This window comes from Pelophylax lessonae (genome assembly GCF_965119305.1).
Source record: "Pelophylax lessonae genome assembly, chromosome: 4".
NCBI classification, from domain to species: Eukaryota; Metazoa; Chordata; class Amphibia; order Anura; family Ranidae; genus Pelophylax; species Pelophylax lessonae.
In genome coordinates, this window is record NC_138771.1 from 68,122,698 (window position 1) to 68,266,876 (window position 144,179).

A 144,179-nucleotide genomic window follows, 5' to 3' on the forward strand; every position below is an offset into this window, starting at 1 on the left:
CGTAACCACTTCAGACCCCACGAACCGCCGCAGCTTGGTTAGGGTCTCGCCGTCTCCTACCAACCCTGTACCTACGACAAGGCTCCAGGTTCCTGTGGGTGAATCTCTCTTTCCCCAGAGAGGGCAGCAGGAACAAGCTCTACACAAGCTCTTACAATAGCTTAGTGATTATCCAAGGGAGTATGGAAGACCATAGCAATTCCTTGTAGCATATTTCCCCAATAAGAGACAGGACTCTAGATTGAGGGTGAACTAACTCAACTTTATTGAACAAGAAACAGACTTATATACAGTTTTCCCCCACAAGGTTACCGCTCAGGTGGACCTTGTTAAGGACTGGATGTGACATTCACAATCCAATAGAAAAAGGGTTTTACAATCCACATTCCATTTCAATACACAAACAATAGGGCAAGGCTGCCAGTGACAGACTGTGTGTCTCTCTCACATTAAAGCTGGAATACACATCATTTAGGAATTACAGATTTCATTCCAGCTTCCTTGACAAAGTTCCACAACTTGTTCGGTAGATGAAAAATGAAATAAAAAGCAATATCCCAAACTCATAGGAGAATGAAGCAAAGGGGCTTACAATCCACGGACAGGGTGATCCGTCACAACTCCCTCTTAGATAACTGTCATCAGAACCAATGTGTCCTTCTTCAAAAGGTTTACTGTCATCTCTTTATAACAAGGTGGAAAGAGTCATATAAAGATCAGCACAAGTATATGATAAATAGTCACTAGCAAAAGAGGAAAAACACACAACCTCAAACAAAAATATACACTAAAAAAAGCAGCACTCATAAATAACTCATAATACACCTAATGACAGCCCACATTAGGGTGATAATACCCAAAATAAGTCCATAAAGTGTCAAATGTGAATGTCCTTATTCAAAATTATATAGTCACTCACCAAAATTGCAAAAGGCTCTATGTAACAACAAAGATACCTGGTGGGTCTCCAAAAGAAGCCTGCTGCTGATGATGAGTGCTTGTGCCTCTTTCTCCACCATACAGTGAAAAAAATCAACAGACAAAAATCACAGTGCGATATATTATCCAAATGTTTTGAAAAATAGATAGAAGTAAAACACCCTTGATGATAGCAAACATGAAATCTCAGTGTAAATCTATGTATAAAAAATGGGTTTTGGCTCTATAGTATAATACTAATATATCCGTATGCATATCATTCTCCAAAACCACAAATCAAATAAATATAAATTATAGTGCAACATATGCAAAAAAATGATGTGCAATAATTACTAAAGTGCCAGTGCTAAAATAATAGTGCCCAAATGGAATGAACCTCCAATTACACCCAAGTCATATACGTTCTATGTCACATATGTCAAACACAAGGCCCGTGGGCCGAATGCGGCCCCCTAGACCTTGTCATGTGGCCCTCACACCCAGTTTTGCAGCCAAGACATGGCAGAACTCCATTCAACCACCTCTGGCTCTCACCTTCTACTCCCCGCTGTCACTTATAAACACAGAAGCCTTCTGTGTTTAAAATGGACAGGTTTGCTCAGCGGCTCAGGATGTAACAGATCTCTGCAAGTGTTCATGGTGGGTCACAGCCGGGAAAGGTTTCCAGAGAGATAGAATGATCTTCCTGCAAGGTGTGCCACCTACACAGAAAGTGTAGGCAGCGCACCTTGCAGGGAGATCATACTAGAGCCAGGCCAGTAGGATAGAGAGATGTGAGGAAGCTTTGGGGGGGGGGGGATATTGGGATTGGGGTTTTACACTCTGCACTCTGTACACAACACATCCCTAAACTCTGCACTCTGTACGTAGCACACCTCTGAATTCTGCTATCTGTACATAGTGCACCCCTATATCCTGCATTCTGCACACAGTGCACATTCTGTACACAGAGCACTCCTAAACGCTGCACTCTATGTGTAGCACACACCTAAACCCCACATTCTATACACAGCGCACCCCTGAACTCTGCATTCTGTACACAATACACTCCTGAATTCTGTTCTGTTCTGTACATAGTGCACCCCGGATACAACTGACCATTTGAGGGCAACTATACTGCTGATGCGGCCCACGACAAAATTGAGTTTGACACCCCTGCTCTATGTAATCACATATAAACCATAAATTGATGCAAACGTGATCAGTGCTTAGTGAACAGTCCTTAAATAATGCGTTGTGTCCTTTTAACCACTTGCCGACCGCCGCACGACTATTTACTGCGGCAGACAACCCGCACAGGCAAAGTGACGTTGTACTACGTCGCTAGCTCCCGACGCACTGGGGCGCACTCCCGCGCGCCCCGCTGCCGCTGATGATCTGATTGGGTTCAGAACCGATCAGTCATCAGGTCCAGGCCAATGATTTTTGGCCTGGACCTGTTGATCGGTCCTGCCCAATCAGATTCTATGCTGAGCCTGTGTAATGTAAACACAGGCTCAGAAAAGACCTGCTCTCCCCTCCCATGATCCTTTTTGGATTCATCGAGAGGAGAGAGCACATCTAACTGTGAGTAGGGATGATCGAACGGTTCGGGTCGACCATTGGTTTGACCCGAACATCGACTGTTCGAAATTTGGCCGAATTCCAAACTTTTCGTGGAAAAAGTTCGGAATTCGGCAACCAGAACCGCCCAAAATGCAATGGGACAGGAACTGGGCTTTAAAAGCCCGTGATTGGACCAGAAACATCAGTAAAAGCCAATTGAGGGGGCAGGAGGATGCTAGGAATGTGATTGGAGTGACTAGGGGGTCCAGAGGCCAATCAGTAGTGAATACGCCCCCCAGTATATAACATAGCCCCGCCAAATCTCTAGCACTGTAATACAGGGGCTGTGGAAGAGAGTGGAAAAGTGTTTGTTTCAGGCGTTTATTGGGCTTTTTTTGCGGACATCTTTGGAGGCAGGCAGGACATCTGAACTTCTGTGTAGGGGTATATATACACACACACATATATGTATATATACACATAGACAAATATAGGTGTGAAAGTAGCGGACCCCATCCCTGCGCTAATGAAATTATTTGCAGGGATGGGGTTCCGCTCCTATCACACCTATATGTGTGTATGTGTATATATACATATATGTGTGTGTGTATATAAACCCCTATACAGAAGTTCAGATGTTATGCCTGCCTCCAATAAACGCATGCAACAACACACCTGGGCGTTTTTGTTGCAGGCGTTTATTGGGCATTTTTTGGACGTCTTTGGAGGCAGGCATGACATCTGAATTTCTGTATAGAGGTATATATACACACACACACATATATGTATATATACACATACATACATATAGGTGTGAAAGTAGCGGAACGCCATCCCTGCGCTAATGAAATTATTTGCAGGGATGGGGTTCCGCTCCTATCACACCTATATGTATGTATGATTAATATATATATATGTGTGTGTGTGTGTGTGTGTGTGGTGTGTGTGGGTGTGTGATAATAAAAATAACAAAATCAGGATATATCCATTACCATTTACCAGCCCAATTTGTCTTTAAAAAGCATGGTATAATCCACCTGAATGCACAAAGTAGATGTAATGATATGTACAGTTTTACAAACACATGTCAAAGTTGCAAAATTGTGTTTAAGCATTTAGATTTGTTTTACCCTTAGGTATGAAGGAGTTAATGTTACACAGATGAATAAAAAGTAAGCAAAAAATGTAAACTTTGGACCACTGCTGATTTGGGACCCCTAATACTTCCTTTCCCCTGCTGTAATGCAGAGCTAGTAAAAAGAGGCTACAAAAGGACCACTATTTAAAAATACAATTGCAGAATGTGCAAGCAGTCCCTAAAACAGGGAGAATTGTCTTTCTGTCCCCAGTATTAACACCACAGGGTTTATGGTAAAGTAGCCCTGCAATTCTGCAATTGTTTTAGTAAACTGTCAAGTGGTCCTTTTGTAACCTCTTTTTACTAGTTCTGCATTGCAGCAAAAGGAACGGAATAATGAGGGGCCCCAAATCAGCAGTGGTCCAAAGTTTCCATTTTTAGTTTATCTTTATTCATCTATGTAAAACTAGACACCGGATGGAATTTTAGCTGCGCTGCATATGTAATTGCATTTATTCATTTCATAACTTTTTATTTAAAAAATGAAATTTTTAATGTCCACGGAGTGTTAACTTGCTTGATGGCTTTGCTTTACTTTTGCTTCTCACAATTTAATTCAGAGTCAGCCAACCTATTAAAGACAATGCTCTCCCTGTGTGGGTTAAAGGCTGATTTACTAAGGGGGTAGAAAAGAGAACCTATAAAAAATTGTGTGAACATTCAGTTCAAATATCCAATCATTTATAAAGCAAATTCCTGTTTACCTTTTTCATCTGCACATAATTTGGTATTCAAAGTAAACAGGAGTTAAGTTGTCATATGATTGGGTAATTGAAGTGAATATTGCAATTTAATGTGTGAAGATTCTAAACTTGTTTACCCACTTCTAGGCCAGAAGGATTTGCCCCCTTAATGACCAGGCCATTTTTTGCGATTCGGCGCTGCGTTACTTTAACCACTTTCTGACTGCTCGATGTGCTGCTACTGCGGCACAGTGGCAGCCCTGTGTCCAGCGACGTAGACCTACGTCACTGGACTCCTGCCTGTCTGGGTGGTGCCGCGCCGCCGGAGGCTCACTCCTGCTTTCTTTAGACACAGCGGAAGTCGGGCCGGAGGAGGAGAGGCGGCGATCACCGTCTCTCTTCCCCGATCGTTGGGGAAAGAGTGAGGAAATCCGCCCGCTTGTGTAAACAAAGCGGGCGGATCTTCTCTGTGACAGGCAGGGACAGATTACAGGATTCAGCATAGCTGAAACGGCTATCTGTGTCTGTGTCACAGAACCCCCTCCCCCCACACACATCAGTAAGCATGAGGCATACATTTAACCCCTTGATCACAAACAGTGTTAACCCCTTCCCTGCCAGTGTCATTATTACAGTAACAGTGTATATTTATAGCACTGATTACTGTAGTAATGTCACTGGTCCCCCCAAAAATTGTAAAAAATGTCAGTTAGGGGTCCGATCTGTCCGCCGCAATGTCACAGTCCCGCAAAAAATTGCAGATCACCACCATTACTAGTAAAAAAAAACAATAAAAATGACAAATCTTACCCGTAGTTAGTAAACGCAATAACTTTTGCGCAAACCAATCAAAGTATGCTTATTGCGATTTTTTTTACCAAAAATATGTAGCAGAAAACAAATTGGCCTAAAATGTTAAAAAATTTGGATTTTAAATTTTTTTTTTGGGAATGTTATATATAAGAATGTGAAAAGCATTGTTTTTTTTTTTTCAAAATTGTCGCTCTTTTTTTCAAAAATTAAAAATTGCACAGGTGATCAAATGAAACCAAAAGAAAGCTCTATTTGTGGGGAAAAAAGGATGCAAATTTCATTTGGGTACAGCATCGCATGACCACGCAATTGTCCGTTAAAGTAACACAGTGCCGAATCGCAAAATATGGCCTGATCAGGAAGGGGTAAAATCTTCCGGTCTTAAAGTGTATAAAAATACGCTCATTGAGAATTTTTTTGTCAAAGACATGTAGCTAAATACATTTTGGCCTAAATATATGACAAAAATTTTATATATTGTTGGGAAAAGGGGGAAATAGGTTTCAACGCCCCCCTTTTCCTCATGGGATCACCACAGCAGGTGAGGGCGTGGTCTCATGGGGGGCTTATACCTGATAGGTAGGGGGCTTCGGAGGCTGCTAGAAGCTTCTGGAAGCCCCTTTGGGGTCTATAAATAATAGGTGCTGACTGGAATTGGTGCCAGACTTTGCGGGATGACACAAGCTGCAGAGCTCAGGCAAGAGAGCTATACTGTATAGCGGACGGCAATTCACCTCAAGAAATGAAGACTCTGCTCAGACAACTTATTGAGAGGGCTGAGGTGGAAGGTGGAGAAGCCTGGATTCGACAGTGCCTGAGCTTACCTGCGCAGCAAGAAGGACAGCGGAGCGGAGTCTGTGAGGGAAGAGGACATGACATGGAAGAAGGTACAGCAAGGCGGAGATAAAGGCGGTGCTGGAAGAGGCAGGAAGATGGAGCGTAAAGGAAGAGGGATGAGGAAGCCGTATAGCCCAAAATCAGTGCCCAGTAGGGCTGAAGAAAGAAGAGCGGCGGCAGAAGACAAGAAGAAGAGAGGCAGTGAGAGAAGAAGCAGGGCAGAGCAGAAGCCATGCACGTCCCGCTGGGAGGCGGGGACAAGGGTCAATTCACCTGCGCTTCAAAGAAGAAGTGAAGAACAGAGTTATAAATGGCAGGACGCTGTAGGTGCTAACACAGGTCCTGGCAGGAAAAGAGAAGCTTCAATTAATGACACAGAGGTTTTGGAAGAGCAAGACAGGTTAAGTACTGGTGAGTGTGGGCAGCTAAATATTTTGTCTTCCCTGTCAGCAACTTTGTTGCAGCTTGTAAATAACTTATCTACAGCCCCCACAGCTAGGAGGAGTGATGATTTTGCGTCAGTATGGTTAGGTGAAAGTGGGGAAACGAATACAAGGATAGAAAAGCTGCCAATTGAAGTAGCAACAAGTTCAGCTATAAAAAACGATATGGCTGTTAGAGACTCCTCATCTGCAGCATGCAGGGAAATTATGCCTTGTATACTGTCTCCGCTTGGTTTTCATGTAGCATTGAGTACAAAAGAAAAGATATGGCGGAGAGAGAGTATATTGAATTGTTTTCATTACTTCCTAATCAAAAAGAATATTATTTTAAGTCTGAAAAGGAGAAAAGCGAAGAGGATAAAAAGAAACCAATTCCAAGGTCATTTAACAATTGGCTGCAATCCTTTGTTACATTTTCCAGTATTTTATGTGAGAAGTTTCCTGAACTTAGTTCAGGTCTATTCCAACACATAGACATAATATTGGAAGCTTACCGAAACTTTGGTGGGCTTGGATGGTTTTTCTATGATGAGGCATATAGGCAAAAAATGGCGGTTCACTCTAATATGGGTTGGGGTAATAAGGATGTGGGTCTCTGGTTGAACCTATTTGTCCCACAGAGACCTGCTCTACCTCGATCGAACAGTGTAGCAGTGAGTAGCCAGGCTAGTGGATATAAAAAAGGTGTGTGTTTCGCATTTAATGACACACAATGCAAATGGCCGAATTCATGCAAATTTCGTCATGAATGTGCTTTTTGCACTGGTCCTCACCCTATAAGCAAATGCTTTAAAAAATTGGCTCAGCAATCAAGTAAGGATAATTTTCAAAAAAGCCAGAACGCCGGTGAAAGTGGAAATCATGGAGCCATGGCTGTGCCAATATCCAGACCAGTTGACAGCACAGCTAATTAGACAAGGTTTTGCATTTGGTTTTAGTCTACCAATTTTTGATGGATTTGGTTGTAGTTGGGTAGAAAATTTAAAATCGGTGAAGGAGCTATCTGATATTGTTAGGTGTAAATTAATAAAAGAATTACAGGAAGATAGAATAGCGGGTCCATTTATTTTTCCTCCATTTTCAAATTTTCGTTTGTCTCCGCTGGGGATCGTCCCTAAGAAGGAACAAGGAAAATATAGACTAATCCATCATCTATCTTACCCACGCAAATTTTCTCTGAACGATCAATTCAGGGATGATTTGTGCTCGGTTACATATGCTTCTTTTGAAGAAGCTATTGTCAAACTACAGAATGTAGGTCAGGCAGCGTTGATGGCAAAGGCCGATATAAAATCAGCATTTAGACTGTTACCCATAAACCCCGAAAGCTTCAATTCATTGGGTTTCCAATTCGAAGGTATGTACTTTTTTGACAAATGTTTACCAATGGGATGCTCAATTTCTTGTGCATATTTTGAGAATTTTTCGTCATTTGTGGAGTGGGTGGTAGCAAAAGAAGCAAGGTCTAGTAACTTAGTACACTATCTAGACGATTTCTTTTTCATAGGAAAACCTAACTCTCAGGATTGTGCCAGGTTATTATTAAAATTTTTTGAAGTGTGCGAGAAATTTGGCATCCCATTGGCGCATGATAAAACTGTATTCCCTACTACATGTATTGATTTTTTGGGGATAATTATAGATTCTGTAAGTATGGAATATAGATTACCTCTAGAAAAAATTGAAAATATCTGTAGTACAATTCTGAAGGTAATGCGTCTTAAGAAGGTTTCTGTAAAAATGATGCAACAGTTATTGGGTTTGTTGGCATTTGCGACGAGGGTGCTTCCGATGGGGCGTACTTTCTCCCGCAGGATGTACCTAGCAATCGCAGGCTTAGCAAACCCTTATGCACACATCAGAGTTACAGCAGAAATAAAGGAAGACCTGTTAGTATGGTATAAATTTCTGGTAGAATTTAACGGTAGAGCAGCCTGGCAGGAAGAATTTATTGTCGACCAAAACTTTAAATTATATTCTGACTCTGCTGGATCTGTTGGTTTTGGGACAATATGGAGAACCCATTGGTGTGCTGCCAGATGGCCAGTAGCTTGGATTAAGAATGGTTTAGTAAAGAATATAGTGTTACTTGAATTATTTCCAATAATTGTAGCTATAGAAATATGGGGAACTTATTTTAAGAATAAGAGGATCCTATGCTCTACGGACAACAAAGGAGTGTTGTATGCTCTAAACTGCCTATCATCTAGATCTAAGCCTGTGATTCGTTTGCTGAGGTATTTAGTGTATAAATGCTTGTGCCTTAATATATGGGTGAAAGCTCAGTATGTAAGAGGAAAAAGTAATGTAGTAGCTGATGCTTTATCTAGATTTCAAATGAACCGTTTCTTCCAGTCTTTTCCAGAAGCAGACGCGAAAGGATCTTCTTGCCCCCCGCAACTATGGGAAATAGTGTGATCGTGGATAACATTATAAAATCCTTGGCTCCTTCAACTTGGTCGGGTTACAGGGTGGTGTGGTTATTATGGTTGGCCTTTTTGAATTCTCACAATATGGGAATTTTTGAAGTATCTGAAAGTCTAGCTTTGTTGTTTTTGAATAATTTGATGGAAAAGGGATACTCTTGGTCACATATTAGTAAGGTGTTATCAGGGGTATCCTTTTTTCTGCAGTTGCATTCGTTCCCATCTTTATTAAAATTCTTCTCCATAAGACAAGCTATGAAAGGTTATAAAAGGGCTAATTTAGTTCAGGACAAAAGACGTCCTATTACGCTTCAGATTTTGTGTGAGTTATGTGAAAGTTTAGATAAGGTTTGCTATTCACAGTTTGAGACTGATATGTTCAGGGCAGCTTTCTCAATTTGTTTCTTTGCTGCTCTGAGAATATCGGAATTAGTTCCTAAAAATGGTAAGAGTGGGGACGGTTTGAAATGGGACGATATTTTGGCTACTTCAAAGAATATTAAATTATTCTTGCAGCGGTCAAAAACTGACCAAATGGGAAAAGGCTGTTGGATCACGTTGGCTCGGTGTGAAAAAAGGTTAGTGTGCCCAGTGAGTTTGTTAAATACTTATTTAGGGTTTAGACCAAGAAAGGAGGGTTTCTTATTTATTCACCAGGATGGTTCGCCTTTGACAAGATTCCAATTCCAAGCAGTTTTGAAGAAAGTGGTAAGATATTGTAAGTTGAATGATTTAGTCATATCCTCGCATTCATTCCGTATAGGAGCAGCCACTGAGGCTGCAAGGTTAGGTTTAAATTCTGATAAAATTAAGCAAATTGGTAGATGGAAATCGAACGTTTTTAAATTATACGTGAGACCTAACAATACTTTTTGACTTACCTAGGTATCCATCGGATAGTGTGGATAGTCGGCCATTCATATATATTTTGGGCACACAGAAGAGCTGCTGCTAGAAGCTATACGGAATCCCTTGGTCTGGATAAAGAATTATATTCTGTTTGTTGGTATGGTATTAGGGGAATGGTGTGGGTGGATCTCGTGGCTGAGTTGGGAACTATGGGGGATATGTATTCCCACCCGGATGTACTATTGGTGCACCTGGGTGGGAATGATATAGGGCATAAGAGAACGTTGGATTTGGTGTTTCAAATGAAGCACTATGTCCGAACGATTAAAGCTTTATACCCTGGGTCAGTGATAATTTTCTCAGAGATTATACCCAGTTTACAATGGTCATGTTTAAGTCTTTGTCGTTATGGGGAAAAGATTCGTAAAAGAATTAACAGGATAATGGAAAAGTTCATGCCTTTGGGTTATGGTTTTTCATTTTGCCATTCAGAATTGGAAGGTAGCATTAAAGGGTTATATAGAGGTGATGGAGTTCATTTGTCCGATATCGGACTTGATATATTCAACAACAATCTTCAGACATGCATTGAGAAGGCCGCGGTATGGGGGTAGACAGAAGTCGTGCAAGGTGCACATCCTCTGTCTGTTTGGGGACAGTGTAATAATATTGTGATATGGTTATTCAGCTCGAGCTCTTATAGCTGAGTTGAAAATTTGTGTGGAAGTCAAAAGTTATATCGTTATGAGTATGAAGTTGAAGTTTTAATAAAGTGTATATTCAAACCAGTTAATAAAGGCCGTGGCCAAAATTTTGCCATTAAGAAGTCTAGTTGTGTGTTTATTTGCATGTCTGAGGATTGTTTAAGAATAAATGCTGCGTGTGATCCCATGTTGGGAAAAGGGGGAAAAAGGTTTTAAGGCCCCCCTTTTCCTCATGGGATCACCGCAGCCTGAGGGTTTCAAGGCTCCCCCTAGCAGGTGAGGGCGTGGTCTCATGGGGGGCTTATACCTGATAGGTAGGGGGCTTCGGAGGCTGCTAGAAGCTTCTGGAAGCCCCTTTGGGGTCTATAAATAATAGGTGCTGACTGGAATTGGCGCCAGACTTCGCGGGATGACACAAGCTGCAGAGCTCACCCGACTCCCCCTCCCCTTGTTGCGGCCTTATTAATGTGGTGGGTCACCTTTTCGTAAGAAAAGGGGGACAGTGTAATAATATTGTGATATGGTTATTCAGCTCGAGCTCTAATAGCTGAGTTGAAAATTTGTATTGAAGTCAAAAGTTCTAAGTCATATCGTTATGAGTATGAAGTTGAAGTTTTAATAAAGTGTATATTCAAACCAGTTAATAAAGGCCGTGGCCAAAATTTTGCCATTAAGAAGTCTAGTTGTGTGTTTATTTGCATGTCTGAGGATTGTTTAAGAATAAATGCTGCGTGTGATCCCATGGATATTTTTTAACTGTCAAAGTAGAAAATGTCAATTTTTCGCAAAATTTTTGCTCTTTTTTTAATAATAAAAAAGTGCAGAGGTAATCAAATAACACCAAAAGAAAGCTCTGTTTGTGGGAAAAAAATGATGTAAAATTAGTTTGGGTACAGCATTGCATGACCGCGCAATTGTCAGTTAAAGTCGCACAGTGCCAAGTTGAAAAAAGTGGCCTGCTCATTGAGCAGAAAAATCCTCCGGTCTTAAAGTGGTTAACATCCCTGGTGGTATGATTCTTTTGGATTTTAGGTGCTGAAAGCGGTACCATTATTTTAGGTGCTGAAAGCATGTAATTCTTGTGAATGAGCAGCCCAAACCAACTGTATACATTTATTATATATATTATGTATACATATATTATATATATATTATATATATATATATATATATATACGTATATATATATATATATATATATAATGTATACAGTTGGTTTGGGCTGCTTATTCACAAGAATTACGTGTATATATATATATATATATATACGTGTATATATATATATATATATATATATATATATATATATATACATATATATGTGTATATATATATATATATATATATATATATAATATGTGTGTGTGTGTGTATATATATATATATATATATATATATATATATATATATGTATGTATATGTGTATATATATACGTATATATACATATATACTGTATATATATATGTATATATATATATATACATATATTTACATAAAAAGTACAGTAAAACTGCAGGAAAGGGCACTGGGGGGTAATGTAATGTGATTTTATTTTATTTTGAACGATATCAGTGTGTTTGGTGCATTTTACATTCGAATTTGCCGCCGGTTCCACCCCCCGGCGGACGTCACGTCGCCGGAGACGGAAGCCGGGGCTCGCAGACGATCGGGAGAGAGCTCCGCCGCCGCACACCGCTGGCAGTCTTCGCTGGATCCCGGAGAAAAGGTAAGTAAAACCTCCTCCAGCATCCAGCGATCTTCTTAGCGCTACCCCGAGTGTGACTCGGGGTTACCGCTTTTGGCACTAAAATCTTACCCCGAGTCACACTCGGGAATACCGCTAGGAAGGTTAATGGACAATTGTGCGGCCATGCGACGCTGTATCCAAATAAAATTGATGTCCTTTTTTTTACCCACAAATAGAGCTTTCTTTTGGTGGTATTTGATCACATCTTCGATTTTTATTTTTGAGCTATAAACAAAAAAAAAAAAAAAAGCTATATTTTTCACATTCTGCTATATAACATTCCCCAAAAAAATTTAAAATCTTAATTTTTTTATCCTTTTAGGCCAATTTGTATTCTGCTACATATTTTGGGTAAAAAAAAAATCAGCATAATATTTCCACAGTTGTCAAGCGGGTAGGCAGAGTCATTGTTGTAGCTTATCTGTTTTGCTTCTAGTGGTAAATCTACAATCATTACTCATTATTATGATGAAGGGGAACTTAGATGCTAAACTCCAAACTACCAAATTGTGGAACTCTACATGCCAACTATCAATACCTAAACTATCTTAAAGCAGAACTTCACTCTCTCAATCAACATTGACAATTTCTAATCCTTTTGCTGCTAGCATTAGTAAATAGATAGGAAGGTATATTAAATTTGCTTGTTTTTAACTTTTTTTTTTTTTTTACACTTTCTCAGTTACTTCCTGGTTTTCAGGCCTAGGTAAATTATGTCATACATCCCAGGAGTCTTCAGGGGGGAGGGGGGGTCTTATTTAGCTAAGCACGCCTTCCTGTCTGCATATCTGAGCTAAGGGCGGATGGATTCCAGGAAGTAAATGCTACATTAATCATCTGCCCTTACTTAAGATGGTCATGGTCAGTCATGATAGGGGGGGGGGGGGGGTTCAAACTGATTTCTCATCAAAACAAAGCACGGAAACATGGATGGATGGGTGAGTTCGCTTTATTAAACAGCGTTTTTGGCTTGTGGTAGTTCCACTTTATTTTCCAATGAATAAATTGATATTAAAGGCAGTTTTTTTTAAATATAACAAATGTGTTATACTTACCTGCTCTCTGCAGTGTTTTTTCACAGAGCTGGCCCGATCCTCCCTTCTCAGGTCCCCTGCCAGGGTCCCTGGCCCCTCCATCCTGCCGAGTGCCCCCATACCAAGCAGCATGTCCATTCCTACACAGAGTGCAGCTCTGCTCTGCCCCCACTCTCTCCTGATTAGCTCACTAGCTGTGATTGAGAGCAGCAGAAGCCAATGGCTCCCATCGCTGTCTCAGCCAATGAGGAGAGAGCGATCTCACCAATTTTCTCTCTCCAGCGTGGAACTTGGCAGGGCTTCCCCCTCTCACCACTTTTATTCGCTTTGGTTATAGAGATGTTGGCTATTTCCATCAGACAGTCTTCTGAGGTTGGTGGTATCTGCTTGGGTCCGCAGGAGGAGAAAGTTTCTTTATATGCAGATGATACCTTGGTGTACTTGAATGGTGCAGAGTCTTCCTTTTGGGGGCATGTGCAGGTGGTAAAGGGTTTTGGAGTGAGCTTGAGTCTTAAAGTTGGCTGGGACAAATCTGTAGCATTCCCTAAGTCCTACCTTAACTTACGCATACTTATGAACCTCTGAGTTACAGATTTCCCCTACATTTACATACTTGGGGATTAATATCAATACTAGTTTTACTGAATATGAATCCTTTAATATTTCCCCTGTGTTGGCTACCATGGAAGTACTATTTCTTGAGTAGGCCTCTCTACCTCTTAATCTTATTGGGCATATAAATAAAATAAAAATTATTTTCCTTCCTAAGCTATTGTATATCCTCTGAGCTTCTCCAGTCTTTCTCCCTAAACGATTGTTTCAGCGTACTAACTCCCTCATATCTTCGTTTATCTGGAACAATTCCTACCCAATTTTTGCTAGGGCCTCCCTTCAGGCGCCCCTTTTTCAGGGCAGTCTGGCATTTCCAAATTTGTTGATCTGTATCTATAACTGGTTTCCCCCGAATGTTCCTAACCCCTCCACTAACCTAATGTTAGCTCTACAGTATACCTCTAGTGGGCATAAGGATGAGGTTCACAGTCAATTACCTTTGACGTCACGTGTCAGAGGTTTTCCCCTATAGAGGTTTGTTTTTATAGCCTTGTCCACAGAAGGAAAATTCAGGGGGCAAGGTCCTTCTTACTCTGAATATGCCACTGTGGCACAACCCTAATTTCAAAGAGCTGTACAATTATCCAGGCAGCCCCTGGTGGATAGCTAAGGGGATTATTAATGTATCTTAGGTGTATGTAGAATACCTTCATCTCCTTTGATGTTCTTAAGGAACAGGCTGGTGTGTCTAAAAAAATTATTTTCAAATACCTTTTATTATGCTATGCTGTGAAAGCCCAGTTTGGGTTGCTGGTGGTAGACTTACTGTATCTGTTTCTCCTTTGGAACATCTCATGGCAGATCCAGAATTTACAAAATTGGGGACTATTTTTTATAATGCACTTCATGTTGCAGGACCTCACTCCTTTGCTTCCTCGTACGGGACATGGCATACTTACCTCCCTAATCTTAAGGATGAGGATTGGGAGGAGGTCACTGAAACTTTCTTGCAAGATGTTATTAGTATGGCAGATAAGGTTACCTATTTTAAATGTATCCATCAATTGCATTATATACCCAGCTAAGCTTAAACACATGGGGTTGACAATAAAAAGCCTGCTGTCTACAATGTGGGTGTCAGCTAATGTTTTACATATGTTTTGGTCCTGTCCCTGGATATGTTCTTTCTGTTCTGAATTGTGTCATATGCTGAAAACTAATTTTGATTTGCAAGCTCCGAAATCTATAAATGTTTGTCTACTTGGGGTACTAGATATTTATGTTCCACTTACCTGTTACCGTATTATCTTTCATCTGATATTTTTCTATGCACAAAAAAGGCGCTTTTGTGTCAATGGAAGGACTTGGGTCTGCCCCCTTTGTCATGTGTTTAGCGCTTGATAAACCAGGCACTGCCTTTGTATAAACATATTTACAAGGGACGTGCCTGTTCTAAAAAAATTACTAAAATATGGCAACCTTGGCTAGAGGACTCGGTCTCTCAAATGGTGAATCTGGCCTCTTCTTAATCGTCTATCCAAATGGGTCAGATATATGTCCTATAGCTGGACCTGAAGAGCGCACAGTGTGTTGTATGCGTGTGTGCCTGTGTGTATGCGTTATGGTTGTATGTGCGAAAGTTACGTTGTATTACCTTTTCTATTTTTCCTTTTCTATTATTGCCCAGATATACTGTGCAGCTGATCCTGTCTACAGAGTTGTATAAAGTACTCAAAACCCATACTTGAGTAAAAGTACAAGTGCTCGATCAAAAAGTGACTTGAGTAGAAGTGGAAGTGCTCAATCAAAAAGTGACTTGAGTAGAAGTACTAAAGTATTCAACATTTTTTGTACTTAAGTATTGCAAGTAGTTTTTTAAAAAATTTTGCTACTCAAGTACTGAAAGTAAAAGTACCAGTAGTTTTGAAAAAAAGAATTGCAACTCAAGTACTGAAAGGAAAAGTACAAGTACTGTGTTATGTAGTTATTAAAGAAAGAAGTGAAAAGTTTGAACATCATATTGTTTTTTATTATTTCAAATGCAGCTTTTATTTATACATACAGTAGCATTTATTTTCGTGTGCGCTGATAATGCACATGTTTTGAGCTTCATGAAACCTGCCATCTACTGTTCTGGCAGTGGTAATTTTTATAATAGTAACGAGTAACTATGCAGCACAAAAAAAAAATATCGGAGTAGAAGTATTGAAATCATCGAAAAAATGTAGTGAAGTAAAAGTGGAAGTAGGAGAAAAAAATTCTACTCTAGGAAAGTACAGATACCGCCTTTCTGTACTTAAGTACAGTAGTGAAGTAGTTCTACTTAGTTACTATACATCTCTGCCTGTCTAACCCTATAATCAGTTGGGATGTGACATTTTATGGATGGTATTACATGTATTACTCTGTTTCTTACTATTACAGGGCTCTGCGCAGCCAACATTAACGCCATCAGTTTGGTTTAGATGGCAATTGTTTTGCTCTGTTTTTGTATGTTACAATATATAAAAATGAGAAGAGAGAGACCCAGGTGAGCCAAGGCTTTGGAGGAAGACTGGGCCCAGTTAATTATTAAGGGGGGCTGGGGAGTGCTGCACACAGAAGGCGTTTTACCTTCATGCATGCATGAAGGTAAAAAACATTCAGACTTTACAACAAATGTAGAGTTAGGATTGCACATAATATTGGGGTGCCATGAGGTGGCTCTGCAGCTTACCCCCTGTTTTTAATGCATACTGTTAGACAGGATTATTTGGTTGGTTGCAGGCTGCTCAGTAACTTGAGCTGGGAATTTTCTTTAGTTCTGTTTGACATGCTTTGCCCTTCCATGTGCTCCTTGCTGCAAAGACCAGTTATAGGTGGGGGCAGTGGCCATTTGTTTAGACTTTAAAACCACTTTAATGGAACAAATGATTGCACTAAAAAACTCCTAGCAGAAATTCCTTTCCATCTGGTCCTAGTGGTTATGTAACCCTAGATGTATAATTTAAGGCTCTTGTCTTGTAAGCTTTTTACGATGCACACTGGTTTTAGTTTCTTTATATTCTCCCCTTCCATTGATTTTTCCTTGTATATGTCTTTAATATGTCTCTATGCCATCAGCATGTAAGATCTAAGTGTCCATTCTCCTTGGCATACTATTTGATGTATCTATTATTAGATAGTCTATGTACTTTCTTTGTCAACCTATTGCTCGCCCATTTGCCAATTGTCAACTTTGTATTTATTCTTGAAAGTTCAATAAGGAAATATGGAAAATAAAAAAATAAAGGGAAATAAGCACATCAAGAGCCATGTTAAAATTCACTCCCCACTGCAATTATAACCCTAAATATTTGCTAACTGAACATACACTATATTTTCCCTTTAAACTATTCACATGCTGTACATGTTTGTATGTAACATTCGTTTATGGTAAAGTTATATAGGGTTCCAAGAACATAAAGATTTCTGGGTTAAAAAAATAAAATCTGCAGTAACAAAGTACTAGCGGGCTTAATACTTTAAATTATTTACTGTTTATAGAAATGCTGCAAATACAGTAACTTTACACAACCTCCTTATTCCAGCCGCCAGCATTATTATCCGCTAGAAAGGCATTTCTGTGCCCATATTTTCTGTGAATGTGTTATTATTTTATTAATAAATGATATTCATAATAAAATGATCACAGAAGTTCAGCACCTCATCTATAACCCATTGTCTCAATCAGCATTCCGCTGCCCCAGCTGCATAGGGTCCTGAGCACGTTTTTGTTGCTTAGTAACCTTGTATATCCATTTGTGCCTTGGTGTTCATGTCTTATTTATATTTAGTCTATGGGTTAATCAATAAACCTGCAGTTCTTAGCTGGGGGCCCGAAAGTCAGGGCTGCTGCTGATCACCAAACAAGAATCTCTTCACAATTCAATTACATGAAGATAATAGAAGAGAGAGTTCCCTGGCTGTTGCTTCTAGCATTGTTTCCATTCTGAGCACCATGTAGATATGAAGATAAAAGGCACAGCCTGCAGATGCCACAGAGCCTGCTGCCCCATCGGGTTTGGCTCTTTGCTCGGTAACCACATGATTCATGTAGTTACAAGGAATAAACTTTTGCCTTTGCTCAGCATTATACTGTAGATAAATTTATAAATATTTTATAAACCTCCCAAACATGTGTGTATTGTGTATATATATATATATATATATATATATATATATATATATATATATATATATATATATATACAGTATATACTATATTACAAAAAGGATTCCTTCCTGCCTTTACACGAATATGAACTTCAAAGGCATCCCAGTCTTAGTCCGCAGGGTTCAATATTGAGTTGGCCCACCCTTTGCAGCTATAACAGCTTCAACTCTTCTGGGAAGGCTGTCCACAAGGTTTTGGAGTTTGTCTATGGGAACCATTTGTGAGGTCAGGCACTGATGTGGACAAGAAGGCCTGGCTCGCAGTCTAAGCTCTAATTCATCACAAAAGGTGTTCAGGTTGAGGTCAGGTTGTGCAGGCCAGTCAAGGACCTGTAACGCTTCTGCGTTTCTTATATGGTGTGGATTTTCAGCTGCAGAAATAGTTCCACGTCAGTAGTCATGTAAGAGATATGCTGAGATACCATTCCCAACCTCAATGACTCATCATGTATGGAAGGTCTTATTTCAGCCAGTAAATACATGCAATTAGCAAGCTGGTTTCCTAGAATGACTTTATGTATGTGGTAACACAATGATGAAGGTTGAGGGATAGGTTGAGTGGAGGTGGTAGGTGATAGACACTTGAAGATGAGACAGTAGCAGATGGATGCAGGAAGGTTTAGCAATGTTGTATGATAGCAGATGATAGAATAGCAGGTGGACATACAAAAGAGATCAACCCAGTGCAGAAAAGTAGCAGTAGTCTCAAGAGCTAGCAATCTAGTTATGCAGATGTGATAAACAGTCTTTACTATGCAGAGCTAGATAGTGTAAGCTTAGTATAAGTTTATAGAGAATTCCCCTGCGGGGTACTTAGCACTATTAGCGATAGCCGAAGGGTGGTTCAGGAGAGGCGGATGATCCAATAGCGGGATACAGGGATCAGCGCAGCGAGGTTCCGTCAGCAAAGTAAGCTTGCAAGCATGGAAGCTTCAAGCAAGGTTAGCATCCAGGTAAGGGTGTTTGAACGAACACATGTGAGTGAGAGCCGACGCCTTAAATAGCCATCTAGTCCGGCGCTGAGTGATGACAGCTCCAGTCTTAAAGGTGTATGCGCACCTTTCCAAAAGTAAATGGTGGGGCGCATACACTTGTGGAAAGTGTCATTTAGGGTACCAAAGGTACCGGAACATTACAATACCCCCCCCCCCTTAAGGCCTGCTCCTGAAGGCCTCTGGAGCTGGTTTGTCTGGGTATCTCGCATGAAAATTGCGGATTAATCTAGGGGCATGTATGTCAGAGGTGTTTTGCCAGGTGTCGTCTTGGGGCCCATAGTTCTTCCATCTAACCAAGTACTGAAGTCTTCTTCTGTAGATACGAGAATCCAGAATCTCTTTTATCTCGTATTCTTCTCCACCTTCAACTTGTACAGGAGGGGGAGGTGGAATATTAGGCCTTATTCCTTGGTCCGGAACATGGGGTTTTAGTAGCGACACATGGAAAATGGGATGGATTTTTAGGTCCATTGGCAATGTAAGCTGCACTGCAGCTTTTCCAATAAGTTTCTTGATTGGGAAAGGTCCCAAGAACAGAGGTCCAAGCTTTTTGCTAGGGATCTTCAGTCTCAAGTTTTTTGTTGAGAGCCAAACGAGGTCCCCGATAGTATACTGTGGAGAAGGTCTTCTACGAAGATCATAGTACTTCTTTTGTTGACTGTGAGCGTGTGCAATGGTAGTATTTAGTAAACCCAGAGAATCCTTTATTTGGGTAAGATAGTCTGAGGCTACTGGGTTATTTGAAGGAAGGATGCGTGGAGGGAGAATAGAGGGATGGAACCCATAGTTCAAGTAGAACGGACTCTGCTTGGTTGTACTGTGAGTTGCGTTGTAGGCAAATTCTGCCAGGGGGAGAAGATCCAACCAATCATCCTGTTGGTAAGAAGTGTAACAACGTAAATACTGCTCGATGCATTGGTTGACTCTTTCAGTCTGTCCGTTGGTCTGCGGATGGTAAGGAGAAGTGAGCTTCCGCTCGATCCGTAGTATGTGACATAGTTCTTGCCAGAATTTAGAAATAAATTGGGATCCACGGTCAGACAGAAGAGTTTTTGGGATACCATGTAATCTGAAGACATGTTTCATCAGGAGTTCTGCCGTTTGTTTGGACGAAGGTAGTCTGCGAATAGCAATGAAATGTGCCATCTTTGTCAGATGGTCCACTGACACCAAGATGGTATTAAATCCTTTGGAAGGAGGCAATTCTACGATGAAGTCCAATGACAAAACCTCCCATGGAGTTTGGGGTATTGGTAGACTGCATAGTAGACCGGATGGTCTCGTAGTGTCAATTTTGGACCTGGCACAGACATTGCATGAAGAGACAAATTTTTGTATAGATGTTTTCATGTCAGGCCACCAGAATTGTCGAGAAATCAAATTGAAAGTCTTTGTCATACCCATATGTCCTGCCATAGGCACATCATGCGATAATTCCAAGATCTTGGTGCGTAGTGTAGGTGGTATGTAAAGTTTGTCGTCGTAGTAGAGGAAGCCTTCTGCATCAGTATTTAGTTGTGGTGGGGGTGAATCCAAACTTATACCATGCAGAACCTCTTCCTTTAAGGAACGGACAACTCCAATAATGCGTTTGTGAGGTATTATAGGAACGGAAGGGATTTCAAAGTAGTTTTCTTCAGTTAGTCGTGATAGTGCATCCGCCTTTTTGTTCTTATCTGCAGGTGTGTAGGTCACTAGGAAGTTAAACCTTAGAAAGAATAGTGACCATCGTACCTGTCGATGCGAGAGAGTTTGGCTAGTCTGAAGATATTGGAGGTTTTTATGGTCCGTGTATATAATTATTGGTAGTTGGGTGCCTTCGAGTAAATGTCGCCAATTCTCCAGAGCCAATTTTATAGCAAGCAGTTCCTTTTCACCCACGGGGTAATTATCTCGGGACTGCTCAGGGATTTAGAAAAAAAAGCGACTGGATGAAGTGGTGAAGTGTGGGTAGGTCGTTGGGAGAGTATTGCTCCTACTGCCATGTTTGACGCATCTACCTCCAGAATGTATTGGAGGGATGGGTCTGGATGGCGTAATATGGGAGCAGAAGTAAACCTTGTCTTTAACAAGTGGAAAGCCTTATTTGCTTCTTCTGACCATTTAAATGGTATTTTTATGCTAGTGAGCTGTGTGAGGGGTCTCACAATAGCAGAAAAGTTTTTTATGAACTTCCTGTAGAAATTTGAAAATCCCAGGAATCGCTGTAGCGCCTTGCGTGTAGTTGGTGTAGGCCAATCCTGAATGCAGGATATTTTACTCATGTCCATCTCGATTCCTGTTTTGGATATGATGTAGCCTAGAAAGAGTACCTCATCTTTATGGAACAAGCATTTCTTCAGCTTCACATAAAGATTATGTGCAAGCAATCTCGATAATACAAGTCTTACATGTCTTATGTGTTCAGACAGGGTCCGTGAATATATAAGTATATCGTCCAGATATACCACAACACAGACATCTAGTAAGTCTTTAAAAATATCGTTTATAAATCGTTGGAAAACTGCAGGGGCATTGCATAGGCCGAATGGCATCACAAGATATTCGAACAATCCATATCTAGTTCTGAATGCAGTCTTCCACTCGTGTCCATCACAGATTCGAATGAGATTGTATGCTCCTTTCAGGTCTAATTTTGAAAAAAAGGTAGCTCCACGCACCTGCTCAATGAGCTCAGGGATAAGCGGTAGAGGATAGCGATCTTTTATTGTGATAGCATTCAATTTCCTGTAGTCGATGATAGGTCTGAGACTTGAATCTTTATTGCGAACAAAAAAGAGTCCTGCTGCTGTGGAAGAAGTGGAAGGTCTAATAAAACCTTTTTCCAAGTTCTCATCCAAATAGGTTTTGAGATGGGCAAGTTCATCCTGTGAAAGAGGATAAACATGACCGAACGGCAATTTGCTATTTAGGAGTAGATCAATGCTACAATCATAGTCTCGATGAGGAGGTAATGCTTGAGCATTTTTCTCAAGAAAAACCTCAGAAAGATCCTGATAACATAGTGGTGCAATCTCATCTGTCACCACAGACAGAATCTTCAAGGAAAACGGGAGGTTACACGTTTCCTCGCAATAACAAGAAGGGAAGGTCAAGGACCGTTTCTTCCAATCTATGGTTGGTTGGTGTGTGTGCAACCAGGGAAGTCCCAACACAATGGGAAAGTGGGGTGATGGTATTAAATCGAAGGTAGAAGTCTCCCTATGAGACTCGTTAATAGTGACTAGAAGTGCTTGTGTCTGATCGGTGATCGGACCAGAGGATAACGGAACACCGGTAATAAGACTTACTGAGACAGGTTTGAGTTTAGAAATAATAGGAATTTTATTTAAAGCAGCAAAACATATATCCATATAATTTCCACAAGACCCTGTGTCAATCATGGCCTTAGTAGTAATCCTGTTCTGGTCCCACTGTAATGTCAAAAAAACAGAAATGTAGGGGTTAGTGAATGAAGTTGTCAATCCTCCTAGGGAGACATGTGAACACTCACCCTTCTTTTTGTCGACTAGGGGACAGACGTTTATCTTGTGATCCGGGGATGCACAGTACAAGCAGAGATTTTCATTTCGTCTTTTGGCTTTTTCCATAGTTGATAGCGGTGGGCGTATGGTTCCTATCTCCATAGGAACGGGGTCAATGGCCAGACTCCGAGAGGAAACGGATAATGGCATTCCCATCTTTTCAGCCTTTCTTTCTCGTAGTCTTCTATCTATGGTAATACAGAGTTGTATTAGTGCATCCAGGGTTTTTGGCAGATCCGCTCGGGCGAGCTCGTCCTTAACGGCTTCTGATAGGCCAAGCCTAAATTGGGTTTTCAGAGATGCATCATTCCATTCTGAATCAAGGGTCCATCTCTTGAACTCTGCGACAAAGTCTTCTACAGGCCTCCTTCCTTGTTTCAAGGATCTTAACTGAAGATCAGCAGTACTCTGCCTATTGGGGTCATCATATAGGCTAGTGAGCTCTGCCAGGAACAAGGCATAGGAGTTGAGAAGCTGGTCGTTTTTCTCAAAAAGAGAATCTGCCCAGGCTCGAGGATCGTTTGATAGGTAAGAAATAATAGTACAAACCTTAATGTGATCAGTAAGGTAGGTACGAGGTTTTAGCAAAAAAAGTAACTCACATGCGTTTTTAAATTCGCGAAATTTTTTGCGATCGCCTGTAAATACCAAAGGGGGATTTATCTTGGGTTCAGGGGACTGAGCAGAGGTAAGTTGTGTCAGTCTAATTACCTGCTGCGACAGAGCCTGATTGTCTTCTTTTAATTCAGCAAGTGCGTGTATTAACGCAGATACTTGCTGTTTTAATTGTGTCACCTGAGTGGTTATTTCTGCTGAATCCATTTTTTGGTTCGTTCAATCTGTAACGCTTCTGCGTTTCTTATATGGTGTGGATTTTCAGCTGCAGAAATAGTTCCACGTCAGTAGTCATGTAAGAGATATGCTGAGATACCATTCCCAACCTCAATGACTCATCATGTATGGAAGGTCTTATTTCAGCCAGTAAATACACGCAATTAGCAAGCTGGTTTCCTAGAATGACTTTATGTATGTGGTAACACAATGATGAAGGTTGAGGGATAGGTTGAGTGGAGGTGGTAGGTGATAGACACTTGAAGGTGAGACAGTAGCAGATGGATGCAGGAAGGTTTAGCAATGTTGTATGATAGCAGATGATAGAATAGCAGGTGGACATACAAAAGAGATCAACCCAGTGCAGAAAAGTAGCAGTAGTCTCAAGAGCTAGCAATCTAGTTATGCAGATGTGATAAACAGTCTTTACTATGCAGAGCTAGATAGTGTAAGCTTAGTATAAGTTTATAGAGAATTCCCCTGCGGGGTACTTAGCACTATTAGCGATAGCCGAAGGGTGGTTCAGGAGAGGCGGATGATCCAATAGCGGGATACAGGGATCAGCGCAGCGAGGTTCCGTCAGCAAAGTAAGCTTGCAAGCATGGAAGCTTCAAGCAAGGTTAGCATCCAGGTAAGGGTGTTTGAACGAACACATGTGAGTGAGAGCCGACGCCTTAAATAGCCATCTAGTCCGGCGCTGAGTGATGACAGCTCCAGTCTTAAAGGTGTATGCGCACCTTTCCAAAAGTAAATGGTGGGGCGCATACACTTGTGGAAAGTGTAATTTAGGGTACCAAAGGTACCGGAACATTACAGGACCTTGCTTTGTGCACTGGTCCAAATTATTTGGTGCAGGGGGATTATGGTGTGGGGTTGTATTTTTAGGGGTTGGGCTTGGCCTCTTAGTTCCAGAGAGGGGGACTCCTAAGGCATCAGCATACCAAGATATTTTGGACAATTTCATGCTCCCAATTGTGTGGGAACAGTTTGGGGATGGCCCCTTCCAGTTCCAACATGATTGCGCACCAGTGCACAAAGCAAGGTCCATAAAGACATGGATGAGCGAGTTTGGGGTTGAGGAACTTGACTGACCTGCACAGAGTCCTGACCTTAACCCGAAAGAACACCTTTGGGATGTATTAGAGCAGAAATTGCTAGCCAGGCATTCTTGTCCAACATCAGTGCCTGACCTCACGAATGTGCTTCTGGAAGAATGGTCAAACATTCTCATATGCACACTCCTAAACCTTGTGGACAGCCTTCCCAAAAGAGTTCAAGCTGTTATTGATGCAAAGGGTGGGCCAACTCAATATTGAACCCTTCAGACTCAGACCGGGATGCCCTTAAAGTTCATGTGCGTGTAAAGGCAGGCGTCCCAATTCAAATCAGCCGTAACATTATGACCACTGACAGGTAAAGTGAAAAATATTGATTATGTGTTTACAGTGGCATCTGAAAGTGAGTGGGATATATTAGGCAGTAAAACATGTTGCCCTGGAGTTGATATGTTGAAAGCAGAAACTGGGCAAGCAGCATAAGGATTCGAGTGACTTTGAAAGGGGCCAAATTGTAATGGCTAGATGACTGGGACAGGGGAACAGCAAAACTGCAGCTTTTGTTGGATGTTCCTAGTCTTCTTGAACCTACCAAAAGTGGTCCAAGAAAGGAAAACAGGTAAACCGGTGACAGGTGACCAGGGCCCAATGGTGCATGTGGAAAAAGATGGCTGGTCTGTGTAGTCTGATCCAAAAGAGTAGCTACTGCAACTCAAATTATAAAAAAAGGGTAATGCTGGTAATGACAGAAAGGTGCGAGAACACACAATGCATCATAGTTTGTTGCGTATGGTGCTGCATAGCCACAGACCGGTCAGGGTGCTCATGCGGACCTGTCTCCACAGCCAAAAGTGCCCACAATTAGTATGTGAGCATCAGAACTGGACCAAAGAGCAATGGAAAAAAGGTGGCCTGGTCTGATGAATTCAAGAATAGAGGAACATAACAACAACTATGAGGTGTTGACTTGGCCTCCAGATTCTCCAGATCTCAATACAATCAAACATCTTTGTGGTGTGCTGAAAAACCAAATCCAATCTATGAAGGCCCCACCTCCCAATTTTAATTTTAAACAATCTGCTACTGACGGCTTGGTGTCAGATACCATAGCATACCTGCAGAGATCTAGTGGAGTCCAGTCCCTGCCCTGACAGGTTATGGTGGGTGGTTATAATGGTATGATCAATATATATATATAGTGTAATAGTGCATTTTTATACACTTAACAAAATGGAAAGTAAATGAACAGAAGAGAAATCCCAATAATTATTTGGTGTGACCACCCTTTGCCTTCAAAACAGCATCAGTTCTTCCAGGTACACTTGCACACAGTTTTGAAAGAACTCGGCAGGTAGTTTGTTCCAAACATCTTGGTGAACTAACCACAGATGTGGATATAGGCTGCCTCAAATCCTTCTGCCTCTTCATATAATCCCAAACAGACTTGATGATGATGATATCAGGGCTCTGTGGGGACCAAACCATTATTTTCCGAACTCCTTATTCTTCTTTACACTGAAGATAGTTCTTAATGACATTGGCTGTATGTTTGGGATCGTTGTCCTGCTGAAGAATAAATGTGGGGCCAATCACACATCTCCCCGATGGTATGGAATGATGAATAAGTATCTGCCTGTATTTTTCAGTATTGAGGACATCATTGATCCTATTGATCATCATGACTAAATTTCCAACTCTATTTGCAGAAACGCAGCCCCAAACTTGTAAGGAATCTCCATCATGCATCACTGATGTGTGCATGACACTCATTATTGTACCGCGCTCCAGTCCTTTGGCAAACAACCTGCCTTCCACAGCTATTATTCCAATATTTCAAATCTTGACTCATCAGCCCAGAGCAACTGTTGCCATTTTTCTGCACCCCGGTTCCGATGTTTACATGCACAGTTGAGTCTCTAACCTTATTTCTGTTTCAGTTAATGACTGTATTTCAACCTACATATGAAATTGATGACTATTGACACCTACTTGGTATAATTGGTAAACATACACCTGACTCTAATCTAACAAAATCTCTGCAAGTATAAGAACTGATGCTGGTTTGAAGCTAATGGGTAGCCACACCAAATATTGATGCTCACTTTGCATTTTGCAAATGGTTAAAAAGAAACAATTCAAATATATATGTTTAAAAGCATTCTAATGCCCCATACACACGTGCAGATTATCTGCAGACTTACCTTTTCTATGTAGTGCAAGGGCCTGCCGGATTGCATACAAATTGAAAATGTTTAGGTTTGACCTCATATTATATGGTTTTGGTAAGTCTGCAGACAAAAGTCTGCAGATAATCTGCATGTGTGTATGGGGCATTACTTTACACCATTTATTCACACCTGCCTAAAACTCTTTCACAGTACTATATACACCCACTTCTCCAGCATAGGGTCTGACAATGTGTCCAACGATTTCATCCCAATATCTAATGGCAGTCAGGGTGCCATTGTCTAGCCTGTAGAGGTCTGTCCGTCCCTCCAGGGATATGCCTCCCCAGACCATCACTGACCCACTACCAAACTGGTCATCCTGAAGGATGGTACAGGCAGCATAACGTTCTCCACAGCTTCTTCAGACCCTTTCATGTCTGTCACGTGCTCAGGGTGAACCTGCTCTCATCTGTGAAAAGTACAGGGCGTCAGTGGTGGATGATCCAATTCTGGTGTTCAATGGCAAATGCCAATCAAGCTCCACAGGGTCGGGAAGTGAGCACAGGACCCACTAGAGGATGTCGGGCCCTCAGGCCACCCTCATGAAGTCCGTTTCTGATTGTTTGGTCAGAGACATTCACACCAGTTGCCTGCTGGAGGTCATTTTGTAGGGCTCTGGCAGTGCTCACCCTGTTCCTCCTTGCACAGAGGAGCAGATACTGGTCCTTCTGTAGGGTTAAGGACCTTCTTCGGCCCTGTCCAGCTCTCCTAGTGCAACTGCCTGTCTCCTTGAATCTCCTCCATGCTCTTGAGACTGTGGTGGGAGACACAGCAAACCTTGTGGCAATGGCACGCATTGATGTGCCATTCTGGAGGAATTGGAATGGCTGTGCAACCTCTATAGGGTTCAGGTATTGCCTCATTCAACCAGTAGTGACACTGACCCTAGCCAAATGCAAAGCTAGTGAAAACCAGTCAGAAAAAAGTAGTAGAAAAAAAGTAGGGAACAAAATGTCAGTGGCCTCCACCTGCAAAACCATTCTGTTTTGGAGGTCGTCCCATTGTTGCCCATCTAGTGCCCCTGTTGTTAATTTCATTAACACCAAAGCAGCTGAAACTGATAAACAACTCTTTCTGCTACTTCACTGACCAGATCAATATCCCAGGAGTTTAATTGACTTGATGCTATACTCTGAATAAAAAGTGTTCATTTTTAATTTTTTTTTAGCAGTGTATATATATATATATATATGCAGATGCTGGAGTATACAAATATCTGGGGAATTTGGAGGCTAGGTCAACACCTTAAACCTGTTGTGTTCCTCAAACCCTTCTTGAATTCATCAGACCAGGCTTTCTTTCATTCTCTGTGGTGCAATTCTGATACTCCCTTGCCCATTGGTGCTTTTGGCATGGGCACCTTGACCAGTCTGTGGCTACGCAGCTCCATACACAAGAAACTTCAATGCATTGTGTGTTCTGACATCTTTCTATCAGGACTAAAAATAATTATTTTCATGGCCACCCATGACTCTATCACCTGTTCATCTGTTCTCCTTCATTGGACTATTTTCTGTAGACATGTGCGGTTCGTGTCGTTCCGAATTAAGATTCGGAAACATTTTACAATAGTAACTATTTTAAATGAATCCAAAACAACCAAACTAAATTTGTGACGGAATTCGATTTAGAAACAGAGAACAGAACAGAATAGAAAATAAAAGAAAAGAAAAAAAAATTGAATAGAGAATAAAGGGATGGAATTGCAAATAAAGGAACTGAATAGAAAAGAATAGAATAGAGTAAAACAGAACAAAATAGAATAGAAAATAAAAGAACAGAGCAAAACAGAATAAAAAATAAAGGAAAAGAATAGAATAAAAAATATAGAATAAAATAGAAAGAATATAACCATCTCCCAAAATTTGAATTTCAAATAGAATAAATTTGAATTCAAATAGAAAAGAAAAGAATAGAATAAAATAGAAAAAAAAAAACAATAACATAGAAATAATATAACAATATAACGATATACAGAAATTTTTATTTCAAATAGAATAAATTCAAATTCCAATAGAATAGAAAAGAATATAATATAATTTAAAAGAAAAGAATATATTACACGAAAAAACTAGGATTGGAAAAAACAATAGAATAAAATAGAAAAGAATAGAATAAATATAACCATCTTCCAAAATTCAAATTTTGAATGGAATGAATTTGATTGGATTTCAATTGAAATGAAATTGGAATTTTGATTTGAATTTTCTATTTTCTGAATCCAATTGACTTGAGTTCAATTCAAATGAATTCGGAAAATTCTAATTGATTTAAGAACTTAAATAAACTCTGCACACGTCTACTGTTTTGGAAATGATTTGACCCATTTGTCCAGCCATTGTAATTTGGCCCTTGTCAAAGTTGCTCAAATCCTTTCAATTTCCCATTTCTTCTGCTTTCTGCACATCAACTTCATCTGAGCATGGTGGGTAAATGGGCACTCCACTACAATGTCACAGAGATTATGATAGTACATCTATGAAAAGTTACAACAAAGGTATTATGTGACAATTATTAAACTAGCCCATAGTTCAGGTTTGAATTGAATTACTGCCTAATCCTAACAGCAGCATATGTGATTTGCATAAAATGTTAAGATACTTTTTCCTTCCATGGCTGTCATCCCATTGGATCTGGTCTTTGGTATATAGTTTTTGGGTGCATTCAAATATGGATTGCTTATATTTTATTATGGTCATTCACATAGTATTGTTTATATACTTTTCAGTAATAGTAGCTGTGCACAAACAACTGTCCTATATTGCTTTGTTAAAAAATACCATTTTCACACTTTGCTATAGTTTATTTTAGCTGAAACACATTATTCTAAAATGCTTCTAAAATGCTTGCTGTTATCCTGAACTAATTTGAACATAAGCTTGAATTAAACTCATATTCCAATTTAACACAAACACAAAGTGGATTATTTAAAATGTTTTATAATTGGGTTCCAACATTGTTGGGGGGCAGCTTTCTCTTTGAAAAAAATATTTGAAAAAAATCAGCATTGTTTCAAGACGCGCAGTTTGTTTAGTTTCCAAATTGCAATAGTAATGAATTTAAATGCATGTCAAATAATGAAACAAAAATTTTGGAAAACATTTGAATAGTTTTTTTTATCAAATTTGAATCGTTTTCTAGAAGTTTTTGAATCTAATTTGAATTTCTGAAGAGAATAAAATAAAATAGAAAACAAAGTAATAGAATAGAAAAGAATAGAATAGAACAGAATAGAAAATAATAGACTAGAATAGTGTAAAACAGAACAGAATAGAAAATAAAAGAATAGAAAAAAAGAGTAGAAAATAAAAGAATACAATAGAAAAGAATAGAGTAAAACAGAACAAAATAAAATAGAAAATAAAGCAATAGAATAGAATAGAATGAAAAATAGAACAAAACAGAAATAATCTAACCATCTCAAGAAATTCAAATTTCAAGTAGTATAAATTTGAATTTTAATAAAATAGAAATGAATAGAACAGAAAAAATAGAATAGAATAATAAAAAAAAGATTAGAAGAGAATAAAATAGAAAGAATATAACCTTCCTCCAAAATTCATATTTTAAATAGAATAAATTCAAATTTGAATAGAATAGAAAATAATAGAATAAAATAGAATAGAATAAACAATAGAAAAGAATTGAACATAATGGAATAGAATAGAAAGAATATAACAATATAACAATATAACTGGTTTCAGAAATTTGAATTTGAATAGAATAGAAAAGAAAAGAATAGAATATTAAAGAAAAGAAAAAAAAAAAGAATAGAACAGAAAATCAAAGAAAAGAATAGAAAAAAATTAGAATAGAATGGAATAGAAAGAATATAACCATCTTTCAAAATTCGAATTTCCATTAGAATGAATTCGATTTTAATAGAATTTGATTCAAATGCAATTCAAACAGAATTCGATTCAAATTTGAATGTAGTTTGAATGTATTTTGAATTCCAATTGATTCTAATTTGAAGAAACAAAACCAAATCAGAAAACGAATTAAACTAATTTAACTAAACTCATTTATGTAAATACCAAAATAAAACAAATGTTTTTGTTCTGCCATGTCTAATTGTTCCTATGTATTGCTTGCACAATTAATTTGATGTTTTATGAGAGGCTGATGATGTATGAATAGATTTGTCTTGCTCCACTCCGTCATCTCTATGACTAAGCCCTGAGTGGTTGGGTGAAATTCATCAGAGGCGGGGCTCAGGATGAGCTCATGGCTGAGGCCGTTCACATTTCTCTTCACCTGTTGATTTAGTGGTGTGCAGCTTTCTGGAATAAGCATAAGGCAGCCTGCACCCCTATGTTGCTGTGAGATTGGTTTTGCCAGAGCACTTAGAGCAGCACTATAAGAGGTATAGGATATTGCGAGTATGACACACACAAACACACACACCCAGCTGTGCTGTGATTGTACATAGCAGATGCTGATCAGTGGGTGCCAGCCAATGGATGTCCGCAGGCACCCGCTGATCGTCAGAAGACACACAGGACAGAGCCCTGCCTATGTAAACAAGACGGAGCTCTGTCCTGTCAGTGATGAGTTAATAGATTTTATTTTCCTGAAAAGCAGGGAATAAAATCCACTACTTCCCTTGGTAAAAGCACCACACCTAGTACACAAAAACACTGGCTAGGCACACATTTAATCCTTTTATCACCCTAGATGTTTAACCCCTTCCCAGCCAGTGTCATTAGTACAGTGACTGTGCATATTTTTAGCACTGATCACTGTTATTGGTTCCCAAAAAGTGTCAAAAGTGTCAGTTAGTGACAGATTGTACACCGGAATATAGCAGTCACTTTAAGTCGCTGATTGCCACCATTACTATTAATAAATAAATAAAAATGTTAGTATATTTTCCATAGTTTGTAGACGCTATAACTTTTGTGCAAACCAATCAATATACGCTTATTGGGAATTTTTTTTTACCATAAATATGTAGCAAAATACATATTAGCCTAAGTTAACCACTTGCCGACCGCCGCACTACATATACTGCGGCGGTCAGCCCCTCACAGGCAGAGTGACATATCGGTACGTCACTAGCCTGTGAGGCTCTGGGGAGCTCCCGCGCGCCGTCGGAGGCGCGCTCCCGCTCCCGCGTGGTCACGGTCCCCCAGCGCGTGTGACCGGCGGACCCGATGTCCGCCGGTCACTCAGCGATCGTCGGGGGAGAGGGAGAAAGGCAGGCAGCTTATGTAAACAAGCTGCCTGTCATTCTCCCCTGTGTAGGAACCATGATCATACGGTTCTACTATGTAGGACAGTTGATCATTGGTCCTACAGCTCTAGCCATAGCCAATCACAGTTAGAATCACGCCCCTAGGGACACACACAGCCCCTCCCTCTCAAATAAAGTTAACCCCTTCACTGCCAGTGTATTTTTACAGTAACAGTGCATATGTATAGCACTGATTACTGTAGAAATGTCACTGGTAACCCCAAAAGTGTCAAAAATGTCAGTCAAGGGTCCGATCTGTCCGCCGCAATGTCGCAGTACCGCAAAAAAAATCGCAGATCGCCGCCATTACGCGTTAAAAAAAAAAACAACAAAAATGACAAAAATCTTTCCCTTTGTTAGTAAACGCGATAACTTTTGCGCAAACCAATCAAAATACGCTTTTTGCGATTTTTTTTACCAAACATATGTAGCATAAAACAAATTGGCCGAAAATGTTAAAAAAATTTGATTTTTATATTTTTTTTTGGGGGGAATTTCATATAAAAAATGTGAAAAATATTGTTATTTTTGCAAAATTGACGCTCTTTTTTTGTTTATAGCGCAAAAAGTAAAAATCGCACAGGTGATCAAATACCCCCAAAAGAAAGCTCTGTTTGTGGGAAAAAAAGGACGTCAAATTCGTTTAGGTACAGCGTCGCACGACCGCGCAATTGTCTGTTAAAATCACGCAGTGGCGAATCGCAAAATACCCCCTGGTCTTTCAGCAGCCAAATCCTCCGGGGCTTAAGTGGTTAATGAAGAAATTTTATTTTTTATTTTTTTATTGGATTCATTTATAGCAAAAAGTAAAAAAAATATTGTTTTTTTTTTTAAATAAATTGTCGCTTTTTTTTTGTTTATAGCACAAGAAATAAAAAACACAGAGGTGATCAAATACCACCAAAAGAAAGCTCTATTTGTGGAAAAAAAGGAAATACATTTTATTTGTGTACAGCATTGTATGACCGCACAAGTCAGTTAAAGTAAAGCAATGCCATATCGTAAAAATGGCCAGGTCATGAAGGGGGGTAAATCTTCTGGGAGGTGGGTGCAAGTGGTTCATTTTATCTTTTGTTGAAAATTAGGATAGCCATCATTAATTATTCCATTCCCCTGCAAAGATTTAACTACTTATTATTAATATTATTATTATCAATTAAATATATACTTTTCTATATAATATAGTATATACAGTGGGTACGGAAAGTATTCAGACCCCCTTAAATTTTTCACTCTTTGTTATATTGCAGCCATTTGCTAAAATCATTTAAGTTCATTCTTCTTCCTCATGAATGTACACATAGCACCCCATACTGACAGAAAAACACAGAATTGTTGACATTGTTGCAGATTTATTAAAAAAGAAAAATTGAAATATCACATGGTCCTAAGTATTCAGACCCTTTGCTCAGTATTTAGTAGAAGCCCCCTTTTGATCTAATACAGCCAGGAGTCTTTTTGGGAAAGATGCAACAAGTCTTTCACACCTGGATTTGGGGATCCTCTGCCATTCCTCCTTGCAGATCCTCTCCAGTTCTGTCAGGTTGGATGGTAAACGTTGGTGGACAGCCATTTTTAGGTCTCTCCAGAGATGCTCAATTGGGTTTAAGTCAGGGCTCTGGCTGGGCTATTCAAGAACAGTCATGGAGTTGTTGTGAAGCCACTCCTTCATTATTTTAGCTGTGTGCTTAGGGTCATTGTCTTGTTGGAAGGTAAACCTTCGGCCCAGTCTGAGGTCCAGAGCATTCTGGAGAAGGTTTTTGTCCAGGATATCCCTGTACTTGGCCGCATTCATCTTTCCCTCAATTGCAACCAGTCGTCCTGTCCCTGCAGCTGAAAAACACCCCCACAGCATGATGCTGCCACCACCATGCTTCACTGTTGGGACTGTATTGGACAGGTGATGAGCAGTGCCTGGTTTTCTCCACACATACCGCTTAGAATTAAGGCCAAAAAGTTCTATTTTGGTCTCATCAGACCAGAGAATCTTATTTCTCACCATCTTGGAGTCCTTCAGGTGTTTTTTAGCAAACTCCATGCGGGCTTTCATGTGTCTTACACTGAGGAGAGGCTTCCGTCGGGCCACTCTGCCATAAAGCCCCGACTGGTGGAGGGCTGCAGTGATGGTTGACTTTCTACAACTTTCTCCCATCTCCTGACTGCATCTCTGGAGCTCAGCCACAGTGATCTTTGGGTTCTTCTTTACCTCTCTCACCAAGGCTCTTCTCCCCCGATAGCTCAGTTTGGCCGGACGGCCAGCTCTAGGAAGGGTTCTGGTCGTCCCAAACGTCTTCCATTTGAGGATTATGGAGGCCACTGTGCTCTTAGGAAACCTTAAGTGCAGCAGAAATCTTTTTGTAACCTTGGCCAGATCTGTGCCCTGCCACAATTCTGTCTCTGAGCTCTTCAGGCAGTTCCTTTGACCTCGTGATTCTCATTTGCTCTGACATGCATTGTGATCTAGAAGGTCTTATATAGACAGGTGTGTGGCTTTCCTAATCAAGTCCAATCAGTATAATCAAACACAGCTGGACTCAAATGAAGGTGTAGAACCATCTCAAGGATGATCAGAAGAAATGGAAATCACCTGAGTTAAATATATGAGTGTCACAGCAAAGGGTCTGAATACTTAGGACCATGTGATATTTCAGTTTTTCTTTTTTAATAAATCTGCAACAATGTCAACAATTCTGTGTTTTTCTGTCAGTATGGGGTGCTATGTGTACATTCATGAGGAAGAGGAATGAACTTAAATGATTTTAGCAAATGGCTGCAATATAACAAAGAGTGAAAAATGTAAGGGGGTCTGAATACTTTCCGTAACCACTGTATGAGGATGTATATGTTAAGATCTCAGTAGATCAAAAATATTTGTTATCAGGAACACATTATAGACAGACAAACCAGACTTAGTAAATCATGCATACAAAGCGGAAGAGTTCAGGAAAAGTTAGCAGCAATGTTAAATCCCTTAATCTCTTTATAGATGCAGAAGAAACGGCTGTCAGCTCAGCAATTAGGTTGTCCTGAACTCTGCTGAAGTCCTTATAATACTGTATAATTGTTCCAAGCCAAAGAATGTTTTATATGGCAGACATTTGTAGATCCACATTCTACTCTGAAATCCCTACACAGCAGAGAAGACACAGAATATTGAGCACATATAATAATTAGGAAAAAAAATCGAATTACTCTTTTGTCAAAAAGATAAGCATGAAGATGCACAGAAGAATGTGTTGCCAAGAACACTATCATTAATTGCCAGGAGAATTTGTAACATTTCCTTTACCAGCAGCATATCCATGTAAGGCTCCTTTCACACGGCCGCTCCGTGTGAAAGGTCCGCTGCGGGACTTTTTTTTTTTTTTTTCCACGGAGCGGATGACATTTCTGTCATCCGCTCCATGTTCCCGCATATCATCCCATCCGTTTGCGGATGATATGCGGACATAATGTAAGTATATGGCACTGCGGATGTCAGCGGATGACACCGCTGACATCCGATTTTCCTTCCTTTCCGTTTTTTACACGGAAGGAAAAATGAGGTTCTGTTCCATTCGAAAAAACGGAACAGAACTGACAGGAGGAAAATCGGGTGTCAGCGGATGGTATTCCGCTGACACCCGCAGTGCCATTCACTTACATTATGTCCGCAAATCATCCTCAAACGGATTGGATGATTTGCGGACACACGGAGCGGCCGTGTGAAAGGACCCAAAGTTTACATATTGCTTACTTTTATTTTCCTAATCAAAAACAACTTCAGTTTTATGTTTCTGTTGTAATTAAACCAAAAGTAGGATTCAGCAGAGCGTGTAAACCATTAATATAGAAGCTGGCCATTAATCCCTTATTACAATGTACAATTGGATGGTTTTTTGCCTTATTTTCTAAGAATTCTTGCAGATCAGCAATGACTTCTCTTAAGAGATCTCATTAGATCTCTTTGTTGGATCGCATATTCCACTTTTTGAATAATAATATTTAATTGGCACTCCATCACCACACCACCCATAGACTTCACAAACTTGGCTGCCAAAGCCCATATCTTTAGGATTTACCTAATCCCTGCTATTGCCATTCTAGACTCTCTCTTTGAGACTGTCAAATTTTGGATGTTTGAATATTCCAAAGATCATTATACTTAATTAATAAACTATAACAACATATAACATTAAAAGGTATTTTTTTTTTTTTACTATGTGTACAATCAGCGCTACCTACAATTATGTGTTCCTTTTCATTATATAGATATAGATATATATCTATATATCTATATCTATATATATCTATATATATATATAGATATATATATATATTCAAATAATTAATAATCAAATCACTCCGTGAAAGAACGAAATGTTATTTCTGACAAAAAAAATGTCTAAAAACTAATATCAAATGTCAAATTATTAGCAACAAACATTGTCCACTGCAAATATGCATGGCTATTGGTCGAAATAGAAAGCTTAGGTTGACGTGTTTCGCAGAAAGCACCGCTTCCTCAGGTCCTCCTGTCTCTCACATAACTGCACATGACCAAAGAAGTATATTCTAAAGACAAAGAAATCAAATGTATAAGTGAATTAACTCAATTATATTTCTTGATGATTTGTAACTTATACATATGTTTCCTTTGTCTTTAGAATATATTTCTTTGGTCATGTGTAGGGTTGAGCGGACACCTAGATGTCCGTGTTCGACGGGTTCGGCCGAACTTTAAAAAAAAGTCCGGGTCCGTGTCCCGGACTTTTACCGAACTTTTCCCGGACACCGAACCCCATTGAAGTCAATGGGGACCCGAACTTTAAGGCACTAAAATGGCTCTAAAACACCAATGGAAAGGGCTAGAGTGCTGCAAATGGCAGCAAAACATAGTTAAGAGCATGGCAAGTGCTCTGCAAACAAATGTGGATAGGGAAATAACTTAAAACAACAAAAAAAAAACAGAAAAATAAAACAATGTTCTTCATCTCTGAAGGACGAGGCCCATATGGAGTAGGAGGGAGGTTGAGGTGATGGTGGATGTGGCGGTGTCATAGGCGTGCGCACAGGGTGTGCCTGGTGTACCTGGGCACACCCTAATCACCTAGGGCACATAGCATTATCGCTCTGTTTGCCAGTGAGGAGATGGGAAAGATCTCCCTCGCACCTGCTCTGCTCTATTTCTCTTTGCCAGCAGGGAGAGTAATGTATCGGGGCCATGTACATGTAGGCAAACACATGCATGTGTATTTCAACTTTGGGGTGCACACCCTAATGCAATAGGCTGCGCACACCTATGGGCGGTGTAGGTGGAAGCGGCGGTGGAGGAGGACCAGGGCCGGATTAAGAGCATCATGGTCTTGGTGCTAAGGATTTTGAAGGGCCTTAAGGGCCGTGCCTTGGCATGCACCCAGAGGAGGAAGGGTGCAGCCATGCATGCCTAATTCAACATGGGATGCTGTCTCTGAAGCCCATAAACACATCCATGCATCGGCAACTGTCCCTCCTTGTCCGGCCTTCGCGCTGTGTGGGGAGGTTCTGAGGGTGCTGCCTGGGGAAGCGGGCATAGAAGCCAGACTTCTGTGTTTACAAGTGACAGAAGAGCGGTCACAGTGAATATGGCCAACCCGGGGCCTATATAAAAGGTAGGGGCCTGCATGGAGCTGCAGCTCCAATAGCCCCTACGTTAATCTGGCCCTGAGGAGGAGGACGAGGTAGCCAACACTGCTTCTTTTCACAAATTTTAAATGAGGGTACACCCCAAAAGAGTGAGAAAGAGCAAAAATGGAACAATGGCTGGGTAAGGTCGGTATCCATTGCTATTCTGCACAAGGTACGGAAAAGTCCCGTGGGATCCATGCCTGGTTCATTTTAATGAACGTGAGCTTGTCCACATTGTCTCTGGACAGGCGGCTTCGCTTGTCTGTTATAACACCCCCAGCCGTGCTAAATACCCGTTCAGATAATACACTGGCTGCAGGGCACGCCAGCACCTCCAAGGCGTAAAGGGCAAGCTCAGGCCATGTGCCCAATTTGGAGACCCAGAAGTTGAAGGGGGCAGACCCCTCATTCACTACATGTAGGCGTGTGCACACATACTGCTCCACCATGTTGGTAAAATGCTGCCTCCTGCTAAGACGTTCCATCTGAGCTGCTGGTGCTGCTGTTTGTTGTGGCGTGCTGACAAAGCTTTTCCACATTTCGGCCATGCTAACCCTGCCTTCTGAGGTGATGGCGGTGCCCTGGTTGAGTTGGCGACCTCCTCCTCCTCCTCCTCTGCCTTGTGCTTCCACTGTGGCCCCGCTGTCAGATGGGAATGCCAGCAGCATCGCGTCTACCAGCGTGCGCTTGTACTCGCGCATCTTGCGATCGCGCTCCAGTGAGTGAATTAAGGACGGTACGTTGTCCTTGTAACGGGGATCCAGCAGCGTGGCCACCCAGTAATCAGCACAAGTTAGAATGTGGGCAACTCGGCGGTCGTTGTGGAGACACTGCAGCATGTAATCGCTCATGTGTGCCAGGCTGCCCAGAGGCGACGAAAGGCTGTCCTCTGTGGGAGGTGTATCGTCCGTGTCCTCTGTATCCCCCCAGCCACGCACCAGTGATGGCCATGAGCTGGCCTGGGTGCTACCCTGCTGTGAACATGGTTCCATCTCCTCCTCCAGCTCCTCCTCCTCCTCATCCTCCTCATCCTCCAGAACTGTGCCCCTGCTGGACAATTGTGTCCCTGGCGTCTGTGTGTGCAGGAACCCACCCTCGGAGCCCCTTGCGAATGACTGCCCTGAAAGCCTTTGAAATGTTACCTCTTCATCCTCCTCCTCCTCCTCCTCCTCATCCTTTGCCACATCCTCTTCCATCATCGCCCGAATTGTTTTTTCAAGGAGGCATAGAAGTGGGATAGTTAAGCTGAGAACGGCGTCATTGCCACTGGCCATGTTGGTGGAGTACTCAAAACAGCGCAACAAGGCACACAGGTCTCGCATGGAGGCCCAGTTATTGGTGGTGAAGTGGTGCTGTTCCGCAGAGCGACTCACGCGTGCGTGCTGCAGCTGAAACTCCACTATGGCCTGCTGCTGCTCGCACAGTCTTTGCAGCATGTGCAAGGTGGAGTTCCACCTTGTGGGCACGTCACATATGAGGCGGTGAGCGGGAAGGCCGAAGTTACGCTGCAGCCCTGCCAGGCGAGCAGCAGCAGGGTGAGAACGCCGAAAGTGCGCACAGACGGCCCGCACTTTCTGCAGCAGCTCTGACATATCGGGGTAGTTTTTAAGGAACCTCTGCACCACCAAATTCAGCACATGCGCCAGGCAAGGGATGTGCGTCAAACCGGCTAGGCCCAGAGCTGCTATGAGATTTCGCCCGTTATCGCACACCACCAGGCCGGGCTTGAGGCTCGCTGGCAGCAACCACTCATTTGTCTGCTGTTCCATGCTCCTCCACAACTCCTGCGCGGTGTGTGGTTTGTCCCCCAAACAGGCAAGTTGTAAAACTGCCTGCTGTCGTTTAGCCCTGGCCGTGCTGAAGTTGGTGGTGAAGGTATTACGCTGTCCGGATGAGGAGGCGGTAGAGGATGAGGTAGCGGAGTAGGATGAGTTAGGAACAGGAGGCAAACTGAAGCGCCCTGCAATCCTCGGTGGTGGAAGGACATGTGCCAAATTGCTATCCGCCTCAGGCCCATCCGCCACTGCATTTACCCAGTGTGCCGTTAGGGAGATATAACGCCCCTGACCGTGCTTACTGGTCCACGTATCGGTAGTTAGGTGGACCTTGGCACAGATGGCGTTGCGCAGTGCACACCTGATTTTTTCCCCCACTTGGTTGTGCAGGGAAGGGATGGCTTGCCTGGAAAAGTAGTGGCGGCTGGGCACGACGTACTGTGGGACAGCCACCGACATAAGCTTTTTAAAATTGGGCGTCTCCACCAGACGGAATGACAGCATTTCAAAGGCCAATAATTGTGAAATGCTGGCATTCAGGGCCAGGGATCGCGGGTGGGTAGGGGGGTACTTCCTCTTCCTCTCAAGTGTTTGGGAGATGGAAAGCTGAACGCTTCCACGGGACATTGTGGAGATGGTTGTTGGTGACCCAGGTGGTGGTGTTGCTGACAGATCGTCTGTTTGCGGGGTGGCAGGTGCCGGTATGACTACAGAGGTGGCTGGAGCGGCCGAGACTGCAGCAGAAGAGGAAGCAGGATGAGCCAGAGACGTTTCTTGGTTTTGAAGGTGTGTATTCCACTGCAGCTCGTGCTTTGCACTTAGATGCCTGATCATGCAGGTTGTGCTCAGGTTGAGAAGGTTTATGCCTCGCTTCAGGCTCTGATTGCACAGGGTGCAAACCACTCGTGTCCTGTCATCAGCACATTTTCTAAAGAACTTCCACGCTAGAGAACTCTTTTGAGCTGACTTTGGTGCGCTCGTTCCCTTGCTGCGTTGGGCAGTAGCAGGCGTAGTGTCTAGGGCACGGCCGCTCCGCTTCTGCACCCTGCTCCTTCTTCTGCTGTGCTGGTGGCTCTGTGCGACCACCGCCTCTTCCTCCAAACTGCTCAGGTCACCTGCATGACGTTCATTCCATGTGGGGTCGAGGACCTCATCGTCCTCCACATCATCTTCCACCCAGTCTTCAACCCTGCCCTCCCTGTCGGTCTCCACAATGCTGAACGCCGCAGCAGTTGGCACCTGCGTTTCGTCATCATCGGAGACGTGCTGTGATGGTCCTTCCATGTACTCATCTTGAGAAATAAGTGGTTGGGCATCGCTGCACTCAATCTCTTCCACTTCTGGGGCAGGGCTAGGTGGATGGCCCTGGGAAACCCTGCTGACAGAGTCCTCAAAAAGAATAAGAGACTGCTCTATGGCTTGGGGCTCAGACTGCTTGCCTGATTTGCAAGGGGGTGAGGTGAAAGACGGTTGGACATTGGCTGCAGGTGCCAACTCTGACCTTTCTGCAGTAGACTGGGTGGGAGACAATGTGAAGGAACTGGAGGCACTGTCAGCAGCAAACCAATCTACTATCGCCTCTCTGTGTTCTGGCCTCATCACTTCTAGAGGCGTATGATGCCCTACCAAATACTGATGCAGGTTCTGTCGCCTACTCACACTTGAGGAAGGTGTTTCACTTGTGCGTGTAGCTGGCACAGATCGACCACGTCCTCTCCTTGCAACAGGAGCTCTAGCAGCAGCACCACCACGACCCAGGCCACGGCCCCTATTTGACGCTCTCCTCATATTTCTGAAATTTAAGATCTTGCCCTAGAAAGGTCTTTATTGAATAGCGGAACAAAAGAACAACAGTATCGCACGGGTGTATCTCACAGTCAAATATGCAAACTATGCCGCAATTTAATGTTTTTTACACCAAAAGGGTGTGTATTGAATAGCGGAATAGGATAAAAAACTGTGTATCTCACACGTACAAACACAGACTAGGCCCGATTAAATTTTTTCCTACCCTAAAGGGAGGATGAGGAAGAGGAGTATGGAACAGGCAGCACCCTCAAATCTTCAGAAGTATGAGATCAACCCCAAAAACTTGGAAAGGTGGATCTCACACGTACCGACACAGACTATTCCGCAATTTAATTGAGCCACAAAGGTTTTTATTGAATAGCGGAATAGGAAATATGATCAAAAAAAAGTGTATGTTTTTCACACGTACAGAAGCACACTAGGCCCCAATTACTATTGTTTGTACACCTAAAAGGATGGATGAGGAGGAGGAGGAGGAGGAGTATAGAACAGGCAGCACCCTCAAAGCTTCAGAAGTATGAGATGAACCCCAAAAACTTGGAAAGGTGGATCTCACACGTACCGACACAGACTATTCCGCAACTTAATTGAGCCCCAAAGGTTTTTATTGAATAGCGGAATAGGAAATATGATCAAAAAAAAGTGTATGTTTTTCACACGTACAGAAGCACACTAGGCCCCAATTACTATTGTTTGTACACCTAAAAGGATGGATGAGGAAGAGGAGGAGGAGGAGTATAGAACAGGTAGCACCCTCAAAGCTTCAGAAGTATGAGATGAACCCCAAAAACTTGGAAAGGTGGATCTCACACGTACCGACACAGACTATTCCGCAATTTAATTGAGCCCCAAAGGTTTTTATTGAATAGCGGAATAGGAAATATGATAAAAAAAAGTGTATGTTTTTCACACGTACAGAAGCACACTAGGCCCCAATTACTATTGTTTGTACACCTAAAAGGATGGATGAGGAGGAGGAGGAGTATAGAACAGGCAGCACCCTCAAAGCTTCAGAAGTATGAGATGAACCCCAAAAACTTGGAAAGGTGGATCTCACACGTACCGACACAGACTATTCCGCAACTTAATTGAGCCCCAAAGGTTTTTATTGAATAGCGGAATAGGAAATATGATCAAAAAAAAGTGTATGTTTTTCACACGTACAGAAGCACACTAGGCCCCAATTACTATTGTTTGTACACCTAAAAGGATGGATGAGGAAGAGGAGGAGGAGGAGTATAGAACAGGCAGCACCCTCAAAGCTTCAGAAGTATGAGATGAACCCCAAAAACTTGGAAAGGTGGATCTCACACGTACCGACACAGACTATTCCGCAATTTAATTGAGCCCCAAAGGTTTTTATTGAATAGCGGAATAGGAAATATGATAAAAAAAAGTGTATGTTTTTCACACGTACAGAAGCACACTAGGCCCCAATTACTATTGTTTGTACACCTAAAAGGATGGATGAGGAAGAGGAGGAGGAGGAGTATAGAACAGGCAGCACCCTCAAAGCTTCAGAAGTATGAGATGAACCCCAAAAACTTGGAAAGGTGGATCTCACACGTACCGACACAGACTATTCCGCAACTTAATTGAGCCCCAAAGGTTTTTATTGAATAGCGGAATAGGAAATATGATCAAAAAAAAGTGTATGTTTTTCACACGTACAGAAGCACACTAGGCCCCAATTACTATTGTTTGTACACCTAAAAGGATGGATGAGGAAGAGGAGGAGGAGGAGTATAGAACAGGCAGCACCCTCAAAGCTTCAGAAGTATGAGATGAACCCCAAAAACTTGGAAAGGTGGATCTCACACGTACCGACACAGACTATTCCGCAATTTAATTGAGCCCCAAAGGTTTTTATTGAATAGCGGAATAGGAAATATGATAAAAAAAAGTGTATGTTTTTCACACGTACAGAAGCACACTAGGCCCCAATTACTATTGTTTGTACACCTAAAAGGATGGATGAGGAAGAGGAGGAGGAGGAGTATAGAACAGGCAGCACCCTCAAAGCTTCAGAAGTATGAGATGAACCCCAAAAACTTGGAAAGGTGGATCTCACACGTACCGACACAGACTATTCCGCAATTTAATTGAGCCCCAAAGGTTTTTATTGAATAACGGAATAGGAAATATGATCAAAAAAAGCGTATGTTTTTCACACGTACAGAAGCACACTAGGCCCCAATTACTATTGTTTGTACACCTAAAAGGATGGATGAGGAGGAGGAGGAGGAGGAGTATAGAACAGGCAGCACCCTCAAAGCTTCAGAAGTATGAGATGAACCCCAAAAACTTGGAAAGGTGGATCTCACACGTACCGACACAGACTATTCCGCAATTTAATTGAGCCCCAAAGGTTTTTATTGAATAGCGGAATAGGAAATATGATCAAAAAAAAGTGTATGTTTTTCACACGTACAGAAGCACACTAGGCCCCAATTACTATTGTTTGTACACCTAAAAGGATGAATGAGGAAGAGGAGGAGGAGGAGTATAGAACAGGCAGCACCCTCAAAGCTTCAGAAGTATGAGATGAACCCCAAAAACTTGGAAAGGTGGATCTCACACGTACCGACACAGACTATTCCGCAATTTAATTGAGCCCCAAAGGTTTTTATTGAATAGCGGAATAGGAAATATGATCAAAAAAAAGTGTATGTTTTTCACACGTACAGAAGCACACTAGGCCCCAATTACTATTGTTTGTACACCTAAAAGGATGGATGAGGAAGAGGAGGAGTATAGAACAGGCAGCACCCTCAAAGCTTCAGAAGTATTAGATGAACCCCAAAAACTTGGAAAGGTGGATCTCACACGTACCGACACAGACTATTCCGCAATTTAATTGAGCCCCAAAGGTTTTTATTGAATAGCGGAATAGGAAATATGATCAAAAAAAAGTGTATGTTTTTCACACGTACTGAAGCACACTAGGCCCCAATTACTATTGTTTGTACACCTAAAAGGATGGATGAGGAGGAGGAGGAGGAGGAGTATAGAACAGGCAGCACCCTCAAAGCTTCAGAAGTATGAGATTGTGTTCACTGTACCCCACAAAGATTGTGTTCACTGTACCCCACAAAGATTGTGTTCACTGTACCCCACAAAGGTTTTGTTCACTGCACCCCACAAAGATTGTGTTCACTGTACCCCACAAAGGTTTTGTTCACTGTACCCCACAAAGATTGTGTTCACTGTACCCCACAAAGATTGTGTTCACTGCACCCCAAAAGGATTGTCTTCTCTGCACCCCACAAAGATTGTGTTCACTGTACCCCACAAAGGTTTTGTTCACTGTACCCCACAAAGATTGTGTTCACTGCTCTCCAAAAGGATTGTCTTCACTGCACCCCACAAGGATTGTCTTCACTGCACCCCACAAAGATTGTGTTCACTGCACCCCACAAAGGTTTTGTTCACTGCACCCCACAAAGATTGTGTTCACTGCACCCCACAAAGATTGTGTTCACTGTACCCCACAAAGATTGTGTTCACTGCATCCCAAAAGGATTGTCTTCTCTGCACCCCACAAAGATTGTGTTCACTGTACCCCACAAAGGTTTTGTTCACTGCACCCCACAAAGATTGTGTTCACTGTACCCCACAAAGGTTTTGTTCACTGCACCCCACAAAGATTGTGTTCACTGTACCCCACAAAGATTGTGTTCACTGTACCCCACAAAGGTTTTGTTCACTGCACCCCACAAAGATTGTGTTCACTGTACCCCACAAAGGTTGTGTTCACTGCACCCCACAAAGATTGTGTTCACTGTACCCCACAAAGGTTTTATTCACTGCACCCCACAAAGGTTTTGTTCACTGCACCCCACAAAGATTGTGTTCACTGTACCCCACAAAGATTGTGTTCACTGCACTCCAAAAGGATTGTCTTCACTGCACCCCACAACGATTGTGTTCACTGTACCCCACAAAGGTTTTGTTCACTGCACCCCACAAAGATTGTATTCACTGTACCCCCCAAAGATTTTGTTCACTGCACCCCACAAGGATTGTCTTCACTGCACCCCACAAGGATTGTCTTCACTGCACCCCACAAAGATTGTGTTCACTGTACCCCACAAAGATTGTGTTCACTGCACTCCAAAAGGATTGTGTTCACTGCACCCCACAAAGATTGTGTTCACTGCACCCCACAAAGATTGTGTTCACTGTACCCCCCAAAGATTTTGTTCACTGCACCCCACAAGGATTGTCTTCACTGCACCCCACAAGGATTGTCTTCACTGCACCCCACAAAGATTGTGTTCACTGTACCCCACAAAGATTTTGTTCACTGTACCCCACAAAGATTGTGTTCACTGTACCCCACAAAGATTTTGTTCACTGCACTCCAAAAGGATTGTCTTCACTGCACCCCACAAAGATTGTGTTCACTGTACCCCACAAAGGTTTTGTTCACTGCACCCCACAAAGATTGTGTTCACTGTACCCCACAAAGGTTTTGTTCACTGCACCCCACAAAGATTGTGTTCACTGTACCCCACAAAGATTGTGTTCACTGTACCCCACAAAGGTTTTGTTCACTGCACCCCACAAAGATTGTGTTCACTGTACCCCACAAAGGTTGTGTTCACTGCACCCCACAAAGGTTTTGTTCACTGCACCCCACAAAGATTGTGTTCACTGCACCCCACAAAGATTGTGTTCACTGTACCCCACAAAGGTTTTGTTCACTGCACCCCACAAAGATTGTGTTCACTGTACCCCACAAAGATTGTGTTCACTGCACTCCAAAAGGATTGTCTTCACTGCACCCCACAAAGATTGTGTTCACTGTACCCCACAAAGGTTTTGTTCACTGCACCCCACAAATATTGTGTTCACTGTACCCCACAAAGGTTTTGTTCACTGCACCCCACAAAGATTGTGTTCACTGTACCCCCCAAAGATTTTGTTCACTGCACCCCACAAGGATTGTCTTCACTGCACCCCACAAGGATTGTCTTCACTGCACCCCACAAGGATTGTCTTCACTGCACCCCACAAAGATTGTGTTCACTGTACCCCACAAAGATTTTGTTCACTGCACCCCACAAAGATTGTGTTCACTGTACCCCACAAAGATTTTGTTCACTGCACTCCAAAAGGATTGTCTTCACTGCACCCCACAAAGATTGTGTTCACTGTACCCCACAAAGGTTTTGTTCACTGCACCCCACAAAGATTGTGTTCACTGTACCCCACAAAGGTTTTGTTCACTGCACCCCACAAAGATTGTGTTCACTGTACCCCACAAAGATTGTGTTCACTGTACCCCACAAAGGTTTTGTTCACTGCACCCCACAAAGATTGTGTTCACTGTACCCCACAAAGGTTGTGTTCACTGCACCCCACAAAGGTTTTGTTCACTGCACCCCACAAAGATTGTGTTCACTGCACCCCACAAAGATTGTGTTCACTGTACCCCACAAAGGTTTTGTTCACTGCACCCCACAAAGATTGTGTTCACTGTACCCCACAAAGATTGTGTTCACTGCACTCCAAAAGGATTGTCTTCACTGCACCCCACAAAGATTGTGTTCACTGTACCCCACAAAGGTTTTGTTCACTGCACCCCACAAAGATTGTGTTCACTGTACCCCACAAAGGTTTTGTTCACTGCACCCCACAAAGATTGTGTTCACTGTACCCCCCAAAGATTTTGTTCACTGCACCCCACAAGGATTGTCTTCACTGCACCCCACAAGGATTGTCTTCACTGCACCCCACAAAGATTGTGTTCACTGCACCCCACAAAGGTTTTGTTCACTGCACCCCACAAAGATTGTGTTCACTGTACCCCCCAAAGATTTTGTTCACTGCACCCCACAAGGATTGTCTTCACTGCACCCCACAAGGATTGTCTTCACTGCACCCCACAAAGATTGTGTTCACTGCACCCCACAAAGGTTTTGTTCACTGCACCCCACAAAGATTGTGTTCACTGTACCCCCCCCCAAAGATTTTGTTCACTGCACCCCACAAGGATTGTCTTCTCTGCACCCCACAAAGATTGTGTTCACTGTACCCCCCAAAGATTTTGTTCACTGCACCCCACAAGGATTGTCTTCACTGCACCCCACAAGGATTGTCTTCACTGCACCCCACAAAGATTGTGTTCACTGTACCCCCACAAAGGTTTTGTTCACTGCACCCCACAAAGATTTTGTTCACTGCACTCCAAAAGGATTGTGTTCACTGCACCCCAAAAAGATTGTGTTCACTGCAGCCCACACACAGAAAAATGGATGTGGATCACTGACACCTGCCTATCTCCTATCCCACACCACACAGCAATATCGATTGTAGTTTGTAGAACACACTTTCCCTAAAATTCAGCAGACTCTGTCCCTAACAGGATTGAGAAGAGATCGTAGATCAGGAGAACTAAGTGCAGACCCCACCCCACACAGCAATATCGATTGTAGTTTGTAGAACACACTGACCCTATAATTCAGCAGACTCTATCCCTAAAATGCCTACAACTCGTCCTGCCTAAACACTCCGACCTGTCCCTCAATTCTATCCGGGCACAAATGTTTTTTTCCTGCCTATCTTTCCCTAATCAGCAGCCAGCACGTTGATGTGTGCTCTGTCCCTGATCTAAGCAACATAATGACGCCGCTGCGGCTGCCTCGAACTTATAAAGACTTGGTCACATGCTTCAGACGGCCAATCACAGCTACTGAGACATTTGCAGGCATGGCTGGGATGGCTTAAGGCACACCAGTTAAACGATTGTTGATTGGCTGTTGAAAGCCCGCCATGAAAAGAGCGCCAAAGCATGCAAAACCCGGAAATAAAACGACCGAACACGGATTTTTACCCGAATATACAGTAAAGTGTCCGTGTTCGTGTTCGGGTAACAAAAATCCAATTATTCGGTACGAACACGAATAATACAGTCCGTGTTCGGGAGTGATGGGAGAGACAGGAGGACCTGAGGAAGCGGTGCTTTCCGCGAAATGAGTCGACCTAAGCTCTCTACTTCAACCAATAGCCATGCATATTTGCAGTGGACAATGATATTTAATATGAGTTTTGAGACATTTATTGTCAGAAATAACATTTCGTATTTTTCTATATATGAATGTATCTGCGTGATCTCTGGAGGGGTATTTAAAGTCCTACCATTTACTCTTTTGTGCTATATACTTTTAACAAGGATGACACCCTCCACTGGCATATATTTAGTCGAAACCCTCCCTATACACATCCAACAAATAAACTTATGTTAATAAGTGGATCCACCACACTAAAAATACCAAATACAGTGCTTAATACAGTGTAGCGCTATTAAACCATAAACATATCTATATCCAGTGTCATTGGCAAGTCCTTATACATTTGCCATACAAAATACAAAATAAAACTGAAAATAAAATAAAGTAAAGGCTTTCAGTATATGTGATCCACCACAGCTCTCTTATATTTTCTTCTTAACAAATCAAAGTGCAGTACCATCACCGGGTGAAATACCTGCTCACCTCACAACAGATAGTCAAGGGTTTTCACTATCTTTCCTGCTGCTCTCCTTAGGATAAACTCCTCCTTTCCTTTCTGGGATGGAGCACTCATTACAAACGATATTTCAGATCCGACCACATGAAACAAAAAGGCATCTACATAGTGTTCTTCATTCCAATAGCTTTACCAAAATTCCCCCTTAAAAAGTACACTTACAAGACATGCAATAAAAAATAGCAAACTGTATTCTCGTCAGCTCACCACTTGGCCAGGTTAGCAGTGGCTCCATGATGCTGTGGGCTGGGCTCCTCCCTCCTATTCGCGTGTCGCCCTCTGATTTGGCTTCTTCAGTAGGGCGACACGCATATAGGTTGGAAGAGCTTGTGCTGTGCAATTTGGCCCTTTCTATCACCTGAAGTACCTGGTTGATCCTGCCTGGTTCTGCCCTCACCCCTGTAAACTGACAATGGTTTATCATGGCTGCTGGGCCCTGACACGTGGTCAGTTTACGTGCCTCCGTCATCCGCAGCTCTCCTCTGTCCTCTTCCTCCTCCTCCTCCTGTGATCTCATGACAGATCCCACCCCTCCATTTTGTAACAACCCTCTGTGTTTAATAATGTTAGGTTCCCCAGTGTCTGTGCCTTATAAAAAAAATGCTCTTTTAAATCCTATTTCAGAGCACCGATCTGCGCTCATGTGAGCCGGCACCTTTCTCCTTCTCTCCTCCCCTCTTCCCGACTGATGTCAGCAGGGGATCCTCGGTCCCACCCGCTTTAGCTCAGGTTGAGAGAGGTGACCATTCATGTGAGCACAGAGCGGTGCTATAAAATAAGGTATAGAACAGCATTTTGTTTATAAATCATATCTATCTATCTATCTATCTATCTATCTATCTATCTATCTATCTATCTATCTATCTATCTATCTATCTATCTATCTATCTATCTATCTATCTATCTATCTATCTATCTATCTATCTATCTATCTATCTATCTATCTATCTATCTATCTATCTATCTATCTATCTATCTATCTATCTATCTATCTGCGCAGTCTTCTCATATATACAGTTCATTGTGCTTAGGCTGAAATTGTTAGATAAAATCCAAAATGGGACGTGTTAAAAAGTGACTTAGACTACTGTGTTTGTGAGACTTGCAGTATATAATAAATCTTGTTAATATGAATCGGAGATGAACAGGAAAGAAATGATGAGATAGTAAATTGTATCTGTCTTTATTAAAAAATCATCAAGTTTTAGCTTCATAATATATGATACTTTTACATCATTAGTCTCCTTCCTTAAATTTATGGTAAAAGTGTCAGGCCATCAAAAAGAGGTTTTTTTTTTTTTTTTTTGGAGGGAAGGGAGGGTTAAGCATAAATATTTGATATAACCTTCTTCTGCCTACTAGGTGCAGAACACTTATATTCTATAGTTAGTAAATGGCCCATTTTGCCTGCGTGGCTATTGAAACCTCCTTGTAACTGGGATTACTCCTCTGAGCCCCCAAAGATAAATCTGTGTAGAATTTTTTGGGCTGCCAAGGTGATGGATGGCGTAATTGCCAGACAATTTCAGTTATAGAGGGACGGCAAACATTTCTCATTCATCACTATTTTGTACTGTCAATTCAGATGTAGGTGGCCTTAAACTTTATATTTATTTTTTTTTTTAAGGAAAACTCCAAGCTAAATAAGTGGTTTAAAGCGGTAGTAAATTTAACCTGTCCATTTTCCACCATCTAAAACATTATTAAGCAGTTAACTGATTGCTCTGTGCAGAATCCTTCCTACTTTGTTATTTTCCATATAATCCGCCCTTTTCTTTTTAATTACGTTATCAGCGCATGCTCATTTTGTCTCATACACTCTTCATGCCGTAAGTCCTATATTACCATGTTGTGGCTACGTAATTTCCTTTGTCCATCGGCAGCTCCAAGATCCCGCGAGACTTAGTTCTCATTCACACACGCAGAAGCAGGTTGGCTTTGGTTCGGGGGACATGGTTGCCATGGTAATCTTCACAATAAAGTAATAAGCACACAAGATAAAAGCAAAAAAACATGCAATGGGGCTTTAAATCGCTGTACAATTGTTTACAATGATTTATTATAACTCCTTTTAAGAAATTCAGCTAAGGAGTGTCAGAGTTTACGATTGCTTTAAGTCTGTGAAAAGTGATTGGGACATGGCTCTTTCTTTATGTCTGTGCTCAGGGGGCAAAGCCCTGTTCATCTAAACGTCCTGTGCTAAGAGACTTCTCCTCTCTGCTTAAGTCTGTGTGCTGAAAGGATAGGAATTACCTTACACATGGACCACACCGTGGCCACTGAAGAATTCATAGTGAGAACAAGTTGACATGAGAGTTTCAGTAGAATGGATGACCATACGAAGAGCATGGTCCTCTGCTTACCTGTAATGACTTATTAATAGTTTCAAACAGAAATACCAGTAACCACTGGTTTCTCTGTGGGTGGACCAGGCCAGATTAACATATATGAAGTTGAGCTTTATTCTTTTTTCTTCCCCTTAGGTGAGAAGCCAAGAGCAGCATGAATTAAGGATCTTATTGGTATTGCTGTCTTAAAATTCTGATGTTGATGTAAACAATCCGATTCCCAGGCAGGCAGCTTCTACATCCCAGAGGACCTCTACAGTCTAATTGGCTTGTAGGGTAGTGTAAGAAACATGGAAATTGAAGTGTCATACCACAGTTAAGAAGTCCAAATACAACTTTAATTCAATAAAGGACAAGGTGAGTATCCAACATGCTTCAGGGGTCAAATATTTATCAGGGCTTCATTGAAACAAATGTGAATAAACTAGAAGTTAGCTTGACCATTATTGTTTTTTCATCAAGTGTGATTACGGGGACAGGCCTTGCCAGCAGCTGGTGTGGTACTTCAATTTCCATTTTTATAACAAGACGAGAGCAGTATGAGGACTACATGCATTTATGGGACTACTGTTGTTGGATGGCAGACTCTGGGACACTCCTTTTATAAGTAACAATCTTTGTAGGAGATCTACTAAAACTGGTGCACGCAGAATCTGATACAGTTGTGCATAGTAACCAATCAGCTTCTAACTTCAGCTTGTTCAATTAAGCTTTGGCAATAAAACCTAAAAATGGAATGGTTACTATGCACAGCAGTACCAGATTCTGTGTGCACAATTTTTAGTAAATCTCCCTCTTTCTGTCCTCTTTGGTGCTTAAATTTGTTTCCATGAACATCCACGGACTTAATAGTCCCTTCAAAAGACGAGCTATGTGGCAAGAAGCAAAATCCCTCAACAGCGATGTCTTATTATGATAACTCTTTTGATTATGAGACTCTTTGCATTTTGCAGAGGGGAAACAACCCAAGTGCACAAATAAACGATTCCCTCAGATATTTACTGCTTCTGGATCCACTAAAAAATGCAGAATATCAATTGCTATAAAACACTCAGTAACTTTTCAATTACATTACATTATAAGATAAAACAGGGAGGTACATGATTCTTATCTGCGATTTGAATAATGTCACCTATACCATTGTCAACCTATATGCTCCCAATTATGGTCAAATACACTTCATCCGTTCCCTCAGGAAGAAAGCGTATAAGCTTAAAAAGGGCCTTCTGCTGTATTGTGGTGACTTTAATTGTGTGGTGAATAAGCATCTAGATTGCTCCTCTCCCCAACAGTCTGCACAAAGTGAACTGCAGACTTTTCTGCACGTTTTTGACCGGTATGACATGTGGCAATGTGCGGAATCCACTGAAAGAGATTTCACCTAATGTTCAGGGGTCTTATTCTAGAATAGAACCTATTTGTACTTGACTTATCACTCTTGCAAAATGTACTGTCTGTTAAAATTCATTATATCACCTGGTCTGACCATGCACCGGTCTCATTGGTTGATAAAGAACATTATAATGCGGTGCCAATCCACCTGTGGCAAAACAACACTGCTCTATTTCGTAACCCTTTATGCAGGGGCCGGTTGCATTGTCAGATTAGGGAGTTTTTTAATGCAATGGTGTACCAGATACAAATATTTTCTCCCTCTGGTGCACTCATAAAGCGTACTGCAGGGGCCTGCTAATACAAGCTGCATCTAGGGAGAAAAGGAAAAGTATGCAAACATTATCTACAATGCTAGTCAAACTTAAAGCACTTGAGTCGCAACACAAATCTGACCCTACTTCCCCAGTTCACTCTGCACTTCACCAGTGCAGACATGATATACAATTGCTCTTAATTTCTGACCACCAGAAACTTCTGCAGAAATTTAGAGCAACACATTATACACAAGGGAAGAAAGCTGATAAATTCTTGGTTACCTAAATAAGAAAAAAGCACCAGCATGTGAAATTACCCCACATACTTGATCCTAGTACAAACAAAGCTGTACACCATCCTCCTGATATAGCCAACACTTTTTGCAAGTACTACAATGGCCTATATAATCTAAAATCTGATACCTTAACACCTCAACCCACTGAAGCAGGTATTAGTAATTTTCTCCAATCTGTTAAATTACCAGCCTTAGATGAAACCCTGTTCCAGTCCTTAAATTCTGACATTACAGATAAGGAAATTTTACAGGCTATCAATTCTCTACCTCCCAACAAGTCACCAGGAGCGGATGGCTTTTCAGCTGAGTACTACAAGACCTTTAGGGACACACTAGTGCCACAAATGCGTGAACATTTTAACAATGCTATTACCTCTGTCTCTTTTCCTGAAGAGATGCTCCAAGTTGTTATAGTAGCTCTTCCTAAACCAGGGAAGAAACCGGATAACCCCCAAAATTTTAGACCTATCTGGCTCCTCAATAACGATCTCAAAATATACTCTAACATTTTGGCAATCAGATTAGCAGATATAACTCCTCACTTAATAAAAGCGGACCAAGTGGGTTTTGTGAAAGGGCGAATTATTACACCCCCTGAACCTTCACTAGCCCTGCTAAATCTAAACATTGGTTGCGTGCCTTCACAATATAAGTGTATAGTTATTCATGTACTAATAGCAGCACACCTAACTAAAACCTCAAATTGGAGGACTTCTACTGCACCTAGCGTTTCAGATGTTAAAGTCGTAAACCTTTATGAAAACATTTTTCCATACTCCTCCAACTCAATTTCCCAATTTTCAGACCAGTGGCAACTATAGGTGGCAAATTTCCAGAAGCTTCTCTATGAAACACTGACCCTTAATTCAGTATACTACGTAATGATGATTGTTAACAGAGTTGTTATTGTTTAATTATTTTCTTCTTATTATTTTTTTGTTTTTATACTCTTAGTGCCGGTTCACACTAGGGCGACCTGTGAGGCGACCTGGTCGCCTCACAGGTCGCCGCAGGTCGTCTCTCATAGGGAAGCTGCGGACCCGTTCTAATAGGAGCGACACAAGTCGCTCCGACCTAGAAAAAGCGTCCGGAGCTTCTTTGGGGCGACCCGGAGGCGACCGCCATAGACTTCAATGTTATGAAGTCCGTGGCGGCCGCTCCGAGGCAGCGGCGCGCTGCTCGCACCGCAACCTCGGAGGTCGCGGTGCGAAGTAGCGTCGCCCCTATGTGAACGGGGGCTAAGACTGCAGTTTTCTGTTTATATATATATATATGTACCGACTTCACTATGACCCTAACTAAAAGATTGGTACTACTGTTCTTCAGAAAAGTACTGTATAAACATGCCTTACCTTTAAGGTTTTAACCACTTGCCTACCGGGCACTTTCACCCCCTTCCTGCCCAGGCCAATTTTCAGCTTTCAGCGCTCTCGCGCTTTGAATGACAATTGCGCGGTCATGCTACACTATACCCATATGAAATTTTTATCATTTTTTCCACACAAATAGAGCTTTCTTTTGGTGGTATTTAATCATCTCTGGGTTTTTTATTTCTTACAAAAAAAAGAAAAAAGACAGAAAATTTTGAAAAAATAAAAGTTTTTCTTATTTTCTGCGAGTAAATTTTGAAAATAAATAAATGTTTCTCCTTCACTGATGTGCGCTGATGAGGTGGCACTGATGGGCACTGATAGGCTGCACTGATGGGCACTGATGAGGTGGCACTTATGGGCACTGATGAGGTGGCACTGAGGAGGTGGCACTGATAAGGTGGTACTAATATGCCGCACTGATGGGCACTGATAGGTGGCACTGATAGGCAGCACTGATGAGCACTGATAGGCGGCACTGATGAGCACTGATAGGTGGCACTGCTGGGCACTGAGAGCTGGCACTGCTGGGCACTGACGGGCGGCACTGATGGGCACTGATAGGCGGCACTGCTGGACACTGATAGGTGGCACTGATGGACACTGACGGGTGGCACTGATGAGCACTGATGGCCCTCACTGATGAGCACTGATGGGCAGCACCATCAGTGCCCACACTCAGTGTCCATAGCACTGCTAATCAGTGCCTAGATGAGCAGGCACTGATGGGCACTGACTGGCAGCACTATGGGCACTGGTTGTGGGCACTGATGGGGGCACTGATGGTGGGCACTGATGGTGGGCACTGATGGTGGGCACTTGTGTTATTTTATTTACCTTGTGTAATCAGGGCACTGGTGATCAGTGCCCTGATTACATTTTTCTTTGTCCCCTTACGGTGATCAGTTCTGCTCCTTCCTCACACGCAGTCTCTGTGTGAGGAAGGAGAGCTGGCGATGAGAGATGATCTCATATGTTTACATATGAGATCATCTCTCATTGCATGGTCCGATAACGTGGTAAATGGCCGCTGTGATTGGCCATTTACCACGATCTGTGATTGGCTGTGTCCAAGGGGCACGGCCGACACAGATTTTCCCCGATGCGCGCTCGCGGGAGCGCGCGGGGAGCCTGTCTCTGGGAGGCAGTTTAAAGACGGCCTCCCGGAAATTTGAGTCCGCGCTGCAGCCGTACTTCGGCTATAGCGCGGACCGGAAGTAGTTAATATACCTCTAGAATAAGTCAACTTACTTTTCTGCTGTTATTATCATCTTGATACTGTTTAAACTTTTTTGTACTTTGTACCTTGTCAATTTTTAATCTTTAATAAAAAACAATTGAAAGAATACCAAAAGGTAGGAATCTATGACATAGGTTGTTATAATCCTTACAATGTACATAGATCACCCGGAGGAGAATGTTTTTTTCTCAACAAAAGTGGAGTTACGTTTTAAGTGTGTAAATATATCTCCGTTTCTATTGACTCAGTAAACTGTTAAGGCATTTTTGATGTGGACCCCTCCTTCTTCTAATCTCACTATAGGGACATCTCCTGGGGGCAAAGGCATCAAGCAGGTGTGTGAAGACTGTCAACAGGTACCAGTTAAGCCACGACAGGTCACCAGCAGGCATTCTCACACACTAGGGAGAGTAGGAAAGTTCTTCTAGGGTCTGGGCAGCAACTGGTTAAAGAGCGTACATGCTCCCCACTACACAACAGTCTGACAATGAATAGGCCAACATTTCCCACAAGGCTGTTAAGCCTGGTACACACTGCTAGCTTTTTTTCATTCAACCCAGCAGGCTGAATGAGAAAAAAACTGACAGCTCAGGTCGGAGCCTCTGTACTAACAATACGATATTAGTACAGGGATCTCCAACCTGCTGTACTATTGTGTTCTGACAGAGGGACCGCCCCCCCATCTGAACACTCCTGTCAGCACTCTCAGTCATTGGCTGAGAGCGCTATTTGGGCACCAGTCGGTAGACCTTTTTTTCATGCCTCTTCAACAGAAGCCGACTGTACAGCCATACACACGGGCCGAATGTCAGCCAGTTCAATAGAAACTGCCCGACTTTTGGCCGATGTGTAGGGGCCTTTACTGTGCTCTGATATAATCTTTGCTTACATATGCACACGCCATGTTTTTCTGCCCTAGGTCTTAGGGCGGTGGGGCACAGTGTGTACTGTCCATCAGCAAACTTGTTGGACTTTTGTGATGTCATTTGAGTGCAGCCTCTTCTCTTACTGTGGTGTGTCTTACACAGAGCAGGAATGGCCTTCTTGGACTTTGCACCCAGTTGGCTGCACAGCAAAGCAATTGGACAGCTTTGATCCACTGAGGTCTCAGGATTTCTTCTAATAGCATAATAATCTATACTGCACAATTATTTATACCTATATATCGGTACTGTCAATTTTAAATCACTCGATTAATGATGCAGAATTTCTCTGCAGACGACAATTTATGAAATACTATAGGAACCTCAAAATATGAAGAAGTATGAATCATGTCTGTTGGAGCATGGTCATGGAAAGTCTGCTAAATTTGCATAATCTAGTTAGGGAATAAAATATGTAATTTTTTGTTTTAACAGTTTCCAGAATTATCATATCAAGTTTAAGGCATTGGCTATTTTTATCTTGGCAAATATTTAAGCTGAGTATTGCAGTGTATGTTTATCCTGTGAACCATCCAATATCAGACATTAAGCTTCTATATCCTGGTGCCATCATGCATGAGACATATTTGATGAATGGCACATACAGTCACAATGTGCTTTTAGGTTTGCAGCAATCTCTGAGAAGCTGCTTTCAGAAAACTAAAAATATGTGCAGAGCAAGCCGATAACTGAACATTTACTATGATTGATCTAAGGAAAAGTTCATAGGTTGTGTTTGTTTTGGAGGTTCTTGCTGCCTATGTGGAAGAATGTTGATTTTATGCTTAACTGCAAAATATATAAAATTTTATGAAATAAAAAGACAGTTAAAAATGATTGAAGATACACACAAAATCAAACCAACTGCACTTAATCTTTATAAATTGAAAAACTTCTTTTAGTGATTGCAGGCATTTAAATTAAAGTTAATGGATAGCTAAATTGGTGTTCTAGGATAACTGAATATAGTTAAAAAACGAAAAGAAAAAAAAGTGGCAGGGACATTAGCATTTCTCTTGCTATAAAGCACATTTTGAGGGTTAACGCTTGACTCCATGTTTTAGCGTACTTTAAATAGTTTGTTTGGTCCCAGTTCCACGGCTTCCTCTGATTAGCTGAGGCAGATGATGATGATGAAACAACGCTTTGCCTGACTCCATTTTGTTTCAGGAAGTCTCTGTCCCACTGTCGGTACATAGCGCCGTATACTCATACCTCCCAACTTTCTCAGATGGGAAAGGAGGACACCAAGAACTTTGAAGGCAAGGGAAAGGCCCCCATACCACACCTCCATTACATGGAAAAAATGATCAGTTACACCCACATGTGCCTTTTTTACCACTACTCTCTCTTCATACTGGCTTTTGAAATTAACAAATGTAACAGTAACACTACCTCGCAATGGCTGCTGGTAACTGGCCCTCCTACTTCTGCACACAGGCAACACGCATTCTCCACTTGCATCCAGACACGTCAGTCAGTACCTTGGCTTTTTTTCTTTTGTTTTATTAGGAGTAACAACTTGGATGGGTGAAGGGATTTATGGGATGCCCAATGTGAATCAAAAACAACAACAGGGGACAACTTCCTTCTTCTGTACAAAAGATCCTGAAATAATTTCCTTTTTGTATATACACATAGTCCTTGGTGGATTTAGTAGTAAAAGTCCATTACAGACTAGGAGCTCCCAACCCCTCTTGGAGATAGCACAAAAATTTAAGGCAAGCTGCATGCAGGAGGGTATCCTCTCCTTGTGCAGAAATACTCCCAGCTATACTGCTTGCAGGCACTAACAGCCCTCCTGGCTGCTCTAAAGATCTCAGAGGGCAAGGTAATTAAAGGGTTAAGCACAGCACTATCATTTTGGAAAGCTTGCTACATATGGCAGTCTCTCCCCTTGAATGTCCCTGGGTGTCCTGATGTACTCACATTGTCCTCTATGCTCCCACTGCGTTTCAGCCAAGATTCATTGTTAAGCCGTTCTGATGAATGGATCCCCCTGAGCCAGTCCAAGCTAAGCCTGAAGCTGGGATCTCCCCCACACCTATGAGAATCCTCCTAGGCCACCAACAGTCAACTCAGCACTCCATCTTCCACCATACTCCCCTGCTGACATGACTCATCCATATTTAGGGGTTGGCTCAGCCACCCTGCCACGCCCACTGCCTGGAGATTGGCCAAGTTCCTCCAAGAATGCAGATCAACACTCCTGGCCTCTGCCCACTAACTTTTAGAAATTTCTCCAAACTTCTAGAACCAGGGGGAGGCACCAGAGGCCTGCCCGTATGAGTCATTCAGTCTGATCTGCAATAAACCCTGACCCAGATACTAGACTCATACTTACCATAAGCCCAACTAATTTGCCTGTATTTAAACACTAGCACACTAGAGGATGCTACATAACAAATTAGAGTTTGCATTTTATAGGCAGGGATATACAGTATATAAGACCAAAATGAGGGACAAACAAGGAGATAAAAGGATCAGAGGAACTTTGTTTCAGAAGAGAGATAGCTCCTTCAAATCAGGGACAGTTGGGAGCTATGTACAAACTGGTATAGTGTCAGGAGTCACAGGGGTCACAATGGCAGCCCCACCCATGCTCTAGGGAACCCTTTGCCAAGAACCCATGATCCCATGCCTCCCTGTAACATTTGGTTTTGAACAGGAGGGGCAGAGGTGGTGATATATACAGGAACCGATCCTCTCCATTTTCCTCTTGCAGCTACTAAAAGCCTGCTTTTCCCCTTGTCCCTCCTGTCGGCATTCAGCAGCTACAGAGGTAAAATGGAGGGGATTGGTTCCTGTATACCCCTTCTGTCCAGGTTGCTTTTATTTCCCATGTGTGCTCCCCTGCCCCCCCCCAGCCCCATCTCCAGCAACGCTGCCAGTTTATCTTCTCTCCTCTCCCTTTGGCTGTTGTGGGGGCTTATTCAGGATGGAGAGCAGGGGAAGGGGCCGGTAAATATGTCACTCACACTGTTCATTCATAACTGTTTTATTAATGAATAGTTCTGTACAGAGCTATTCCTGCTCATTAATTTTGTGCAGCTAAGGCTGCAGAGATGGAGATTCAGGGCTGTGTACTCAATCTCTTTTCTCTGCATTAACCCCTAAAATGTCACCAAAGCCCCCCAACATAGCTTCTAAAATTAAAAAAAATAATAATAATAAACGGTAAAAAACTAAATAACGAAAATGGTAAAAAGTAATAAGAATATAAAATGACAGAAAAAAAAATACTGACACTTTCCAATGCGCTATAGACACTGTCCACTTCTGTACTGTATGACACAATTGACTGCCCCAATGACACGTCAACTGCTTTACTGACATTACCCACTGCCCTACCGACACCATCCACTGCCTTACTGATACTGTACGCTGCTCCACTTTGAAAGTAGGCTAAGTTTATATTTTTCCAGCGAAATTTGTTTTATATATTTTTTTAGTTTTAATTTTTTTAAGTTTTCCTTACTAATTAGTTAGGCCTTAGTAGTTTATTTCCTAAAAATCAAAGTGCACTGTACCCCATTGATCTTTGATCTCTTTCATATTGTTCAGGTAAATCTCCGCCTCTCTAAGGTTGCCTATCCCTGATACTCAAAAGACTAAGAGAAGTAAGTCAAAATGTGGACAAGTTCTCCAAAATCTTTTGAATTACCCTTTCAATATGCAAATAAAGTTCTGCAATAACTCCTTAGCCACTTGGTGCATCTTAGCATGTGGTGTGAGTATATTGGTGTGCGGTGGAAGCAGCGGGTGGAAGTTGGGGGACCCCAGGTCAACTTTTGCATCAGGGCCCACGAGCTTCAAGCTACACCTCTATATTTACTGTATACTATATGTAGCTAAGGCTACATAAAGTTCATACAGCCCTGACAGTCACTGCATGTTTAATGAAGGAAATAGTCCAAGCCAGTCCAAACTAATTATTTAAAGTTATTAAAACATGGAGTTAGGCCTTAAAGTGTAGCTAAACCTGAAAACAAAAAATGTAATATATTGCAGCTTACCGATACTTATGTGCAGTGGCTGCTTTAGTTTTCTGTTGTTTAACCTTTTGCCTTCATTTTCACCAGGTGAAATGACCAGTACACATGTCCAGGTTTGCGGTGGCTCCTATCTATGGAGCAGAAATGAAGACACCATTGGACAGCAATATAGCCCGGAGAGGATAGTGTTAGATGAACTAGTAGATTCAGATGGACTCTGCACAAGTGACTAACAAATAAAGCCTGACTGCAGCTAACACCATTTAGAAAGTTACAGAATTTGTTTTCCTTTTGGGATAAAGATTTTATATAAATGTAGCACCACTTCTGCAAAGCCAGTCACACAGCATTTCCTTCATTCATTCAAACACAGTAAACAGTCCTTGGCTTGTTTTTGTTGTTTTATTAGGGGATGATAACTTGGACAGGATAGGGAATTATGGAATGCCCATCTTGAAAATGTCCAGAACATAAAACAAAAAGAGGACAACTTCCTCTCTATTTACAAAGAAATCCTCTTCTTCCTTCCTCTTGCACAAACTTGGTTCAATATGTACAGCACCTGCTGATCACTCCAGATGGAATTAACAGTCTCTTTGTTAATTCAGCAACAGCCCATTCCAGGCTAGGAACTTCCCATCCCTTTTTGGATAAAGTAGCATATGTGGAGTGAACAGCATCTCCTTCGGCTTCTCTGTACACACTGACCACAGTTTTACCTCTTCAGAAAATGTTAGCCCACCTGGCTGCCACCAGCCCATCTGGATGCTTCCCTCTGCCATTCCTCCCGACTGGCACACACTCATTCCACAGGGCAAGGTTAGATGAAGACTTGGCTCTTCAAGAGAGCACTGTTATAGCTGATGGTCTCTCCCCTTGTCTTGTCCCTGCCTCATGCTGATCTATTCACTGTCTCTCCTTGCTCTCTCTGCTTCCTCTCCAGTATGAATCCCTCCAACTGTCTCCTGTAATGGGATCCTTTTAGGCCAGCCTCCTGAGCTCCAGCTCAAGGTTAAATCCCTCAAGGGTCAACAGCCTCTCCGCTTCTTGTTTTCCCTGCCCGGCCCCCAACCTGGAGATTGTCTAAAGGCCCCTAAATATTTAAGGCAGCTCCTCCTCACCTCCACCCACTAGATCCAGAAAATTCTCCAACATTCTAGAAACAGGGGGTGGCAGCAGTGAGCTGCCAAGATGAGTCATCAAGCCCTGGTTTCTAGTAACCCTGACCCAGTTTCAGTTACTCAGGCCTATCACTGGGCCAGATATGCTCTTACCTACTCTCAATACTAGTAGCACACACTGGAGGGGGCTACATAAATTAATAAAAGTTATTCATTGTAAGTACCCCTGTCAGTGGTAAATGGTTTGTCTTAACCCCTTATTTCCACTTCTGCTGGGCAGCTTGGTTTGGTAAAGTTAAGCGGGTACACATGGATCGAAAGCCGATTATTGTAAACTGAAGAAAATCAATAGATCGGCTTCTAACAAATGGGGCTGCTGGAAAACCTTCTTCGATTAGCAGTTTGCAGCCAATAGACTGCAGCTCTGATCAGTGTATTCTGACTGTGGAGAATCCTTGCTTTCAGAATACAATGTTCTGACTGGAGGAATTCCTGCATCCACCTCGGTTGTGTAGATGGAGGAATCTGTTAGATGTGTTTCGTTCAAACTGTCTACTGAATGAAAGAAAAGCTAAGTTGAAAAATATCAGAATTACTGGCAGAATCAACAGGTGAAAATAAAAAAAAAGGAAAACTAATGCAGCAAAAACATCTAAGAACTGATACTCTGCAATATATAACACTTTCAATTTTGGGTTTAGATACACTTTAACTATATTTTCCCTTTAAACAGCCAATCATGTAGACACGGATTTTACTCTTAGAGCATTGCACATTTGGAATCAATAGCTACCCAAGCACCACCAACGTGTGTCTTTTCTCAGTGCAGCCTCAGCAAGCCACCATTTTTCTATGAAGTAACAATTTTGTTTGGATTTATGGCTGAGAATATGGCTTGGATTGCTTCAAATGGGGTCTGTGTACACTTATGCTAATGTGTATTGAACTTCAATGTCAGACAAGGGCTCTCCCTATTGTTTGTTTATTGAGATGTGATGTGGATTATGTTAAACCTGTCTGTCCCGTTGTTAAATGTTAATGAACTCACATATTGTTTCTGTCCAGATGGCTAGATAATTAGTTCAGGTTAATTATATTTCTGTATACCATTTCATCTGCATATGATAATGTAATCAGGCAACCCCTGACCTGTGTGTGGTAATCTGATCAGGAGGGGGAGGTCCATGCTGTATATAAATTCTGTGTGACTGTTCAATAAAGGAGATTCCAGTACAAGCTAAGTTGTCAGCTAGCTTTGTATGGGGGCGACTGGAATATTCAACATCTATGTTCACAACTGGGAGGAAGCCGTATACTGATGAAAGTCCACAAGTATAGTGTGTGTTGCAGTTCCGTTACACTGACCACAATCGGATACTTAGAAACTTCTTCCTAGGTGGGTGTGATTTGGATGCCCGATGAGATTACACTGTACTAGGGAGCAATCCCACCACTTGTAAGGAAGAGAAAAAAAAGGGCTTTCTCAGCAGGCTTGAAAGAGACAGAGATTATTAGCTACTTCTATCCCTATCTGACTTGAACTGGATTTTTACTGAATCAGAGTATGTGTCTTGAGACCCAGAAGTGGGTGTCCTAGGACCCGTAAGGGATTAAAGGGGTTGAAAAGTCAGAAGGTTTTTTATGTTAATGCTTTCTGTGCATTAACATAAAAAGCCTTCTGTGTGCAGCAGCCCCCCTTAGTCTCCCTAATACTTACCTGTGCCCCCTCTCTATCCGGTGATGTCCACGAGTGCCTTGGTCATCCGGGACTCTCTCTCTCTCCTGATTGGCTTAGACAGAGCAGTGGCGCCATTGGCTCCCGCTGCTGTCAGTCAAACTCGGTTAGCCAATCAGGAGAGAGAAGGGATGGGGCCGAACAGCAGCTCTGTGTCTGATTGTATACACGGAGCTGCAGCTTGGCTCGAGTGCCCCCACAGCAAGCTGTTTGCTGTGGGGGCACTCAGCAGGAGGGAGGGGCCAGGAGTTCCAGCCAGGGACCCAAGAAAAGGTGGATCGAGGCTGTTCTGTGCAAAACCAACTGCACAGAGGAGGTAAGTAGAACTTGTTTGTTATTTTTATAGAAAAAAAAATGAGACTTTACAATCACTTTAACATCATACAAGTGGATCTGTTGTATACTTGGAACAGTTGTATTTTCTTCAAGAGCCCCAACGTTGCCACCCAAATTTTTTTTTTTATCAATACCTGGCCAATAGGATAAAACTAGGACTGTTCTAACAAGTTACAATAGGACTGTCTTTATATACTGTTGTTGGGTAATCAGTGCAGTTCTGTTAATTACTGTTAGAATACTGTAGGTGTTTAACCATATTTCTCACAGTAACATTACTGTCCTATTGATTGTTTGTATAAGCACACTTGTTGACCTTCTCTTCTCTTAGGCTGTGCTGGGCCTAATAGATTCTTTGAAATACCTCAAGGCATGTCGGTAAGTTCTAGGTGAGCGACGTGTGTGTAGAGAAATTCCAAAACAACTCAGCAGCTCCTCCTCATATAATGGTGTTTATATTTTGCACTACCACAGCAATGGGCTAAAATGCACTGCAAACATTCCATACGCTGCAGTTATGGACATGTTTATCTTTATCTAGTTTGAATCTGAAAATGCACCAATCTACGGGGTCAAATGTCAGAAGTGTTAGTGCAAACTGAACAAAATGTCCCATATTTTTCTATGAATAATGCCTGCATCATTAGCTACATCTAGTGCCCAAAATGCAGTATAGTTTTCTGAAATTCTAAATTCCTCAATGAGAAAACTATGCTGCAATTTGACCAGTGATATGGAAAAAAAAAAATTAAACAAAATATACAACAAAAACAACCTGTCATACACATACACGCATGAAATACACATGTGCGCTACACTCATTGTGGCAATGCATGTTATGCACAATGTACCAACACACCAAGGGCCTGTTTACACCAGCGGGCGCAGAATAGTATTTATATATGTATATATATATATATATATAAATATACAGAGGAGAGCTGGCATATGAGGGGCATAAAAGTACCTTAGTCTATAGGTACAAATAGGTATTTTAGTTATAAAATGTACTAAATGTATTAAACTTTAAACACTTCAATACATACAATTGAAATAGTTCTAATAAACATAGGTACACGCATGGGTTTCCATAGTTACATAGATCAAAATATAATTGACAATCCAAGGTGTAAATGTATATATGGTAAAATGTATCTATGCGTTTCACGAGACCATACTCGCTTCCTCAGGAAATACATATATGTATATATGTATATATATATATATATATATATATATATATATATATATATATATATATATATAATTTCAGGCATATATCAGGCATATATATATGTTTCTCCTGAGGAAGCAAGCATGGTCTCGCGATACATTTTACCATATATACATTTACACCTTGGACTGTCAGTTATATTTTGATCTATGTAACTATGGAAACCCATGCGTATATCTATGTACCTATGTTTATTAGAATTATTTCAATTGTATGTATTGAAGTGTTTAACCACTTGCCCACTGCTCACTGTGCTGCTACTGCGGCACAGTGGCTCGTTATCGTCTGGCGACGTAGACCTACGTCACCAGACATTCCCCTCTCTCGGCGGCGCGCGTGCGCTGCCGGAGGCTCGCTCCCGCTGTTTTCAGTCGCAGTGGGAGTCGGGCCAGGGGAGGAGCGGCGGTGATCACCACCGCTCTTCCCCGATCGTCGGGGATTGAGTGTGGAGATCCGCCCACTTGTGTAAACAAAGCGGGCGGATCTCCTAAGTGACAGGCAGGGTCAGATTGCAGGATTCAGCATAGCTGAACCTGCGCTCTGTCCCTGTGTCACATAGTCCCCTCCCCCCACACACGTTAGTAAGCACCAGGCATACATTAACCCCTTGATCACCAATAAAAGTTAACCCCTTCCCTGCCAGTGTCATTTTTACAGTAACAGTGCATATGTATAGCACTGATTACTGTAGTAATGTCACTGGTACCCCCAAAAGTGTCAAAAATGTCAGTCAAGGGTACGATCTGTCCGCCGCAATATCGCAGTCCCGCAAAAAAAATCGCAGCTCGCCGCCAGATTGCCGCCATTACTAGTTAAAAAAAAACAACAAAAAAAATTACATACATTTCCCGTAGTTAGTAGCTGCGATAACTTTTGCGCAAACCAATCAAAATACGCTTATTGCGATTTTTTTTACCAAAAATATGTAGCAGAAAACAAATTGGCCTAAAATGTTAAAAAATTTTGATTTTTACATTTTTTTGGGGGGGAATTTCATATAAAAAAATGTGAAAAATATTGTTATTATTTCAAAATTGTAGCTCTTTATTTGTTTATAGTGCAAAAAGTAAAAATCGCACAGATCATCAAATACCATCAAAAGAAAGTTCTATTTGTGGGGAAAAAAGGACATCAATTTAATTTGGGTACAGCGTTGCACGACCACGCAATTGTCTGTTAAAGTAGCGCAGTGCCGAATCGCAAAATATGGCCTGGTCAGGAATGGGGTAAAATCTTCCGGTCTTAAAGCGGTTAAAAATACGCTCATTGAGAATTTTTTTGTCAAAGACATGTAGCTAAATACATTTTGGCCTAAATATATGACAAAAATTGAATATATTGGATATTTTTTAACTGTCAAAGTAGAAAAATATTGTTATTTTTTCAAAATTGTTGCATTTTTTTATTAATATCCCAAAAAATAAAAATTGCAGAGATGATCCCATACCACCAAAAGAAAGCTCTGTTTGTGGGGAAAAAAAGGACGTAAATTTCGTTTGGGTATGGCATTGCATGACCGCGCAATTGCCAGTTAAATTCGCACAGTGCCGAATCGCAAAAAGTGGCCCAGACGTGAGACAGCAAAATCCTCCGGTGGTAAAGTGGTTAAAGTTTAATACATTTTGTACATTTTATACCTTGTGGTTTGTGTCTTACAAAGTCCCTTGAGCATTCTTCTTTTTTGTATTCGCACATTATTATTATTATTATTATTATACAGGATTTATATAGCGCCGACAGTTTACGCTATGATGCGATTCACTTATAAGGCCTCATACACAATGAATATTATCAAAACGTCAGTAGAAAGATGTAACTGTAGAAGCCGTTTTTCAGCGTTTTTTTTAGCTTTTATCGGCTGTAGCATTTTTTAGCAAAACTATACTCCCACAAAAGCTTAGGGCTCAAAAATGTTGATAAACGCCAAATAGCCATATTTTTTGGCATTTGTTAGCGTTTTTTAGCTTTTATCAGAGTTAGAGCGTTTTTACAGCTGAAAAACACCTCCTAAAACCCACTAGTTCTGGGTTTTTTTACAGTCAGAAAACACTCCTGCCAAAAACTGCTGATAACAGCCTGTGTGTGCATAGACACATAGGATACCATGCTGGGGAGTTTACTGGCTACAGAAAGTGTCTGATGCCGCCAAAAACAGCCGCTGTAAAAACATCCAGTGTGCATGAGGCCTAAAACCTAGACTGTGCAACAACACTGATTTATCAGACCAAAATGGAGCAAATGAGAGTCCTTCATTGTTAGAATTTACATACACTTTAACCACTTGCTGACTGGGGCAGTTTTTAAATTTTTCACACAACAGGGACATTCCTAAATTTTTCACAGAAATCAGCATCTTTTGCTAGAAAATTACTTAGAACTACCAAACATTATATATTTTCCGAACACAGAGGCACCAGGGGAATAAGATGGTGGCTGTTGAAACATTTTTTTGTCACTATCCTATCACATGGATCATACCAATGTTTTCTGACCACTGAGCCACAGTAGTAAAACAGTGCTGTGCCTCATGCCACCAGTAACCTCCAGAACACTTACAAAGTGTAAATAATAATGTTGCAGGAAAGTCCCCGATCTATTACCTATATCGTTACACTTAAAGAGTATGTAAACCCAATTTTTCATATTCCTTATATGTGCCTGCTGTACCATGTACTTGTATGAGAAAGTATCCTGTTCACTTTGTATTGCTTTTTTTGTGTGAAATCCTGGTGTTCCTGTAAGTCCCTCTGATTTCCTAATAACAACTGACCACACTGAGCAGGAGAATACAGTGCTGTCAGTTCTCTAGCTATGCTGGGAACTCAGCCTGCTCTCCTACAATGATCAGACCTATCCTGATACACCCCCCCCGCCCCCATCTGCACAGCCATTCACTGGGAAGATCAGTGTGCTGCTGCTTCTCCTCCTCTAGCTATTATACAGCTGAGAACAGAGGGAATGTGATCACAAAAAAGGGAATTTTTTTTAAATATATGCACAAGGTGAGGGTTTACAATCATTTTAACATTTACTCTAGTTATAACAGAGAAAAATAACCCTTAACCTTTACTATTAAAATTATACTTAAAGTATATGTATAGCCAAAATAGTGTTTTTTCTTTTAGGTTTGGATAGAATAGGGAAGAGTTGAAACCCAATCAGGTCATTTTTTATTTTGTCTGTGTATCTTAGGGAAAATTTCCATTTGACAGAACAGGGAGTTAGAGAGAATTTTCCAAAGTGTGGGGAACCTCTTTTAGAAAGTTGTTCGTGGAACAGGTGTCCCCATTGGAAGATTTCTCCTTACCTTGTTCTTGGGTCAACTCAACATTTTAGATTTCTCATCACTTTCTTGATGGCAATGGCGACCAATATAAACAGAGGGTTGAATCTCTCCAATGCAGACACAGACAGCATTAAAAGTTGAAAGAGGTTCTAACCCATCTCCACTTTTTTAATAACAAAACCCTTACTTTACCCTTAACCTCCCTGGCGGTATGATTCTTTTGGATTTTAGGTGCTGAAAGCGGTACCATTATTTTGCATGTAATTCTTGTGAATGAGCAGCCCAAACCAACTGTATACATTTATTATATATATATATATATATATATATATATATATATATACTATATATACTATATTATATATATATATATATATATATATATATATATATATAATGTATACAGTTGGTTTGGGCTGCTCATTCACAAGAATTACGTATATATATATATATATATATATATATATATATATGTATATACTGTATATATATATATATATATATATATATATATATATATATATATATATATATATATTTACATAAAAAGTACAGTAAGACTGCAGGAAAGGGCACTGGGGGGCAAACTAATGTGATTTTTTTTTTTATTTTGAATGGTATCAGTGTGTTTGGTGTGTTTTTACATTTGAATTTGCCGCCGGTTCCACCCCCCTGCGAAAGTCACGTCGCAGGAGACGGAAGCCAGGGCACGGAGGCAATCGGGAGGAAGATCCGCCACGAGACACCGATGAGACACATCGCTGGATCCCGGTGACAAGGTAAGAAACCTCTTTTACAGGATCCAGCGATTCTTCTGGTGGTACCCCGAGTGTGGCTTGGGGTTACTGCTTTTGGCTCTGAAATTTAACCCCGAGCCACACTTGGTAATACCGCTAGGAAGGTTAATAAAATTCTAAAGATTAAAACCTGACTGAACTTCAGGATAAATTATCTAAAAACATTTCAAGGTCATCAAAACAAAAGGTGTGCAAAGTCTTACAGTTTGTTTTCTTTAGAAAGCAGCCACAGTCTGAGAAGAAAGGCCTGTCCCCTGCCAGCATTATCTTGCTGTAGAGAAGGACCCAAGCTTTACTCTTTTAGCAGGGGTCACCCCCCCCCCCCCCTTGCAAAGTCAGAGCTAGAGCTCTCCAATCAGGAGAGGAGGTGGGCCTTTCATTCATCAGCACTATTCTCCATTCATAGAGCACTTTTCAATGTGAGAAGATATAGTATAGCTGTTATGAATGGAGGAAGGGGTGGAAAGGGTGGGCATAGTTGGCACTCTTGACCAGTGCCTGTGACAGGTTTTGAAACTTGTATTAACCCCTGCAGCACCAGAAGATTACCACTTTGGGGGTATAAGGGGCAGAGGACTGAGGATTTCAAGAGAGCCTTTACCAGCACAAGGGACACTTCTCATTTAATGTAGGTGCCATCCCTTGTGCTGATTTGTTTGTAAACGATTGGATGATGGGCATCAGTAAAGCTTTACCTCAATCTCTAAGCTTTGTACAACCCCCCATGCAAAGCGAACAGTCTATATACATTTAGGTAATCAATCCCAAAGTGTTTAACCACTTGCTGACTGTATACTGTAAATATAAGGCAGCAAGGCGGCTCCCCTGTGCAGGATCACGTACCTAGTACATAGTACTGCATTCTTGGGTCTGGGGCATGCACATGTGCCGCCGGCAGCCTGCTTCCACTGTCATTAGACACAGCGGGAGCTAATTGGCGGATACAGCGGACTCAGTGTCTGCCGGCACCCATTAATGCTTTGTTACACAGGCAGGACGGTGGTCTGCCTATGTAAACAAGGCAGATCTGTGGAAAAAAGAATTTTTTTTTATTGGGTATGTTTTATAACAGAAAGTAAAAACAATTTTTTTTTTTTTTTCAAAATCGTCAGGTTTTTATGTTTATAGCAAAAAATAAAAACAGCAGAGGTGATCAAATACCACCAACAGAAAACTCTATTCGTGGAGAAAAAAAAAGGGATTCAAATTTTGTTTGGGTACACTGTCGCATGACCACGCAATTCTCAGTTAAAGTAATGATGTGACGTATAGTAAAAAAAAAGGCCTGGTCATAAAGAGGGATAAATCTTCCGAAGGTCAAGTGGTTAATGCCCTTTCAGACTTGTGCTATACACTGTAATGGTAGAACATATGATAAAGGGGTGTGCATAGGCAGCTTAACACAATCAGATGTCAGCCTCTTGGAGTGAATTAATATAAGGTTTCTATGAGCTACTACACTTTGCACATCATCATTGTTTTTCATTGGTTAATGCTTCTTTACAGCAGCAGCCTGGAAAGAATTATATCACCTTACACCACTCGGAATTATCCGATCAAGAACCCAATACACATTAGCTTGCGAAAGAAAAAAGTGCTTATGTGCTTGCTTTGCTTTGTATAACTGGGTTTTCGTTTATACTACATTGACTTGTGTGTGCTGTGCTACGGGCATCCGTCCACTCAGCTTTATTGCTTTTAAAGTCTAAGCTTGGAAAGCAAATTAACTTTTAACTCCAATAATAAAGTATGCTATGTCCAGATATCTGTCAGCAGAACAGTAGAAACCATTTAAAATTTAATAATCTCTATCAACTATCACTGTCCATACATTCCAAGAATACACTGAATTGGCTCTAGTGAAAGGGCTGTTATAGTAAATGATGTAGAGCATATCATGCTTTAATAGATTAATGTCTGAATATTTATGAAATGGAAATGTGAACAGCAGACATGTCTCCATGTCCCTTCCTCAGCCGCAGCAGAGTCAAATCTAAGCACCGTAAGTCCTATTTGCTATGGCTGCTTAATGCATTAAATACACAGCCTGTTATTATAAAGGAATTCTTATGTACCCATTCCATGATACAAACATTAACTAAATATGAATAACATATTATTTTACATTAGCATATGTAAAGCTTTATTTTTTTCCTTTAATTAAGTTATTTGTCATGCATTGACCACTTCAAAGCCGGAAGGTTTACCCCCCTTCATAACCAGACCATTTTTTGTGATACGGCACTGAGTTATTTAACTGACGATTGCGACTTTGAACCCAAATAAAATTGATGTCCTTATTTTCCCACAAATAGAGCTTTCTTTTGGTGGTATTTGATCACCTCTGCGTTTTTATTTATTTTTTATTTTTTGCGCTATAAACAAAAAAAAGACAGAATTTTGAAAAAAAAAACAATATTTGTTTACTATTTGCTTTAAAACATACCCATTAAAATAAATGTAAAAAATCAAATGTATTTATCAATTTAGACCAATATGTATTCTGCTACATGTTTCCCATACAAACTATGGGATATATTTACGGAATTTCTATTTATTTATTTATTTTACTAGTAATGGCGGTGATCAGTGATTTTTGGAGGGACTGTGACATTGCGGCCGACAAATCTGACCCCTAACTGACATTTTTAACACTTTTTGGGGACCAGTGACATTATTATAGTGATCAGTGCTTACAAAAAAATGCACTGTTACTGTACTAATGACACTGGCAGTGAAGGGGTTAATTTCAGGGGCAATGAAAGGGTTATGTGTGTCCGTAGGGAGTGCTTTCTAAGTGTGTTGGGGATGCTTTGACTGGACTGCTTAGCAGGAACACAAGATCTCCATCTTCCCCTCTCACAGAACAGCAGTCTACATAGGCGGACCGCCGTTCTGCTTAACCTGAGAAAGATTGGTGGGTCACTGTAGACATCATGTCCTCCAGACCTGCTGATTGGCTTCCACTGTGATTGGGTGGAGGTTTTGCACAGGAGGGCCACCCTGCCACAGTATACAGGTATCTGCGCGGGGCAGTCCTTAAAGGGGTTAAATATCCAAATACTTTTATTTATACCAAAGGAGTACAGTTTGCACAGCAAGAGTGAATGAACTACTTTTAGGAATGCTACCTATGACATTACCTGTTATTTATTATACACAAAATTAAGCAGCGCTGGCACTCAAGTGATATATTATAATACTTTTTTCTAATTAAAATATATAAATAACACTCTAATAGTATGTGCTCAATTGTGAAAAAAATCCTCATAAAAAATATTCATATTAAAACTACATTAGTAGAACGCAATCTAGTGATAATAAAGTGAAGTATATAAAAAAAAAATCATCAACCTAATAATATTTCCTCTCTATATATCCATAATCAATTTCCATATAACTATGCAATTTATAACATTTTAATAAATAATTTTAAATAATAATTTTAAACTTCCATATAAGTATGCAGTTTATAATATTTTAAAAATAATTTAAACAAGCTGTGATGTATATGTCTTATGATTTTAATAAATATGCGCAATAAATATGTTTTTAATGTATACCATTACGATGTAAACAGGAAGTGAAGCCCGGATATAGCATACCGCTATTTCATCCAATATTGTAAAAATACGACATAGGTAATCGGATAACATTGCCAATATATTAATCACGATACATACTTCTATCTTTTTGTATTATTTTTGTATTATTTTTGATAATAGTTTTCAGAATAATGAATATCCGGATATGACGTTCGGTAAGCCTACCATATAAAAGGCATTTGTAAACAGGAAATTATGTCTTTGAAAACGCCGGAACTTACGGCGAAACGCGTTGACGTATTTCCTGCCACGCACGGAGCGGCACGTCATTTCCGGTTGGCTACTTCCTGCCCGTGGAACGCACGCCGAGCGGCGTAACCACAAGGTTTTTTGTACATGCCCATATACTATCTCTATGCTATGAGTATGTTTTTGACTTTGCAGCGAGATTAAACTGTATTTACATACTTCACTATGTACGGCCTTTTTTATTCCTAATGGTGGATGCGCAAGCGGACCCATGCATATATACGGAAAGGCGTATGGAGAATCTTGTATAAAGATCCTGGTGCCAAGGGCTTATGTGCAATATTATCAAGGCTTCCAAATATTGGCGAGTTGGTGAGTGGGGAACCGAGAGGGGCACCTATCACGTTTGGAGCACCTTATTGTATATCAGCACTGGAGCACTTTACTTTTGGATCACCATAAGGACACTATTGTATAATTAATTTATTGTATGGACTTTTTTTATATACTTCTCTTTATTATCACTAGATTGCGTTCTACTAATGTAGTTTTAATATGAATATTTTTTATGAGGATTTTTTTCACAATTGAGCACATACTATTAGAGTGTTATTTATATATTTTTAATTAGAAAACAGTATTATAATATATCACTTGAGTGCCAGCGCTGCTTACTTTTGTGTATAATATTCTGTCTAAGATTTTCTTAGTGTGCAGCAGCTGTACTCTATATACAAATTCTCTTTATATATTTTTCATTTTTATTTATTTATATATTTTTTTCACATAATTTAAAGATATAATTGATTGATTCACCAGAGTATCCATAAGCGCGGGTAAAAATTAGTTTTTCACATTACCTGTTATTTCACACACCTCCTCACCCTCTTGCTCTTTTCAAAGGGGTGTAACTGAACTAAAAAAGTAATGATTTGTCATGTTATAGGGAAACTTTTGAGGTGTCATGTCTAACCTGAAAATTGAACCATTTGTCTGGATTTCCTCCTCAAAAAAGTAGTGTACTTTCTGGTCTGAGAGTTTACCTAGGCCTCATAGCTGTATATCTGTAGTGTGAGTTCTAAGGCATTGCTGCCTCTTACTTGCTGGTCTCAGGATATTTTAAATGAGATTTGGTGATGTCACTACTGGGCTACTCACTTTTATCCTTGCTGGGGGTTTTGACATGAGGAAGCAAAGCCCTACCTCTCCCAACATGGCTGCCTCCATACATACACTCAGTGCGGAACAAGTCGTGGTAAGTCAGTAATGGGTATCAGCTCAGCTTCAGAAAGAACACATTCAATTCTGGTGAACTGTCCTTTCTTTACCTTCTGCCTATCTCTTTTTGGACACAGCTTTCAGAGTTTTATTCCTATTTGTTAATTTCCTGTTAATTTTAATGCTGATCCAACACAGCAAGGACACACAGTGCTTGTCTAGAGAGAAGGAGAGGTCTAACACCTCTCTAAAGCTGGTCACACATTACAATCTGATTGCACAATCACTAGTGTGAGGGCTCACCTAATTTAATATGAACTGAGTAAACACATTCTTTAGTAAATCTAAAAAACATTGTATAATACAATTACCAGATTTTACGAATTTCATGACATAAAGTCATGATTTTATTAAGGACACGGAGGCGAGTATTATGCTTACCGTATATACTCGGGTATAAGCTGACCCGAATATAAGCCGAGGCACCTAATTTTACCACAAAAAACTTGGAAAACGTATTGACTCAAGTATAAGCCTAGGGTGGGAAATGCAGCAGCTACTTGACCCAACTGGACCACCACGAGACCTGAAACAGGGACTGCGGGCATGGTACAGGGGCTGCGGACATGGTACAGGAGATACAGGGCTGTGGGCATGGTACAGGAGATGGTACAGGCATGGTACAGGAGATGGTACAGTAGATGGTACAGGCATGGCACAGGAGAGGGTACAGGCATGGCACAGGAGATGGTTCAGGCATGGCACAGATGGTACAGGCATGGCACAGATATGGTACAGGCATGGCACAGATGGTACAGGCATGGCACAAATATGGTACAGGCATGGCACAGATGGTACAGGCATGGCACTGATGGTACAGGTGATGCAGTGCTGGGGGCATGGTACAGGACTCTCACATACCTTTACCTGCAGTGCTGCGAAGGAGTCTCACTTACCTTTCCGCCTTACATTTAAAAATGGCGTCGCCCGGTGCCAACACATCACTCTGCATGCGCTGTCTGCCCGGGAATAGCCGAACGTGTACGGGCATTCCCGAGCGGCGGCGCCGCATGCGCACTGACCGGGGAAAAGGTAAGTGAGACCGTGACTCAAGTATAAGCCGAGGGGGACTTTTTCAGCATGAAAAACATGCTGGAAAAACTCAGCTTATACTCGAGTATATACAGTACTCTCTTTATTCCTCAGCAGCAAAGAAAGGATATTGTAGATATTAAAAGAAAAACAAAAACAGCATGTACCCAAAAGGGTTAACCGCATATAACATGTTATCCAATGAAAGTGTTCCTAGTATAATAAAGCCCCATGTGAGCTTAAGCCACTCCTCTTTCTTGATGGTGCAGACGAACATCCCAATAGATAGAAGAACATATGACCAATTAGATGTGCAGAGCAGCAATTCTGGGAAAAACAACAATGGAAACCTCTGGAGAAACTGGCAATCATCCCCTTGAACTTGGTATGGACTGAAATGGACCAGTGTGAAAACAAATTAGGAGGCTGTAAGAGACATAGAACTAAGTGGTAAAATATGTTTCTGGATATTAAATTCCACATCCACAGTGTACAGTATTAGTAATCATAATATTATGTCCATTTAAACAAAAAAGCATCAATAATATCAACAGTAAATAAAAATATACCCAAGGAAGGGCGCAACATACCTGGATCGCGTGGGATAATACTCGCCTCCGTTTCCTTAAAAAAATTATGACTTTACATCATGAAATTAGTCAAATCTGGTAATTTTATTACAGGACACTGGGGCTCATATTATCCTAGTTCAAAGCTGTGCGACCACCGTAGTGGAAAAATGAGAGACTGGGTGAAAATAAAATTCCTGAAATGAAGATTCTCGGGACAAATCAGCAGAACACAGGAGGTCTTCCAGTCTGCATCCCAAGAAGAAAGCTTTGGATGCCATAGCACCCAACGAGATAAAGTAACTGTAAAAACCGGATGATGTGGATGTCTAATCACTAAAAACAAATCCGGATACCTGGGATCTTGAACTGAAGGGGTCCTTGCTTCATATTCCTTGAGACAGGCCACTGGACGTAGGTTAACATTATGGAAAAACTGGATAAAAAAACAATGTAATGGATGTCTTAGTTTGTCTCAATATATCGAAGGAAACGCCCTCTGGCGTAAATGGTATTAAATGAGCATGCTGTAAGGTCCAGTGCACGAACATCTAAGACACGTTTACATAGTTACATAGTTACATAGTTACATAGTAGGCGAGGTTGAATAAAGACAATAGTCCATCTAGTTCAACCTGTGTAGGTGTGTGTGGCTGTAATCATCTCACATACCACTGAATGTTCTGATCCTTGAGATGTAAGTCTAAGAGTCTTTTGTAAGCCACCATACTACCCGCAGAAACCACCTCTTGTGGTAGAGAATTCCACAATCTTGTTGCCCTAACAGTAAAGAACCCCCCGCGTTGCCTGAGGTTAAAACGCTTCTCCTCTAATCGCATTGTATGCCCTCGAGTCCTCATGCAATCCCTTCGAATGAACAGCTTTTTTTCTAAGCTGGGATCCCCATTAAGATATTTATAAATTGCTATCATGTCCCCCCTCAGACGTCTCTTCTCCAGGGAGAATAAATCGAGCGATTGTAGACGCTCTTCATAGTCAAGGTCCTCCAATCCCCTAATTAGTTTAGTTGCCCTTCTCTGGACTCTCTCCAGCTCCAACACATCCCTCCTGAGGACTGGCGACCAGAACTGGACGGAATACTCCAGATGCGGTCGGACCAGAGTTTTATAAAGTGGAAGGATTATAGTCTTATCTCTGGAATGCATCCCTTTCTTTATGCATGCTAATGTTCTGCTGGCTTTGGCAGCTGCTGCTTGACATTGCATGCTGTTTCCTAATCTATCATCAAACAAGACTCCCAGATCCTTCTCCATTTTTGATTCCCCCAAGGGTTCCCCTCCTAACGTGTATTGTGTTTTTATGTTTTTAGTCCCCAAGTGCAAAACCTTACACTTCTCCACGTTAAACCTCATTTGCCATGTCGTTGCCCACTCTGTAATTTTGTCCAGGTCATTCTGTAGGATATCTGCTTCATGTTGTGAAGTTATTGCCCTGGCCAATTTTGTGTCATCTGCAAAAACTGATATCGGACTACTGATCCCGACCTCAATGTTGTTTATGAATAAATTGAACAAGGTTGGTCCCAAGACTGAGCCTTGGGGGACCCCGCTTACCACCTCAGACCATTCTGAGGATGCGCTGTTTATTACTACCCTTTGGACACGCCTTTTAAGCCAGTTCCGTATCCAAGAGAAAACCCTGCTATCGATACCTGCAGACCTTATTTTATAAATTAAACGCTTGTGGGGAACTGTATCAAACGCCTTAGCGAAATCCAAGTACACCACATCCACTGGTCTCCTCCTATCAATCTCACAGCTCACCTCCTCGTAGAATGTTAAGAGATTGGTTCGACAAGAACGCCCATTTGTAAACCCGTGCTGATTACTGCTGATGATGTTGTTGTCTTTAGCAAACTCTACGATATAGTCCCTTATCATCCCCTCCAGAAGTTTACATACTACTGATGTCAAACTGACAGGCCTATAATTTCCCGGGATATGCCTCTGGCCCTTTTTGAATATTGGAATCACGTTAGCTTTCTTCCAATCCCCTGGTACATCTCCTGTCCTAATACTGTCAGCAAAGATCAGGAACAGTGGTCTCGATATAACTTTACTGAGTTCCTTGAGTACTCTCGGATGTACTCCATCCGGGCCTGGTGATTTGTTAGTGTTAAGTTTATCCAGCCTTTCCCTGATTTCACCCTCTGTTAGCCATAGTGGCAAGTCCTGTGTATTACTACTAACCATACAGACATGGTCAGTGTACCCCTCCGCTTCCTGTGTAAAGACTGACGAGAAAAAAGCATTCAGCGTGGTTGCTTTTTCAGTGTCCTCTGTAACCATCCTCCCATCATCGTTAATTATGTGTGCTATAGGCTCTGCCTTAGTTTTTTTTGCTGTTGATATATTTAAAGAATTTACAGGAGATTAGACAAAACAGCCAACCAGTTTAGCAGTGAGTTGCTTGATCAAAAGGTCCTCCTCACAGAGGCCCCCCTTTACATCAGAGACCCCCAGAGAGGCCCCCCTTACATCATAGACCCCCCACAGAGCCCCCCTTAAATCAGAGACCCCCACACAGAGCCCCCCTTACATCAGGGACCCCCCCACACACAGAACCCCCCTTACATCAGAGTCCCCCCACACATTAGATGACCCCCCACACAGACCCCCACACACAGAGCCCCCTTACATCAGAGAGCCCCCACACAGAGCCCCCCTTACATCAGAGCTCCCCCCACACAGAGCCCCCCTTACATCAGAGACCCCCTTACATCAGAGTTCCCCTTACACAGAGCTCCCCTTACATCAGAGACCCCACTACACTTAGCCCCCCTTACATCAGAGACCCCCCCCACACAGAGCCCCCTTACATCAGAGACCCCCCACAGAACCCCCCTTACATCAGAGACCCCCCCCCACACACAGAGCCCCCTTACATCAGAGACCCCCCACACAGAGCCCCCCTTACATCAGAGACCCCCCACACAAAGCCCCCCTTACATCAGAGACCCCCCACACAAAGCCCCCCTTACATCAGAGAGCCCCTCACACAAAGCCCCCCTTACATCAGAGCCCCCTTACATCAGAGAGCCCCCCTTACATCATAGACCCCCCACACAAATCCCCCCTCACATCAGAGACCCCCACACAAAGCCCCCCTCACATCAGAGACCCCCCTTACATCAGAGACCCACCACACAAAGCCCCCCCTCACATCAAAGACCCCCCTTACATCAGAGACCCCCCACACAAAGCCCCCTCACATCAGAGACCCCCCTTACATCAGAGACCCCCAACACAAAGCCCCCTCACATCAGAGACCCCCCTTACATCAGAGACCTCCTCACACAAAGCCCCCCTTACATCAGAGACCCCCACACAGAGCCCCCCTTGTATTTATTGCTGGAGAGGGAGCTTACTTACCCAGTATAGAGGCTCATGCTGTCTGCAGCTTTTTTTTTCTTTAACCACTTGCCCACTGGGCACTTAAACCCCCTTCCTAACCAGACCAATTTTCAGCTTTCAGTGCTCTCATATTTTGAATGACAATTACTGCAACACTGTCCCCATATGACATTTCCGTCCTTTTTTTCACACAAACAGAGCTTTCTTTTGGTGGTATTTAATCATAATTGGGTTTTTTATTTTTTGGGCTATAAATGAAAAAAAATGAAAATTTTGTAAAAAAAAATGCAATTTTCTTTGTTTCGGTTTTAAATTTTGCAAATTTAGTCATTTTTCTTCATAAGTTTTGGCCAAAATTTATACTACTACATATCTTTAGTAAAAATAACCCAAATAAGTATAAGTTTTTTGGTCTTTGTGAAGGTTATAGAGTCTACAAGCTATGGTACCAATCATTGAAAATTGATCACACCTGATGTACTGATGGCCTATCTCATTTCTTGAAACCCTAACAAGTCAGGACAGTACAAATACCCCCCAAATGACCCCTTTTTGGAAAGAAGACATTCCAGGGTATTTAGTAAGAGGCATGGTGAGTTTTTTGAAGTTGTAATTTTTTCCCCACAATTCTTTGCAAAATGAAGATTTTAAAAAAAATATATATATTTTTCGCAAAATGGTCATATTACGAAGTTATTTCTCACACACTGTACAGGCATACTTGCAACTATACCCCAAAATACATTCTGCTACTCCTCCTGAGTATGGCGATACCACATGTGTGAGACTTTTCCACAGCCTGACCACATACAGAGGTCCAACATCCAAGGAGCACCGTCAGGCTTTCTAGGAGCCCAAATTACACATATAATTTCCTGACAACCTATCTCAATTTTAAAGGTCCTGGAGAACCAGGACAATGGAAATCCCCATAAAATGACCCCATTTTGGAAAGAAAACACCCCAACACATAATCTAGGAGGCATAATGAGTCTTTTGAACATGTCATTTTTTTCCACAAGTTTTTGGAAAATGTGGAAAGAAAACCAAAACGCATTTTTTCTTTACACAAAGTTGTCAATTTATAAGACATTTCTAACACATAGCATGCACATAGCAAAAATTACACCCCAAAATACATTCTGCTACTCTTCTTGAGTATGGTGATACCACATGTGTGACACTTTTCCACAGCCTGACCAAATACAGAGGCCCAACATGCAGGGAGCACCGTCATTTCCTGACTTTCCATTACAATTTTGTGAGGCACTGTAGGACACTGATAAGCATTGTAGTGGCACTGATGTGGCATGGATGTGGCCCAGATGAGCACTGACGTGGCATGGATGCGGCACTGATGAGCACTGACGTGGCATGGATGTGGCACTGATGAGCACTGACATGGCATGGATGTAGCACTGATGAGCACTGATGTAAGATGGATGTGGCACTGATGAGCACTGATGTGGCACGGATTAGCCCTGACGTGGCATGGATGTGACATGGATGAACACTGACATAGCATGGATGAGGCACAGATGAGCACCCTGACATGGCATAGATGTGGCACAGATGAGCACTGACATGGCACGGATGTGGCATTGATGTGGCATGGATGAGCACTGACGTGGCATGGATGTGGCACTGACGTGGCATGGATGTGGCACGGATGAGCACTGACATGGCATTGATGTGGCACTAATGTGGCATGGATGTGGCACTGATGAGCACTGACGTGGCATGGATGTGGCACGGATGAGCACTGATGTGGCATGGATGTGGCACTGATGAGGCATGGATGTGGCACTGATGAGCAATGATGTGGCACGTATGAGGCACTGATGAGCACTGACGTGGGATGGATGTGGCACTGATAAGCACTGATGCGGCATGGATTAGCCCTGACGTGGCATGGATGAGGCACAGATGAGCACCCTGACGTGGCATGGATGTGCCACAGATGAGCACTGACATGGCATGGATGTGGCATTGATGTGGCACTGACGTGGCATGGATGAGCACTGACGTGGCATAGATGTGGCACGGATGAGCACTGACGTGGCATAGATGTGGCACTGATGTGGCATGGATGTGGCACAGATGAGCACTGACATGGCATTGATGTGGCACGGATGAGCACTGATGTGGCATGGATGAGCACTGACGTGGCATGGATGCGGCGTGGATGAGCACTGACGTGGCATTGATGTGGCACAGATGACCACTGACGTGGCACGGATGAGCACGGATGAGCACTGAAGTGGCATGGGTGTGGCACGGATGAGCACTGACGTAGCATGGGTGTGGCACGGATGAGCACTGACATGGCACGGATGAGCACTGATGTGGGATGGATGAGCATGGATGTTGCACGGATGAGCACTGAGGTGTCATGGGCAGGCACAGATGTGGCATGGATGTGGCACAGATGAGGCACGGATGAGGCATGGATGAGCACGGATGTGGCATGGATGAGCACTGAGGTGGCATGGGTAGCACAGATTAGGCATGGATGGGGCACAGATTAGGCAGTGATGGGGCACAGATTAGGCATGGATGGGGCATGGATGGGGCATGGATGAGGCACTGATGAGGCACTGATGGGGCACGGATGAGGCACTGATGAGGCACTGATGAGGCACTGATAGGGCACAGATGGGGCACTGATAGGGCACAGATGGGGCACAGATGAGGCACTAATAGGGCACAGATGAGGCAGAGGAGGCGTGCAGCTGCAGTTTCTCTCCTCTCCTCGCACGCTGTACCGATTGCTGTGTACAGCGTGCGAGGAGAGGAGAGAAATTAACCGGACATGCGGACAGGTTTGTTGTGAAGTGATCGCTCCGTCATTGGTAAAGGACCGCTCTCATTGGCCCTTTACCGCGATCCGTGATGCGTCGGGTCCCCGGGACCCGGCGAGCACGGACACTCCAGTGTGCGCGCCCCAGTGTGCGCGCGGGAGAGCGATTCTGGGAGAATGTCCATGTACGCTCTCCCAGAACTAGACAACCGCGCTGTAGCCGTCTTTCGGCTATGGCCCGGTTGGAAAGTGGTTAAACTTCTTATCCCCGGGGAGTGTGGGCAGGGCAGACCCAGGAGGAGGAGGAGAAGGGGCGGGAGGAGGAAGAGAAGGGGCGGAAGGAGGAGGAGCCGATGATCTCTCCTCTGGTGTCCCTGCAGAGAGGAGGAGGGATCAGTCAGTGGCGGCGTCTCTGTGGCTTAGCTGTGTGAGATACACAGCTCAGCGCTGAAGCATTAGGAGACTGAGGCACAGTGGGAAGTAAGCGGCGGCCGTGACCTGTGTTAACCCTGTCCAGGCCGCGGTCGCCGCTTACCTCCAGCTGTGCGGCCTGATCCTCTGCAAGCTGTGCTGGCCGCACGGCGCCCCTGTTGCCCATGGCACCATGTGTGGCCGCACAGCTCGCACACCCCAAAGGCCGGCCCTGTCTACGCTTCCAAGTTGTAACATGATTCTTATTTTACTAATAATGGTAAGGTACACCATCCAATGACTATCATATCTTTTCTACTGAAAAAAAAGATCTGTGAACGCCAAGGAAGCTTCAGGATTAACAATGCATGCTGACACTAATAATACGCATGACTTATTTTTATAAAGTGGCAAGAAAAACATGCGGCGTATAAAAATAACAAGTTCAATATAGGCCAAAAGAGAGCTCAATTTAAAAAAAAATAAATATATATAGCCTATTTAACTCTGTTATACCTGTTAATTATTGTAAATTAGCATTAATATGAAAATAAAAATGTAGTATTAGCAAGTGGGATATTTTCAACCTCAGGCTCTAATTGTCAGGAAAAAAATAAATTAGCATTCTTAGCTTCATTTGTGAGGTGGTAAAATGTTTAACTGAAAATTCTCACAATTAATACCTGCTTTGAAAAGTCTTGAATTCATTAGCCAAAGCCTTAAATTACCCAGTAAAGCTGCAAATCCACAAAATATAATAACAGTGTCACATCCATGCAAAATATTAACAATGATCATATTCTGCAGACCACAGCAACCTTCAATGCTTATCAAACAGACCACATAAAGTACAACTATTCAACGTAGCCTCAAAAGACCAAAGCAGTGCTTTTCTGGAGAGAAACAAGCTGGATATAATAAAGGATCCCTTAATGAGGACATTTTGCTTATGTGTAGTTCTGATGAGGTGTTACTCCAGCATAGCTCCTCTGATCACAAGGTTCCAGACACCTCTGTGGATAAAGTTGTTTTGTGCTGTCTCACTCAACACCTTGTATCCCCTACAGGGTCTCACCACCACAATTTCCTCTGAAAAGTGTTTCTTTTTATTCCCAGAAAATGCAGCTTAATTTTCTTTTGTTACCAAGGCTTGGATGTTTTCTGCTATTCATTAAGCGTCTTAAAACTGCGTTATTTTACAGGAAATATAATAATGTGTTTTTAAAAAATCTAGTTATGATGAAGCTGTACTCCAGGTAAATAACTAATTCATGTTTGCAATCCATATAGGTGAAATGTATGATCTACTAAACATAGAAAAGTGATGGCAGAAAAAAGACAAAGTGGTCTTTTTTCATTTTTCATATACAATGGATATATAAAGTCTATACACCCTTGTTAAAATGTCAGGTTTCTGTGATGTAAGAAAAAAAAAAAAAAGACAAAGATAAATCATTTCAGAACTTTTTCCACTTTTTTTTTTCGTCAAAAACAAACTGAAATATTTTTTTTTTGGGGGGGTAAAACTAAAAAACTAACATAATGTGGTTGCATAAGTCCTCTAAAAACTGGGGATGTAGCTGTGTTCAGAATTAAACAATCACATTCAAACTTATGTTAAATAGGAGTCAGTACACACCTGCCACCATTCAAAGTGCCTCTGATTAACCCCAAATAAAGTTCAGCTGTTCTAGTAGGTCTTTCCTGACATTTTCTTAGGCGCATCCTATAGCAAAAGCCATAGTCCACAGAGAGCTTCCAAAGCATCAGAGGGATCTCATTGTTAAAAAGTATCAGTCAGGAGAAGGGTACAAAAGAATTTCCAAGGAATTAGATATACCATGGAACACAGTGATATTACCAAGAACTGGACGTCCCTTCAAAATTGATGAAAAGACGAGAAGAAAACTAGTCATGGAGGCTGCCAAGAGGCCTACAGAAACATTAACCACTTAAGGACCAGGCCTATTTCTGACACTTATTGTTCACAAGTTAAAATCAGTATTTATTGCTATAAAATTACTTAGAACCCCCAAACATTGTATATTTTTTTTAGCAGATACACTAGAGAATAAAATGGAGATCATTGCAAATCGTTATGTCACACCGTATTTGCTCCTACAAATGTGGTCCTACAAATGCAATATTTTTGGAAAAAATACACTTTTTTAAATTAAAAAATAAGAAAACAGTAAAGTTACAGAGGAGGTCTTGGGCTGGAATTATTGCTCTCACTCTAATGCAACCATACCTCACATGTGTGGTTTGAACACCGTTTACATATGTGGGCGTGACTTGCGTATGCGTTCGCTTCGGCGCGCGAGCTCAGAGGGACAGGGCTCTTAAATTTTTTTTTTTTTTACCTTTTATTTTTTATTTTTACACTGTCCCTTTAAAAATCACTTTTTTTCCCCTATTACAAGTTAAAGAAATAAGCAGGACAGATCCTCTTTAATGTGAGATTTGGGGTCAAAAAGACCTCAGATCACTTAAAAGCAAAAAAAAAAAAAAGTATTTTTTTTTCAGCATGAAAAAAATGGGCCCTTTAAGGCCATTAGGAAGATCGACGTATGACATAGCTCTGGTCCTCCAAGGCCAGAGTCGAGTGGGGGCCATCTTGCCCTCACTCGACTGCCTGCCTGGGACATGGACGAACTGGATCGGTTTCCCCGCTACGGACGGCTCTGGTAAGCGGGGATAATGACCGGGAAGCGGCGGGAGGGGCGCCTCTCCCGCCACCCATAAAAGTGATTCCATGGCGCTAGGACCACTTTTACACAAAAGAGGACCACCCACCCTGTAAGAAAATACCAGGGTTATGGCAACTATCTGCTGCCATAACACTGGTGTTTAACATCAAATTACTCACGTAAAACTGCGGCAGACGGTCCGGAAGCGGTTAAAGGAGCTGCAGGAATATCTGGCAAGTACTGTCTGTGTGGTACATGTGACAACAATTTCCCGTATTCTTCATATGTCTGGGCTATGGGGTACAGTGGCAAGACTGAAGCCTTTTATTACAAAGAAAAACATCCAAACCTTGCTACATTTTACAAGAACACATCTGAAGTCTTCCAAAAGCATGTGGGAAAATGTGTTATGGTCTGATAAAACCAAGGTTGAACCTTTTGTCCATAATTACAAAAGATATGTTTGGCACAAAAAGAACACTACACATCACCAAAAAAACCATACCCACAGTGAAGCATGGTGGTGGCAGCATCATACCCACTTAAGCCCCGGAGGATTTGGCTGCTAAAAGACCAGGGTTTTTTTTGCGATTTTTTACTGCGTGAATTTAACGGACAATTGTGCGGTCGTGCGACGCTGTACCTAAACAAATTTTTGTCATCCTTTTTTTCCCACAAACAGAGCTTTCTTTTGGTGGTATTTGATCACCTGTGCGATTTTTTGATCATGCGCTATAAACAAAATAAAGAGCGTCAATTTTGCAAAAATAACAATATTTTTCCCACTTTTTTATATGAAATTCCCCCAAAAAACGATCGGATCCACCGGTCACAATCACTGACTTGTCAGTGAACGAGCCGGGGGGGGGGCCTTAGTCATTAGAGGGAAATATGAACAGTTCCAAATACCAGTCAATATTGGCACAAAACCTTCAGGCTTCTGCTAGAAAGCTGAACATGAAGAGGAACATCATCTTTCAGCATGACAACGACCCGAAGCATACATCCAAATCAACAAAGGAATGGCTTCACTAGAAGATTAAAGTTTTGGAATGGCCCAGCCGGAGCCCAGACCTGAATCCAATTGAAAATCTGTGGGGTGATCTGAAGAGGGCTGTGCACAGGATATGCCCCCCGATCTGACAGATTCGAAGTATCTAAAATCAAAAGGTGCTTCAACAAAGTATTAGTTTAAGGGATGCACACTTATGCAACCATATTATTTTAGTTTTTTATTTTAGCTTCCCTCCACCTAAAAGATTTCAGTTAGTTGTATAATTGAGTTGTACAGTTTATAGGTCACATTAAAGGTGGAAAAAGTTCTGAAATTATTTATCTTTGTCTCATTTTTTTACATCACAGAAACCTGACATTTTAACAGTGGTGTGTAGACTTTTTATATCCACTATATATACAAGGGGCGCTCAAGTCAAACCAGGACATTCAATTTTACAGGTCTAAAAAGGGATGCTATCATGGCAGTCCTACATGAAGTACTAAGTGGAAAGTGTGTCCGATTACTGATAGGCAGTGGCGGCTGGTGCTCAAAATTTTTTGGGAGGGGGCGCAAAAAGAAAAATGTAATAGGTATTGCTTCGCGCCAAAAAACCCAGTAAAAAATTGCGTGACTTTGAAGTCATGGTACAGGCATGGCACAGGTGATGGTATAGGCATGGCATAGGTGATGGTACAGGAGATGGTATAGGCATGGCACAGATATGGTATAGGCATGGCACAGATATGGTATAGGCATGGCACAGGTCATGGTACAGTTTCAATGCAGAGACCAGTGTACCTGCCCCCTTTCAATGCAGAGACCAGCGTACATGCCCCCTTTCAATGCAGAGACCAGCGTGCGTGCCCCCTTTAATGCAGAGATCAGCGTGCATGCCCCCTTCAATGCACAGATCAGCGTGCGTGCCCCCTTCAATGCAATGAACACTGTGCTATGCCCCCTTCAATGCAATAAACACTGTGCTGTGCCCCCTTCAATGCAATGAACACTGTGCTATGCCCCCTTCAATGCAATAAACACTGTGCTGTGCCCCCTTCAATGCAATAAACACTGTGCTGTGCCCCCACAATGCAGAGTTCAGCGTGCATGCCCCCTTCAATGCAACTGTGCTGTGCCCCCTTCAATGCAATGAACAATGTGCTGTGCCCCCTTCAATGCAATAAACACTGTGCTGTGACCCCTTCAATGCAATAAACACTGTGCTGTGCCCCCTTCAATGTAATGAACACTGTGCTGTGCCCCCACAATGCAGAGTTCAACGTGCGTGCCCCCTTCAATGCAACTGTGCTGTGCCCCCTTCAATGCAATGAACACTGTTCCGTGCCCCCATCAATGCAGAGTTCAGCGTGCGAGCCCGTTTCAATGCAGAGCGCCACAGCATTGTCCCCAATCACTGCAGAGCGCCACAGCATTGTCCCCAATCACTGCAGAGCGCCACAGCATTGTCCCCAATGATTGCAGAGTGCCACAGCATTGTACCCCAATGATTGCAGAGTGCCCACAGCATTGTATCCCAATGATTGCAGAGTGCCACAGCATTGTACCCCAATGATTGCAGAGTGCCCATAGCATTGTACCCCAATGATTGCAGAGTGCCCACAGCATTGTACCCCAATGATTGCAGAGTGCCCACAGCATTGTACCCCAATCAATGCAGAGACCAGCGTGTGTGCTCCCTTCAATTTAATGCACTTACCTGGCAGCGGCTCGGCTCCCGGCGGCGAGATCTCCCCTCCTCGATACTTCGTCCTCTTCTGCGGCGGCGGGAAGGTGAGCGGCTTCTCCCTCGTCTCGGCCTCTCCCCCTCTTGTCCTCTTCTGCGGCGGCGGGAAGTGGCGGGAAGGTGAGCGGCGGTGACTGTGAGTGACTGATGCACGCACCGGCATCGCCCCCATTGCGACGTCAGCGGGATGTCCTGGATGATGATTTGTCCAGGCTGGAGACTGGACCAATCACAGCCAGGATATCACGAAAGTGGGGGTGTCCTAGCGCTGTGCCCTGCGCCCAGGTTACGCCCCCAGAAGGCAGCCAATCGGCGCCTTTCTGGGTCGTAAACCCCCCCCCCCCACAGCCTCCACATAGGCCGGCGAACGCAATTTTTTTTAAAAAAAACTTTATTGCTCTTTTTGTAAATTGTTTTTTTTTCTTTTTTTAGGAGGGGGGCGGCGCACTGGCGCCCCCTATGCACAGGCCGCCACTGCTGATAGGTGGCCCACGTGTTGCGGGCCAGGCCAGAGACTGTTAACCAAGATGGCAGACAACAATGTTAGTGCGTGCATTAGGTTTCTTGTGAATGAAGGAGTAAAACCTACAGATGTCTACAGAAGACTTCAAGAACAGTAAAGTGAATAGTGTAAACGTTTCAAAGATGGCCGTACGTCCGTCAGTGATGATCCCGGTCTTGGTGGTTCCCAGCCCACAGCAGTCATTCCCATGAACATTCAGTGTGTGGAGCACCTGATCCTGGATAATCCACACATACCCTGTCCTGAAATTGCACAAGAGACGAGGTCAGCATTTCAGTTCTGATGGTGAAGTGAACCATGGTGTCTTAGGTATGTTCAGGTGAACTGAAAAATTTTTCAATGCCGAAGCTTTCCAGGCATTGGTTAAACGCTGGGATAAGTGTATAAATGTAGCAGGGGAGTATGTTGAAGTCCTTGAAATTACTTCTTATATTATATAAAATCAAAAGTCCTGTTTTTTTTTTCCCTTTTTTGTCTGAGTATAGATCTAAGTTCGTGTGAATCCACTTACTGTTGACTGACTCACTACCTCTACTGGAAGTCTATTTCAAGCATCATAGTTACAGTTACATAGTTATTTAGTTTGCCTGGCCGAAAAAAGACACAAGTCTATCCAGTTCAATCAATCAACTATTCTTTCGGTAAAATAATACTTTCTAAGATTCGTTTTGAACTTTCTTCTTGCAAGATTAAGGGCATGTTCCTTTGTTTTTGATCTTAATAACATCCTGAAAATAATATCTTTCTTCACCAATTGATGTATTTAACCATCCTGCCGAACGCCCCATGTACATTTACTGCGGCAGGACGGCCGCTCTGCACAGAATCATGTACCTGTATATGGTCTTGCACTTTTGGGTCTGGGGCACATATGCATGCCGCCAGTGGCCTGCTCCTGCTGTGATTGGACACAGCAGGAGCCAATCAGCAGGCCTGGCACACTTGATGTCCACCAGTACCTGCTGATCGTTTGGGACAGAAGCAGAATGGCAGTCTGCCTATGTAAACAAGGTCAGTAGGGAAGGTAATGTTCCTGTGTTTATGCAAAGTGGGAACACCGATCTCTGCCTTCCCATAGTACCTCCCCCACAGTTAGTAAGCACATTTTAGGCACACATTTAACCCCTTGATCGCCCTAGATGTTAACCTCCTCCCTGCCAGTGTCATTAGTACAGTGACAGTGCATATTTTTAGCACTGATCACTGTATTTGTGTCACTGGTTCCCAAAAAAGTGTAAAAATTTGTCTGCCGTAGAATCACAGTCCCACTATAAGTCACCGATTGCAGCCATTACTAGTAACCAAAAAAATAAAAAATAAAAAAATCCATAAATATGTCCTATATATTGAAAATATGTAGCAGAATACATCTTGGCCTAAATTGATGAATGCATTCAATATTTTTTCATTTTTTTTTAATTGGATATGTTTTATAGCAGAAAGTGAAAAATATTACTTTTTTTTTTTTTTTCCAAAATTGTCACTCTTTTTTGTTTATAGCGCAAAAAATTAAAATCGCAGAGGTGATCTAATACCACCAAAAGAAAGCTCTATTTGTGGGGAAAAATTGTATTTGGGTACAGTGTTGCACGACTGCACAATTGTCAGGTAAAGTAACGCAGTGCTGTATCACAAAAAATAGCCTGGTTATGAGGAGAGGTAAACCTTCTGGAGCTGAAGTGGCAAAAGTGTTACTAAACCCACAACAGTAAAATCAGTCTGTATTTGCAGTAAAGCATGCTTGTTATACTCACTGTGGGTCCTAAGGAGTTAATCCTTTGCATTGTGTAAAAAGGCTGTTTGATCATGTCTTCTCTGATCCTCCCCTTCTTCCAATGTCACCAATCTATCTCCTGATATGGCAGAGCCTTTGGAATCACTCTGCACATGCTCAGTTTGGTGTGTATTGCTAGAAAGATTTATTTTTTTCTTGGGAGAGTGCAAGTGATCGGCACAGGGCCAATCAGCACTGTCCAGACAGAGGGTCAGGGGTCCTGCAGCCTCATAGAACAGTCGAAGTAGAATGAAAACTCCTCCCACAAGCTTTAACCAGACACTGATAGAAGTCACAAGACTGCTGATGAGAAAAGGTATTTAGCAGTTTATATTTACTAAAATACTTGCATTTCCATATTCTGTGTACTGTGGGAGACTAGATATTGTGAATGCAGAGTCCTGGGTTTAGTAAAACTTTAAAGGTTTTAGTCATGTCTCCTCTTTTCCTTCAGGCTGTATGTATTAAGCTCTTGAAGTCTCCCCTGATATGTTTTATTGCTCATACCTTTCACAGTTTTTGTTGCTCATCTCTGGACATTCTTTCTTATCAATATCTTTTTGCAGGTGGGGTCTCTGGATCCAGACACAGTCTAAAAACTTGTGGCTCTTGATCACACAGTTTGTGTAATCCCGGTTCCTTGGCAGACAACACAGTCAGGTCCTGCTGTCTCTTAGACCTTTGTGTTGACTACCTTGCAGTTAGGGTTACCAGCTTTGTTATGGCAAGATAGGGGACAGTGGGTCAGGCTGATGCAACCGTATTTATGGCTGCTATTTTAGCGTAAAGGCTGGTATCCATTCTGTATGGCCAGTGAGGGGCGGTGCCTTTCATATTCAAGGCGCTGTTAACCTTTTTTTTTTACTTTATTTAGATGTCACAAATAACCTTCCATTCATTCATATTTGGTGACTAGTGGTGACATGAGGTGCAGTGCATGTTTGCATTTTTACCCACAAAGCTTTGCAAGTCATCTCAATGCAGAGTTTTGGTGTTAACAAGGTACAAAGAGCAAGAAGAGAAGGACACGAGAGAGGAGAGAGTGAGGGGATGAGAGGGATAGAGAGAGGAAAGAGTGAATGGGGGTAAGAGAGAGAGCGGGAGAGATAGAAAACTGTAATCCAGAGTGTCCATTGGTCCTCTCTGGACCCGTGCTCTCTCACACTAGAACTGGTGTCTGCATAGCACAGGATCATATCACAAGAGACTGTAACCCTACTCAAAACCAAGTGAAAAACCTCATAGATCTATCTCAGGGCATTTCTAATACTGATTAGACCTAGTGCTTCACGGTGTTAGGTCATGGTCACCTAATGTTGGGCAGCATTGCTTGTACAGAGGCCAAGTGCCTTCCCTTCCCCCATTCAAACATTCTTCCAGAAGCGCATTTGTGAGGTTAGGCACTGATGTTTGACGAGAAGGCCTGGCTTGCAGTCTCTGCTCTTATTCATCCCAAAGGTGTTCTATCAGGGTGAGGTAAGGACTCTGTGCAGACCAGTCAAGTTCCTCCACCCCAAACTCGCTCATCCATGTTTTTATTGACCTTGCTTTGTGCACTGATCCAAATCATTTGGTGGATGGGGCATTATAGTGTTGGGTTGCTTTTCAGGGTTTGGGCTTGGCCCCTTAGTTCAAGTGAAGGGAACTCTTAAGGCGTCAGCATAACAAGACATTTTGGACCATTTCATGCTCCCAACTTTGTGGGAAAAGTTTGGGGATGGCCCCTTCCTGCTCCAACATGACTGTGCACCAGTGCACAAAGCAAGGTCTATAAAGAAGAGGATGAGCGAGTTGGGGTGGAGGAGCTTGAATGGCCTGCACAGAGTTCTGAGGGGGGAAGTTGGCACTGCAAGTGATGTAGATGAAGCCTTTCAGGGTAATGCTTCAGGGGATAAGGGAGAGTGTACCAAGGTGGGGAGAAGGGGGAATAAGATAATAGTCCTGTCCTCGGTTTCATCTTTGGAAGTAGATGATCTACCTCTGGGAAACAAGTTTGGGACCTTATCTGAGGGGAAGGAGGTGTCTTCTAAATCCATGTCTCAGATGGAGGAGGATGAAGTAGAGTGTACTCCAAAGAGGTCAGGGTCTCCAGTAAGTGGGGAGGGAGCTCAGGCAAAGAAACGACTACCTCAATCACCCTGATGGCAGTTCCCACTCTGATAAAGGTGGCAACGATTAATGTTGCCAGCATAATATCTGTTAGGGCTCGTAATACCTCCTTATTTTTGCTCAGTGCGAAGGATGCTGATATTTTATTTTTGCAAGAGACCCAGTAAAATAGCCTTGCCGATGTCCACCCTGCAAAGAGGGAGTGGAGGCTTAGACCCTCTTTCTGGTATCTTGCAGGTAAGCTTTACAGCAGAGTTGGAGTACTTTTTACTGGCATGGTAACGTGTCGTCGGGTTATCTAGGTAGAGATTGCAAGGTGTATGGTCTTGGACGTTTCTGAGAAGGGGCATGATCTACGTTTAATAAATATTTATGGACTACAAACTAGGTGGGACAGGAAATGCCTCTATACAAAGATTAAGCCTTTCCCTTTCCCACAAAATCCCAGCTGTCAGCGTATCCCTGAACATTACTGTGTGAAGAATAGAGACCATGCTTCCTGTATAGTCCTGGCTCTGTCCTGTCACAGGCGTTGTGATATCAAATGCACTCCGCCTGTGAGAGGAGAGATACAGGAAGCATCGGCTCTGCATGCTTCCTCCAGCGCTGCTCCTGTAACACTCCGTTGATGTGTCTCAAAGGAGCCAGCATTTCCCGCCAACATTACCACCAAATTAAATTTTTTTGTATTTTTGTAAAAAAACTAAAACGTTGATGTGCTTCTTGTTTACAAGATTTTCAAAATAAAAATTTCCAACTCAATTTTGAACCCTACGGACTAAGACTGGAATGCCATTAAAGTTTGTGTGTGTAAAGGCAGGTGTCCCAATACTTTTGACAATATAGTGTATATGAGGAGTAAAATATACTAAGTATATTTCCCACGCCAAATGGAGAAACCTAAAACTTATAAATAAATGATCAAATAAATAAATGTGGTTTGCAGCTGCTATAGTAAAGTGCGAGTGCTCAAATGTGAAGTAATCTGTTTATATAGGATTACCTATAGCGCTTGCTCAATTTATATAATTACAATATTTAGAAAAATGTAAAGTGCGTATAAACCCCGTGATCTGATGCAGATGGTATATAAAATTATATATAAATGTACTTAAATAAAATTGCAATAATTATTAAATATGATAATAAATATTAATATAATAAAAAGATAGTGCAAGTTCATATATAGTGCAAAAAATATATAAGTATTCTCATAGAATTTCCTTAAAGTTCATGTGCAAAAAGTTTATAATAATGTGACTTCTTGGTGATGAAAGTTCAAAATAAAATGCACAGTGAATAGTGCTTGGTGCTTCGTGATAGGTTTCCACTCTATCCCTGGTGTTCCTCCTTGTGCTCCACCGTGACAAGATAGATGAATTTCACACTCACCGGATTACGTGGGTCCTATGTGCCTTATGACACTAAGACCATAAGAGCTTTGGTGACCCCCCAGGGCCGGGATGCGTTCCCTCCAGACAGGTACCTTTTGCTGCAGCAACGCTCCTCCTGTCATCCACCTCCAATAAGGGATGTATAAAAGAAAGGGAAGGTCCAGATAGTGCAGTACCGTTTTTTCAACAGATATATTTATTGCACAAAATCCAGAGAATCCATAACAAGGTCCCAATATAAAATAATAGAGTAAATCCGATAAAACGCCGCCACATGTGTGAGCTACGGTGTGGAGAGCGGCACTTCCGGCTTGCGTTCCACCGAGCTCATGTTCCACTAACGCGTTTCGTCTTTGGCTAGACGTATTCAGAGGTCCTCTGACGGTGGAACGCAAGCCGGAAGTGCCGCTCTCCACACCGTAGCTCACACGTGTGATGGCGTTTTATCGGATTTTCTCTTGTTTCTACTTGTTTTTTTTTTTATATTGGGACCTTGTTATGGATTATCTGGATTTTGTGCAATAATTATATCTGTTGAAAAAACGGTACTGCACTATCTGGACCTTCCCTTTCTTTTATACATCCCTTATTGGAGGCAGTGCTGTATCTTGGCCTAGGCCAACAAGGCCCAGGCCTAGGGCGGCACTTTGCAGGGGGGGGCAGCAAAAAGCTGCATCTTGCACGAAAAAAAAAAACAGCCTCCTCCCGGCACGAAAAGGGTCCTGCCGGCTTGCGCTACACTTTTTGTATAGTGCCACTCTTATGTGGTGAATTGGGCCGGAGGGCAGGGTCCAGGAAGCAAATCAGTCTGGTACCCCCATAAAGCGGTCACACTGCTACCTACCAGTATGATAATACCGGCCGGTCAGGACATTCGGATAGATCGCAGGCCACCGACCACACTTAATACAACTGGCCCGATGGCTGCCAATGCTAATAAGTGTTGCACTGCAGCCAAATGCTCCGCTTACTCTCCTCTGTCCCCAGGCACTGATGGGCACTCATATGCTGCACTGATGGGCACTAATAGGCTGTACTGATGGGCACTAATATGCTGCTTTGATGGCCACTGATGAGGCGGCAATGGTGGGTACTGATAAACTGCACTGATGGGCACTAATGAGGCTGCACTGATAAGGCAGCACTGAGGAGGCTGCACTGATGGGCACTGATGAGGCTGAACTTATGGGAACTGATGAAGCTGCACTGAGACTGGTTGTGGTCTGTGGTTTACAGATGACAGGGCGGGTCATAAACAGGAAGAGGTGTGGCCTTTACAGGAAGGGGTGGGTCATATTTAAATTAGGGGGTGCACAAGTTTAGTCAGGCCTAGGGCAGCACAAAATCTAAATACGTCACTGATTGGAGGTGGATGACAGGAGGAGCATTGCTGCAGGAAAAGGTACCTGTCTGGAGGGAACGCATCCCGGCCCTGGGGGGTCACCAAAGCTCTTATGGTCTTAGTGTCATAAGGCACATAGGACCCACGAAATCCGGTGAGTGTGAAATTCATCTATCTTGTCACGGTGGAGCACAAGGAGGGACACCAGGGATAGATTGGAAACCTATCACGAAGCACCAAGCACTATTCACTGTGCATTTTATTTTGAACTTTCATCACCAAGAAGTCACATTATTATAAACTTTTTGCACATGAGCTTATTTTGCACATGAACTTTAAGGAAATTCTATGAGAATACTTATATATTTTTTGCACTATATATGAACTTGCACTATCTTTTTATTATATTTATATTTATTATCATATTTAATAATTATTGCAATTTTATAATTTATAATATTATATACCATCTGCATCAGATCACGGGGTTTATACGCACTTTACATTTTTCTAAATATTGTAATTATATAAATTAAGCAAGCGCTATAGGTAATCCTATATAAACAGATTACTTCACATTTGAATATAGTGTATATGTTTTTAAAGATATACGCACACATATACCCACACACCAAGGGCATTCAACCATTACTTAATTGTTCATAGGATTCTGAATATTGAAGAAAGAACCAAGGTCTCCATATTTTTTGGGATTTTTCTGTTCATTCTGAGGCAATGGCTACTTTCCCTCCATTTTATTGATAATTTCCACAATATTAAGCCATTCCATAACTGTAGAAGCATTTGTAGATCTCCAGTGTCTGCGGATAACAGATTTAGCTGCATTCAGTAAATGTCTCAATAGTGACCTTTTGTATTTGCTCAGGGAATAGTTTGAAATGTGCATTAGACACTTTTAAAGTTTTAATTTCATCTCCGTAATGTAATATATCTGTTTGCAGACAGGACTCCAAAAGTTGTGCAAACGGGGGCATTCTCACCATATATGTAACATGCCTTTATCCCTACCACACTGCCAGCAAGTATCTGGGATGTCTGATGACCATGCATGCAGCTTAGCAGGAGTGATATACCAGTTAGTCAGAAGTTTATATGATGTTACCTGGATGCTAATACCAATAGAACACCTGTGAGCCAAGATGTGTGCATTGAGCCATTGATCATCTGTGAAAGTAGTTTTGAGAGCTGACTCCTATTCTTTTTGATTGTTTAGTGGTTGCTTCCATTAAATAGGAACATCATTTGTTTTTACAAAATGTATAGATTAAAGAAAACTTGTCATGAAAGAAATATTAGGGTTTCCATTGCTAACTTTATTCTGAAAACAATGTTTCATACTTACCATAATTTTTCTTTCCTGACACCCATCTATGGTAGTATACATATGGTACTAGGCTCCATCCATAGTAATATTTATGCTGCCATGGAGGCACCAGGCCACTCATATAATTAGTTGTACTTACTGTAATTGTCTTTTCCTGGTGGCCATCTATGGCGGAACCCATATATTGGCTGAGCCTTGTACCATATGCCATGTAGGCACCAGAACCGCAAGCTTTAATACTGACATTTTGGTTTCAGTAATTTCTGAGTCACTGTTCTTGAATAAATATAGATTTGACTACTTTCTAACATTCATTTGTTGCATACTTGTTCTTGATCTGTGAGAAAACCTGCAATGACAGCCCGCATATTTATCTTATGACAAGTGTACTTTAACCATTTGCCGACTGCTCACTAGAGCTCTACTGCGGCAAAGTGGTTTGTTATCGTCTGGCGACGTAGACCTACGTCGCCCAGACACTCCCCTTTCTCGGCGGCGCGCGCGGCGCCGGAGGCTCGCTCCCGCTGTATCCAGTCACAGCGGGAGTCGGGCCAGGGGAAGAGCAGCGGCGATCGCCGCTGCTCTTCCCCGATCGTCGGGGAATCGAGTGTGGAGATCCACCTGCTTGTGTAAACACAAGCGGGCGGATCTCCTAAGTGACAGGCAGGGTCAGATTGCAGGGTTCAGCATAGCTGAACCCGCGATCTGTCCCTGTGTCACTCAGTCACCTCCCCCCACACACGTTAGTAAGCACCAGGCATACATTAACCCCTCCCTCTCCAATAAAATTAACCCCTTCCCTGCCAGTGTCATTTTTACAGTAACAGTGCATATATATAGCACTAATTACTGCAGTAATGTCACTGGTACCCCCAAAAGTGTCAAAAATGTCAGTCAAGGGTCCGATCTGTCCGCTGCAATGTCGCAGGCCCGCAAAAAAAATCGCAGATCGCCGCCATTACTCGTTAAAAAAAAAAACACTTAGTTAGTAAACGCAATAACTTTTGCGCAAAGCAATCAAAATACGCTTATTGTGATTTTTTTCACCAAACATAGGTAGCAGAAAGACAAATTGGCCAAAAATGTAAAAAAAATTCGATTTTTAAATTTTTTTGGGGGGGAATTTCATATAAAAAAATGTGAAAAATATTGTTATTTTTTCAAAATTCACGCTCTTTTTTTGTTTATTGCGCAAAAAGTAAAAATCGCACAGGTGATCAAATACCACCAAAAGAAAGCTCTGTTTGTGGGAAAAAAAGGACATAAATTTCATTTGGGTATGGCGTCGCATGACCGCGCAATTGTCAGTTAAAGTCGCACAGTGCCGAATCGCAAAAAGTGGCCTGGACGTAAGACAGCAAAATCCTCCGGTGGTAAAGTGGTTAAATGGTGGAATTTTATATCTGCCTGGAAGTAAGCTTTAATGTATTGTATTGTATTCTGGAAGTATACATCACAGACATAGTGAACACAAGGTCACATGTGCATTATTTATTTTGGGACCCCCACCCTTTACCAGCGTTATATTTCTCACTGGGTCACAATGGCCATGGCCACCCAGGCAACTTCAAATTTCTGCTGTTCTTCTAACAGAGCCAGTGAGGCAATCCTCCTACCTTTCTTTTTCTCTTGCATACTAATTCCAACAAAAGCTTTACCAGAGATGGTACATCAAAACGTATTTCTGCTTCTGTCACTCTAGCACTGGTTATGTTACCAATTACCATACGTCTCTACTGACACCTTTCTGGTTGTGTCAGTAAAGACTGATCTACTCTACTCTCTGTAGACACAGCCTTTGTTGTCACTATGGTACTGAAAATCTCTCAGAGGACACATTCCTAGTTATGCCAGTATGTACTGATTTTTTCTCTTTGTATATGTTTTTGTTTATTTTCCAGTATTTGAACTATTCCATTCAACAGAGTTTAAAGGCCTGTACACACTATAAGAAAATCGGGTGAGAATTTTCATTCAAAGAATTTTCGTACGATTTTTGTATAATGTGTATACAACTTTCTAAAGCCGATTCCGACCCTCTGAACAAAAATTCCTGAAGGAACTAGTTCCAAAATGTTTCTCGTACGGCAAAGAACGAATGATTTTTGCTTAATGTGTACTGTTTTTGTCCGATTTTTGTATGAGAAAAATCTGAAATTAAAGACTGCGCATGATCAGAAACATCAAACAACAAGGAAAAAGCCTTTGTCGTATGAGAATTTTTGTACCAACTTTCTTTCATTGGTTCCAATTTTCTGGTAAACAATGAGGAAAATTGGACGATCAGTCGCCCGATTTTCTTATAGTGTGTACCTCACTTACCAGTGTTTGATCAACTGTGTAGATGAATATAGTAGTTGTTGGTGGTAGAGGGTAGGGGTGCCACAAGATAGCTGGCCTAGGGGTAACAAAAAATAACTCCAACCCTATCCTTACCTCATATGTATGCGTCCATGCTCTTTGAACGGAGGCAAATAAAACTAAAAAAATGAGTAATAATTTCATATGGCTATGATGAGGACACTAAATTGTCAGCTCTTCTGGTACTAAGACTGTGTGACATCACTAACTTAGAGAAGTTCAATACTTCCTGATTAGGATAGCTCCTAATAAGCAAGAATTCAAAATTCTTATTAGGCCAAACTCATGGGTGGTTGGAGTGAACTAGCAATGAATTTGTTGGATCCCTATAACAATTCCCATGAACAAACTAGCAAATACAATGCAATTTACCAGACCCCAGCCAGATTCACCGCAAGTTCTGGTTCAAGCAGTTTAATTTGCTCATCACTTTAAATTACTCTACAATATGACAGAGGTATTTAGTTATGAATCCCATTAGTAAATGTTCAAACATGTACAAATTAAAGCTAAAGAATAGAAACGGGTCATGTTTGTGTTTATACAAATTTAGAGAAGATCAACTAACCATTAGGTCATGATCCCAGGGAGGCTTTTTGATATAAATCCAGGTCATGCAAGTGGAGATGGGAGTATTGAACCATGAGTGCTGCATGTGAATGGTTAATAGTACAGCTGTCACAATGGTTTAACCAACAATTATTTCAGTGCTCATTGGTAAAATGATGAGGTCAGGAGGACCTCTCTGAAATGGAATGAACTTCTACTTGGGTCCATCCTGGGGAATGAAAACACATTAATATTGTTATTTTTAACAAACCATTGAACAAAGAGTCACAGGAGGCCACTGAGCAGGTAACATCCATCTTAGGGGAAAAAAACACATTTGTAAGATGTAATATCTATTGATTTAGGCTATGCACATATTCTTATCATTTTTTTACTTATAGTAATTCACATAATGCAAATTTCAAGGTATTTACTGTACAGTGTTGTAAGCCTGATACTGAGCTGCACTGGACTTGTGCTCACTGGACTAATACCATGAGTACTGTATAAACATGTCCTAATTCTTTCCACATTAGCTATACTGTATGTGTCATGAGCGTCCCTTAGGGAGATTATTGAATGGCCTAATATGTCAGCACTGTAAGAATGGAGACACTAGATCCTATTGAAACATGAGATAAGATGCCAGCACAGATTTCCTATGGGAGTAGGCAGAGGTTGGCAAAGGGTGATTGACTTTCTTTTCTTACCTCTCACCTGCTCTATTTTCCATTTCAGCATTCTTTAAATGGAATCAGACAGTGAATGACTGTATCTTCCTTAACTCACTGTTGCCATTATGGTATTCAGAAGTCAATGAGGAAATCCTCTATTGTATACACAAAAAAAGAAAAAACAACAATTTCTGCGGTTTAGTACAATTTTGTGTTGTTCATTTAACCAATTTTAGAGATTAGGTGGGCCATACATGCTCAAAAGAAATGTCATCAAAGTACAAAGGGTGCATGTAGCATGCCCTATTTGCCTACCCTACTGTCACTCAGTGTAAACACAGTAGCTATAACAGCTGCTGCTGTCAAAAATTGAGCTTCTAATACAATGTTTATAAACACTGTTCAAATGTGAAAAAGAGATATACAAAGTGACATACTTTTTTATTCACTCTATTTCATTAAAGTAATTGTAAAGTCATTGCTGCTCCTGGCCCCTCCCTCCTGCTGAGTGCCCCCATGGCAAGCAGCTTGCTATAGGTGCACCCGAGCCGAGCTGCAGCTCTGTGTGTCCATTCAGACATGGAGCTGCGGTTCAGCCCCGCCCCCTCTCTCTCCTGATTGGCTAACTGACTTTAATTGACAGCCAATTTCGCTGTGGCTGTGTCCAAGCCAATCAGGAGGGAGAGTCAAGGGACTCGTGGACATCGCTGAACAGAGAAGGACCTTAGGTAAGTATTAGGGGGTGTTGGGGAGACTGCTACACCCAGAAGGTTTATTATCTTTTTTAAACAATATCTTTTTTTGTTGAATTTTCAACATAAGAGGAACTGGTATAAGACAAGGTGAAGTACACAGAAGTACATGAAAAGTCAAATAACAATAGAAAGAGCCAGGTGGGGTACACATAATAAATATGGTTATGAGCTATGCAGAGACAAGACAAGATTGAGACGGCAAAACCCGGTGTTTTTTAGTAAGCATTAACAGTAAACATTAACAGCAAAGTGAGTAACAGTAAGCGTAGGTTCAGAAAGGAGAGAGTTTAATCCAAGTTTCCCATTTTATAATTAAACATGGAGCTAGTAAGGGAGTTTATTGCTAGGTGACACTCATGTGTAGTTTAGTTGGACTAAAGATTTTATATCGGAAATGTTTGGAGAATTGTCTGACCTCCATTTCCTAAGTACCACCAAGTGAGCTGCTAGAAGAATATGGGTGACCACCGTATTGGAGGATTGTGGTTACAAGCCGATACCTATGTTGAGCAGTGCTAGACTGGAATGGGGAGGAGATAGGATTCCGGTAATTGATGCTATGAGTTTAAGACTTATGACCAAAAGCTCATCAAGCTGGGGCATTCCCAGAGAGTATGAAGAAGGTGGCCCACCTGGCCGCAGTTTCGCCAACAGTAAGATGAGGTGGATGGGGAGACTTTGACTAGTCTGCAGGGGGTATAATATCACCTGTGAGTGATTTTGAGAGTCATTTTTCCAGCCAGCTACACAATATGATGCTCGGTAGATCACTCTGAAGGCAGCTTGCCATTGGTTGGGGGTAAAGCAGGAGTGGAGGTCGAATTCCCATTTCAGCATAGTATTTGTTTTGATAAATGTATTTTTATTTTGCAATGCATTGTAGAAAAGGGAGATCCCTTTGTCCATCGGTTTGTGTGAAGTGTAAAACTTCCACTAACTGGATGGAACTTGGATTGTTGGGATAGGGTGCTTAATTAAAAAGTTTGTAATGTGGGTACATGTGAAACTGGTTTCTTTAGACCTTGGAGGGGAGCATGGGTATGATGCTCTCCAGGGTATGTATAGGATAGTTCATAGGCCCAGTAACTGGGCTGCTACTGTAAACACTACTGGAAAGGCAGATTATTTAAAGTTCTCCTGGCCATGATTGGTGTTTGTATGGGTAATGTTAGTTTAGAAGTATCCCATGGCTTCCAAAGATCACATATGAGGAAGAAGAATAGGTTAGGGGTCAGTGTAAGGTCTGTTTCTATTTAGGTCCATAGTGGGAAGTAGGTGTCTTGGAACCAGTATGTGAGTTGGTCCATAAGGACTGCTCTATAGTAGTCCCTTATGTCCACTAGCTCAACGCCTGATCTGTGGGAAGTTAGGTAAGATTGGGAGCATTGGGCTCTTTTACTTGTAATTCCAAAGGAGACTAGACAGGGTTTTGAGGTAGTGGTCTGAAACAGGGATGGGTAGTGATCTAAACAAGTATAGAATTTAGGGTAGTACCATCATTTTGAAAGAGGTCAGCCTACCGGCCCAAGAAAGCTCCTGTTTTGAGAATTGTCTCAATTGATCATTTAGTTTGTTGATGAGGGGAGAAAGATTGGCTGAAGGTAGTTCGGAGATCTTGCTGGTCAGGGTGATCCCCAGGTGTGGGATCCTCTGGGTACTCTACGTGAAGGGGAGGGCATTTTCTAGAGCTCTTTATTTTGACCAAGGTCAAGGATTAGAGAATTAGTTAAATTAACTTTGTAGTAGGAGATTTCGGTGAATCTCGATAGCACTTGGTGGGCATTGGGTAGGGAGTGTGATGGGTCGGTCAGTGTCAATATTACGTCATCCGCAAAGAGGTTGATGGTATGTTGGCAGGTGTTAAATTGAAAACCGGTAATAGAGGGATGGTTTCTAATTGCCTCTGCTAGGGGTTCTATCATTAGAATAAATGTGTCTAGATCCGTTGGAAATTGGAAATGGTTTGGATAAGAGACCCAATGTATACACCTGTGCCATGGGTTGAGAGTATAATGCGAGAATTGCAGAGAGGATTAAGTCTGCAAAACCAAACCTGGAGAGCATTACTGACATAAACTGCCAGTGTAATCTGTTGAACGCCTTCTCTGCATCAACTGAGGGTTACAGAGAAGGCATTTGTGATTGTTCAGCAAAATGCACAATATTCAGTATTCTCCTTGTGGTATCAGAAGTTTGTCTCCCCCTAATGAACCCCATCTGGTCTTTTTGCACTAGAGAAGGAAGAACTTTTTCTAGGCATTTGGTTATTAGTTTTGCATAGATTTTGACGTCTGAATTCAATAATGAGATTGCTCTGAAATTGGCTGGCGTGGTGGGGTCTTTACCAGGTTTAGTTAATGTGATGACATAGGCTTTGGGCATCTATTGGGGGAAAGACAAGGGAATTGCTGCCTCAGTAAACACTGTGGTCTAATGAGGGGATAATATTTAACCAAAGGTTTTGTAATACTCATTGGAGAAGCCCTCCGGGCCTGGTAAATTTACATTCGGGAGAGTTGCTATTACTCGTTCTATTCCCACAGGGTTAAAGGGAGAATTCAGCTATTGGAGATGAGACTCTGTTAGGGAGGGACGGTTAAGATTGTGTAGAAATTTCTAAATACTCTATATTGTGGGTTCGGGATATGGGGGTCATCTCGAAGGTTGTAAGGGGCACAGTAGTATTCCACAAATTGGTTCGCAATTTCTTCAGGGTTGGTGATTTTGTGCTTTAGTGTGGGGTGAATTCAGAAGGCTATTTTAGATTTGGTTTGTGCTGCCTCCACTCTGTTGGCTAGATATTTAGCTGCCCTGTTTGCATTGGAGTATGATTGTGCCTTTAGGTGGTGTAACAATTTGTCATATCGTTGTGATAATAGATTTCATAGGTCATCCTTAGGCTTGTGGAGAGTGTCAGATATGGTGGGTGAAGGGTTTTATTTGTTTATTAACTCTAGTCTATGGATTTCAGGGGTGAGGGTATTGAGTTTGAGATTGTATAGTTTTTTTGCTCTAGTCCCTTGCTGGATGAGAATGCCTCAAACATATGCCTTGTGGGCATTCCATAATGTAAAGGGATCATTTACTGAGGTAGCATTCATTAGGAAAAATTATCTTAACCTACTTGTTATGATTTGGGAGCTATCATGTTCCTGTAGGATTTTGATATTGCAACGCCAGATGGAGACGGGGGGGGGGGGGGGGAGACATTCTTATCCTCTATCTTAATAGAGATGGCTGCGTGGTTCGACCATGTAATGTCATGAATTTTGGAGGAAGAGACCTGTTGTAGCGGCCATTTGTCATGTCTATACGTAAAAATATATGCGAAGTCTGGCAGAGCAATATGTGTAGTCCCTTTCAGACGCGTGTTGGCACCTCCATACATCATAAACCTCTTCCGCATGAAACAGCTTACGCAGAGATATGTTGCGACCTGTGGCTCGGGAAGTGGAGTCCAGGCGAGGGTCCACCATCAGGTTAAAGGTTTCACACATCAGAAAATGACTATATTTAGTTGAAGATATGCATTTGAAGAGTTTGCGAAGGAAGCGGAGCCGACAAGAGTTCAGTGAATACAGGACCACTATCATGTAAGGCTGTGCACTGACGTCACAAGTGATGATAATGTATCTTCCATCTGTGTCAATGATAGATTCCTTGAGTTGGAAGGTAAGAGAGTTGCAGAGTGCTAAGAGGACTCCGCTCTTCTTTTCTTGAGTGCAGGCTAAGGAAATATGAGGATAGTCTTTGTGGGTGCATTTAGGGATTGCAGCAGATTGGAAGTCTGCTTAATATTTCCACTTTGGGTTTGCTTGCCTCTGACCACATAGAAAGGCATTTAGCAGGGTGGTTCAGACCCCTGGCATTAAGGGACAGGCATGGGATTGTCATGTTGGATGTGTCAAATGGGGTGTGATGAGGTGCGTTGGTCTACTCCTGATTGCCATCAAAGGTGTAAAGGAGGGTTTCTGAGCAGTGGGCTTGGGTAAAGACTGAGGCGGCCAGGTGAATCTCCCTTTGATGACTTTCTTGAGAGATTTAGATGATACGATGGTAGTGATTTGAAGGGCTCTAGAGGTGCTTCTGTTTCTGGACTACATCCGGATGGCTCTCCAGTGTTCCGTGTATTAAGTAGAGAAAGTAAAGAACATAGAAAAACAAAAGTTAATGCAACAAGAACAAGTAGGATCATAAGAAGAGGACCTGGTGGTAGATCCGAGGTCAGAGTAGTCTGCCTCAATTTTCCAGGGGAATACAGAGAGGAAAATAGTCCATGCTGTGACCTGGGGGAATATGATAATGTGTATGATGAGAGGTGAGTAGTGAGTTCAGGAGCCCCCATTTTTGTATTTTTTGTAAGTGTGCTTGTGGGACACAATCTGCCATTCAGGTTCTATGGCTTCTGGGCAGAATTTGACTCAGGAATCATATCCCACTGATGTAAGGCAGAGATCCCTTCTTCCAAGGTTAAAACTGATGTGGTAACTCCATTGTGTGTAATGGATAAGGTGGCAGGATACCACCATTTGTGCGGGATTTTGTGGTTTCTCAGAGCCTTGGTGATGGTCGCCAGGTTGCAGCGGCGCTTGAGCGTATGTTTGGATAAGTCAGGGAGTAGTTGTATATTGATGTACTGCTCTGGCAGGCGTTCGGCCTTCCGAAAGGATTACATTAGCAATTCTTTCACATGGTAAAAGTGCACCCTTAGGAGGACGTCCTTGGGAGGTCAGCAACTTTTTGCCTTGAGCCAGCTAATCTCCTTTGTTTGTACATTGTGGGCATCCACTAACGTATTGAAGGAAGCAGAATAGTCACCCTTGGTGTCTGCAGCTTGCGATGAGGCTGCATGTCCCAGGCTCCGCCGCCATTTTGTTGTGGTCCCTTTGTGAGCAAGAGGAAGAATCCTGGAATTTTCCACAGCTGCTTCTGCTCCTTTCAGTGCCTGGTCATGGCAGGGGATTCCCAAGTGCAGGATGTGCTGCGCGGGGCTGGCAGGTCAGCTTGGTGGCTCTGATGTTGGCGTGGTTCATGTACGTCAATACGTCACTTCCGGGAACGGTGGTTTGAGCCGGTGGAAGGCGGAAGCGGTCCGGCGAACACCTCTCCAAGCTGATAGTGAACTCCCTAACTGTGAGTGGATGCTACGTTTGTTTGTCTGGACATAACATATGCTACGCAATGGAGGCTTATCCTTTATTTTAGTGACCGAAGAAGTGTCGAGGTATCGGCCAAAAGAGTGTGGTAAGCAGCGGTGTTTTCGGTGAATCACCTACCGACACCATACTTTGTTTGATTTCTTAATCACTACACGGGGTTTTGGCAATATCAGCACTCGGCACTTTATTTGTATAAGTATATGCATAACATATGATGTTTACAGTATGGTACACAAGGCACAGCCCATAAACAGCACGTAGCACTTTATATATTTATTGCGTGCACCTTTAGCACTATATGCACTTTCTATTTTGCACATGCACGTTTTATAAGTGGTAGCGCCGGTCCCAACATTTTTTGCAATTCTTTCTGATGTTGGCTGATTCCCCCGGGGTCGAGCGGAGCTTCTGGTCTAAGCAGCCATACTGGAGCACGGTCGCCACGCCCCCTGCCAAAGTTTATGCATTAAGATAAAAAAAAAAAACATTTTGACTTTACAACTCCTTTAAACCTCAGAGAACACTTTGTCCGACATTCAGTATAATGTGAGTTAAATCAACCTGAAAAAAGTTCTTCTAATTGAAAACTGTAACATTTGTTTCAATCTAACCTTATTATTATCCCTTAATTTTGCCCTTACCAGCCCTATTTAAGTCCTTCTTTTCTTTGTTTCTTTAGCTATTATTTTTCAGAATTTTTTTTTTTTTTAACCAATAATATTTAATCTTTTTTTTTTAATTTGTGTTGTTCATTATTTGTTGTATGCATCACATTTAAAATCATGTACAATTTAAAGAAAATAAACCTTTATTTAATTTGTAAATAACTTTGCAATGCCAGAATCATTTTATTGTTATTTTAAAAAAGGCAAATTATAGAATACAATTAATTTTTTTTATCTAAAGTAACACTATTTTTCTAAACTAACACTGATCAAAGTGTAAACAGCAGTGAATAATGTAAATTACACCAATTAAATGAATAAATGTGAATCACAATCAATGCCCGGTGCTGAAACATATAGAGTTCATAAATCTTCAAAACCGGGTCCCATGTGTATTTTCTGTGATTACAAAAACCACCATGTGCTCACACTCCACCACCACTAGCAGCTCACCTTAAAGTATAACTAAAGGCAAGTTTTTTTTTTTTTTTGTTTCTTTTTTTTTTTAGCTTTGGATAGAGTGGAGAGGGATTAGAACCCCTGTCTGTGTCCCGTGAAAGAGATTCATCCTCTCTATTGGTCTTATTTACTATCCTCACTGAAAGTGAAATTAAATAAAATATTTTCAGTTGAAATCTTCTAATGGGGACACTAGTTCTGGTGACCTGGGGGTCCTAAAGGAATTCCTTTCATTTGCAGGGATTTCCTCTCACTTCCTGTTTGGCTATGGGATAGGAAGTGAAGCGAAAGCTCAGCAATGGAACACAGATGGCGAAAAAATATCTGACGGGGATATAACCCTCCATTACTCTATCCAAAATGAAAAAAAAAAAAGTTTTGCCTATAGTTCTACTTTAAATTTTGAACTACTCGTATTCGATCAGATTGCGCCTGTCCCTTTGAGGGAAAATTGCCTCGGCATTTCAGGCAATGGGATTCCTCTCATATATTAGATGGACCATATGTATAAATCCCTAATTCCAGAGGTAGTGCTCAAAAGCAGCGTTTTTGGATATATGAGCAGTACCATTTAAAAAACTGTTTTAAAATAAGAAAAAAGTGGCTTTTTTAAAAAAATGAAATAAAGGAGTCAGACATGATGGACCACTTGGTCTTTTTCTGCCATCACTCTTTTAACCACTTGCCGACCGCGGCAAGTACATATACTGCGGCGGTCAGCCCCTCACAGGCAAAGTGACGTATGGGTACGTCACTAGCCTGTGAGGCTCTGGGGAGCGAGCGCGCGCAGCCGGAGGCGCGCTCCCGCTCGGTCACGGACCCCCCCGCGCATGTGCCCGGCGGACCCGATGTCCGCCGGGCACTCGCAATCGTCCGTGACAGCGGGAGAAAGGCAGGCGGCTGATGTAAACAAGCCGCCTGTCATTCTTCCCTGTGTAAAAACAGTGATCATACGGTTCTACTATGTAGGACCGTTGATCACTGTTCCTACACTTCAAGCCACAGCCAATCACAGTAAGAATCACGCCCCTAGGGACACACACCACCCCTCCCGCTCAAATAAAGTTAACCCCTTCACTACCAGTGTCATTTTACAGTAACAGTGCATATGTATAGCACTGATTACTGCAGTAATGTCACTGGTAACCCCAAAAGTGTCAAAAATGTCAGTCAAGGGTCCGATCTGTCCGCCGCAATGTCGAAGTCCCGCAAAAAAAATCGCAGATCGCCGCCATTGCGCGTTAAAAAAAAAACAACAAAAATGACAAAAATCTTTCCCTTAGTTAGTAAGCGCAATAACTTTTGCGCAAACCAATCAAAATACGCTTTTTGCGATTTTTTTTACCAAAAATATGTAGCATAAAACAAATTGGCCTAAAATGTTAAAAAAATTAGATTTTTACATTTTTTTGGGAATTTCATATAGAAAAATGTGAAAAATATTGTTATTTTTGCAAAATTGACGCTCTTTTTTTGTTTATAGCGCATGATCAAAAAATCGCACAAGTGATCAAATACCACCAAAAGAAAGCTCTGTTTGTGGGAAAAAAAGGACGCCAAATTTGTTTAGGTACAGCGTCGCACGCCCGCGCAATTGTCCGTTAAAGTCACGCAGTGCCGAATCGCAAAATACCCCCTGGTCAGGAAAGGGGTAAAATCTTCCGGGCTTAAGTGGTTAAAGAGGTTGTAAACCTCAGAATTTTTTTTTTTTTTTTTTTAAAAAGTTCACCTGAAAGACAAACACATAATGAGCTAGTATGCATTGCATACTAGCTCATTATGATATACTTACCTTAGAACAAAGCCCTAAAGTGCAGATCGCTCACTTCTCCCATGGGTGACATGTACTGTCACCCTTCTTCCGGGTTCGCTGCATCCGGCCATCCGATTAGCTGGACCCGCGATTACGTCACTCCCGCGCGGGAGCCGATGGTCACGGCATGGGGCTCTGAAGGAACGGCACCATTTAAGGTAAATATCTCCTAAACGGTACAGGTTTAGGAGATATTTACAGTACCTATAGGTAAGCCTTATCATAGGCTTACCTATAGGTACAACTTGCAGAGGAGGGTTTACTTCCTCTTTAAAGGAGTTGTAAAGTCAGAAGGCTTTTTATCTTAATGCATTCTATGTTCAGCCAATCACGAGAGAGAGGGTACGGGGCCGAACAGTAGCTCCATGTCTGAATGAACACAGGGAGCTGCAGCTCGGCTCTGGTTCCCCATAGCAAGCTGCTTTCTGTGGGGGGCACTCGATGGAAAGGAGGGGCCAGGAGGAGGAAAGAGGGACCCTAGACGAGGAGGATCTGGGCTGCTCTGTGCAAAACCAACTGCACAGAGAAGGTAAGTATAACATGTTTATTATTTAAAAAAAAAAATAAATAACGAGACCTTATAATCCCTTTAGGCTGCATTCACATGTCAGCGTTTGGATCGCGGGCAGAACCGCCGCGGTTCCGCCCGCGATCCGGAGATTATTGCAAATCGCGGGACGCCTAGCGTTGCCCGTTGATTTGCAATAGCCCCCCAAACACCGAGCTATATTGCCGCGATTTCCGCCTGCCGAATCGCTGCAACATCGCGCAAACAAAATCGTGGGACTCAATACGCTCCAAAGAAGCTCTTGTACTTCTTTGGAGCGTATTGCGTCCCGCGATTTTGTTTTGTTGCAAGCGGAAATCGCGGCAACATCGCTTGGCGTTTGGGGGGCTATTGCAAATCAACGGGCAACGCTAGGCGTCCCGCGATTTGCAATAAATCTCCGGATCGCGGGCGGAACCGCGGCGGTTCTGCCCGCGATCCATACGCTCACATGTGAACGGAGCCTTAATCTTTCTATGAAAGAAATACAAATCTGACAGGGGTTCTAGCCTTCCCTCTAATTAACTAAAACCAGAGATGTATAGTAACGAAGTAGAACTACTTAAGTACTGTACTTAAGTACCGAAATGCGGTATCTGTACTTTCCTAGAGTAGAATTTTTTTCTCCTACTTCTACTTTTACTTCACTACATTTTTTCGATGATTTCGATACTTCTTTTCAAGTATTTTTTTTTGTGCTGCATAGTTACTCGTTACTTTTAAAAAAATTACCACTGCCAGAACAGTAGATGGCAGGTTACATAAAGCTCAAAACACGTGTATTATCAGCGCATACGAAAATAAAGGCTGTGTATAATAAAAGCTGCTATACCAAATCTTTCCAATAAAAAGAAAATATGAAACAAACAAATAAATTGTGCTACAGCGCTTAAAGTGCATCAAGAAACTACTAACAAACACAACTTGGCTGTGCGAATAAAGTGCCTGTGCAATCGATATAATATCATCGTTGCCACTAGTGCCCTGCCCACACTCCACACAGTATCAAAAATAAAGTGACATGAATGTGCTAAAGCCTAAATGCAGTGGAAATAATTATTCCCACAATGTAACAGTAAATTAAATTCATATAAAATATGACAATAAATCACAATAAAATAAGTTATGAAATAAGTTAGGTCAGGTGCGTGCAACAAGTTGAAGTGTGTAAACCTATCCATAACGAAAAGTCCATAAATGAATTCCAGTGTGCAAATCTAAAGTGTCACTTCACTTGTCAGATGCTTCCACCTCCTTCAGTGCTCGAGTGACCGACCAACACACTTAATGGTGGTGGCACTGGTGGATAGCGTCTGGGTGGCACTGTGGCACTAACTGCACTGGCTCAAAAAGCCATATATATATTTAATTATTTAAATTCTCAATCTCATAGGTCCTCTCCTCATAAGATATTAATAACTTAAGATTAGGTGATGAACTTCTTGGCGGCCCTGGCAGGATGATGGGGACACCCGCCACTTCTGGAGCCGAGCCGCTGTGATTCCCCAACATGTGACAAAGTGACAGCCAGGAGATCTAGTGGCTAGTAGTGCTCAACAATACCGCTTTTATGTATAAAAATGAAATAAAATATACTGACTCATAATTTAGTAGTAGGTAGCATGTAGCAGTAGGCAGCACAACTCAATTCAATCAATCCCACAGCCTCGCTCATGCCGCGGCCTGCGGAATCACTGTCATGATCACCAAGTTAAGACCGCACTGGAGGAGCCATGCTGCCGTCTTCCTGCTCGAGGTTTCTGCCTCTAGACGTGTTGTGCGTCACTCAGACTCCACCCCTTAGGGCCCTTACTGAGAGGAGTTGTGACGCGGGTGGCCGGACGCGGGAGCAGGACTCGGAGCATTTTCTTCGTTATCTCATCTTCTTCTCTATGAGGTGAGTGAGGTGGACCGTGGAGAGGGCCTAATCCTTGCCATGGCAAATGTGCCATTTGAGAATCAAATAATCAATATAAAATATTAATATATTATATACACACGGGTCATGGGTGGCTTCTTTGAACCAAGGAAAGTGAGACTGACGGCTATGATGATTATCCATGGACCATAAGTGTTGTGTTGTGGTGAAGCCTGTGCTTCCTGCGGCCTGCCTCTGCCTGTGCGGCTGTGCCTGCACTGCAGTGGCCACTGGCAGTGGCACTTGACTTGAGCAAAGCAAATGAGCACTACTAGTGTGAAGGACAGGTGGTGGAAGCATGTTCTGACAAGTTCTTATAATGAAAATAATATAGACAGCTTTTTGAACCAGTGCAGTGCCAGTGCTACTAAGGTGAGAGGCAGAGAGAGAGGCTATCCAGTCCACCACTTTACTTGAGCAGATCACAGAAAAAGGTGGAAGCATCTGACAGCAAGTGACAAGCACTTCTTAGATTGCACACTGGAATTCAGTTATGGACTTTTCGTTATAAAGTTTAGTTTACACACTTAAACTTGCACCTAACTTCTTCACAATCAAAACTTATTTTATTGTGGTATTGTCATATATATTTTATATGAATTAAATTTACATTGTGGGAATAATTTGCACTGCATTTAGCACAGACATGTCACTTTATTTTTGATACTGTGGGAGATGATTTTGAATACAAGAAGAATATATATATATATATATATATATATAATTGCAGGCACTTTATTAGCATTTTTAGCACAGCCACTTTGTTAGTAGTTTTTGATGCATTTTTCATTTTAAGCATTGTAGGTTTGATGAAGCTGGCCTGGCACATCATCATCAATTGAGCAAATCAAATCAAACCGCGATTAAGAAGACTGCGCATGCTCCTGTTCTGCCTTTTGATCAGCTGAAAAGATGGACGAACCAAAAACACCACCTTCCACCCCTGGCCCTTCAACTTCAAGTGATCTGCCTGGCTGTGAGAGTGAGGAAGCTCAGGAAGGAGACCACCCCTGGCTTTAAAAGGTGGATGCTTTAAAAGGGGAAGGGAGGGACATACTTTATCTGTTTTTTGTTTACAAAAAGTTACAGCCTAAGGAATTGTGATTGTCCTTTAGGTTAATCATTTGAATAAATCATTTGAAATAATAAAAAACAATATGATGTTCAAACTTTTGACTTCTTTCTTTAATAACTACATAACACAGTACTTGTACTTCTACTTTCAGTACTTGAGTAGAAATTTTTTTTCAAAACTACTGGTACTTTTTACTTTTAGTACTTAAGTAGCAAATTTTTTGAAAAAACTACTTGCAATACTTAAGTAAAAAAAATGTTGAATACTTTAGTACTTCTACTTAAGTAACTTTTTCTGCGAGCATTTCCACTTCTACTTAAGTCACTTTTTGATCGAGCACTTGTACTTTTACTCAAGTAGAAATTTTGAATACTTTATACAAGTCTGACTAAAACAAAGTAAAAAAGTTTTGTCTGCACATAAACTTTAATGTTAGAAACTGTCATTTGGTAGTGGGAACAGAAGTCCTCCTGTAAATGAGTGTCTTGCAGTACCTTTACACGTGAATTTAATTAGAACAGTAGTCAATAGGTCATAAGTTATGCTGGACATAGAGGCTTCATTTCCCCGTCTTTAATTGCAAGAGCTATGTGTGTTGTCGGATTTGAGTTTTATGTTAGCAGTTGTGCCATTTATTTTAATGATTAAGGATTACAATAACCCACTGTGCCGTTTAGCAGTAAATGAATCCCATTTTACTGTGAGATAAATGGTTTCAGCATAAGTACCACTAACACCGAATAAGCATAAATTGGTCCTGGGTTGTCCATGGCTTTCATGAAGAGATGTTCCCTAAGGTTTTCAGGCTATCTGGTGAAATATAGACACTTGTATTCTCTGAATTAATAAACAGCTTTAAGTTCTCTGCATTAGATTCACAATTGAACATACTTCAAATGTATTTTAAAGTATGAATCTTTATAAGGGTTACCAACTGTTTTCCAACTGTTTAAATTGATTTAAAAATGAATGTACAGATTGCAGTTGCCCAGCCAATCAGAAATTATCTTTTGTTGTATTGAATACTGTAAAAAAATAAAATTTGACCATGGGCTATGCACTTTTATTTTTAGACATTGTGACCTTTCCAGCAGACAACAACACAGGCACTGAGCAGTGCCTACAAACACCTTTGCATATCTACTCAACTGTTTGGGGCCCCTGAATCTAGGGACACTCACATATGCACTTTAGGGCTCAGGCACACAGGCATACCTCCCAACTTTTTTAGATGGGAACGAGGGACACCTATCAGGAAAATGATGTAGGCAAAGGACACACCCCCTTAAAGGATAATTATATTTAAAAAAATATCCGTATACCCACAATTTTTGTTTTTTACCACTAATATTCCTTTATACTGGCTTTAGAAATGTACAAATGCAGCAATTTAGAAATTGGAGGAAAGGTTTAGCACTTAGCACATTTTTTGAAAGATAATAAGTGCATTTTATATGCAACCATATAGATCAGACCAAAATGAGGGACAAATGAGGAGAAAGAAGGACAGAGGGACTTTGTTCCAAATCAGGAACAGTCCCTCAACATCAGGGACAGTTGGGGGTATGTACAGGTGTAATAAAATATGCCTATCAATGGTGGATCTTGCTGCCAAGTGTTAGTAGAAAGATTCTACATAAAATGTAAATGTTTCTGTAATGTCGTGGCCTCTTGCACATGGGTGTCTGAGCCCAAGCAATGTAAATTCTACCATATTTCTCCTACCCAGAAAGCCTGTGTGTTATACCCTTGTTTAGGCAACAACCAGCATAATTTGAATAGAGTGGGGAAGGGTCAGGTTTTTTTGCTGTTTGTGTCTTTCTGTAGAAATCTCCCTTTGTTTCCTGTCTTGGAGGTGCAACAGGAAGTCGGAGGAAATCTCCCCAGAATGATGGAAATTACAGCTTAGATAACTGTCAACTTAACTAGTTCCCAGTTAAAGTTCGCTTCTCGGCCTTTTGGCTGCGATCTTTGGTCCAGTCAGAGGGTTTCTGAGAGTACCAGTCCTGCTCGGCCTGGGGGTGTTTCCTTAGGGTGCACCCCCTGCTGCTATTGGGCAGGAAGCTACTCGAAGTCAGCGAGAGGGCGGAGGGCCGAGGCGAAAGAGTGCGTGCGGGGGCACCCCTTGCGGGGCTGCCCTCGGTTTATTTACTCTTGAGGAGGCGGCTGGTACCTGTTTTGGGTACAAGAAGAAGATGGCGGCTCGTGGGATGAGAGATTCCTTGAGGTTTACCGTTAGACCAGATTATGGAGAGGACGTCACCTTGAGGACCGTGGTTGTGGATTTGCTGACGGGAGTTCTTGGCCTGACGGTAAGACAGATTGTATGTCTACAGGATTTTCCTCAACAGAGGATTTACGATGTGACCTTTATTTCATCCGAGGTATGTTGGAACGTGTATGAAGGCTTTAAGAGAGTTGAAGATGGGGAAGTTGGAAGGAAGTTCAGAGTTCATCCGCTGTTCATGCAGGAGGAAAAAGTCATCACAGTTCACCTGTATAATCCTTTTGCTGATGTTAATTTAGTAAGAGCATTTTTGAGCAATTACTGTGAGGATGTGAGGGGAGGTGACAAGGTGATGAACAGATACAATATTTGGTCAGGGAAATATCGGTTTGTTGGGCGTTTTATGACAGACCCTGACTGTGTTGGTGGGGTTAAGAGGCCCCCGGCCGTTTTTTCTATAGGTGGGGAGAGGGGTTTTCTGTTTTACCCCGGTCAACCCAGATACTGCCGGAAATGTTTAATGTATGGCCATACTAGTATGGAGTGCGACCAGGAACAGAAATGTCGTTTCTGTGGTAAACTTGGCCATTTGGCAAGACAGTGCACAGCAGGAAGAGTGTGTGACATCTGTAAAGAAACGGGCCATCTGGCAAGGCAGTGCGGGGCTTATCAAGCAGCCAAGGAAGAATGTTGGGGTAGTACCTATTCAGAGGTACCGAAAGAGAGGAGATCCAGGCAGCAGAGGCCAAGAGGGGACACTCGGGAGGATAGTGCCGGGGGGACCGCCGATGCAGGTGCGGGATCTGCCGGTGTCCAGACCGAGCGCCCGGCTGATGAAGCTGCGCCCAGTGCACAGGCAGATGATGTGGCGGGGGCGAGTGACACTGCCGATGCCGCTGAGCACAGTGGAGTGGCGAGTGGCGGTGTTGGCCCAGTAGCTGCGGAGGTTGTGCCGGGTGAACATGGTGTCCGTGAGGGAGAAGACGGAGATGCAAGTTCCCCGAAGATGGAGGAGGAGATGCAAGATGGAGGATCGCTTGGTGAACAGCGCGTAGTTCCCCCTCCCGGAGAGGGGAGAGCCTGTCCAGAAGAGGAGAAGAAGTGTGCTAGTATGTCCTCTGTGCAGACAGCGCTATTTGGGGAATTGTCAGAGAGTGATTCTGACATTTCCGATATGGATAGTGTATGTAGCTTTGAGTGTGGGCAGAGAATGGAGGATTCGGCTACATCACCGGAAGTACCCGCCTCTGCCGTTAAGAGACCAAGGTCTGAGGAGCCTCGGTCAGGTGGAATGGGGGGTGCAGGTGGTAATGCACCTGAAGCTAGGGATTCAGAGGATGAATCCGCTAGTCCTGTGGCCAGGAGAAGGTTGAAGGACCAAAGAGGACTTAATGTGGAGGAGAGTGGAATGAACTTTTGATTTGCTTTCATGATGGCTGTTTTTATTTATTTTCTGATGGCTCTGATTATAGGGTCTTTAAATGTAAGGAGTATTGTATCTAAAGAGAGAAGGATGGCCGTTTTTGATGAGTTGAACAAGTGTTGTGCGGATGTAATATGTCTGCAGGAGTGCGGTGTTATGGGAGATCCAACTGCAGACTGGACATGGGGACCCTCTGTTTGGGCCCCTGCGTGTGCAACAAGATCAGAAGGAGTTGGTGTGGTGGTGAAAAACCCGTATATTAAGATTGTAACGCATGAGGTTGTGATTCCAGGCCGATTGCTGATTGTGACGTTGGAGTGGGCGGATTTGCAGGTTCGTGTGATTAACTGCTATGCGCCTGCAGAGAAAAAGGAAAGAATTGCCTTTTTGAAAGTGCTGAGGGTATACTTACCTGGGAGAGTCCCAACGATTGTGGCTGGAGACATGAACTGTGTGAGGAGGGGGGAGGACCGACAGGGGGCGAGCATGGACGGTGGAGTGGATGCTTCCTCAAAACTTCTAAATGAATTAGTAACGGATTTTGGGCTGCATGATGTGGCGGTGGAGGTGGAGGGAAGTAATGTAAGTCATACATACCACTCAGATAAAGGGACAGTGAGGTCGCGGATAGATTTTCTTTTTTTGTCACGATGTTTGAGTGGGGATGCATATGAGGTTCGCCCAACTCTAGTTTCGGACCATTCCTTTATTTCATGTACTATAAAGTTGGAGGCGGAAGTGGCTTTTGGGAAAGGGGTCTGGAAGCTAAACCTATCCTTATTGGAAGATGAGGATGTAATGAGGAGGTTTACTTCTTTCTTCAAGTACTTGGAGGGGAAGAGGCAGACTTTCCAGAACCTGCTGGAATGGTGGGATTGGATGAAAGAGCGGGTGGCCTCTTTCTTTCGGAAGATCGGGGCGGAAAAAGCGAAAGAAAAGAGTGAAGCTGGAAGAAGATTGATGGACAAGATACATTTTCTTTATCAGTGTAAAAGACTGGGGCTGGATGTGGAGGAGGAATTGAAAGAGGTGCAAGAGGAAAGGACGAAGGTGATTAAAGAAAAAGGCAAGAGTATTGTGTTTGGGGCAAAAATTCAATGTATGGAGGAAGACGAAAAGTGTTCACGCTTCTTTTTTAAGAAAGCATACAGTCCCAAAAAAATGATGCTAAAAATGTTGGACGGACAGGAGGAAGATGGAGGTGAGAAAATGAGGAAGGTGGTGAGAGCCTTTTACGAGGATTTATAAGGTGGAGATGGTGGAGCATCTGTGAGAGAGGTTGAGGAATATTGTAGTATCCTCTCTGAAAGTTTGGGAAAAGAAGATGGTGCCCCTTTGGTTGAAGAGGTGGGTGAGCTGGAAGTAGAGAAGACTATTAAGGGGATGGCGAAGAACAAGACTCCAGGAGGAGATGGGATTCCTGCGGAATTCTACGTAAGGTTCTGGTCGATCCTTAAGACTCACCTGGTGGACGTGGTAAAGTACTGTATGAAGTCCGGGGAATTGTCGACGTCAATGAAGAAAGGGGTCATCGTCCTAATCTACAAGAAAGGGAACGAGAAGGACGTTAAGAATTGGCGACCAATAACTCTGCTTAATGCAGATTATAAGATTCTGGCTAAAATCCTAGCAGATCGCATGAAGGAGGTGGTAGATAAGGTGATAGGGGATTGGCAGGTGTGTGCTATCCCGGGGAGGAGGATTGGGGATAACCTGATTATCTTGAGGGACCTCGTTTTTTACGCCCAATGCAACAATCTACCTCTTGCAGTGGCAGGCATAGACCTGGAGAAGGCCTATGACCGGGTGTCCCATAGGTTTATGTTCGTAGTGCTAAGGAAGTTGGGTTTCCCGGATGGGTTCATTAATATGGTGAAATGTTTGTACACAGATGCAAGTAGCAGAGTCTTGATCAATGGGACCCTGTCGGAATCCTTCAAGGTTAAATCTGGGGTAAGACAGGGTTGTCCCCTGTCACCTGTATTGTTTATCTGCATCATGGAACCCTTGTTGAGATGTATACAAAAGGATAAAGCCTTTGAAGGCTTCTTTGTACCCGGAGGGAGTGGGGAAAAATTAAAATCCCTATGCTATATGGACGATGTGGTCCTCCTATGTAAAACGCAGAGAGATCTAGCAAGGGCAGAATTGCAACTCCAATTGTTTGGGGCTATGGCCGGAATGCGGGTCAATTGGGGTAAGAGCTCTGTGTGTACCCTGAGTGGCTTTTATGACCTTGGACCGTCCAAACTTAAGAAGGTAGAGTCTATCGAGGTTTTGGGAGTCCATTATGAGAAGAACCTACGTAATCAGGAGAACGCAGCAAAATGCGTTAGAAAATTATCTGGAAAGTTGGAATTCTGGAAACTACGCAGGTTGTCTCTGACCGGGAAAACCCTGATAGTGAAATCTGTTTGTCTGCCTCTGTTGCTCTACTTTGGTTTGATTTTTCCTTTTAATAAGAGGTGGCTTCAGAAAATAGAAAAGTTACTGTTCACCTTTTTTTGGGGCTCCAAAATGGAGAGGCTGGCTAGAACTGTGGTCCAAAAGGAAGTAAGACTGGGAGGTTACAACTTCCCGAATATCGAGTCCTTCCTGGGAATGCATATATGGCTGGCACATTACAAGGCGTTTGTTGGTGGAGGGAAGGCTGGCTGCTTTATGCGGTATTTGATGGGGTGGTCAGTGGTGAAGTGGGGTTGGGGGACTCGGGATTTGTCCAGACCAGTGGCACTCGTTTCCCCACCTTACTATGGAAAATTAAAAAGCTGGTATGAGACGAATCGCATTAGTGAATTGGGAGTAAGAGCAGTGTCGAAACTCAGTTTGCTTAAATGGTTGAAGAGAGAGGAGGTTGTTACTAACATTGCTGACTTAAGAAACAAGCAAGTGGAGGAATGTTGGAGGAACTTGGGAGGGGAAGGAGTGACTAACCATCAAAAGGAAGTAGTGTGGATGTCCTTCCATGGATGCTTGCTTACGATGTCCTTTCTGAAATCAAGAGATTTGGTGAGAAGCGAGAGGTGTGTAAGGGAAGGTTGTGGCGGCATTGAAACAGTGAGACATGTGTTCTTGGAGTGCTTTTTTGTTCGGAATGTGTGGCGGAGGTTGGTGGGTTTGGTGGAAAACATCTTGGGACTTAAAAATGTGGCGCCTGAGCTTTGTCTGTATGGCTTGGTGCATGGAGGTGCTGATGCCAAAAAAAAAGGGTGGATCTGCGCAGCTATTATGAAGGAAGTTGTGTGGGAGGCAAGGTGCGGATATAGAAAGGGGAGTTTCCTCCTGACAGAGGATGACTGCTATGAGTGGTGTGTTAGTAAACTGTATCTTGTCTTATTAAGGGACAGGAAGGTGTTGGGGGTGGAGGTTGCTGATAATTTTTGGAATTTTGGGAGGTGGAGGATGAGATAGGGTGGCTTTGGTGGAGGGGATATGATGTTTAAGTTTTATTATTATGTTTAATGTGTCCTTTTATACTTTTGATAAAAAAATACTTACCTAAATGATGTAACGAACGCAGCTTGATCTCTGGGCGGTTTCCTGTAGAAGAGATTAGAGTTAGCGATTCATGCTGATTGGTAAAAAAAAAAAAAAAAAATCTGTTCTTATCAGTTGGTATGGACCCTGATGGTTAGTATCGGCAGGGGCTGAAATGAACCGGGGCGCTCTAGGCGTAACTGGAGGACCGGGAAGTAGGCACTGTCAGAGAAAGCCGGATGGGTCCGTTGCCTTCTGATTTGAATGGGTCCGCCCCTGTCAGTTTGAAGGGAGCGGGAAAGCCGGTTTCGCCAATTTTCCGGTTAGTACTGCTCCTGGATGTGATTGGTAAGGAATGGCGGATGGTGGTGGGGGAACCTTTCCTCCTGGGTTGAATCTGGCCTTGCAAAAGGCTTGTCCCCAGTTGAAGGCAGGTTCTCCCTAAGCTGTCTAAAATTCTGATGCCTCCTGATGGGATAGGGCTACACTGGGTCTGGCCGGGGGCTGAGACCGAAAAAGCCCGTGGTGTACGTGCCCCTGGGGTGGCAGCCCAGGGGTGCCTCAATTTCACTGGTGAGGGGCAGCTCACCTGAGTTTTTGTGGCACCTTGGTCACTGCACCATCACACTTTTTCTGCACCTGCCTCTTGGGGTGGGCCTTTTGGCCAACACCAGAGGAATTTTTTATTCCTGGCCGGGGGGCCTGCCGAGGTCTAGCACTTAGGCACTACCCAGCACTTCTCCACTTCCCTTTTCCCCACTCTGTTTTTCTTTGTTTGTGTGTTCACGTATGTCCCTTTTTGGTTGTTTTGTCACTGCACGACTTGGATGGCGTAGGTCCTCGGGCCTGCCCTGTAAGTCTTGGGAGGGGGTGGATATTGCCTTTTGGCTTAGTTCGCCCTCTCCCATGGGGTCTCCCTTCGGGGGAGCCCTACCTAGTACTCGGGGTGGGCTGTTTCGGCAGTCCCCCTGAAGAATGGGGTCTGCCCGGCTTCGGCTGGGTGGACCTAAGTGAGTACCTCAGTCCCTGTCAGGAGCTTCGCGCCCCGGGGGATCAGGGTCAGGGCCCTTCCTCTTCGGAGGAGGGCCATGTGTGTACGCCTTGTGCACTTTTTTGTGTGTTCACGTTTGCGTGTGTGCACTTTTTTATGCACCGGGTGTAAGTCTTTTGAGTGTGTTTCACACACCACGGGCTTAAAAAAAAAAAAAAAAAAAAAAGTTCCCAGTTAAAGAGTTCCCTTGAGGTCTTGCTTTCATGATTATAACAAAAACCTAGGAACTTTCCAAAGTTGGTGAGCTTAAAGATCAGAATGAGTCCATGGGTTTGGTAAAGGGACGCACTGCAGTCATGTGCATGTCTACATATGCAATTGATGCGAAACGACAGTGAAGAATTACTGTCCATGATCTCAAACTAACTGGAGTAAAGTTTAAAACGAATTTTAGCAAGTATTATTTTACTATAAGAGTAGGTCATGCTTGGAACAAATTTACAGCAGAGGTAGTGAAACAGTCAACAATAAATGGCTTCAAATGTGCTTGGGACAAACATAGATCTATACAAAAAAATGATATAACAAAAACCCAAAAAAATAGGCAGACTCAATGGACTACTTGGTCTTTTTCTGCTGTCACTTTAAAAAGTGACAGCAAGATAACTTAGGCCTCATTCACATGTGCGTACTGATCCTGTACGCCCATCCAGTGGGCAAAGGGTCATTTTCAGCCGGCCAGGATGCACAGGTATTCCATGCAGGGACAAACAGGCAGCCTGTTGAAATCAATGACAGGTAGCTGGCTGCACAGACCCACATGGACCTCCACGCACATCTTGAGTGTACATCTGTTCAGGTCCAATGCACAGATCAGAAAACAGTCTATCTGGTATCTGCATGCTGATCTGGGCATCGGACGTACACAGAGGTGCACTCGGGGATGTATGTGGATGCACACAACAGAAGATGGCTCTTCGCATGGGAGTACATTTTGGTACACCCACGCAAATGAGGCCTTACATGTTAGAGAACGTGGAACATTTAGGCTGGGTTTACACTACCGCACGGAGCGTCTCACAGCACGGGTCTGGTACATTCCTGTTCGCTCTTTCAGGTCTGATTTCAGTCTGAACTTTTGGCTGAATTCGGACCTAAAATAGATCAGAATACAAACAGGACTCCTGTGCAATTTGCACCGGAGCCCCTCTGGAGATATGTGAACCGGCTCCAAAGAGAACCAGTCACAATCTCCTGACATGCGGATTGGATGTGGGGAAACCCGCATACAGTTCGCAATAGTGTGAACCCAGCCTCAAAAAAAAGGAAGATTGAATAATCTCATGCATGCTGGGTGTCAAAAACACCACTTATATGAGCATTTGGCCCTTTTTCTGCCTCTAAATGCCCATCTATTGGCACTTTTCCACTGCAAGTACCGTCTCGGCTCTACTCGGCCCTGCTTGGCCTTGCTTGGCCCGGTTTGCTTTTCCACTGCTGGTACCGCATGGTACGGTGTTGGAACAGTTCGGTACGGTTTGGTATGGTTTGCTTTTCCACTAAAGTAGTACTAAAGTTAAGTGGGTGGGATAACAACGATTCTCTGACCAATCGGTGGCTGGTAGTGACTGCATGCAAAGGATTGTGGGATATGGTACCGGTATGGTACCTCTTGGAACCACAATCGAGGGGGGACTGTTTTAGAGAGCCGTACCATTCGGTTCCATGTAGTGGAAAAGCGACGCCTTACCGTACCGTACCGAACCATTCCTACACCATACCATGCGGTACCAGCAGTGGAAAAGCACAAAAGCAAGCTGAGCCATTCGGTTCCATGCAGTGGAAAAGCCCCATATGTATCCACGCACACATAGGTGTTTAGAGCCAGGAGCTTTTAGAGGCAGAAAAAAAATCACTTTGCATTTAGGAGAGACGTATTTGGGTGGGAAAATTGCTGAACATGCATGAACGCCTGTAAATGCACCTTAACACTAGGCACGTTTAGAGCTTTAGTGTTCATTCCAATTGCCAGAATAAATTAATATCTGGCCAACTAAATTAATGAACGCCGAAACGCTTGATGTCTAAACTTGCCTAAACGTGTTTGCAAAATATGGCTTTGGGCACATTTTTTAAGCTGCTTTTTCCTCCACTAAAGCAAAGGCATTCAGGGGAGAAAAAAAAAACATCCTGTGGGCATGCGGCCTAACCAAGGGATTTTGCTAGCTTTTCAGTTCAATTGTGTTTACTGAAAAGTTAACAGAGTAGGTCATTTAGAGTTGTAAAGCATGCCCCAGCACAGTGAGGAGAAATTACATCAACATCGTAAATGGCAAAGGGGACAAACATATACCAAAAAAGACATTCACCTCCAAGATATCTTTGTTACATATATCAGACTGACTGATACACTAAAATAATGCAAAAAAAAAGAAATAAAGGAAAAAATTGTGGTGAAAAGGAAAGAAACATAGTATGGGGAAAAATATAGAAGGGAGTGGAATCTTCGGTGGGTGAGGGTCAGACATCGCTGGCGTTAGCTTCTGTTGAGACATTCTGGAGGGCTAGAGATGAAAAAGTTGAAGGTTGAGGCTCATGGGGAATTAATGCTGGATCCAAAAGGGCAAAGCCTTCATTTTATCGATGGACATCATCTAAGGAATTTGGGTCTCAACTTACAGGTGTAGCACCCTACAGGTAGGTGCTAGGTAAATATATAGTGGGCCTTGTCTGCCTAACAGCAGGGCTGTGATTTGTTTTGATAGGGTGTCAGGGCTTCCAGATGTGCCTGCTGAGGGGAGAAGTATCCCCACTGGCTCCTGTGAGATGCTTCTCATAGGGCAGTGTGGGAAGCCCAATCAGGGGACTACCCCAGAAGGCAGATTATGCTGCAAAGGATTCTGGGAGTGGGTATAAGTTTGGGGGGAAGTGCGTGGCATGGTGTCTTTGGCAGGAGCAGAGTCCCAGGAAGGAGAGTGTGGCTGTCTCTCCTCCTGTCTGAGGAAGGTGGATGTCTCAGGGTGTCGTCTGAGTGTCCAGAGAGTGCTGAGTTGAGCTGAGGGGATCCGATGTGCCGAGAGCCTGCGGAGAGAGAGGGGTCCAGTCCCAGGAAAGCCTACACAGGTCGTGAGTACTGAGGATTGCCCCTGGGGGTCTGCCTGAAGTTAGAGGGGACCACTCCGGAAGAGGTTCTGGGATTCAGGGTCAGCTAGCTGTAAAGGGGGTACCTAGGTTGAGGACCCTGTAGCTGCAGAGGGGGTGCATAGTCAGTGGACCCTGAAGAGTTTAAGGTCAAAGGGGGCACCTGCAGTTTGGGCCCTGAATTGTACAGAGCGGCCAGTTACAGTGACAGTTACATAGAGTTCTACTATATACTACCTCAAGCTGTGCCAGGCGGGGGGGAAGTATTCAGTGACTTTCACAGTGCAACAGTGTTGGGAGTTCTACAGTTCTCAGTCTTGGATCTTCTGGACTATAAGTCGAGGATTCAGCATTTCTTCTGTATTACAGAATATTCTCAGTGTTAGTAAGCGTTGGCTGGCGTCAAGGAAGCGCCAACGGGCATTTCAGAAATAAAAGTCCCAATTGTAATTAGTTTAAGCCTCAAGGAGTATCCCACTCATTTCCTTCTCCCATCCCCTTAATTCCTATAAAACTACAAACAAAGATGCCAGAGTTGTCGCTGCTTCAGTTATCACACCCAGGGTCACAGCTCACATGGGCTGGAGAGATTACCGGTACTAATGGCAGACCCACATCAGGCCATGGGCCTGGAAACCTTGCTACACAGGTCTCAGTCCATTGTTGGAGTTTTGGGTGTTTGCTATAAACTTACGCTTATTTTACCAGAATAGTATGTTACTTTAGCTTGAGGTGGAATTAAAATGTGGCCACATGAATTAGCTATAGGGGCAGAGAACGAAGCCCCCACCCTTCTCCTGGCTCTCTTTTCCTCTTCGTTGCCAGAATACTTTAGAACTCTCTACCCCAATCTGTCCGACTGTCCCCTAATCTATCCATCTTTAGACAATCCCTGAAAACCCTTCTCTTTAAAGAAGCCTATCCGGCTACTAATTAATACACTTTCACTTTCTCCATCGGCTCATCCCCCCCACAGCTATTACCTTTTGTATCAATTGACCCTCCCTTTTAGATTGTAAGCTCTAAGGAGCAGGGCCCTCTGATTCCTCTCGTTCCAAATTGTATTGTATCTGTAATGTCTGCCTTCATTTTGTTAAGCGCTGCGCAAACTGTTGGCGCTATATAAATCCTGTATAATAATAATATTAATAATAATAATAATACAGCTAACAGCTCTACAATGACAGAAGTAGTGATGATTCTGTCACCACACCTTTCACCATATAGTGGCAAAGGCAGAGGGAACTCCCGACTAGCTGGAGTCTCTGGATAGGATCCAGAGAGATAACTTGTGACATCTCTAAAATGAAGGCTTTCTCTTCACTTTCTGTCTTGGTGACAATGGTTAACTGAACAAATAGAAGGGTGAATCTCCCCAGCAGTAACACAGACCGCAATCAAAACCTAACAGAGAGTCTAATCCACCCTTAAAGAGGTTGTAAACCCACTTCACAAACTTTTACCTATAGGTAAGCCTATATTAAGGCTTACCTATAGGTGCTATAAATATCTCCTAAACATGCACCGTTTAGGAGATATTTAGAGTGCATACTGCTGATGACGTCATCGGCACATGCGCTCTGAAGGGACGGCCACCCGTGCCGTTCCTTCAGAGCCCAGTGCCGTGAACGGCGGCTCCCGCGCGCACGTGCGAGAGTGATGTAATCGCGCCTCCGGCCAATCAGATGGCCGGAGGACGCGAACCCGGGAGCAGGATGGCCAGACATGTCGGCCGTCCTGTCGCTGAGCGGGCGGCACGGCAGGAGCCTCGTTTTAAGGTAAGTACTTCATAATGAGCTAGTATGCAATGCATACTAGCTCATTATGCCTTTCTCTTTACAGGGCTTTTTTTTTCTCGTTTTTTTTTTAGGGACTTTACTTCCTCTTTAAGGGACATATACACGGGCCCAATATCAGGCGGCATTGGCTGGTTCAATAGAAGCTGGGCCACATTCAACCCGTGTGTACAGCAGCTGGTCCGACACACCGTTCAGCCAGCTTCTGTGAAAGGGCCATGACCGAAAATGGTCTGCTGATCGACTTTGGTCAATGGCTGAGGGAGCTGACTAGAGTGGTCTGGCAGGGGTGGTTATTCCCCTGTCAGAACACAATAGCTCAGCATGGGAGATCCCTGTACTAGGATTGCATAGTTAGTACAGCGGCTCCTCACTAGCTCTTTAGTTTTTTTCGTTCAGTCCGCTGGGTTGATCCAAAACAAAACTAAGGCTTTAGTTTTGGCTTTACATATGCTTTAAGCCAGGTTCACACCTGTCCGTATCAGCTTTTGTCTGTTGTTTAATATGCATTGTATCCATATTGTTATGGGTTTTCATTAGTCTATTGAGAATCACAGTGCATGAAAATGCACAGAGAAATGCTTATGCCTCGTTCTTACATATGCGATGAAACAGATGTGAACAGCCATGTTGGATTCAGTGTATTTTATAACACATGTTACATAGTTACATAGTTAGTGAGTTTGAAAAAAGACATCTGTCCATCCAGTTCAACCTATGATGTGTGCGTGTTTGCTGTTAACCGTACATTGTATACCCCTGTATGTTGTGGTTTCTAAGGTGCCCATCTAATAGTTTTTTGAAACTATCAATGCTCCCTGCTGATACTACTGCTTGTGGAAGAGAATTTCACATCCTTACCGCTCTTACAGTGAAGAACCCCTTACGCACTTTAAGGTTAAACCGCTTTTTCTCTAGTTTTAATGAGTGGCCATGTGTCTTATTGTATTGCCTTTCTCTGAATAGTTTGTTCCTTATGCTAGGGTCGCCAGCACAGTATTTGTACATTGATATCATATCCCCCCCTCAATCGTCTCTTCTCCAGAGAGAATAAGTTCAGTGCTTGTAGTCTTTCCTCATAGCTGATGTCCTCCATTCCCCTAATTATTTTTGTTGCTCTTCTGTATGTATTTTTTGCATTCCTAAATGCACATAAAAATGCAAACATATGAACCAGGCCCTAAACCTATGAGTTGTCTGTTTCATACTCTGTGTGGGCATGCAAATAAAATAAAGCCCAAATATATGACTATCCAGTCCACTGATTAAAGCGGAGTTCCGGGCACAAAAAAGATTTTTTTTTTGTGCCCCTCCGCTAGGTATGCCTCACCTGAAAAGGAATTGGATAGTTATTTTTTTTTTTTTTTGTTTACTCACCTTTTTATTGAAGATCGTAAATACTCACCTATGACAGCTTCCTCCTCCAGCGCCGAGGCTCACCCCGTCACTTCCTGCCTCGCGATGATTCCTGGGAGCTAAACGTCATAGCTCCCAGCAATCAATGCGCCGCACCGGCCCCGCTCGTCATTTCCGGGCGACGCCGCATTCCCCTGCTAAACAGCTTCTGGGCATGCCCAGAAGCTGTTTAGGAATGCGGCGCCGCACCGGAAGTGACGAGAGGGGCCGGTGCAGTGCATTCTGGGACACGAAGACGCGGAAGAAGACAGAAAAGAGGACCGCGCCGGCTTCAGCTGCCCACAACCGAGATGGAAACGCTGTGGAAGAAAATTTCTAAGTAAGTATTTCTTCTTACAGGTAAGTGCGAACCGGGACAGATCAGAGGCTAGCCATTGTGGAATGTGCTAGCCCTGACTGTCCCGGGGGTATGTTCAGAAAAAAATCGTTTCTCTGCCCGGAACTCCGCTTTAAATTCAGCCACATTTGCAGAACCAGAAATGAGGATATGAAAGCAGTGAATTATTTGTCCTTTCTCTTGGCAATGGCCGGCTACTATGTTTTCTTGCTGAAACTCCAAATATGAATAACCAAATACCATAATGCTGTACAAAATGTCTTCTTTGAAGAAAAAACAAATTAGCTGTCCAGGTGACCACTAAAAGTAAATATATTAGTCTTAGATGCAAAAAAAAATCTTGTATGTTATCCCGTATTGGAATCATCCATATCTATCTGCTTGTACTTTTCAAAGAGAGATATAGAAAGATGTATGGTGTAAGGAATAGGCAGACTTCACAAGGAAACAGCTGCTGAACATTACTTTCCTATGGGCTGTCACACTATATGGCTGTTACAGCTGTTTCTTGGCATTCCAAATAAATGAGTTGTATTCCATGGCAGACAAGATGCTGACATGACCAGATCCTTTCCTTTGCAGACTTATTACCATGTAGCCAGGTGGACAGAGCTTCCCTGCCGAAAGGATATTATTACTCCCCTTTGGAGGATGCATCTACATCTAAAATATGCTTACAGTGTTGCCAGGTCGGCTAAAAGGCTCTGACATTGTGGAGCTTGTCCTACATCTAAAACCATGTTTGCAGTATCGCCCTGTTGGCTTAAAGGTTCTGGTACTGTGAAGCTGTACTTTCTCTGGATCCAAGTGATCTGCTACTGGTATCTGAGACCCCTAACCCCCCCACTAACTTCTTCCAAGTTCCACATTAAAGCTTTGTAAAGATCAAAAGTTCCTGTCACCCAATTTTTGTTCAAATGGACTCAGCCCTGGGGTAAATGCTAGCTCGCTCCCTGCCTCACCCTGCCTTTAGAAGACCTGGGGTGAGGGCGCTACATATTTGTCAATATTTTTAAATCTGAAGCTTTTGTGGAAACAGCACCTGTGAACCTGCCACAAAGCACTTTCTTCAGGCACTTCCTGTTATATGGTGACAGCATTCTGTCCCTGTCCTCCAATTACCTATGTCACACACTCTCCCAAATGAAGAATACAAATGGCTGTGCTATGGTTCACTCTTGTCACCATCAGGGAATACCCATGCATGCATTATTGGAGTGCATGTATGTAGAAAGGGAAAGGCTGTAGGAGGTCTGCAGTGCTCAAATGCAGCAAAAGCTGAAAAAATGTCATACAATAATGTCTTATTAATAAAAATGTTAATTGATTTTGAAACACATTGTTTTAGCAAATTAAATGGCTTTCATTTAGAGCCTACTTTAAATGAGAAGTAAAGCCAAAGCTTGTTTGGCAGTACTTCTCCTGTGGATCACAGGAGTGCAGTTCGTTCTGCACTCCTGTCACCCATTTTCACCCAACAGCGGGCTGAAGCAGTTGGCTGACATCACAGAGTCAGCCCCGGGTGGGGAAAGATTGCAACTATATGGTCGGGATCCACCCAGGAGCCTGGACCGGCACTCGGCTCAGCCTGTCAGGGATCCGCTGAGAGAGCCTGAGTCAACCGCTCCCGCCCCTTTACAGCCCAGCGCTCCGGTGAGTACAAGGGAGGGGCAGAGCAGACAGTGGTGACTGACTGTCACAAGCTCTCTGCACAAGGAGCACTGAGAACTAAGTGATCAGCTGTGTTTTATTGCTCAGTTCTCAGCCTTAGAGCCAACGGGGGACAATTGCAGCATCAGACTGATGCTGCATCTACCAAGATAAGTACGGTTCCTAAAATAAAACAAAAAAAAAAAAAAAAAGAAAAGCCTAAACTTCTCTTTTAAGCAATGAAAAAAAAAAAAAAAACTATAGACCATAGTCTGCTTATATAAGAGGTTGCTCTCTGGCTTGTGCAACAGTCACCCAATTTTTATGTAAGAGTCAAGCCACTTAAATGTGATTTTAATTTAAGATTGTGATACTCCAAACTGTTTAAGTAGGCGAACACTTGAGCAAAGAACTGTTCATAAAACCCTACTACAATATATTTGTATACATCTTCACAGGTTTCGATTCCTGCGGGAATGCATGGGAACGGCATTGCTGTACTTTTTCTACAGCGGGAACGCCGTTCCCATTAGCAGCAGCATCCTAGTCCCCCCGACACAATCCCAGCGCCTGGGGCCATCTTCTGCTCTGGGATGGTGGGTCGGCAAGCCCAGATTTTGGGTTCCCATCCCATCATCCCCGAGCACAGTGTGAGGAAAGGAGCTGCACTAAAGGAAGCAGAGCCAGTGCTTCCTGTATAGTGTCGGCTCCTGTCACAGGCGGAGTGATACCAAATGCACTCCACCTGTGACAGGAGCAAAACAGGAAGAATCGGCTCTGCAGATGAGAGAGGGGGGTAGAGAGAGAGAGAGAGGATGGAAAGGAGAGGTAGAGAGAGAGAGAGAGAGAGAGAGACAGAAAGAGAGAGACTAGGGAGGGAGGGAGAGAGAGAGGGGGAGAGAGATGAGGGAAGGAGAGGTAGAGGGAGAGAGAGAGATGAGGGAAGGAGAGGTAGAGGGAGAGAGAGAGAGAGAAAGATGAGGGAAAGAGAGGTAAAAGGAGAGAGATGAGAAAGAGAGAGAGAGAGGAAGGAAAGAGAGGTAGGAAGAGAGATGAGAAAGATACGTATATATATATATATATATATATATATATATATATATATATAAAGAGAGAGAGAGAGAAAGAAAGATGGAAATAAAGCGATATAAAGAGACAGATGGAAAGAGAGAGAGAGAGATGGGGAGAAAAAGAACAAGTGAGAGAGAGAAGAAAGAAATAATGCAGAGGAGGAGAGATAGCTAAGAAATAGAGAGGGAAATTTGCAACTCAAAGTAACCCGCCATAGTACCCACCAGCAGTACCAGCCAGCAGTACCCACTAGCAGTTCCCGCCAGCAGTACCCACCAGCAGTACCAGCCAGCAGTAGCCACCACCAGTACCCACCAGCAGTACTAGCCAGCAGTACCCACCAGCAGTACCCACCAGCAGTGCCAGCTAGCAGTAGCTACCAGCAGTGCCAGCCAGCAGTACCCACTAGCAGTACCCGCCAGCAGTACCAGCCAGCAGTACCCACTAGCAGTACCAGCCATCAGTATCCACTAACTGTAACCACCAGCAGTAGCCACCAGCAGTGCCAGCCAACAGTGCCAGCCAGCAGTAGCCACCACCAGTAGCCACCAGCAGTACCCACCACCAGTACTACCCACTAGCAGTACCAGCCAGCAGTATCCACTAACTGTAACCACCAGCATTACCCACCACCAATACCCACCACAAGTACTCACCACTAGTACCAGTCAGCATTAGCCACCACCAGTACCCACCAGCAGTACTAGCCAGCAGTACCCACCAGCAGTACCCACCAGCAGTGCCAGCTAGCAGTAGCTACCAGCAGTGCCAGCCAGCAGTAGCCACCAGCAGTACCCACCACCAGTACCAGCCAGCAGTACCCACTAGCAGTACCCGCCAGCAGTACCAGCCAGCAGTAGCCACCAGCAGTGCCAGCCAGCAGTAGCCACCAGCAGTGCCAGCCAACAGTGCCAGCCAGCAGTACCCACCACCAGTACCAGCCAGCAGTACCCACTAGCAGTACCCGCCAGCAGTACCAGCCAGCAGTACCCACTAACTGTAACCACCAGCTCTACCCACCACCAATACCCGCCACCAGTACCCACCACTAGTACCAGTCAGCAGTAGCCACCACCAGTACCAGCCAGCAGTATCCGCCAGCGGTACCCAGCCAGCATTTCCCGCCAGCCAGTTAGCCTGCGGAGAGAGAGGGGTCCAGTCCCAGGAAAGCCTACACAGGTCGTGAGTACTGAGGATTGCCCCTGGGGGTCTGCCTGAAGTTAGAGGGGACCACTCCGGAAGAGGTTCTGGGATTCAGGGTCAGCTAGCTGTAAAGGGGGTACCTAGGTTGAGGACCCTGTAGCTGCAGAGGGGGTGCATAGTCAGTGGACCCTGAAGAGTTTAAGGTCAAAGGGGGCACCTGCAGTTTGGGCCCTGAATTGTACAGAGCGGCCAGTTACAGTGACAGTTACATAGAGTTCTACTATATACTACCTCAAGCTGTGCCAGGCGGGGGGGAAGTATTCAGTGACTTTCACAGTGCAACAGTGTTGGGAGTTCTACAGTTCTCAGTCTTGGATCTTCTGGACTATAAGTCGAGGATTCAGCATTTCTTCTGTATTACAGAATATTCTCAGTGTTAGTAAGCGTTGGCTGGCGTCAAGGAAGCGCCAACGGGCATTTCAGAAATAAAAGTCCCAATTGTAATTAGTTTAAGCCTCAAGGAGTATCCCACTCATTTCCTTCTCCCATCCCCTTAATTCCTATAAAACTACAAACAAAGATGCCAGAGTTGTCGCTGCTTCAGTTATCACACCCAGGGTCACAGCTCACATGGGCTGGAGAGATTACCGGTACTAATGGCAGACCCACATCAGGCCATGGGCCTGGAAACCTTGCTACACAGGTCTCAGTCCATTGTTGGAGTTTTGGGTGTTTGCTATAAACTTACGCTTATTTTACCAGAATAGTATGTTACTTTAGCTTGAGGTGGAATTAAAATGTGGCCACATGAATTAGCTATAGGGGCAGAGAACGAAGCCCCCACCCTTCTCCTGGCTCTCTTTTCCTCTTCGTTGCCAGAATACTTTAGAACTCTCTACCCCAATCTGTCCGACTGTCCCCTAATCTATCCATCTTTAGACAATCCCTGAAAACCCTTCTCTTTAAAGAAGCCTATCCGGCTACTAATTAATACACTTTCACTTTCTCCATCGGCTCATCCCCCCCACAGCTATTACCTTTTGTATCAATTGACCCTCCCTTTTAGATTGTAAGCTCTAAGGAGCAGGGCCCTCTGATTCCTCTCGTTCCAAATTGTATTGTATCTGTAATGTCTGCCTTCATTTTGTTAAGCGCTGCGCAAACTGTTGGCGCTATATAAATCCTGTATAATAATAATATTAATAATAATAATAATACAGCTAACAGCTCTACAATGACAGAAGTAGTGATGATTCTGTCACCACACCTTTCACCATATAGTGGCAAAGGCAGAGGGAACTCCCGACTAGCTGGAGTCTCTGGATAGGATCCAGAGAGATAACTTGTGACATCTCTAAAATGAAGGCTTTCTCTTCACTTTCTGTCTTGGTGACAATGGTTAACTGAACAAATAGAAGGGTGAATCTCCCCAGCAGTAACACAGACCGCAATCAAAACCTAACAGAGAGTCTAATCCACCCTTAAAGAGGTTGTAAACCCACTTCACAAACTTTTACCTATAGGTAAGCCTATATTAAGGCTTACCTATAGGTGCTATAAATATCTCCTAAACATGCACCGTTTAGGAGATATTTAGAGTGCATACTGCTGATGACGTCATCGGCACATGCGCTCTGAAGGGACGGCCACCCGTGCCGTTCCTTCAGAGCCCAGTGCCGTGAACGGCGGCTCCCGCGCGCACGTGCGAGAGTGATGTAATCGCGCCTCCGGCCAATCAGATGGCCGGAGGACGCGAACCCGGGAGCAGGATGGCCAGACATGTCGGCCGTCCTGTCGCTGAGCGGGCGGCACGGCAGGAGCCTCGTTTTAAGGTAAGTACTTCATAATGAGCTAGTATGCAATGCATACTAGCTCATTATGCCTTTCTCTTTACAGGGCTTTTTTTTTCTCGTTTTTTTTTTAGGGACTTTACTTCCTCTTTAAGGGACATATACACGGGCCCAATATCAGGCGGCATTGGCTGGTTCAATAGAAGCTGGGCCACATTCAACCCGTGTGTACAGCAGCTGGTCCGACACACCGTTCAGCCAGCTTCTGTGAAAGGGCCATGACCGAAAATGGTCTGCTGATCGACTTTGGTCAATGGCTGAGGGAGCTGACTAGAGTGGCCTGGCAGGGTGGTTATTCCCCTGTCAGAACACAATAGCTCAGCATGGGAGATCCCTGTACTAGGATTGCATAGTTAGTACAGCGGCTCCTCACTAGCTCTTTAGTTTTTTTCGTTCAGTCCGCTGGGTTGATCCAAAACAAAACTAAGGCTTTAGTTTTGGCTTTACATATGCTTTAAGCCAGGTTCACACCTGTCCGTATCAGCTTTTGTCTGTTGTTTAATATGCATTGTATCCATATTGTTATGGGTTTTCATTAGTCTATTGAGAATCACAGTGCATGAAAATGCACAGAGAAATGCTTATGCCTCGTTCTTACATATGCGATGAAACAGATGTGAACAGCCATGTTGGATTCAGTGTATTTTATAACACATGTTACATAGTTACATAGTTAGTGAGTTTGAAAAAAGACATCTGTCCATCCAGTTCAACCTATGATGTGTGCGTGTTTGCTGTTAACCGTACATTGTATACCCCTGTATGTTGTGGTTTCTAAGGTGCCCATCTAATAGTTTTTTGAAACTATCAATGCTCCCTGCTGATACTACTGCTTGTGGAAGAGAATTTCACATCCTTACCGCTCTTACAGTGAAGAACCCCTTACGCACTTTAAGGTTAAACCGCTTTTTCTCTAGTTTTAATGAGTGGCCATGTGTCTTATTGTATTGCCTTTCTCTGAATAGTTTGTTCCTTATGCTAGGGTCGCCAGCACAGTATTTGTACATTGATATCATATCCCCCCCTCAATCGTCTCTTCTCCAGAGAGAATAAGTTCAGTGCTTGTAGTCTTTCCTCATAGCTGATGTCCTCCATTCCCCTAATTATTTTTGTTGCTCTTCTGTATGTATTTTTTGCATTCCTAAATGCACATAAAAATGCAAACATATGAACCAGGCCCTAAACCTATGAGTTGTCTGTTTCATACTCTGTGTGGGCATGCAAATAAAATAAAGCCCAAATATATGACTATCCAGTCCACTGATTAAAGCGGAGTTCCGGGCACAAAAAAGATTTTTTTTTTTGTGCCCCTCCGCTAGGTATGCCTCACCTGAAAAGGAATTGGATAGTTATTTTTTTTTTTTTTGTTTACTCACCTTTTTATTGAAGATCGTAAATACTCACCTATGACAGCTTCCTCCTCCAGCGCCGAGGCTCACCCCGTCACTTCCTGCCTCGCGATGATTCCTGGGAGCTAAACGTCATAGCTCCCAGCAATCAATGCGCCGCACCGGCCCCGCTCGTCATTTCCGGGCGACGCCGCATTCCCCTGCTAAACAGCTTCTGGGCATGCCCAGAAGCTGTTTAGGAATGCGGCGCCGCACCGGAAGTGACGAGAGGGGCCGGTGCAGTGCATTCTGGGACACGAAGACGCGGAAGAAGACAGAAAAGAGGACCGCGCCGGCTTCAGCTGCCCACAACCGAGATGGAAACGCTGTGGAAGAAAATTTCTAAGTAAGTATTTCTTCTTACAGGTAAGTGCGAACCGGGACAGATCAGAGGCTAGCCATTGTGGAATGTGCTAGCCCTGACTGTCCCGGGGGTATGTTCAGAAAAAAATAGTTTCTCTGCCCGGAACTCCGCTTTAAATTCAGCCACATTTGCAGAACCAGAAATGAGGATATGAAAGCAGTGAATTATTTGTCCTTTCTCTTGGCAATGGCCGGCTACTATGTTTTCTTGCTGAAACTCCAAATATGAATAACCAAATACCATAATGCTGTACAAAATGTCTTCTTTGAAGAAAAAACAAATTAGCTGTCCAGGTGACCACTAAAAGTAAATATATTAGTCTTAGATGCAAAAAAAAATCTTGTATGTTATCCCGTATTGGAATCATCCATATCTATCTGCTTGTACTTTTCAAAGAGAGATATAGAAAGATGTATGGTGTAAGGAATAGGCAGACTTCACAAGGAAACAGCTGCTGAACATTACTTTCCTATGGGCTGTCACACTATATGGCTGTTACAGCTGTTTCTTGGCATTCCAAATAAATGAGTTGTATTCCATGGCAGACAAGATGCTGACATGACCAGATCCTTTCCTTTGCAGACTTATTACCATGTAGCCAGGTGGACAGAGCTTCCCTGCCGAAAGGATATTATTCATTTCAATACGCATCTTCTAATTATAGTCTTTGCAAAGTCTTTTGTTTTACACACACATGACATGATTTTTTCCTATTTTCTGTCAGTAAATTTTGGAAATAAGTAATTTTTCTCCTTCACTGATGTGCGCTGATGAGGCGGCACTGATGAGGAAGTACTAATATGCCACACTGATGAGGACTGAGAGGTGGCACTGATGGGCACTGATAGGCGGCACTGATGGGCACTTATGGGCAGCACAGATGAGCAGGCACTGATGGGCAATGACTGGCAGCACTATGGGCACTGATTGTGGGCACTGATTGTGGGCACTGCGGGCACTGTGGGCACTGTTTTTTTACTTTACTATAATCAGGGCACTGATAATCAGTGCCCTGATTACCTGTCCTAGACTTCCCTATGAGGAGGAGCCTCTGATCGGCTCTCCTAGCCACACACTCTGACAGTTTTACATTTACATGTGACCGGCTGTGATTGGACACAGCCGATCACATGGGTAAAGAGCCAGTCAGCCCATTAGGAGGTTCTTTGCGGGGCCATGTGCTTTTTCTCTTGCCTCAGTCTCCTGGCCTGGGGAGGTGCTGCTGAAGTGAGCTACTAATGCTGAGGTGGTCCTTAGGGTGTATTGCCCGGTGTAGAAGAAGCCAAGCGAAATAGAAAAGACCCATGGGAGGACCGTTTCTGGAGAAAGCCAGGATGAAGGCCGGTCTCTCAAGAGGGCCTGGGCCCCCTTTGGAGGATGCATCTACATCTAAAATATGCTTACAGTGTTGCCAGGTCGGCTAAAAGGCTCTGACATTGTGGAGCTTGTCCTACATCTAAAACCATGTTTGCAGTATCGCCCTGTTGGCTTAAAGGTTCTGGTACTGTGAAGCTGTACTTTCTCTGGATCCAAGTGATCTGCTACTGGTATCTGAGACCCCTAACCCCCCCACTAACTTCTTCCAAGTTCCACATTAAAGCTTTGTAAAGATCAAAAGTTCCTGTCACCCAATTTTTGTTCAAATGGACTCAGCCCTGGGGTAAATGCTAGCTCGCTCCCTGCCTCACCCTGCCTTTAGAAGACCTGGGGTGAGGGTGCTACATATTTGTCAATATTTTTAAATCTGAAGCTTTTGTGGAAACAGCACCTGTGAACCTGCCACAAAGCACTTTCTTCAGGCACTTCCTGTTATATGGTGACAGCATTCTGTCCCTGTCCTCCAATTACCTATGTCACACACTCTCCCAAATGAAGAATACAAATGGCTGTGCTATGGTTCACTCTTGTCACCATCAGGGAATACCCATGCATGCATTATTGGAGTGCATGTATGTAGAAAGGGAAAGGCTGTAGGAGGTCTGCAGTGCTCAAATGCAGCAAAAGCTGAAAAAATGTCATACAATAATGTCTTATTAATAAAAATGTTAATTGATTTTGAAACACATTGTTTTAGCAAATTAAATGGCTTTCATTTAGAGCCTACTTTAAATGAGAAGTAAAGCCAAAGCTTGTTTGGCAGTACTTCTCCTGTGGATCACAGGTGTGCAGTTCGTTCTGCACTCCTGTCACCCATTTTCACCCAACAGCGGGCTGAAGCAGTTGGCTGACATCACAGAGTCAGCCCCGGGTGGGGAAAGATTGCAACTATATGGTCGGGATCCACCCAGGAGCCTGGACCGGCACTCGGCTCAGCCTGTCAGGGATCCGCTGAGAGAGCCTGAGTCAACCGCTCCCGCCCCTTTACAGCCCAGCGCTCCGGTGAGTACAAGGGAGGGGCAGAGCAGACAGTGGTGACTGACTGTCACAAGCTCTCTGCACAAGGAGCACTGAGAACTAAGTGATCAGCTGTGTTTTATTGCTCAGTTCTCAGCCTTAGAGCCAACGGGGGACAATTGCAGCATCAGACTGATGCTGCATCTACCAAGATAAGTACGGTTCCTAAAATAAAACAAAAAAAAAAAAAAAAAGAAAAGCCTAAACTTCTCTTTTAAGCAATGAAAAAAAAAAAAAAACTATAGACCATAGTCTGCTTATATAAGAGGTTGCTCTCTGGCTTGTGCAACAGTCACCCAATTTTTATGTAAGAGTCAAGCCACTTAAATGTGATTTTAATTTAAGATTGTGATACTCCAAACTGTTTAAGTAGGCGAACACTTGAGCAAAGAACTGTTCATAAAACCCTACTACAATATATTTGTATACATCTTCACAGGTTTCGATTCCTGCGGGAATGCATGGGAACGGCATTGCTGTACTTTTTCTACAGCGGGAACGCCGTTCCCATTAGCAGCAGCATCCTAGTCCCCCCGACACAATCCCAGCGCCTGGGGCCATCTTCTGCTCTGGGATGGTGGGTCGGCAAGCCCAGATTTTGGGTTCCCATCCCATCATCCCCGAGCACAGTGTGAGGAAAGGAGCTGCACTAAAGGAAGCAGAGCCAATGCTTCCTGTAGAGTGTCGGCTCCTGTCACAGGCGGAGTGATACCAAATGCACTCCACCTGTGACAGGAGCAAAACAGGAAGAATCGGCTCTGCAGATGAGAGAGGGGGGTAGAGAGAGAGAGAGAGGATGGAAAGGAGAGGTAGAGAGAGAGAGAGAGAGAGACAGAAAGAGAGAGACTAGGGAGGGAGGGAGAGAGAGAGGGGGAGAGAGATGAGGGAAGGAGAGGTAGAGGGAGAGAGAGAGATGAGGGAAGGAGAGGTAGAGGGAGAGAGAGAGAGAGAAAGATGAGGGAAAGAGAGGTAAAAGGAGAGAGATGAGAAAGAGAGAGAGAGAGGAAGGAAAGAGAGGTAGGAAGAGAGATGAGAAAGATACGTATATATATATATATATATATATATATATATATATATATATATATAAAGAGAGAGAGAGAGAAAGAAAGATGGAAATAAAGCGATATAAAGAGACAGATGGAAAGAGAGAGAGAGAGATGGGGAGAAAAAGAACAAGTGAGAGAGAGAAGAAAGAAATAATGCAGAGGAGGAGAGATAGCTAAGAAATAGAGAGGGAAATTTGCAACTCAAAGTAACCCGCCATAGTACCCACCAGCAGTACCAGCCAGCAGTACCCACTAGCAGTTCCCGCCAGCAGTACCCACCAGCAGTACCAGCCAGCAGTAGCCACCACCAGTACCCACCAGCAGTACTAGCCAGCAGTACCCACCAGCAGTACCCACCAGCAGTGCCAGCTAGCAGTAGCTACCAGCAGTGCCAGCCAGCAGTACCCACTAGCAGTACCCGCCAGCAGTACCAGCCAGCAGTACCCACTAGCAGTACCAGCCATCAGTATCCACTAACTGTAACCACCAGCAGTAGCCACCAGCAGTGCCAGCCAACAGTGCCAGCCAGCAGTAGCCACCACCAGTAGCCACCAGCAGTACCCACCACCAGTACTACCCACTAGCAGTACCAGCCAGCAGTATCCACTAACTGTAACCACCAGCATTACCCACCACCAATACCCACCACAAGTACTCACCACTAGTACCAGTCAGCATTAGCCACCACCAGTACCCACCAGCAGTACTAGCCAGCAGTACCCACCAGCAGTACCCACCAGCAGTGCCAGCTAGCAGTAGCTACCAGCAGTGCCAGCCAGCAGTAGCCACCAGCAGTACCCACCACCAGTACCAGCCAGCAGTACCCACTAGCAGTACCCGCCAGCAGTACCAGCCAGCAGTAGCCACCAGCAGTGCCAGCCAGCAGTAGCCACCAGCAGTGCCAGCCAACAGTGCCAGCCAGCAGTACCCACCACCAGTACCAGCCAGCAGTACCCACTAGCAGTACCCGCCAGCAGTACCAGCCAGCAGTACCCACTAACTGTAACCACCAGCTCTACCCACCACCAATACCCGCCACCAGTACCCACCACTAGTACCAGTCAGCAGTAGCCACCACCAGTACCAGCCAGCAGTATCCGCCAGCGGTACCCAGCCAGCATTTCCCGCCAGCCAGTTAGCAGCCACCAGCCATACCTGCAAGAACCCAATTCAATCCACTTAAAAAAACAAAAGGGGATCCGTCCCCTTCTGTGTGGGCAGATCAGATTGGAGGGCCCATAGAGTAGAGAGAGATGTGTCCATGTCTGCTCTGCATATGCTGACATGGACCTGTCCTCTGATCTGATCTGTCCGCTCCATTCATTGTGGCCCGCGACAAGTTACCAAGTCGCTAAAGTGGCCCTCGCTCCTCAAAATGTTAATATACACAAACACAAACTTTTTTAAATTTTTGAGGTGGTGGGGTGGTAATCTTGGGTGAGTTCCCACACTTTTTGTTCCCAGGACTTGACCCCTGTATCTTCAGCATGGTCATACAAATGTGTATTACACCTCTTGGTAAAAATCAAAGTTCTTCTTTAAGCTCCTTTTCGAAAATTACATTTCTCACAGCTTGATTTTATTAAAATATTATATCTCCAGTGTGTTAAAAAATTACCATATACATAGATCCCTCTGATATAGACATTCCCATTACACATGAGCATCATGTGAATTATTTAAATTGGCTTAGGGAGTTACTACATAGGGAAGCTAAATACATGCCTTGAAGTCTCGCCTCCTTTTTATCATAAATCTAACCATTTATCATGTAAGCCATGGCTATCATTTATAAATGCAAATATACATGCATATATGTAAATTAGGCCAGTTGCAAGTGAATCATTCTCATTGGTGTTGTCTATGAAGGTTCTCATTTATCCAGGTCATGGTTTAGCTAGCAGCAATTAGTCACTTTCTAGACTTGTTCTGTAATGTTGAACAAGTCACTTCTTCATTTCAAATGTGAGTCAGGAAACGTACCTCATCATTTATATTCACACAAGTCGCACAGACACCTTAATCCAGTTTACATGAAATGTGTCAAGGCAGATGTTGATTGTCCAAGAACAGGCTGGGTGAATTGAAATTCTAGATCCTGTTCTAGTTACATAAGCCCATTTAGTTGTAAAGAAATCTGTTTATGTATAAATATTTGATTTTCATAGTGCAAGGTATGAATTTTTAAATCTCCAGGTTAGAGATATTTAAATGGTATTATATGTGGAAGACAAATGATGTTGAAAGCCCCACTTGTGTTCAAGAATGGTTGCTCCATTTTGATGTAGATGGTCTCTTTTATACCTAATGAGAACAAACTGTCCTCTCTTACTGTCTTCAAAAGAATGTCACGTTAGACTGCAGAAGCTTGACCTGCAGATCTTGCCTTCTTATGTTGGGCCATCCATTTGTTGAAAGGTTGTTTTGTCTCCCTAATGTACAGGTCTTTGAATTCCTTACTACACTGCATATACCAAGTTACATTGCTTGTGTTCAGGTTTTAGGTCTGAATATATTTTCTGTAATGGTGTTTTGTTGGAATTGAAAGACACAGGAATGCAATGTTTGTTAAAGATCCTTCTGTTTTTTTCTGACACTTTCATTACATAAGGGATGACTATAATACTCTGTGTTTTCTGCTATCTCATGTTTTTTGGTTGTCCTTGTGGATGTTTTAAAGGAAGCCCAGTCTGCATAGCCCCAAACATTAAAAGCACTCCTGAGATGAACGTATTCTTTGTCTTTAGGTTCTGTGTTTGCTGTAATTATCTCAGCCTGATGTTGTAGAGTTCTAATAACCCCCAGTTTGTTTTTCAGAGCGTGGTGGAAGTCAAAAGGTGGTTACTGGTCTGTGTCAACAGGTTTCCGGAAGACCTCATTGTCCAAGTCAACCTACCTCATTGACATGTAACACACAGTCCAAAAAGAGTAATGTATTATTCTGTGCCTTTTTGTTGTTGTACCTGGCATCAATGTTGAATGCATTTAGCCTCACAGACCTTAAAGTAGCCTGAGACCAAATATATCTAAATGTTTGATATTTGCATACGTGTGGTATGCTTTTACAAGAACCAATGATTCTTAAAGTTCACCTCCAGGAAAAATCTTCTTCAGCTTTAGATAGACATTCAAAAGGTAAATTTATCTGTCAATATTTGTGTTGCCATCTGTGATTATGTTGCATATCCAGTCCCTCTAATAGCTTGTACTAGGATTAAAAATAAGGGCGTGTGTTAAGAATCTTGGATGACCATACGGTGTCAGAAAGTTTTTAATCGACCATCTCCAAAACTTTTTTCAAGTCCATAAACTTATTTACGATGCTGGAAGCCAACTGATCCTCCAACTCATAATGAGTGGTTGAAATGTATAAACAATACCTTGAGGCTTGACAAAGCTTTTTTGGAATTAAAAAAAGAGTATGTAAACCCAATATTTCATTTTCCCGATATGTGCCTGCTGTACCATTTACTTGTTTGGAAAAGTATCCTGTTCTATTTGTATTGCTTCTTTTGTGTAAAATCCCCGGAGTTCCTGCAAGTCCCTCTGCTTTCCTATTAAAAACTTACCACACTAAGCAGGAGAACAGACAGTGGTCTGTCCTCTAGCTGTGTTGGGAACACAGTGTGCTCTCCTCCAATGATCAGACTTGTCCTAACACCCCACCACCACCACCCCATGTTTTGCCTTTAATTTCTATTAACTGAATGGGTTGTTTTACAAGGTGAGGGTTTAAATGCACTATATTGTCAAAGTATTGGGACGCCTATCTTTACATGCACATGAACTTTATTTGCATCCCAGTCCTAGTCTGTAGGGTTCAATATTGAGTTCAATATTGAGTTTATAGCGCATTGGTTTTTTGCTTTACGATATTGAGTTGGCTCAACCTCTGCAGCTATAAAAGCTTCAATTCTTCTGGGAAGGCTGTCCACAAGGCTAAGGTGTGTCTATGGGAATGTTTGACCATTCTTCCAGAGGCACATTTGAGAGGTCAGGCACTGATTTTGGATGAGATTCTGGTTCGCAGTCTCCGCTCTAATTCATCCCAAAGGTGTTCTATCGGGTTGAGGTCAGCACTCTGTGCAGGCCAGTCAAGTTCCTCCACCCCAAACTCACTTATCCATTTGGGGGGGGGGGGGGATTATGGTGTGGGGTTGTTTTTCAAAGGTTGGGCTTGACTCCATAGTTCCAGTGGAGGGAACTCTTATGGCATCATCATACCAAGACATTTTGGACAATTTCATGCTCCTGGGAACAGTTTGGGGATGGTCCCTTCTTGTTCCAACATGACTGCGCACCAGTGCACAAAGCAAGGTCCATAAAGACATGAATGAGCGAGTTTGGGGTAGAGGAAATTGACTGCCAATTTGATAGAAAACCTTTGGAATGAATTAGAGCCCAGAATGCAAGCCAGGTCTTCTTGTCCAACATCAGTGCCTGACCTTACAAATGCACTTCTGGAAGAATGCTCAAACATTCCCATAGACACACTCCTAAACACCCTTCCCAAAGGAGTTGGAGCTGTTAATGCTGCAAAGGGTGAGCCAACTCAATATTGAACCCTACGGACTGAGACTGGGATGCCATTAAAGTTCATGTGCCTGTAAAGGCCGGCATCTCTTGAGATTGCCAAGGTAGAAAAGAACCTGTTAACAGCCAAGTGTAGTTGCCAAGTGTCAAGTGTTTGTACTCAGTACAGAGTGGCAGGGCAGAGCATGAATATAATGGGGGAGATTTACTAAAGCTGGAGCACACAGAATGTAGTGAACTTGTGCATAGTAACCATCAGCTTCCAGCTTTTAGCCCTCGTTCACACTGAGGGCAGGTTTGAAATTGTGTGAGTTCAGCCGCGATTTCAAACCCACATATTGGTATGAGTTCGGGGGCAATTTGACAGACATCTGTGAGGGTTCATGCACATATGTCTACTTAAATCACCCCCAAAGTCACCAAAAGTTGAGCAGAAACTACTTTTGGGAATCGGGCGGTGCCATTGCGGGAAACAGACTCAGATTGGGCATGCAATTTGACATATCAAATCGCATGTCAAATCAGCCCGATGTGAATGGGGGCTCATTGTCAAAGCTTAATTGAACAATCCGAAGCTAAAGCTGACTGGTTACTATGCACAGCTGCACCAGATTCTATGTGCTCCAGTTGTAATAAATGTTACATAATCCTGACTGCTGCACTCCCGGCATACAGAATATGGGGGTGAGTTTTGGTCCTGCTAACACATTGAGAACAATGTATTACTTATTTTACTCTCACTGACACATCAATAAGGTTCATTTTTCTCTTACACACAAGAACGATTGCCCTTATTTTATTTCCACAAACACCATTGCTAGAACTATTTTACTCCCACAACAATGATGAGGTTAATTTTGCTCCCTCGGATATCAACCCTTACCCCGAAACCTCAAACCCTAAAAAAGTCTATGGAAGCAGACTTTAGTTGTTTGTTTTTTTTTTTTGGCCCATTTTTAAGACCAATTTGTAAGCTATTGGTAAAAATGAGATGATAGATGATGATAAAAATAGCTGGGCAATGCTAAGGGGGGACATGTATCAATGCAAATGGGGAGAAGGTCTTTTAAGAAGGCTGAAAGGGCAACATGAAAAATACACTACTCCTTTAAACCACATGCTTGACAAAAGAAATTGTGGTTAAATGACATTTCCCGGTTGGCTTTGTTTTATTTGTACACTTAAAATGTCTAGGAGATTCCGGTAAATAACGTACACCCTTGTGATTAACCTCTCTTACCAATGCTCTGTTGCGATTGAACAACCAAATTAGCTAGGGGATCCCATGTGATGTTATTTACCAAATATGGGCATGATAACCATTTTTTTTTCCCCCAAATGGAAGTTTAGTGAGAAACATATGCATAGAACAAACATTACAGGTTCCAGACAATATATGGCAAACATAAACATGACATAGTTCCAGATACCATCGCCGAAAGGCACCCACCCACAGAACCCAACATAAGTACCCCATTTCAAATTCAAGACATATAGTGTAATGTAACCTAGTGCTTAATGTTGATTCACCTCATCAATAGCTTTACAACAGCAGTCTATCCATAACCAAGTCTACTGGGGAAAGCCCTGTACTCAACCATGGGTCCCATAGTTTGTTGAATTTCCTTGGGCACCCCCTGTGTTGGAAGATATACCTTTCCAAATGCAGGGTATCCCCTATCTGATTGATTCACCGCTTTAAGGGTAGAGGGTCAGCTGCTTTCCAGTGCTTAAGATATAGTTTACGGGCCTGGAAAAGAGCCAGGATAGCCTGTTTGAAATTTTCCTCAGTTGGAAGCTTATCCAGAATACCCAGATAACAAGGCTTGGGGTCAGTAGGAATACTAATCTGAAACACCTTATTAATAGTGTTATGTACCCCAGTCCAATACAGATACAATTTTGGGCATCACC